The sequence below is a fragment of the Petromyzon marinus genome, chromosome 50 (genome assembly GCF_048934315.1).
Source record: "Petromyzon marinus isolate PM22_M1 ecotype Great Lakes invasive population chromosome 50, UKy_Petmar_22M1.pri1.0, whole genome shotgun sequence".
Classification (NCBI taxonomy): domain Eukaryota; kingdom Metazoa; phylum Chordata; class Hyperoartia; order Petromyzontiformes; family Petromyzontidae; genus Petromyzon; species Petromyzon marinus.
The window spans coordinates 11,354,892-11,499,070 of record NC_133716.1 but is presented as its reverse complement, the minus strand read 5'-3'; the positions used below and the strand labels follow the sequence as shown (position 1 = coordinate 11,499,070).

At 49.2% G+C, this 144,179-nt stretch overlaps 2 protein-coding genes across 3 annotated transcripts; both read right to left on the bottom strand.

Annotated features, from left to right (window-relative positions):
- Positions 1-28,195: 28,195 nt before the first annotated feature.
- FBXW5 (F-box and WD repeat domain containing 5) lies at positions 28,196-51,741 on the bottom strand. Its single transcript, XM_032972960.2, has 9 exons — positions 51,436-51,741; positions 39,474-39,688; positions 39,155-39,312; positions 35,380-35,551; positions 34,659-34,822; positions 32,424-32,778; positions 30,095-30,218; positions 29,246-29,458; positions 28,196-28,446 (listed from the first exon to the last, which is right to left on the bottom strand). The coding sequence occupies exons 1-9, from the start codon at positions 51,459-51,461 to the stop codon at positions 28,224-28,226; spliced, it is 1,650 nt and encodes a 549-aa protein (XP_032828851.1). The 5' UTR covers positions 51,462-51,741; the 3' UTR covers positions 28,196-28,223.
- Positions 51,742-59,638: 7,897 nt separating this feature from the next.
- On the bottom strand, positions 59,639-106,579 carry NUP214 (nucleoporin 214). 2 transcript variants are annotated; one of them, XM_032973332.2, is made up of 34 exons: positions 106,406-106,579; positions 105,677-105,740; positions 103,141-103,336; positions 100,829-100,977; positions 98,725-98,935; positions 97,505-97,575; positions 96,570-96,630; positions 95,544-95,647; positions 95,111-95,217; positions 94,005-94,074; positions 91,698-91,824; positions 88,752-88,910; positions 87,132-87,312; positions 85,199-85,304; positions 83,916-84,036; positions 82,192-82,340; positions 81,673-81,789; positions 81,058-81,207; positions 80,317-80,475; positions 79,295-79,398; positions 78,283-78,471; positions 77,029-77,102; positions 76,111-76,197; positions 74,589-75,161; positions 74,016-74,086; positions 73,271-73,313; positions 70,515-72,092; positions 69,018-69,091; positions 67,516-67,663; positions 65,355-65,522; positions 64,606-64,789; positions 61,167-61,387; positions 60,373-60,406; positions 59,639-59,778 (listed from the first exon to the last, which is right to left on the bottom strand). In XM_032973332.2, the coding sequence occupies exons 2-34, from the start codon at positions 105,713-105,715 to the stop codon at positions 59,742-59,744; spliced, it is 5,862 nt and encodes a 1,953-aa protein (XP_032829223.2). In that variant the 5' UTR covers positions 105,716-105,740; positions 106,406-106,579; the 3' UTR covers positions 59,639-59,741. The 2 variants fall into 2 exon arrangements, with proteins under 2 accessions (XP_032829223.2, XP_032829224.2); XM_032973333.2 differs by lacking the exon at positions 106,406-106,579 and having other exon boundaries at positions 98,725-98,917; positions 105,677-105,881.
- Positions 106,580-144,179: the final 37,600 nt, after the last annotated feature.

Genomic DNA, 144,179 nt, shown 5'->3' with positions numbered 1-144,179 from the left:
ACCACGTGTTTACTGTTTACTACAGTACTATAGTGTTGTGACCAGGTGTATACTGTTTACTACAGTACTATAGTGTTGTGACCACTGTTTACTACAGTACTATAGTGTTGTGACCACGTGTATACTGTTTACTACAGTACTATAGTGTTGTGACCACGTGTTTACTGTTTACTACAGTACTATAGTGTTGTGACCAGGTGTATACTGTTTACTACAGTACTATAGTGTTGTGACCACGTGTATACTGGTTACTACGGTACTATAGTGTTGTGACCACGTGTTTACTGTTTACTACAGTAGTATAGTGTTGTGACCACGTGTGTACTGTTTACTATAGTACTATAGTGTTGTGACCACGTGTATACTGCTTACTCCAGTACTACAGTGTTGTGACCACGTGTGTGCGTGTGTTCAAGTGTAGTGACTGTTCTTTAGTAACTGTACTGCAAGTGAAAGTCTTCCTTCACAATAACCCTCCTCTCCTCTCTCCCTCACACCAGCCACGATTAAATGTAATTAATAAATTTGATTACTTTATGTTAAATTGAAATAATAAAATTAGAAAAAGGTATTTTGTATTAATACTTTTTATAAGAATACAGTATTTTGGGTTGTGGAACGAATCATCTGAGTTTCCATTACTTCTCATGGGGAAATTCGCTTTGATATACGAGTGCTTTGGATTACGAGCACGTTTCCGGAACGAATTATGCTCGCAATCCAAGGTTTCACTGTAAAACCTTTAAATGAAATAGGTCTGTGTCACCGCGCCCTTAACAATTGCACACGAATTGATGCAATGAATATATCACGTCGCGGTCTGCGTTTCGCTTGCAAGTCTCAGATTTACTGCAATACACCCGTCCTTGGACGGGCAAAAGGCGAGTGATTTATGATCACTGTAATTATGGTCGTGAGTATTGCCACGAGCGACCCTGCGTTCCACTCCGTGTCGTGACGCTGTCCAATGTGTAGGAGGCGCAACAGAGTTGCCCAGGGGGTGCTTTTGTGATCTTGGTGACCCAGGTGACTTCTTTCAATCGAGACCCATCCCGGTCTCTTGAGTGCTCACCTGATTCAACCAGATTAACTTGAATTGCACTCTGGCATATTGTGGACGGTTGGCTCTGGGCAGATATTAAACTAAACTGTTTAACATTTGTTTTATTTTACCAAATAAGACCCACCTGAGCCGTGTATTTCTTTTTCACACCTGTCCTGGCCACAAATGATGTATCACCTAGAAATGTATAGCAACCAAATACCCTAAGCACACGTTGATTCTAAATGTGGAGGGAAAGCTCGGAGGACCCAGAGAAACATCCACGCGACCACGGGAAGAGAGACACAAACTCCAAATATACAGCAGTAGCAGCAGGCGTCAGGGTCGGGATCGGACCCACGACCTCCTGTATACCAGGCGAGGTAGTTAACATCTCATAGCCACCGTGATGATGACCCCGGTGTAGCGGGACCCTCCTGAGAGACCCAGGGTCTTGAGACCCAGTGAGGCTTTCTCGGGGTAAAACGAGTTATTATTAATCATCACTGTCCTGCGTTCCCTTGTCGTTATCGGGGGGTTTTTTACAGCCATTTGTCAATATGTTGTTGGATGAGGGCCATTCCCCAAAACGTCGCCTGTGATATATTTATCCTTCAGAGTCCACGGTGTTAGTGACGAACGCGGCGAGGTTTCGTGATGTGCGGCCCCCATACGTGCGCTCACATACAATGTACACATTTGTGTGTGTACGTCTCTGAGTATATGCATACACACGTGCGTCCTTTCAATTCAACTAAATTTAACTTTCAGTAATTATATTTCGTACGCTCCTCACACAATCCAGTCTGGTTAAACCCAGGATGGATCGTAGGCAGGCCAGCCTAAATGTTTCTAACCGGCGAAGATGTTCCATTAGGGGGGTCCACGTTTCGCAAGCGTAGAGAAGGGAGGGAATGACCGTGGCCGAGAAGACCTGAAGCTTAGTGCGGAGCGACAGACCAGGTATCTTCCACACAGCGTTACGCAACCGATGAAAAGATGTTGCCACTCGACTGATTCGGAGTGAGACCTCTGCTGTTAAACTGGAGCCAGTCATAAGCACACTGCCCAGGTATGGGAAACTCTCCACTCTCTCCACAACTGCCCATCACCGATTGAGAGTTGTGGGGGTGGAGTGTCCGATGGTACAAAATACCCAGGCAGGTGCTTAGTTTTGGTGGGGCTGATGATAAGGCCCCACCTCTTAGTGGCACGCTCCAGTCTCAGCAGCAGCGTCTCCAATTCCTCCTCTGAATGAGCAGCTATTACCAAATCATCAGCATACATAACGTGGTTGAGCAAGAGGGAGCCATCCCTTGACCACACCCGGGCATCGATCAGCCTCCCATTATATCTGTACCATATGGAGATTCCCCTGGTACAGCTATTGAAGGCTTCACGAACTACGTTGTCAAAATAGATGTTAAATAATGTGGGAGCCAGAGGACATCCCTGTCGCACCCCAAGGTGTACAGGGAATGGCTCTGACTCCCAGCCACTTAGTTTTACCCGAGCCCGCTCACCATCATGAAGGTCCTTAATGATCGTGAGCAGAGGGTCAGGTACTCCAAAAGCACGAAGAACAACCCAGAGCCCAGGCCTACTGATGGTATCATAGGCCTTGACCAGGTCAATAAAGCAGAGATGTAGGTCTTGTTGGAATTCCCTACACCTCTGCTGTAGCAGACGGACGGAAAATATGGCATCTGTGCAGGACCGCCCTTTCCTGAAACCGCATTGGGGCTCCGCAAGCCTCTCCTCAGCGTGCCTGGCAAGGCGATGTTGAATAATCCTTGCCAGGACCTTTCCCGGCACACTGAGGAGTGAGATGCCCCTGTAGTTGTTACAGTCTGTGCGGTCCCCCTTCTTAAAAAGGGGGACCACCAGGGCATCCTTCCAATCCTGCGGAACCCGTCCAGTGGTCCAGACTGTTGTTATGATGTCATATAGGGCAGTCTGTGCACAAACGCCACCCTCCCTCAGCATTTCGCTTGGGAGATCATCTCTGCCCGCTGCCTTTCCTGGTCTCAGACTCCGGATCACCTTCAGTACTTCCTCAACAGATGGCACCTCAGCCAGCCACTCACAGGGGGTGACTTCTTCCAATATTTGAGGCACCGCAGCCTCAGCAGGGTCATCCTCACTTTGTACCACGATGTTTTCCTGGCTGAGGGATTTTCCCTCCCTCAGGACCTCACAGAAATGCTCAGCAAATCTGCAAACCTGTTCCCGGGGGTCGGAGATTGGATCACCGTTTTCTTCTCTAATTTATGGTAATAGGTGTGGCGCTGCAGATTACTTTTTTGATGGAGTTAAATAGAGATTTGTGATCATGGGCCACTGAGGCAGACTCCATCTCCTCAGCAACCCACGACCACCACCCATCCTTGCAGCGCCTCACGGCTTTCTGAACCTCCGAGCGAAGGCTGCGGTAAGCCTCCTCATTCTCTGATGTGGGATTCTGTAGGTGATGACAGTGGGCCTGTCGCTTTTTCTCAACCATCCTGAACACCTCCTCTGTCAGCCAGGGTCTCTGGGGAGGTCTGGACCGCGTACCCAAAGCAGCCATTGCAACTGCATGAGTCATTGTCCTAAACCCCGCCCATTTACCCTCGACATAAGGAGGAGTCGGGGACGATGCCAATCCCAGCCGCAAGCGATGATGCAATTCTCGCCTGCAACTTTCATCAGATAACTGAGACCAGGCCACTTTAGGTTGGAATGGGGTCCTGGGTGTACACCCACCACCGGAGTGGAAGAATGGCAGGCGCATCTTACAGATGACTATTCGATGGTCAGAGGGCATATCAGCTCCACGGTAGGTCCTGGTGTCAAGGACATGGGCTTGCATCCGCTGGTCCGTCACTATGTAGTCCAGCAGATGTTCTTGCTTGGACCCGGCATGCATCCATGATGTTGTGTGGATGCGCCGATGCCGGAACAGCGTGTTGGTAATTACAAGCCCATGGGCTGCACAAAAATCTAGCAGCCTCCTACCTTTGTTATTGAGCTGATCTGGCCCATGCCCTCCAATCACTCCAGACCGGTGCCAGTATCATGACCAACTCGGGCATTGAAGTCACCCAACATGATGACTCTATCCCGAGGGGCCACTTTAGCCAGCACCTGTGACAGGAGGTCATAGAAGGCATCTGACTCATCGGCTTTGCCTGTATCCCTCCACGGATGTTCATCTTTGGTGGGGGCATAAGTAACCACGACCACCATTCCTCGCCTCCGGTTGATGGGAAGGCGAGCCCAAAGTAGCCTGGGGCTTACAGCTTCCCACACCTCACCGCCACGCTCCCACGTCCCCTTCATTCTGTTGTTCAAAAGAAGAGCCACACCCTGTTGTTTGGCAGTCTGCTGCCCAGAGTAGAGGACTGTCCACCCCTCATGGTGGCAGGAGCCAGAGCCGGTCCACCGGACCTCTTGAATGCCACATAGATCCAGGCGGTACCGGTCCAGCTCCCGACAGAGGAGTGGCAGCCTCTCCTCCGCAGTGAGCGTTCGAACATTCCACGTGGCCACCCGTAGTGGTTTTTCATTGTTTCTGGAGGAGCCCCGAGGGTAGATATTCAATCTCCTGGCTCCGCCAATTGGGGTTTGGCCAGGAGATGTCATAGACGCCTTGCCCCCCGGGGCCTCCGGCACAAACGTATTAGTTATATACTTAATTCGCGGTTTAGTGGTAATTAATTGAAGGTGTCGGGGTTACCAGCCCCTCGCACCCGTCCAGAACCCCTGTTTAGCCCCTGTGGTGGACACATATGCCATGAGGGGAGGAGCCAATCAAAATTGGACCTCCCCCCCACAGCACTGTCCACGACAGAGTTGCCCGTCCGGCACCGCGAGGAGGTAGGGGGTTGTTTTGCCGGACACATACACACACACAGACACACAGACACACACACAGACACATACACACACAGACACACACACAGACATACACAGACACATACACACAGACAATACACAGACACACACAGACACACACACAGACACATACACAGCGCGCTAACCACTACACGACAATGCGTTATGCTTCCACACACACACACAACAACAAACGCCATTCGCCACTAAGTGACGGTGACGTCACCACGACGCTTGTGCCAGGCTATGTGCACCCTGAGGCCACGTGAAGTGTCGAACACCCGCTGGCAGGAGGTCACGGGGCAGACCCAGGTGCCACGGGTCGACTGACTGAGATGACTGGCTGATGCACCACCTGTGCCCCCTACTGTGCCAACCTGTGCTTTAGCCACCCGGCGCTCCGCTCGTTGTTGTGAGCATCGCTCCTCCGCCCTCCGTTGTTGTTGGAGGGCGACTACCTCCAACTGCCCAGTAGCATCCTTCACGAGCCTCCTCCACAGAGGTCGATCTTGACACCGCTGGCACCAGTCATCAGCAAGTCCACTCAGCTCCACGTCCTCCTGTACCACATCACTCCATCTCTTCTCTAGCCCGTGCCGCGCCCGCTTAGCCCCCTCAATCCGGCCGAACAAAAGCTGTTTCGGCATGCGTTGGCTGGGCATGCGGGCTACATGACCCAGCCATCGCAGCCTTGCCCGCCGGAGGAGCTCACCGATGGGACCTTGCCCAGATCTTTCAAGGATTTGTGAGCTCCTCACACAATCCAGTCTGGTTAAACCCAGGATGGATCGTAGGCAGGCCAGCCTAAATGTTTCTAACCGGCGAAGATGTTCCATTAGGGGGGTCCACGTTTCGCAAGCATAGAGAAGGGAGGGAATGACCGTGTGTATCTCTAGGTGGTCTCTGTCTATCTCTAGGTGGTCTCTGTCTATCTCTAGGTGGTCTCTGTCTATCTCTAGGCGGTCTCTGTGTATCTCTAGGTGGTCTCTGTGTATCACTAGGTGGTCTCTGTGTATCACTAGGTGGTCTCTGTGTGTCTCTAGGTGGTCTCTGTGTGTCTCTAGGTGGTGTCTGTGTATCACTAGGTGGTCTCTGTGTATATCTAGGTGGTCTCTGTGTATCACTAGGTGGTCTCTGTGTCTCTAGGTGGTCTTTGTGTGTCTCTAGGTGGTGTTTGTGTATCTCTAGGTGGTCTCTGTGTATCACTAGGTGGTGTCTGTGTATCTCTAGGTGGTCTCTGTGTATCACTAGGTGGTCTCTGTGTATCACTAGGTGGTCTCTGTGTGTCTCTAGGTGGTCTCTGTGTATCTCTAGGTGGTCTCTGTGTGTCTCTAGGTGGTGTCTGTGTGTCTCTAGGTGGTCTCTGTGTGTCTCTAGGTGGTCTCTGTGTATAACTAGGTGGTCTCTGTCTATCTCTAGGTGGTCTCTGTCTATCTCTAGGTGGTCTCTGTGAATCTCTAGGTGGTCTCTGTGAATCTCTAGGTGGTCTCTGTGTGTCTCTAGGTGGTCTCTGTGAATCTCTAGGTGGTCTCTGTGTGTCTCTAGGTGGTCTCTGTGTATCTCTAGATGGTCTCTCTGTATCTCTAGGTGGTCTCTGTGTATCTCTAGGTGGTCTCTGTGTATCTCTATGTGGTCTCTGTGTATCTCTAGGTGGTCTCTGTGTATCTCTAGGTGGTCTCTGTGTGTCTCGAGGTGGTCTCTGTATCTCTAGGTGGTCTCTGTGTGTCTCTAGGTGGTCTCTGTGTGTCTCTAGGTGGTCTCTGTCTATCCCTGTGTGGAGACGGATGCCGTGACGGAGGAAGCGTCTTACCTGCGCGTTTATTCCTCCGGATGGATGGGGGACACGTTTGCCTGAGCAGGGTTTAAACTCTCAACCTGATTGTGAGGCGACCCTACTTTTCGCTGGCCTCTCTGTGTGCTGTGAAGAAGGGCAATTTCCCAAACCATCACCTACAGTGAGGAAAAAAAGTATTAGATCCCCTGCTGATTTTGTACCTTTGCCCACTGACGAAGAAATGATCAGTCTATAATTTTAATGGTAGGTTTATTTGAACAGTTTGAGACAGAATAACAACAACAAAATCCAGAAAAACGCATGTCAAAAATGTTATAAATTGATTTGCATTTGAAAGAGGGAAATAAGTATTTGACCCCTCTGCCAAACATGACTTAGTACTTGGTGGCAAAACCCTTGTTGGCAATCACAGAGGTCAGACGTTTCTTGTAGTTGGCCACCAGGTTTGCACACATCTCAGGAGGGATTTTGTCCCACTCCTCTTTGCAGATCTTCTCCAAGTCATTAAGGTTTCGAGGGTGACGTTTTGCAACTCGAACCTTCAGCTCCCTCCACAGATTTTCCGTGGGATTAAGGTCTGGAGACTGGCTAGGCCACTCCAGGACCTTAATGTGCTTCTTCTTGAGCCACTCCTTTGTTGCCTTGGCCGTGTGTTTTGGGTCACTGTCATGCTGGAATACCCATCCACGACCCATTTTCAATGCCCTGGCTGAGGGAAGGAGGTTCTCACCCAAGATTTGACGGTACATGGTCCCGTCCATCGTCCCTTTGATGCGGTGAAGAAAAACACCCCCAAAGCATAATGTTTCCACCTCCATGTTTGACGGTGGGAATGGTGTTCTTGGGGTCATAGGTAGAATTCCTCCTCCTCCAAACACGGCGAGTTGAGTTGATGCCTAAGAGCTCCATTTTGGTCTCATCTGACCACAACACTTTCACCCAGATGTCCTCTGAATCATTCAGATGTTCATGGGCAAACTTCAGACGGGCATGTATATGTGCTTTCTTGAGCAGGGGGACCTTGCGGGCGCTAAAGGATTTCAGTCCTTCACGGCGTAGTGTGTTACCAATTGTTTTCTTGGTGACTATGGTCCCAGCTGCCTTGAGATCATTGACAAGATCCTCCCGTGTAGTTCTGGGCTGATTCCTAACCGTTATCATGATCATTGCAACTCCACGAGGTGAGATCTTGCATGGAGCCCCAGGCCGAGGGAGATTGACAGTTCTTTTGTGTTTCTTCCATTTGCGAATAATCGCACCAACTGTTGTCACCTTCTCACCAAGCTGCTTGGCAATGGTCTTGTAGCCCATTCCAGCCTTGTGTAGGTCTACAATCTTGTCCCTGAGATCCTTGGAGCGCTCTTTGGTCTTGGCCATGGTGGAGAGTTTGTAATCTGATTGATTGATTGCTTCTGTGGACTGGTGTCTTTTATACAGGTAACAAGCTGAGATTAGGAGCACTCCCTTTAAGAGTGTGCTCCTAATCTCAGCTCGTTACCTGTATGAAAGACACCTGGGAGCCAGAAATCTTTCTGATTGAGAGGAGGTTAAATACGTATTTCCCTCATTAAAATGGCAATCAATTTATAACATTTTTGACATGCGTTTTCTGGATTTTGTTGTTGTTATTCTGTCTCTCACTGTTCAAATAAACCTACCATTAAAATTATAGACTGATCATTTCTTCGTCAGTGGGCAAATGTACAAAATCAGCAGGGGATCAAATACTTTTTTCCCTCACTGTATTTATGAATGATTTTTTTAAAGGCCACTATTATTTCCCAACGTGTTGAGGTGCCGTGTGTGTTCGTTTTGTCTTCTGTTCTTGTGCACCACTGCCAACGCAGCAGCAGCAACGCGATGTGTTGAGTCGAGAGGGATAGCTTCCTGAACACAGAGACGCCTGGGCCAGCCAGCATCGCAGACACCCGGTGGCGAATGAAGAATGCGAACCCGGCGAGTCGCTCCCGTTGTTGATTGCGGTGGGGCACGCGCGAAGAGCGGTGTTGGGTCGGTAAACGTCCGTTAAGTGCGTGCATATTGACGCGATCGAACCGAAAGACACCTGCATTGTGGATGTTGGTCGCGAAATCCTCCCAAGGTCCCCTTCGCGCCATCGCCCTCTTGACTTGTGAACGGTAACACACCTGTCAACCCCTATCAGTGCCCCACCTTATTACAGACCAATTCAGACCTTATTGATCACCCCGTGCCCCTTATAAATCGTAATGTTCATCCTACAAAGTCCCATCGCAAGCGAGAAACACAAATACATAGACAAATGGTTTCTTTTTTATTACCCGTATTGAAACGGCTGTATGCCGTATGGCCCTGAAAACTCAATCTCCCTGTACAAGAATACGGGGTAAACCGTCTGGGTTGACACGGTATGCATATGCATGCAGAACTTCTTTCGCACCGTACGTAGCAAACCGCGCCCAACGAACGTGCGCCGAATGCCAACAAACTGAACACAAAACCGAACACACATGTCCAGTAGGTTCACAGATGCCCAGTAGGTTCACGCGATGCCCTACGATCCCGGCCGCCCCGGGTTCGACTCCCCGGCCACGGTTAACGTCAGTGGCGGGGTGATCACGCCGGGCGGCGGTGGTGGTGGAGGCGACAGCAGCAACGGGGGGGTTAGTGGATCGCCACACGGATGTTGCGAAACTCCCTTCCCCTGGCTGGCCAGGAGAAGAAGGCGGTGCAGCAAGGTGCGGACTGATGTCGCCTGTCCCGTCGGTACGGGATCGAATGTTTCCCCATCGCACGCGTGGCTTCTCTCCACGGTTCCCTCCTGCGTGTGTGGATACACACTCAGGAGGGCTGAGAACATCTACACGTAGAAACGCAATATAGAATAACCCCTCCAGAAAAATAGTTTTTTTTTACTTATCGAGTGTGGCTTCCCTGGGTAAATAAGTACATGTGTAGTGGTCGACTTGACGCGGACAACTTTCTTGTTTTCTCCGACAGCACTTTTATTACAACTCTTCACATTACGTCCGTGACTCCGTCATTCCGCTTAGCCGCAGCTCGCTCGCCGCCCGTCTCGCTCACTCCGCTTCCTCCCCTATCCCTCACTGTCACTCTGCGTCGTCCCTGTCTCTCTTCATCACTCGCTGTCTCTGTCTCTCTCCGTCACTCTGCGTCGTCCCTGTCTCTCTCCATCACTCAATGTCTCTGTCTCTCGCTGTATCTCTGTCTCTCTCCCATTGTCTCTGTCGCTCTCTGTCTCTGTCTCTCTTCGTCACTCGCTGTCTCTGTCTCTCGCTGTATCTCTGTCCCAATCCCGCTGTCTGTCTCCCTCTGTCTCTGTCTCACGCTGTATCTCTGTCTCTGTCTCACACTGTACCTCGGTCTCTCTCCCACAGTCTCTGTCTCTCTCTGTCTCACGCTGTATCTCTGTCCCAATCCCGCTGTCTCTGTCTCCCTCTGTCTCTGTCTCACGCTGTATCTCTGTCTCTCTCTCGCTGTCTCTGTCTCTCTCTGTCTCACTCTGCACCTCTGTCTCTCTCCCGCTGTCTCTGTCTCTCTCTGTCTGTCTCTGCTTGTCTCTGCTTGTCTCTGCTCTATTGCTAACCTGTTCTGTCTCCTATGCCTTCACTCCGGTTCTCCCCGACCTGCTTCGTTCCAGTCCCAGCGACAACTCAATTCGTCCTTCCCGTCTCCCGAATATGTCCCCGTTCTCATTACCAACCAATTAATTAGGCCGCGTGGCCCCGACGCCCCGCGTTCCCCCCCCGCACCTGTTACTTGCCCCCCTCTATTCCCAGACATTCCGGCGCCACCTCGCCCTTGACAACAACCCCAGCCAATCACAGCCGTACATCGCTCTCCAGCTTAATTGGTCCGTCATTACCGCACAGTTTCCCGCTGCCTCACCTGGCCGGCCCGACGTAACCCCACCGTCCATAACTCGCGCGTCTTTACCATTCCCCCCTGTATGCGCGTGTTCATCCACTACATCACCCCCCCCTCCCCCCCCCCGTGATTAAAGAATTAGCCGTCCCGGCTACACACAACAATCTGACACCTGAACAGTGGTGATTAACAATAATAACACAACAGACAACAGCAATGGCGTCGCTTGACCGACGTGTGTACGGCAGCCGTTCGAGGTGTACTGTCAATGGAAAGTCCTTCCTCGGGAGTGGGTTCCAGCGGCCGGTCCATTACCCCTGAATGGTTCAACACAGGACAAGGGCGGAGAACGCTCCCTCGTTAACACGGGGCTGCGTCCTGTCCTCGACGCATGCCCCTCCTCGTCGCAGCGATCATCCGCTGGCGTGATCGCATCCCGCTCCTGTGCGTCCCGGCCCGTCTCCCGAGGTTGCGGCTGGCCAACCGGCTTCCGGCCAGAAAATGTGCCAGAAAGCCTCCTCCAAGTTAATAGTGGCGGTCCTGCAGGCACACGGGGGGCAGACTGCTGAGGCGCGTTCACATGCGACCGTACCACAGGTTCGTCGGACACATGCAACACAGGCCGCTTTGCGATGGGAGATGACGCGTCGCAGGGAGGTACAAATTTCTTAAGACGCGACGGGTGAACATGCCATACGTGGCGACCAAAGCGAATCCGTACACTCTGGTCCCGACGAGTTTCCACAATCTCGACGGGGCCCTGCCAGGGTCGATGGAACTTTGGAGACGTGCCCACTGGCACCATGGGGCAGTGCAGACAAGCCCTGTCCCCCACACGCCAGGGCTCCCGAGGAGACTGTGTGCCATGCAACCATTCGTTGGCGGCTTGCCGTCTCGCGGTGTTACCCAACGAGGCCTCCCTAGCCTCCTTCAGACGGTCCAATGCCACCTGCATGGGAGCAGGTACCGCCGACGACTTCCCTTGCGTCTGTACGCCTAATCTGACCAGGGCCGGGGCCTCTGGTTCCCGACCGTACATTAAATAGAAGGGCGAGTACCCCGTCGAGGCATGCGGGGCCAGCCTGTAAGCGCCGACGGTCGCTGGAACGTAAAGGTCCCAATCATTCTGCACGGAGTTGACCTGTTGGCATAGCATAGACGTTAGCGCCCTATGCAGGCGTTCGACCATCCCGTCGGTTTGCGGGTGGTACGGGGACGTCCGAATCTTTTTAGTCCCTAGTGAATCACACACTTCTTTAAGTAACCGGGATGAGAAATTTTTGCCTTGATCGGTGAGCAGGTGCTCCGGGGCACCTTTATCAAGGACGTATCCTTGCAGGAAAGTTTCCGCGATCGACCCCGCAGATTGGTCAAACCAGTGGCCATGCCATAGGCCAACGAGTGAGGTACTCGACGCCCACGAGCAAGTATTTGTGCCCCCTTGGGGTGACGGGAAACGGACCCAATATATCTAGGGCAACAATTTCGTTGACACGGGAAACCCGAATCGATTGCAATGGTATATGATAGGGTTACGCCGGCGCCTTCCGCCGTGCGCATTCGTGGCAGGACTTAATAAATCGTTGTACATCGTTATGCATGCCTGGCCACTAAAACTCCTTCCCCAAGGTCAGCGTGGTTTTTTTCACCCAAATGCTTCCGTTTCTTGTGCGTATCGTGAATGAGCTTTCCTCGCAACTACAACGGAACAACAATACAGAATATTTGCAGTTCGACGTCCCAGCGCACGAGGAGACTGTCGATAAGCCGAAGGAAGGGGTTGATCCTCCGATCTCCTCGAATGAGAGGCCCGAAGCCTCATTCTAGCCAGAGAAGAATCCTCCGCCTGTAGGCGCTTTCAATGGGCCAGCGTCAACCCCAATATGCCGGACCCCTGAGTGGGAATCCCCTCCGCTGTGACCGAATCGGCCGTGGCGACCATAGCCGGAACGTCCTGCAGTGGTGGACCGCAACGCAGCGAGCCCTCTGCACACCGACACGAGCCTGTCGGCTGCGGCGACCGCGACAAAGCGTCGGCGTTGACATGACGCGTCCCCTTCCTATGTTGGATCGTAAAGGAATACCCTTGCAGGATTTCGAGCCAACGGGCCATCTGGCCCGAAGGCTGGTCAACCCGCGAGGAGTATTGCAGCACTGCATGGTCAGTGCGGACCAAAAATTCCCTGCCATACAAGTACGGTCGGAACAGCCGAACAAAGTGCACGATGGCCAGCAGCTCCCTGCGCGTCACGCAATATTTTTGCTCAGCCGGAGACAACACGCGGCTGCCGTACGCCACAACTCTCTCAACACCGTCGACATTTTGCGACAAGATGGCGCCTATGCCAGTGTCACTGGCATCCGTGTCAAGGATAAACATTTTCGTGAAATCCGGATATCTAAGCGGTGGCGCGTCCGCCAAAGCGCCCCGAAGTGTCTCAAATGAACGCTGTTCCTCGTCACCCCAGAGGAACTTCTTACCCTTACCGGTCAACGTGTGCAGCGGCCTTGCAATTGTGGCAAAATCTTTAACGAATCGGTGGTAATATGACGCGAAGCCCACGAAGCTACGCACTTCCGACACTGTTTTTGGCACTGGCCACGTGCGTACGCAGCTCGTTTTGTCCGGATCGGTGGCGACTCCTGATGCGCTAACAACATGACCCAAGTATTTAACAGATGTCCTCAGCAAATGGCACTTTTGGGGCTTAAATTTTAAGTTAGGGTGCCGCACTCAGCCAAACACGGCACGCAACCGCTGCAAATGTTCGTCAAAATCTTTAGTGAAAACAATGACGTCGTCAAGATATATCAAGCATGACTCCCACTGCAATCCGGACTACACGAGTTCCATCAGGCGCAGAGTGGAGCCCCATCGGGAGCAAGTTAAAATGGAACAATCTCTGTGGTGTTCGGAAGGCGGTTTTTGGCTTAGACTCCTCGTCCAAGGGCAATTGCCAAAAGCCCGACAAGAGGTCGAGGGTCGAGAACAGGGCGTCTAACGAATCATCAATGTGTGGGAGCGGGTACGCATCTGCAACGGAAATCTTATTGAGTTTGCGATAGTCGACGCAAAATCGCAGGGACCTGTCACGTTTCTTAACCAGTACGATGGGAGCCCCCCACGGGCTGGAGGAAGGAGAAACGATCTCTTGTTCCAACATTTCATCCACGGTTTGCCGAATACAATCCTTTTCCAGCGGACTCATGCGATGGGAATTTAGGCGAATCGGGGGTGCATCCCTAGTGTCTATGTGATGCCGCAACAGGGACTTACGACCACAACATCATATTTGCCCGAACTGAAAACATCCCTGAACTCCAAAAGCAGCCCATGGAGACGCGACCGCTGCACAGGCGTCAGCTCGGGGTTCTGCATGTACAGATCCCGCAACCAGTCTGGTTCATCGTCGCTCGATGGCAATGCATCCCCCACACTCGTTGCCAAGCACACCTCCCCCTCCAAACCCGGCGCTGCCGTCGCATGCGCTAGCGTGGTACCCTCTTGAATGACAATGGGCTCGTGCCCCGCATTGACAAGCTGTATAAAGGGGTCACAATTCGTCGGTACCATCGTTAAAGCCCCGACCAAGGTGGGCGTCCGTGACACAGCATTGGAAGGTGTCAGCAATATACCCCCCGCCGGATTGTCTAAAGGCAAGCCTTTTTTGAAGCGTAGTGGCACGAGCATCTGCGTGGCAGGCGGAACACGCACGGTGCGGCTAACCACGGCCTGCAGCACGGCGTTTGCCACCGTGAATTTAGACGGGGTACCCAAAAATTTAAGACATTTCCCAGACGGCAATTCCAAACAACCCCTCTTTATGGAGATCTTGAGCGGCATCCTCTGCAAAAATCCATACCCAGCAAACACGGTACCGCCAAGGCCGTGGAAACCAAAATATATCCCGTCACACACACCTCCCCGATCTGGATTGTTGCGAGCATGCGGCCCAAAATCCCGAGGCTACCCCCATTTGCCGCTATACACGGCCCGTCAACCGGTTCCAGGGCCTGGGGCGAGGTTGGCAACAAACGAAAAGTCTGTAAGGAGGTCGCTGAAACCCCTGTATCGACAATGACCCTGACCATCACCCCTTGAACAAGCGCCATCACGTCCGATGAGCCCGGCGCGGCACCCAAAACGTGATGTACCAATGCCCCCCATACAACCTGGCTGTGCGAAGTGTACGAATGAGCGGTTACAAGGTGAGGCAGCGTGGATGGGTGATGTGGGGAAAGCGGCCGTGTATTGAATATTATAGTAAGACTTGTTTACCACTTATTTAAGATTTTAGATTCCTATATGTTGAATGTATCCACCATCCTGCCAAAGTAAATTCCGTGTCTGTGTGAACTTCATGGCGAATAAAACCCTTTCTGATTCTGAATGCATCGCGACTTGCCTGTGAACCTCGGAGCGGGGGAAATCCTTGGTTGTAGTCGGTCGGGGCCCTTGGAAAAGTGCCCCTGCGCCGCCAGCAGTCGCGGGCGAGGTGTCCTCGCCGTCCGCACTCATAGCACGCCCGCTGCGCGCCACCTCCGTACATCGGGAGGCGACGTGGCGTGCCCGCAGGCGGCAATCCGGCCGCCGCTGTAGCCGGCGGCGGCTCCTCCAGCTCCACCGCGCACCCAGACACGTTGGCCCTCACCATCAGAGGCTGTGCCCCCGCCAGCGTTGGTTCGTCGCAGAGGTCCAGGTTGACTTGGATGTTCCTGGCGATTTGTAGAGATGACATGTCGTCGTCGTTGTTGCTGTCGGGTAACGAAAGGACGACGCGTAGCTCCTTTGCCAACAGCAATAGTTTATCCTGGGCTAGAGAGTCCAGGGCCGCCTGGTCCATCGCCGGGTAGGCTGCTTGCGCGAGGGCCAACAGCGCGCTGCGGAACGCGAGGGGAGATTCCGTGCCCTCCCGCTTCCTTTGCTGAACTTTATGTTTGGCGACCGAACGCGGCTCGTACACAACCCGCATCGCTGCGAACACCCCCGCCAGCGACAACCGGACGCCGGCCGGAATCCCGTTGAATGTCGCCAGTGAGTCGTCATCGAGGGCAGTCAGCAGGGTCCGCAGCGCGTCACTCTCCGTCCATTCGAGTGATTGATACGCCGCTCAGAACCGTCGCGTAAATGTCATCCAATCGCCAACCTTGGCCTCGAAGCGTTGGACGTGAAGCCACCATCTCGAACCCGAGAGTGGTGACCCTGGCGCCCCATCGGCGCCCGATTCCGCTGGCAGCGCCGCGGCGGGTGTGGCTCCGTCGTCGGCGCGGGAACGGCCGCGGGCTGGCTTGGCACCGTCGGCAACGGCCATTCCGTTGCCATAAAGCGGTTGAACGCCTCCGTCAGCGTCGCCAGCCTGGTCTCCCACTGGGTCATGAGGGCCCTCCATTCACGAGCCGGCCCCGGGGTCTTGGCCCCCCTCGGTCCGTCCTCCCGCCCCGCAGACACCTGGTGGACCAGGTCCGTCGGGGGAGCAACACCTTCTTGGCCGGACGTGCGAATCACGTCCACGTCGTTGCTGTCGTCGGACGAGTCCGTCGGCACGTTCTTTCGCTTAGCCGATATCTTTGACATGTCGACGTGGTTCCGTAGTTACACCTGACACCAAATGTAGTGGTCGACTTGACGCGGACAACTTTTTTGTTTTCTCCGACACCACTTTTATTACAACTCTTCACATTACGTCTGTGACTCCGTCATTCCGCTTAGCCGCAGCTCGCTCGCCGCGCTCCGCCCGTCTCGCTCACTCCGCTTCCTCCCCTATCCCTCACTGTCCCTCTGTGTCGTCCCTGTCTCCCTTTGTCGCTCGCTGTCTCTGTCTCTCTCCGTCACTCGATGTCTCTGTCTCTCGCTGTATCTCTGTCTCTCTCTGTCTCTCTTTGTCTCTGTCTCACGCTGTACCTCTGTCTCTCTCCCGCTGTCTCTGTCTCTCTCTGTCTCTGTCTCACGCTGTATCTCTGTCTCTCTCTGTCTCTGTATCACGCTGTCTCTCTGTCTGCCTCTGACTCTCTCTGCTTGTCTCTGCTCTACTGCTAACCTGTTCTGTCTCCTATGCCTTCGCTCCGGTTCTCCCCGACCTGCTTCGTTCCAGTCCCAGCGACAACTCAACTCGTTCTTCCTGTCTCCCGAATATATCCCCGTTCTCATTACCAACAAATCAATTAGGCCGCGTGCCACCGACGCCTCCCCCCCGCACCTGTTACTTGCCCCCCTCTATTCCCAGACATTCCGGCGCCACCCCGCCCTTGACAACAACCCCAGCCAATCACAGCCGTACATCGCTCTCCAGCTTAATTGGCCCGTCATTACCGCACAGATTACCGCCGCCTCACCTGGCCGGCCCGACGTAACCCCACCGTCCATAACTCGCGCGTCTTTACCATTCCCCCCTGTATGCGCGTGTTAATCCACTACACAAGTAAAACTCATCATTATTATCTATCAACTGGTCCTGAACTTCCCCTCTTCACCAACTTGTATTGACCAGCGTGGTGAGGTATGATCAAACAACCCCCCCCCCTCCACCCGTGATTAGCACCTCCGATTAGCACGGTTGGCTACGTACGGTGCGAAAGAAGTTCAACACGCAGTACATGATTGAGCCGGCGTGGGCAGGCCAACATGCAACAACAGTTTGTTGGACATAGCAGCGACAATTACATTTATTAAACAATAGTCGGTGTTTGCCCTGGCTGATCATCTTAACACAACTTCTGTTTTATTGCCAAACACCAAACAGATACCCCTCGCAAGGAAGCAGGTCCGCATTAGCCACAAGTACTTGTGGTGAACATGCAAACAAACACATGTTCTGCATGATAATATATGATGCATGTCTTTGAAACTGATTGGCCTACACCAGAGACAACCTTCTTTATGGCCTTGACTCAGCAGTGTTAGACCAGAGAATGCTAAAAGGCAAACAGTACAAAGACAATGACAGTATCAGAGCTCTTATAGCTCGGAGCGAGGATCTATATCATGGGATACCTTTTTGCCAGTATCAAGAATGATGAAAAATAATAATAGCATAATAATAGGGTTTTTCCACTTTTTTTCTGGCAACAAAACTTAAACCTTTTTACAAGGAATCATGTCTGCATTAACCACAATACTTGTGGTCAAAATGCAAAAAAAACACACTGATAATATTTTGGTACTGGCAAAGGAGGTCTAATGATGAAAAATAACAACAGTTGTTACCCTTTCTGGCAATAAAACAGGTGTTAAGATTTTCAGACACCAAAATAGATAAATTGTGCCAAGGTATCAAATTTTGCATTAGCCACACGTACTTGTGGCAAAACGTGCAAAAAACACTGACAATATAAAAGGTGTAGTATCTATGTGTTTGAACATCTTAACACCTTTTGATTTAAAGCTTTCATGACTGCAGGGATTAATATTCTTGGTTCTTTCGGTAAAGTCACGTAGAAGGGAAACAATAAAATAAAAAAATAAAAAAATTGATAAAAAATATAAAACAATATTGTTTTATATTTGTATTATTTTATTGTTTCCCTTCTACGTGACTTTACCGAAAGAACCAAGAATATCTTAACACCTGTTTTATTGCCAGAAATTGTTTCATCAATTTTGACACTGGCAAAAAGGTCCCATGGAGAAATAGATCGTTGCGGTGTTGCACTGATCGGGATTATGGAACAAAGAAGTCACACATCGGCTATGAAGGGAACTGGACTCGAGCAGGACGCATCATGGATTTATTTTATTTAAAATATATATTTTACCACGTAAGGCCCAACTGAGCATTGTAGCTCTTTTCAGAAGTGACTTGATCACAAATCACAGCTCAACAATATAAATGTCACGTGACATTTACATCGGACAAATACTCTAAACGCGTAATGTTCTTTTCAAATGTGGAGGGAACACCCCGGGTGATCCGGATAAAAATCCACATGACCACTAGGCGAGAGAGAGAGAGACGCGCAAACTCCAAATATACAACAGGCGTCAAGGGTCGGGATCGAACCCACGCTCTCCTTCATACCAGGCAAGGTAGTTAACATCTCCTAGCCACCGATGGGGCTGATGGCCAGTGGACCAGATCTGTGAAGGAATGGCAGCCGAAGGAGAGAAAGGCGACCGAGACGATGACCACGAGACAAAGATCCCCCGTGTAGCCTTAACAGACTGTTGGGGCAAGTGCTGTTAGCGAGTCGCACCTGTGAAGGCCGACACGGCACGCGGGGGGCGGGGGGGGGGATGGACAACACCACGCCCGGCCGCCTTTGTCTCCCCAGTGGCGATGTTTACACACTGCATCAGCTACTCATGTGAGGCTGAGTCGACCGAGGGGAGGCCCAGGACGGGTTCAGATAATCGTCACTGGTGTTGGCCGTGAGCGGGAATCGAACTCGGGTCGCCAGGTTCGTAGCGCAGCGTAGCGCTGACTTAGTCCTTGGGCCAGACCAGATATCGGTACTACCCAAGGTGGCAACACTTCAATTGTGCCATTTTATTTGTTGCACCAACAGAAGTAAAATATCCGTGAAAACCTTTCCAAATGAGCAGCTGTTTAATGTTTCTCGCGGGAAACCTGTTTTTGCACCTATCGCAGTCACACCTATTTGCCCGGACGTTACAAATAAAACATTCCAACACCTCTGCTGTTAATTAAGACAATAAATAATTTAGAAAATGGATGTTTGTCCCCAAGGCATGTATTTCATACATCTTCTTGCATTTATTCACGCTCGTTCTTCAATTTCAGTGACTTAGTAAAGCCTGGAATAGATTGGGTGCTCTCTGTTTCCCTTGTGTTTCTAGCAGCTTGTCTGCTCATGGTCATTTACTGGCAGGTGAGGCAAGCACCGGTGGTGGTTCTGTATTATTTCTGTTCAGCAAGCGCTAACTTCACCCTACCGCTACACCACCGCCACCACGGACACGGCGCTCACGTGCCCAGGCATTCGTCCGGCAGCGGATTGAAGGACGCTGCCGACGACTTAGAATCGTCGACGGGAACTTTCGCAGCCGAAACGGTGAGCAAAGAATCGACGAAACAAACCCGCTGGCAATTAAAATGTGGCACGCTGGAGCATGCAACAAGCAAAAAGAGCCTCTCTCGTCTTCATTTGTTTGGCCGTTTAATTATTTATTTGATCTATTACGAGATTCCATTTAAAAAATGGGTGGTGGGGACCACGGGAACAATGGCCCATTGATCTTGCGGTCGCGGATGATTAACGAGCTCAGAGCCACGCCATTGTGCGTGAGTCTTCCCTTCACATCTGTGGCACTCTTCTCATTTCGGACCGATACATTAATAATAATAACGACGATGATGATGATGGTGGCCGGCGAATGTTGCCCGGGCCCTTCCCGAGCGCGTCCGAACATCGATGACCCCTTCCACACCGCCCCCCCGAAAGCTTCCCACTCGAAGATCAGCAGCAGCAACAGGAATGTGGGTGGCTGTGGTTGTGTGGGAATAAAAACAATCCATCAAGCCAGGCCATTAAGGGAGCCGCGAGCTCCTTATTGTTTGGTTCTCGTGGGGGGGAGGCGGGGTGGAAAGTCCATCGCAACAAAAGGACCCCGATCGCAGACCCTCCTCGCTCGCTCTCTCGAAGGCCCGGGGTTCGTCGTCGGTCACTGTTCGATCCGCTGCGAGATGGACGCCTCCTGCAGGGCCATCGCCATCCGCTTTGTGGTTCTGCGTTGGCGCACGCAAAATAACACCCCCCCCCTCCCCCCCCCCAAAAAAGAACCCAATACCATCCGTGGCGGGGTCAATTTTAATTTCTCTCGGGCGCCGTCGCCTCTCCTGTGGCTGACGCCTTCGTCACCCGTCGGCCGTCAACCCCCAACGCGCGCCTCGCCTTGCCCAAGGCCAACTGCTTTACACTTCCCTGCGGTCTGCACGACGCTTCAGACGACCTCGTTTGTTCCTCCGATCCACTGAATCCGCCTCTCCTCCCCCCTCTCCTCCCCCCTCTCCTCCCCCTTCCTCCTCCTTCTCTATCAGTGCAACGCCCACGACTGTGTGAACGCGGGGGGGGGCAGGAGGTCGTGGCGCGCGCCATCGTCTTCGGCTGTGCGGGGCGTCAGGGCGGGACCGGTTGCCCTGCCCGTGCTGGGTAGAAGAGGTGGAAGAGGAGGAGGTGGAGGAGGTTGAGGTGAAGGAGGTGGTGGAGGAGGTGGTGGAGGTGGAGGAGGTTGAGGTGAAGGAGGAGGTGGAGGTGAAGGAGGAGGTGGTGGAGGAGGAGGTGAAGGAGGTGGTGCAGGAGGAGGTGGTGCAGGAGGAGGTGGTGCAGGAGGAGGTTGTGCAGGAGGAGGTGGTGGAGGAGGTGGAGGTGGTGGAGGAGGTGGTGGTGGAGGAGGTGGTGGAGGAGGTGGTGGACGAGGTGGTGGAGGTGGAGGAGGTGAAGGAGGTGGAGGTGGTGGTGGAGGAGGTTGAGGTGAAGGAGGAGGTGGTGAAGGAGGTCGAGGTGGTGGTGGAGGAGGTGGAGGTGGTGGTGGAGGAGGTGGAGGTGGTGGAGGAGGTGGAGGTGGAAGAGTAGGTGGTGGAGGTGGTGGTGGAGGAGGTGGTGGAGGTGGTGGTGGAGGAGGTGAAGGAGGTGCAGGTGGTGGAGGTGGTGGAGGAGGTGGAGGTGGTGGAGGAGGTGGAGGTGGTGGTGCAGGAGGAGGTGGAGGTGAAGGAGGTGGTGGAGGAGGTGGAGGACGAGGTGGTGGAGGTGGTGGAGGAGGTGGAGGTGGTGGAGGAGGTGAAGGAGGTGGTGGTGGAGGAGGTGGAGGTGCAGGAGGAGGTGAAGGTGGTGGAGGAGGTGGAGGAGGAGGAAGCTGCAAAGTGGCTCTGCGGCTATGTGGAGGGGGGATGACGTCCACCAAAGAACCTGTATTTACCTGTATTTACCTGTATTTCTCTGTATTTACCTGTATTTACCTGTATTTCTCTGTATTTATCTGTATTTCTCTGTTTAACACTTAGTAGGAGGCTTTCGCGGCCAATATTATCCATAAGAGTTTTTGTTGGGTTAGACCGCGTAAAGGGCCGTCCATAAATGACGTCACGTACCTAGGGGTGTCAGACATTTGTGACGATGTGTGACGAGGAGGGTTTGAGAAATGTGACGTCACATCAAAATGCGCAACTTTAAATAAATATAGACAACACGTTCTACTTAATTAAATAGACTTTTAAATAAATGTTTTCTCCTACAACATCAGAGTGCAGCGGCGCATTAAATACGCTACGCACTACAATGACAATAGTTTAAAGCGATTTGAAACATGTTTTATTTTCAAAATGGAAATATGGTTTTGGGGGAGGGGTTAGAGCTTTGTGACGTCATATTTGAGGGGGGGTCTGACTTTTTGTGACGCCGTGTGACGAGGGGGGGGGGGGGTAAAAAATCGTCCAAAATCGCGTGACGTCATTTATGGACGGCCCCTAAATATTAATGTGTCGTTAAACCCACCACCACCCGACACAGCCAGCGAGTAAGGTTTGTCACGTAAACAGTACGTGCCAATTCGTTACTAGTACAGCACACCGGTGTGTTGCAGAGCAAATCCACAACATTTACAATCCGAGTTCGACGTTTCGCCAGTAATTACAACCAGCATCATCAGGCAACTGCCAGGTTTGTGGATAAATCCTCCAGTTTCGTTCCTTAGAGGTATAGATGTGATGACGCCGCTCGTGAGCCCTGCACGTGCGACGGGGTGGCGGGCCGGGGCTAATGGATGCATCTACATTACAATGGGTATCCAATGTAATGTTTCCGATTGTAAATTACAATGGCAAAACAGGAGGATGTCTCCACAAATCTGGCTGCCGCCTGATGATGCTGGCTGTAATTACTGGCGAAACGTCGTGCTCAGATTGTAAATGTTGTGGGTTTACTCTCCAACACACAACCGGTGTGCTGTACTAGTGACGAATTGGCACGTTCTGTTTCCGTGACAACCCTTACTAGTTGGCTGTGTCGGGTGGTGGCGGGTTTAACGCAGCGATCCAACCCCAAAATAAACCTGTATTATGGATGCATTTATTTATATATTTATTGCGTAAATGTGTTTGGTGTTTTGACTGTGGGAAGTCGCGTGGAATAACATTCGCTAAATAAATAAATGCCACGCGAGTTACGGTTTAATGAATTCACACCACTCCATCACCCCCCGTGTCATCCCTCCTCCCAACGCCCGGTCAATCAACGCGACATCTCTGGAGCATACTTCACCGCTCTGGCGTGGCTTGACCCCGAAAAAAAAAACACCGCGGAGATCCGGGCAACATAAATGGCGTAGGCGCGAGCCGGGTGCCTTTGGGCGAGACGCGCGCTTGGTTCTTTTAAGAGCGCGCTCGTTGCAGAGAGACGGACGCACATGACGGTACAGAATGTTCCACTCACGCGCAGCACTTTACGAGTGGGGCCATTGGCACATTGGAACATGTAGAGCAAAACCTTTGACTTCGAACGCTGGCGGACTTCACACGCCGCTACGCGAAAGTTGTCAGCTGTTTTTTGTGACCGTACGGATGCCATCATCATCATCATCGACAAGTCGGAAGACGGATACGACACGATGCTGCGCGACGCGGTGGGGTAGTATAGAGCGTGTAAATGTGACGTCTCATGGTGGTGCCAGGCTAGGTGCATGTGTGTGGTGGCGCAGCAGTTCGTGCACTACGCTAACTGGTGATATTTGAATCCCAGACGCGGCTAACCACCGCTCCCTACACATATACACAAAGACAAAGATCCCCCGTATAGTCTTAACAGACTGCTGGGGCAAGTGCTGTTAGCGAGCACCTACGAAGGCCGGCACGGCACACGAGGGGGTGGGTGACCAACATCACTCCCGGTCACAATTGTCTCCCCAGCGGCGATGTTTACACACCGTACCAGGTGCCCATGAGGCTGAGTCAACCTAGGGGAGACCCAGGACCGGCTCAGATCGAACTCGGGTCGCCGGGTTCGTAGCGCAGCGCGCTAACCGCTACACCACCGCTCCCCACATGCACACACTCGCACAATCGCACAATCTCTCTCATGCACACACGCCTACGAATACGCACACCCCCTATCCCGCACACAAATTTACATCCCTTTGCAAATCCACTGCTGAACGTCCGACCCCACTTCGTTACCTTGCTGGCCAATGGGTGTAATGAAGAGGGGTCCAGGAGAGATTCATCATCACTCTCCTGGACCGATGTTATTCATGGCCAGACATCGAACCGGATTCAAACGCACGGACGTAACGAAACAACATCCGTCGTTCACCACTAAGCGGCAGTGATCTCACCTTGGTGCTTGTGCCAGGCTAGGTGCACCTCGAAGTCCACGCGGAGTGTGGAAGGCTCGCTGGCAGGAGGTCGCGGGACAGACCCGGTGCCACGGGTTCACTCGAGATGAATGGCTAATGCTCGGTCGGGGTTTCCTCGCCAATCAAGGCCCAGCGCTCCAAAAGACGATCCCAAAGTTTCGGATCACCTTTTTTGAATCCACGAGGGTTAAGCCTGCAGATAGGGCATCAGAGACGGAATGAATAATGCTGGGTGCGAGTCACCCAAGGCGATAGGAGGCAGTACAGAAAGCAGGCTCCGACTCCATTGGGGAGGTTTAACGCACGCAATCGAGCACTTGCTGGGTGGCACCAGCTTCAGTGAGTGCCGTGAAACTCCCAACCTGCCGGGCTACCATGTGGTCAGACGGCAGTACAGCAAGTGGGTTTGCGGGCATGTCTGTAGGTCAATGTTTCAGCATTGTTCTCCTGCAGGCGTGGTCTTCTCTGGGTACAGGAATCCCTCGATGTACGAACGTTCCGAGTTCACGAAATGTCGCGTGTCCGCGATTGATAAATCGCGCACACTTTTTCGACGAACGAAATTTTCCCCCGCGTGAAGTTTCACTGCGGCCACGCGCGCCACGAGGTCAGACGAGAAGCCACCAACCAGGGACTGGCTGCGTCGTCGTCATGATCATCATCACGGTGTCTCCGTAGTGGCAGCAGCAACGTCACGGTGTCCCCGCAGTGGCAGCAGCGACGTCACGGTGTCCCCGCAGTGGCGGCAGTGACGTCACGGTGTCCCCGCAGTGGCAGCAGTGACGTCACGGTGTCCCCGCAGTGGCAGCAGCGACGTCACGGTGTCCCCGCAGTGGCAGCAACTACGTCACCACACATCGCCTCGCCGGGCATTCCAAAACGCAGCAGATATATTGGGGTTCCCCAAAAAGGTGATTTGTGTTGTTTTAAATTATTGTTCAATCGTTTTAATGTTTCTTATTACATATCCTGTGTTGTGCAAAGTGATATAGGTGTATACATTTAGGTTAGGAGGAGAGAGTTGGAATGAATGTCCGAAACACATTCAGGTTTCCAATAGAGATTGGAGAGCTGGAGTTCAAAAGAGCTCACAAACACCTTGTGAAAGACCCAGCGTGTTCCACAAAGCTCATGTTCCACCTTAAACCACGCCCATGCAAACCATGGCAGGAGATACGGATACCCTGATGCACAAATGGGAAATTTAAAACGGTTTCGTTGTGTGCGACTGCGGTCATCCAGAACAGACCGGACAACGTTATAACGACGCAACGCCCCAATCCACAAAGCTCACGAAGGAGACATCGCGGCAGTGATGCACGACTCCGCGGCTCCGGTTGACGCGGTTATCTGGGCCTGACCACCCTGAATGTGAAATCGTAGTTGTTGTTCTGCGTCTACATTAGCCACACGGTAGTAGCAGAAGTATTAAATGGGAAAAGCCGTTTCCGATTTAGCACGAGGGATACCTGTTGAGCGGAACTCCCTAAGCATGCCGACACTCTGTGTGGGCAGAGTTCGCATATCAAAAAGAGCCACTGCTCAATGCTAATCGCAAATATTGCTCGAAGCAGTGGTGGAAATTCCACATTGTTATGGCGAGTGCCGACTCTCCACAGGATAACCTTCCGACGAAGTGGTACTCAATTTATCAACCCTATAGGGATGATAGGCTGCGTTATCTCCCAACTGAACTTTCAATAACAAACGGCGCAAATGAATTTGAAAAGAAAAACGAAACACGAAAGGATTTGGGAATATTTTCTTTTATTAGAAAATAATGAAAACATGAATATCGTAAAGAATGATATGCATTTGTAAAATTAAGGAAAACTAGACGAGATGCCATCACAAACATTCGTGGGCACACACACACATATATAAAAGCACACCCAAGTGTCATCTCCCAGCTTGGCACTGCCGTGGCGAGATGTTATCATCCTCGCCTGGTGTACAGGAGGTCGTGGGTTCGATCCCGACGCTGACACCTGCTGTATATTTGGAGTTTGCGTGTCTCTCTCTCTCCCCCGTGGCCGTGTGGATTTTTCTCGGGGTCCTCCGGTTTTCCCCTCCACATTTAGTAACATGCATTTAGAGTATTTGGCTGCTGTGCATTTCCACACGACGATAAGCCACTCCGTTGAGCTGTCATTTGTGGCCAGGTCGCTTCCGAAAAAGAGCGACGTAGCTCAGTGGGCCTTACCTGGTAAAATAAAATAAATAGGCGTGAGGTGGTGGTAGTGGCATCAATCACCCCCATCGGTGGCCCTGAGCCAGTGGTGAAGATTCCAGTTTGCCCTCAAATCATCGTCAACATCCACGGTTTACTTCCCCCCGTACCCGAGCGCTGTGGGGTGTGGGGGGGGGGCGGACAGCGGCTCACCGTGACCCCAGCGGGAGTGGCGACACGGTGGGCTGCGCTCAACTTCAACTTCATGCCGAACGTGCGGTCGCCACACCATTGGTGGCCGAAAAAAACCGTCGACCGTTTTCTTTAAAATCGAGATGGGTTTGGCGTCAACCGCTGCCCAAGCTGCCGAAGTGATAAATTCCCTCTACGAATTTATTTTAAAACCCTAAAACAAAATCGTTAAAGGGGGCAACACTGAGCGACTGTGATCTACCATTACACGCAAAAGCCAAGCGCGGGAAGTGCCGATTTCCCTTGGCTATGCTTGAGCCGGGCATTGAGCGGAAAATTCCATTGCCCACGTGGATTTGCACGGGATCGTCCTAGCATGGCGTTCATTGTATTGACACTATGAGGGACGACGGATGGTCTGAGCTGACCCGTGACCAATCTGCCTACCTGCTGCCTTCTGAACGCGAGGGGATAACGGTGTGCCACCACGCGACCCAGGCAGACTTTACATCGGGAGTAAATATGGGAGCGTCGGTAACGAGCTCACGGCAATTGGATTACAGCAACTCCTGTTAAAGCGTCACTTTCCCTCAAACGCTCTACAAACCTCACCTCGTGCCAATGGTGCGTTCAGAACGGTGCGCCTCGTGCATACAGCCATGCGCGGCAATAAACGTTTGGCACGCTTAAAAATAATTAACAAAAAGAAAGGTTAAAACAATTGCACGACACAATTCCGTGGTTAAAATGTAACCCCCTCGCTTACCGCTGCCTTTTCCATTGCATAAGGCAGCACCCACCCCCCCCTCGCCACGTGACAAAAAAAGGTACAAACATTAATAAAGGAGTAAACTGAGACGTGAAATATTCGTCGTTTGCATCTTTAAAATGCTAAAACAGTTTTAAAATAAGAGAACGAAGCTTCTTCATATAAAGAATTATTTGTGTGTGTAAAAAAAACCCAACAGTCATCAGCTGCGCCCTAACAAACGTCACGAACTTGGGTGCCTCGCCTCGGATGTGCCAGTGGGGAAGAGGGGGCGAAAAGTTTCACCGCGTAACATCGGCGTAGTGCAACGTCGAAAGAGAGCGACACAGAGGTGACGTGCAAGAGAATTTTCGCCGTTTTCAACCTCAGCTTCACGCGACTGGCAAAGAAGGAACCCCGCTCGGGCGGAAATGCAAACGAACGGACGCGTGGGTGCGGGAGGAATGACGCCACTCGTCGTTGAGCTTCACATTCAACCCCATGATGCCGTTGCAATGGCTGCTCTTGCAGCTGTTATTGTAGGGCCGCCGCTGGTCGTGCTGTGTTGCTGTCGCAGGACGTTGCTGCGGAAATCACCGCAGTAGCGGTGCGACTCGTTACGACGCTACCGTTATTGCTCTTGCAACCCCTCCCCGGTACGGCACCTGGGGTGTTGCAATGCAGCCGTGACAACGGTTTCCAGTGTTACACTTGTAACTGTTTGCCGTCACTCCTGCGACAGATTCTAATGTAGCGCCTGCTGTCATCATCTGCAAATGTAGCTCCTGCTGGCAGTGATCCTCTTGTAAAATTCTGGTTGCTGCTAATCTGACCCGCTTTCAGAGCTTCTGATGCGGCCCCCCTCCTGCCACAACTAATTGTTCATGTTCACGATGCCAACAGCGCTGGTGTGACTATACCTACTGACATAGTTCGTGGTGTTGGTGCAACTGTTGCAACTGAAGGTTCGGCTGCTTCCAACGCTTCTACCGCCGTGATCGCTTCCGATGCAGCCACTGCAGCTCCAGCTGCTGCTGCAATTGTCACCGCCGTGAGCACTTGCTGCTAGATTTGTCGACTTAGTCCTCGTCTTCCACCCCATTACCATCACCGTCACAGCCAGCGCGTCAACCCGCTGCCTCGCGCGGTCACTCCCGTTCCCTCCAGTCGCTGCCCTAATCCCCCACCCGCACAACCCCCCCCCCCCCCACCACCACCCCACGTCTACCGCTACGACTGCACCGCCAGCTCCTGCTGTTGCTGCAGCCGCAGGCGGCGCATGGCCCGCCGGCTGCGCCACACCTTGATGTTGCGGTCGTCGCTGGCCGAGATGAGCATCTCCTGGTCGGCCGGGTTGAACGCGACGCAGTTCACCACGTCGCTGTGCGGCAGGCGGCCGAGGAGGGCGGCGTAGTGGCGCTCCCACACGTAGCCGTGGTGGTCCTCCGCCCCGCTGCCAATGGCACGGCAACGTCAGTGGCACGGCAACGGTGTGGCAGCACGGCGCGGCGCGTGAAAGCCCCAAATATGCCGAGCAACGTGATCCCCCGTGGTGTGACACGCGTGCACCAATTTGCACGTTTAACAAAGCACACGTGGCTATACACGGAGTGCTGCGTGCTCTTGAGCACACGACTTCCACAGCGACGTTCGTATGTATATACGTACGTACGTACGTAGAACGCGGTAATAATTATGCGAACGGGGAGTGCGTTAACCCCACCCCCGAACCTTAAAACTCGATACACGTGGAGGCTGCCGCTGGGAAAGTTCATGTTCTGTTTCAAGCAATAACAACATCACCACAAGAAGCACTTAGCCTCACGTGTGCATGTGTGTTGAACTTCTTTTGGACTGTACGTAGCCAATTGAGATAATCGAAAGTGAGGGGGAAGGACAACAAACTAAAAACAAAAAGACGTTCTAAAGAAATGCGTTTTCAATCTAGATGATTTAAAAGTGCACAGCTCCAATGGCTTCCTAATATCGGAAGGAAGAGCGTTCCAGACGGCCGCAGGAGCGCGTCTGAAAGCGCCGCGCGATGCGGCGACCGTCTCTGTTCCACGGTTCGCCAAAAGCCGGCAGGAGTGCGCCGCAGTGCACCGCATACAGGAGACGCGATACTCAAGGTTTAGCCGTGACATTATCGCCTTTCCTCTTCCCTTCTTTACTCGATCACTTCCTCTCTCCCCACACTGCCCATTTCCCTCTCCCCACCTCCCTCCCTCCCCCGCACGCCCACCCCAGCTCACCTCGCGAGGAAGTCCTCGCTGCTGTTGAGGAAGATGAAGAAGCAGTTGTGCTCGGCGGTGAAAGCGTGGTGTCCGCGGAAGGACCGCCCGGTGGGCCGCAGCGTGGGCAGCTCGAGCTCGCGCGTGTCGATGTCCCGCGAGATGGCGGGCGGTTCCGTGGGCTCCGTCACCACGCAGCCCGCCGGCCACGCGCGGCAGTTCACGTACAGGAACCTGCGGAGCGGCGGGGAAGTCCAGTCACGGTCCGGGTTTCGGCCGCCCGCCGTCGAAGAACTCTCAAGGGGGGGGGGGGTTTACAGGGCCGCCAGGAAACGCGCCTACGTAGAACTTCGTTCGCACCGAACGTGGCCAACCCGTTGCCGTAACGCAGGGCGGCACACTTGATCCGAGCGGTGGATTGACGTACAATTTCTACATGGCCAACCGTGTCCTGGCTGAGACGGCACAGAGTCTTTTTGGCTCCAACGCCCGCAATGTTAACCAGTGCGGCCGCAGGGCTCGAACTGCGAACGTCTGCAGCTATTGACAAACGCGCGGACGCTCGGCCGCGCCTACGCTCTGAAACCCGGGTTTCGAGCCCAGGATAGTCTCATCGCTTCTGGCACGGGCCTCGATCTGTCCCCACACAACAGCAAGCCAGACCAACAGCGAGGAGCAGACTATACCCAGCCTCTGCGTACGTGCGGACGCTGAACTTCCTTCGCGCCGTGCGTCGCCAACCGCGCTAATCGGAGGTGCGGGGGGAAGGACAACAAGCGAAACAGACTCCAGAATGAGCGCAAGAGGAGCATGGAGCCCCTTCCGACCTACGGTTCCACGAGCACCCCGATGCCTTCACTGCTCTCTGACCTGTGGTCTGGAGACAGCGCCATGCCGATGATCTGCCCGTGCAGCTCCAGCATGTGGTCGGGCGCGTGGTGTCCGTCCACCCGCTTCACGTACTCGTGCGGCTGCGTCGGGATTTGCTTGACTCCTGGCCGCGGGGGGAAGGTGGTGGGCGGGCAAGGGCGGCAACACCATCCATCCGTCAGTGTGTGGCTTGCGGATTCCGCGGGGGGGGGTAGAGGTGCTTCACCCGGCTCCCAACTACTCAGGGGGAAGACGCACCCCAGAAAAAGCACCGGCCTCTCACCGCACTGCGTGTAAATGGATGAATGAACTCGCGTCTAGGCTGTGCTTTACCTATCGTGTAACGTCACGGCACGGGCCCCCCCCAATTGGCGGCCGTCCTCCGAGCGGCAATGATTTGGGGGCGATGATTGCTCTAGGGGTAATTTCGGGGCGATTCACAGCGGTGCGTGCAGTATTGACCATTGTAGCAGGAATCGCATAAATGAGGAAGTGACAAGGGGCAACAGTGAGAGTACTGAATGTGATACAGCAGTGGCAGAGAGACAGAGAGGATGACACAGACAGTGAATAGGATTGAACACGATAGTAGCAGTAGCAGAGAGACAGAGAGGATGAGAGATTGACAGTGAATAGTACTGAACGTGATAGCAGCAGAGAGACAGGGAGGATGAGAGAATGACAGTGAATAGTACTGAACATGACAGTAGCAGAGAGACAGGGAGGATGAGAGATTGACAGTGAATAGTACTGAACATGACAGTAGCAGAGAGACAGGGAGGATGAGAGATTGACAGTGAATAGTACTGAACGTGACAGTAGCAGAGAGACAGGGAAGATGAGAGATTGACAGTGAATAGTACTGAACGTCACAGTAGCAGTAGCAGAGAGACAGGGAGGATGAGAGATTGACAGTGAATAGTACTGAACGTGACAGTAGCAGAGAGACGGAGGATGAGAGATTGACAGTGAATAGTACTGAACATGACAGCAGCAGAGAGACAGGGAGGATGAGAGATTGACAGTGAATAGTACTGAACGTGACAGTAGCAGAGAGACAGGGAGGATGAGAGATTGACAGTGACTAGTACTGAACGTGACAGTAGCAGAGAGACAGGGAGGATGAGAGATGGACAGTGACTAGTATTGAACGTCACAGGAGTAGAGAGACAGGGAGGATGAGAGATTGACAGTGAATAGTACTGAACGTGACAGTAGCAGAGAGACAGAGGATGAGAGATTGACAGTGAATAGTACTGAACGTCACAGTAGTAGAGAGACAGGGAGGATGAGAGATTGACAGTGAATAGTACTGAACGTGACAGTAGCAGAGAGACAGGGAGGATGAGAGATTGACAGTGAATAGTACTGAACGTGACAGTAGCAGAGAGACAGGGAGGATGAGAGATTGACAGTGAATAGTACTGAAAGTGACAACAGCAGAGAGACGGAGGATGAGAGATTGACAGTGACTAGTATTGAACGTCACAGTAGTAGAGAGACAGGGAGGATGAGAGATTGACAGTGAATAGTACTGAACGTGACAGTAGCAGAGAGACAGGGAGGATGAGAGATTGACAGTGAATAGTACTGAAAGTGACAACAGCAGAGAGACGGAGGATGAGAGATTGACAGTGACTAGTATTGAACGTCACAGTAGTAGAGAAACAGGGAGGATGAGAGATTGACAGTGAATAGTACTGAACGTGACAGTAGCAGAGAGACAGGGAGGATGAGAGATTGACAGTGAATAGTACTGAAAGTGACAACAGCAGAGAGACGGAGGATGAGAGATTGACAGTGACTAGTACTGAACGTGACAGTAGCAGAGAGACAGGGAGGATGAGAGATTGACAGTGAATAGTACTGAACGTGACAGTAGCAGAGAGACAGGGAGGATGAGAGATTGACAGTGAATAGTACTGAACGTGACAGTAGCAGAGAGACAGGGAGGATGAGAGATAGACAGTGACTAGTATTGAACGTCACAGTAGTAGAGAGACAGGGAGGATGAGAGATTGACAGTGAATAGTACTGAACGTGACAGTAGCAGAGAGACGGAGGATGAGAGATTGACAGTGAATAGTACTGAACGTGACAGTAGCAGAGAGACGGAGGATGAGAGATTGACAGTGAATAGTACTGAACGTCACAGTAGTAGAGAGACAGGGGGGATGAGAGATTGACAGTGAATAGTACTGAACGTGACAGTAGCAGAGAGACAGGGAGGATGAGAGATTGACAGTGAATAGTATTTAACGTCACAGCAGCGGCCGCACAGATACAGGATGGGAGTGCGGCTGCAACGAAGCGTCCCTGCGCAGCAGACCTATCTGGTGCGAGGCGTAGGTCAGGTCGCCCGTGCCGTACACCAGGAACCTCTCCCGCGGCGGCAGCCGGCGCTCGTTGCTCATGGCGTGCTGGTGCTTGCGCCTGCGCACCACCGCCGCCGCCGCCGCCGCCTTGCTAGTGTAGTGGTCGCGCCGCAGCAGCGAGCCGCCCAGCAGCCAGGACGGGCGCCCGGAGGAGGCCGAGGGGCCCTTGGCGGCGGAGGCGGCGGTGCCGCTGGACGGAGGCGGCGGCTTCGGTTGCCCCTCACCGGGGGTGGCCACCATGAGCATGCGGGGGTAGGAGCCGTTGGAGCACGCGAACTTGAAGAGCCGGTGGCCCTGCTGGTTTTGGTTCTGGGGAGCGGAGCGGGGACACAGGTAGAGACCACCCTACGTTGACAGAAGAAGAACAATTCCTTTGCCAAGGCGCTTTGTTTCTTCTGACACAGCTTAAAGGTCGTGATCTGAACGTGGCTTTTTTCACTCCAGCGCTGTCCTACCAGACAGTCTCGTCCCTTCACCTGATGAAGGCCGCTTGTGTTGTGGCCGAAACGTCGTGAGAATATTATTGTGTTATTTTATTTTATCAATTTATTATTTTATTCTCATTCTACGTGACTTTACCGAAAGAACCAAAGAAGATGAATCCTTGCAGTCACGAAAGCTTTCAATCGAAAAGAACAAATAGGTTTCTCGAAATCGGAGGATGTATGTACACAGGGACTCCTCTAGTTACGAACGAGTTAGATTCCAGAGATCTGTTCTTAAGTCGATTTGTTCGTAAGCCCATCTTTACTCCTGTTGATTCCAAACATGTTGTAGGGCGTGTACACTAAACACGGGGAATGGCTTTAAAAGTTGTATAATTTCCTGCAGACGTAGATGCCACAGGTTCTTCACGTTCTGCAGATGCAGATGCCACCACTGCCATCTATTGCGTGGCGGTTGAACTTGACTCTCAGTCCAAACAGGCAACTGGCCATACGGACAAGTTTTTTCGTATCTCTGAAATTTCGTAAGTCGAATATTCATAAGGAGAGGAGTCTCTGTACTGGAGGACTCTGATGAGCTATAAAGCTCGTTTTCATAGATGTGCAGTAGGGGCAGTCAGAACGTTACAACAAACAATACAAAAATATGACAGGAGTGCAAAGCAAATAACCCCAAACTATTTTTTACCTTACCTGGTAAAACCCACTGAGCTTATTTTTCAGAAGCGACCTGGCCACAAATCATCACTCAACAAAGTGGCTTATGTGGAAATTTATAGCAGCAAAATAACACGGTTTAGCAAGCCAGGATTGATTATGATGATGGTTCAGTCAAATTCCCTGTCCAGGATTTGAACTCGTGTCCTTGGAATTGCAATGCACGTGTGGCAGTGAAACTCAGCTGGGCGATATTTCTGGTGCTACACCCAATGATAACTTTAAGTTAATGCTATCTTATTCTCTTCTAAGGATTATAAAATGCCATAGCTATACATTAACTTTAATTTATTGCAAGTCTTAGAAATCACCTGGTGCATTTTGATTACATTAGAGAAACCTGAAAAATCTACGAAAATCTGGAGGAAATCCATACAGTAGAACCCCGGGAATGGAACGCACCAGAACTCAAACAAATCGTTGTTGGAACCATATTTCCGGAGGTCGAACGGGCAATCACGACTTGAACGGGCAATCACGACTTGAAAGAACCTGTACACGGCTGAGACGCGTGGTGGCAGCAGCGTGCGTGACGCTTGCCCAGACCAAGGGGACTCCCCCTTCTAAACAATAACACCACCATCACCACCACCAACTCCTCCTCGCCACCTTCCACTCAAGCCATCAACTCTCCTTACTACAGGTAAAGTGAAGTTCAATGTTCATTTATTTCATATATTTATTCATTTATTCCATTTATTTATTGTGTTTCTTGTTTTTTTTTATGATTTTATGCATGCAATTACTGTAAACTTCGTGTAAAAATGCTTTAAAATGAGTTTTCTTGTGTCTGGAACCAATTAATGTCATTTACATTAATTCTTATGGAGAAAATTAATTAGGTGTTCGAACAAATCGGTGTTCGAATGGCCTTCTGGAACGAATTAAGTTCGATCTCCGGGGTACCACTGTACTTGCAAGACGTGGATCCCATTTTCTTCCACATGTTTCTAGAGTTAAACAATATTCTGCCTGAGCACCGCTTTGCGAGCTGTGGACGTGCGTGTGTGCGTGGGTCTGCCTAACCGCGTGAACGTTGCCGCCCGTGTCCACTTCGCCGGTGCCATGCACGTGCAGGCAGAACATGTCGTGGTGGTTGATGAAGCCCGACATGAAGGTGTCGCGGCCGAGCCAGCAGCCGAAGATGTCGTACGGCTCCGTGTCGACCTGCGCCAGCATCGAGAAGTCGTCTGCGGGACAGGCAGAGTGGGCAGTTGCGAGCGGCGGCTTCGGGCTGGCCGTCGAACGAAGGCGGTGGTCACCGCATCGCGTGGCGTTTTCAGATGCGCTTCTGCGGCCACCTGGAACGGTCTTCCTTTCGATATTAGGAACCAAATGGAGCTGTGCACTTTTAAATCTAGATTTAAAACTGCTTTCTTTACAACTGATTTTCGTGTTTAGTTTGTTGTCCTTCCCTTGCACATCCGATTAGCACGGTTGACTACATACGGTGCCAAAGAAATTCAACGTACGTACATACATACAACTCCCGGACCTTCCAAACTGCGAGTCAAGTTGCCCTGACCACAGACACCGCCTGAGCGGACAGAGGGAGAGTTATCAGGCTAGAAAGATACGATGAGCTATACATGCTCCAGTTGGGGTGGGTCAGGATGTCCGAAAGCACGTAGTAGATACAGAGACACGATAGTGGATGAGCTATACATGCTCCAGTTGGGGTGGGTCAGGATGTCCGAAAGCACGTAGTAGATACAGAGACACGATAGTGGATATAAAAACACGATACCCAGGCTGAAGACGAGGACGTCGCCAGCGGAGGGGTTGTAGGGGGAGGCGCTGACGCCGGACACGAGCAGCAGTGTGTCGCACGAGTTGAACTGGCTGAACTGCGTGTACTTCCAGTCGTAGCTGCACATGTCCTCCGTGTGCTCCAAGTTACAGTCATCAGACCTCCACAGCTACACACACGGAGACATGGACGGCGTTTTCCCTCGGATTGATAATTAGCAGTTGCAATGTGCAGCAGGTCATGGGTCATGATCATGCTGATGATGTGTGTACGTTGAACTTCTGTCGCACCGTATGTAACCGACCGTGCTAATCGGAGGTGTGGGATGACTATAATACTGCTACGTAGGCTTGTAAATATTCACTCCCCCGTGATACAATTAATTCTCACGTTGTGATTTGATTCAAGATTAATTATTTTTTTAACAGTGGTGAATGTAGCCCCTCCTACAGCTGCATAGGGCATACAAATGTAAATTAAGCACTTCTCAAATAGGATTTCATTAATGTATCGTGGGAGCAAGAATATGCTTTAACCTAGACATAATTCTGTGCTTACCGCTGCTGTTGATGATTGTGCTGGTGGTTCCAATGCTGGTGTAAAGGAAAGTAATGATTATGATGGTGTCGATGGTGATGGCAGTGATAAGGATTTCACTACCGCCGATAAGGTTTATCATTTTTTTGCTGATGTTCATGACGCTGAATACACAACACCAACATTTAAAGGTCACTCAAAGTGGACATAAAGTAAAGAGTTGATGATGCTTTTGTTACCGATGACTGGTTGTGAAGAAGCTGCGTACAACGAGCCATGCTGGGGCCCAACACAGCTGTTTTTTTATGGTCTTGGAAAAGGCAGCATCACAGGCTTGAGAAGTTTATTTTATGATACTGGATACGATCACTGGCCTACCTAACAGAGAAATGGCTTGACGACCGAAGAGACTGGTGCCAGCAAGATGTGGCACTACTTGAGTACAGGACGAAGGAAAGCGGAAACAAATGGCGAAATGTGCTCATGGATCGTGATGATGATCACTGGTCAGCTGGTTAGGGAGAGACGAGACAAAATGTGCTTCCTTCATTTCACATGAACCAGCATCGTGCGGTATGCTCAAGCAAAACCCCATCGATTACATGGCTGGGATCAAATAAACCACATTGTTGTAGGGTGATTGCCGTTGACCAAATAAATAATCTGGATGCACCCAACCTTGTCAGATCTTGGGAGCTAAGCAGGTTTCGAGCCTGGATTGAGTTACGAGGGAGCTCCCGTGGTGCGTGAGCGCAGAGCGGCAACACACAAAAAAAACAAAAGGCCAAAAACATCAGTATTGCAGAGCACAGTTTCCTTAAGCAACGTAGCACGCAGCACGAGGCGATCAACGGTCGTAAACGAGACGCACGTGAAAACCAAAACGGACGACGGCGCAAGTATTAGTCTGAGAGCAAGAAGGGCCAGAAAAAGTTAGGTACGGGTGCAAGCAAGCTCTATATTTCAGTCGAACGGCGACATAAACACACACGAGGATCGAATAGAAAAAAAAAACCAGTGCAAACATGTGAGAGCTGCAGGCGCCAGAATAAAGTTAAGTGCATGTGGCAGTAAGCTCTGACTTTGGGCCTAATAGGGACATAAAGAGGGGGGAGTGAAGGGAGGGAACCAGGCTGTAGATGAGCACCAAGGGTATTCCTGAAACGTGGAAATGCAACATGGAAAAAAAAATTTTTTACCAAAGTTTAAGCGATTGTAATTTTTTCCAGGACTGAGGCGGTACTCCTGAGGGAGGAAGATGAGTCGAGTGGTCCTTTAGGTCCTTGGCAGGTTTGTTTAAGAGGACTTTTTGGATAAAGACAGCCCAGTGCTGGCCTCTCCGAGTATCCAGGGGGGACAGATTTGAGTCATTGTACAGGTTGCAATGATGAGTTATATAGGGGGAGTCAAGAGCAAAACAGAGAGCGGAGCGTTACCGTGGAATGTGACGTTTGAAGGTAAATTCAGAAGCTAGGTGGTAGATGGTGTCACAATAATCAAATACAGCAGGATTGTGGCATTAACTATATTCAGACGGAGTCAAGGTTGAGTACAGTATTTGTGTTTGTATAGAAATCCAATTTAGTTATTGTTTTTATTCTTGTCGGTCTAGAAAGATAGTTTTGGGTCCAGGATAATGCCTAGATATTTAAAGTTGCACATTGTGTCCAGAGCCACAATGTGTATAAGTGGTGGGCCAGGTTGAGGGCAGCCATAAAAAAACGAAACTTTGTTTTTTTTAGCGTTGAGGACCAGTTTTCGGGCAATCAGCCGAGGATGAAGAATATCGAAGTCCTGTTGCAGATGCCATTGTAACTCCTGTATGGAATTTCCAGAGGCCATCAGGGCTATGTCACCGGCAAAAACGGTTGTCGTCAGCGTGCAGTCGAACAGGAGGGCACAATGATGACGAGGTTCAACACCGCTGAAGATAAAGTCAAACGAATCGTGTACCGCCTAGGCTGTGCTTTGTACGTATTTTGAACTTCTTTCGCACCGTACGTAGCCAACCATGCTCGAATTGTAAATATTGCGGGTTTACTCTCCAATACACCGGTGTGCAGAATTAGTAACGAATTGCCATGTTTTGTTTACGTGACAAACCTTACTAATTGGCTGTGTCAGGTGGTGGCGGGTGTAACGACACGTTTATATTTATGCGATCTAATACAAAAACCTCTATTATGGATAATATTGGTCGCGAAAGCCTACGTGTTAAACTAGCATGGTAAAGTATGGTGAAACAGGTTAGTGACATGGCCTAGCGTTCGCTACTTGTCGCAGAGGTTCGTGGTTCTAATTTGGTGGTCGCCCTTGATTATGCATGCGCGTGCAGTAACCGTATTTTGTCGTCCGCTTCGCAGGGGACATTCATCAGTGAAGGCCCATTGTGTGCTGGTGTCAGGTTCCAAATTTGCCAAAATTCGAAAATGACTCACAAATGACTTAATTGGGATTATTCGTGGGAATCATCATCACCCCCTCCTGGCAGACATGCCCCAGGTCACTCTTGCGAATGAGACTATCCTGGTCTCTTGAGTTCTCACCTGGTTAAACAAAAAGAAACTTGAAATTAAAACCCGAACCCCCCATGACCCAAATGGTTTGAAGGAAACAATCATCCAGCAGTGGATATGTATGTACGAATGTTGACCTTCTTTCGGACAATAGATAGCTAACCGGGCTAATCGGAGGTGCGGGGAAGGACAACAAACTAAACACAAAAATCAGTTCTAAAGAAATAAATCTAGATGCTTTTAAAAGTGCATTGCGCCCAGTGGCTTACTAATATCGGAAGGAAGAGCGTTCCAGACGGCCGCAGAGGGGTATTTGAATGCGCGCAATGCGGTGACTGTCTTTGTTCGATGGTCAGTTGGAATCGCAGTTAGGGGTCATGTTCTACCCATCGTCCATTTGGACTTTTATCAAATGACACCTGCGCTCTATGAGAATTCAACCCCTGGCACTGTCGAGTTGCCACCTCCGTCTCTGCTACGGCTCTGATCACAATCGATGGCGAGCCGAAAGCCGCTGCTGCGAAGATGACTAGAGTTCGTGTGATTGTCTATGCGCCTTGACGAGATCCGCGAGCTATCGTGGTTCATTCGTGGCGAGCACTTTGTGTGTAACGAGTGCGACCTCAAAAGCGTCACCCGGAGCGGACTGCAGATCCCGGGGGGGGGGGGGGGGGGGGGGGGGAACCTGGGCCTGGTGGCGGGGCAGGGGAGACACGAACCTTGATGGTGCAGTCCTTGGAGCAGGAGGTAAAGCGCGTGCCGTCGTGGGAGAACGCCACGTGCAGCACCTCGTCCATGTGCTCCATCAGCACGTCAGCCTCCACGCACGGCGCCGTCTCGTACACCCGCTGGAACTCACACAGCCACGACGTGGCGCCTGCATGCGCAGCAGCAGCTCCGTTAACCAAATGCTACAGCGGTGCTCTTCACTAACTTTAAGAGGGTGGGGGGCCACTTTCGCTGATAATACATCATGAGTGTGAGGGGCCGCCACACTGCCTGCAAGAGGGCGTTTTCACATTTGTGCGGCGATCGTACCGGGCTTGAGGTTCTCGCGCTGCGGCTGCACGCCGTAGCAGCGATGGAAGAGGCGTCCCCAGAGCCACTCATCTCGCGACACAGCGAGCCAGCGCCGGCTCACAAGCCCGGCAGCCAGCAGGTGCTGCGGCTCCAGGTGCGAGAGGATCTGCAGCAGCAGCGAGTCCGGCAACAGCGACAGAATCCCCGGCTCCTCCTCCTTGTCTTCCTCCATGCTGAGGCCAAGAGTGGTCAAACGTTATTCAGCATCATCACGGGCATCGTCAGCCATCATCAATCCACCGTTGGATGAAGGCCCTCGAAAAAGGCGTCGCCATCTCTCACAACCCTGCGATGTGGCAGTCCACTTGGCACGAGCGCACAAACTGATTTCATTGCTCCATCTCCACGGTGAGTGTTCTCTCAGGAAGGTTTCTTACTCCAAAGCCGACCCCCGATGCTGCCACAGTTGAAGAAACGTTCATGTAACTGAGGCCCAAGTTTCAGGCTGCACTAACTATTAGAGAAAAATGTTATGACAATACTTCACAAACATATATACTCACCTGACATATGGAAGATGCACTGGAAATCAAACTAGGCCATTAAACCAACACTGTAAAATAAATCAATTGTTAACCCAAGTGAAAGGACTCCTTTTGCAAATGGGCAAATGTTTGCTTTCCAACAATATTTGGCAAAAACATTCCAATGTAGGTCTCGATTGCCAACAAATGGATAAATCACCAAGGTGATTAGTTTTAGCTGTTTCATAAAGTTGTGAATCTGTCCTAAAGTCCCCTGGTTCAAACAAGACACAAACATGTATATTAGCGGTCCGAGGCCAGGAATGGAAATCAAAGCACCAAGCCAGCGTGGAATTATTCAGCAGGGGAGCTGCAAGCCTGGTGAGATGGCAGGAAGCCTGGAGAGCGGATGATTAAAAGTCATGGTCTAGAATATAAAAGCATTAGTCACAGCAAAAAGAAGAAGGAAGGATATTGAGACCGTAAATAGCAGAGGGACACTCATCAAGCAGGTCAGTAGTTTTAAGAGTGTAGGTACAATGAGGGGGGGAGGTGCAGCAGTAGTCCACTTGTTAGTGCACTGCGCTGTGAGCTCAGCTACTTGAGTTTGAGTCCCAGCCATGGCTAAGAGCGCCACGGTGGCAAGGTGCTAATTACCTCGCCTGATATACAGGAGGTCGTAGGTTCAATTAAAAACCTTGATGCCTGTATATTTGGAGTGTGCATGTTCTCCCCGTGGTCGTATGGATTTTTCAATGGGTCCTCTGGTTTTCCCCTCCACATTTATAAATATGCGTTTAGAGTATTTGGCTGCTATACATTTCCACATGATAAGCCACTTCGTTGAGCTATCATTTGTGACCAGGTCGCTTCTGAAAAATAGCTATATAGCTCGGTGGGCGTTAACTGGTAAAATAAAACATGCTTTAGTGTATTAACATCAGTGGCAAGTAATATTAGAACTGGTCCTGCCTCCTCCTCGCTTCACAAACCCACATTGATCTGTGGTGACGTGGGCAAAAAATACCCATGACCACCATCACTTGAGAAGGCCTTCATCAATCGGTGGATTGAGAATGGCTAATATATTTAAGTGGAAGGAGGCAGAATTTAGACGTTAACAGCCTAAACAGGGGTTGCTAATATTCTTAGCTCTTTCGGTAAAGTCACGTTGAAGGGAAACAATAAAATAATAAAATATATATAAAACAATAAAAATTATCATGACGTTTCGACCATAACGCAAACGGTCATGATCAGGTGTTATGGTCGAAACGTCGTGATAATTTTTATTGTTTTATAAATATTTTATTATTTTATTGTTTCCCTTCAACGTGACTTTACCGAAAGAACTAAGGATATGAATTACTGCAGTCACGAAAGCTTTAAATCAGGGGTTGCTAATGTCGCAATGTTGATGGTTTGGGCACATGTTGACAAGAGACAAATAAGATGCAATCGGAAGGCCTGTGGAGATGAGAGGCGCAGACTAGAAGTCGATGGAGAAAGAAAATATGAAGAACCTCGTATAGCGATGTTACAATTGGCTTAGCGGCATAAGACCAGCATGGAATGATGTTGTTTTGCTCAGTCAATGAAGAATCCGTTTTAGGGTTGCATCTTCTTTTCCGTAAACAGAACTGCATTTCCTGAGACAGCTGTTGGCTGTGAGTCATGGTGGGCCCACTGAATGTCCATTATTATGTAAAATGCCGAGGAGGTAGGTGTTGTCATTTGCATGCATACAGAGTGACAATGGAAGTGCCACGAGGGAACTGGCTAAAGTGCTAAATTTCTAAGACGTGTTTCAGTGTCCATCCAGATTGGTGTCAATTTGGTCAGAGTGCTCAACTCTCAATCAACAGTTTGAGGGTTTCAAGTTCCATGAGTGTTAACTCAACCCATCGTTATCAATAAGGGTGTCAATACATTTGATACATTGTGGGAAGCCAACTGCCTTCTTTGTATGAAGAGCAGGATCTCTGCCGTGACAATGTGGAATGTGCACCCCGTTTAGTCAGAACCACTAACAGTCTACTGTCCTTCCCCCGTACTTCCACCTCCGAATAGCACAGTTGACTATGTATGGTGAGAAATAATTTCTAAATACGTACAGAGATGATGTATCTTGACTTAAAGCTTTCGTGGCTGCAGGAATTCATATTCTTTGGGTCTTTCGGTAAAGCCACGTAGATAGAAAAATAATAAAAATATCACGTTTCCATCGCAACACAAGCAATCGTCATCAGGTGAAAAAATATAGCGGGAGAGCTGCTGAGGCAGGAAAAAATATAGCGGGAGAGCTGCTGAGGCAGGATGTTTTAAAGGTGTAGTGTAGTAACTCTTGACACCCAGCAGACTTGTAGAGGAAGATGGAGACAAGGATTCTTTCATAGGGCTGATTGCCATTTATTTACAACCCTTGCACACTCCTATACACTGTTTCCACTCTCTACACTCGACGCTTACACACGTCAGAACTCTGTCCTTTCGCGGACATCCCTCAGCTATCTACGCCCCGGTATGGCTTCCCTCATGCCTACTCCTTCGTCTGCCCCGGGCGGGGGCTCACCCATCACCGCCCGGCGGCGAGGTGAGGCCTCGACATCACGAGCCCTTCTTCGGCGGCGGCTGGGATGTCTTCCACGCAGGCTCTCGTTCCCATCGTCTCTCTCCCCACGGCGACCCTGCCCTCGTCCCGGGGTCCCCCTTAAGTACCCTGTCGCCTCGATGACATGACGTCATCACATCACGTCATCTCACTCCTCTACAGATGACATGACGTCATCCCACTACTCCTCTACAAAGGTTTGAGATGGGTATAGCTCAAGGGTCATAAGCAAAGTGGGTGGGGCTAGAGATGAAATTTGCATGTAAATGTAAGATCGGAGAGCTGAGCTACCTCCACGACGACGAAGCTGTGGAGGTGGCCATTGCATTGTGAGAGATTAGCATGTCAATGGAGGAAAAACGGAAATCACCGCCACATCGAGGAAAATGAGCAACGGTGGTTGTGTTAGTGAGACATTTAGCCTGTTAATGTAAAGACATTTAATCTGGTAATGTAACTCAGAGAGTCGAAAATAACTGCTAACATCGGCAGGTAGGATGGAAACATCACAGCCAGTTCTGACTTAAACTGGTTAATAACGTTCTTCCAATGATTGTTCAGTGTGTACCCATCTTCTCGGTTGAAATTGTGTCTGTGTTTATATATCTGGATGGCTTCATTAACGAATCTTTGCTGATAGCCAGTGGGTTTGCAGAGTAACTTCGTCTTGGAAAAATCATTTTCGTGTGTGCCCACAGCGTTAAAACAATGATCAGCCACGGCTGAGGTATTGGCCCTACCGTGTTTCAAATCTGCCTTATGTTCACGAAAACGGTCCAAGACATGTCGCTTAGTTTCCCCAATGTAACTACGGCCGCAGACACAGCTTAGTCTGTAGACACCGGGGTATTGCATATCAGGGATCACATCCTTCACAAATGGGATCAGATCACGAATTTTATGTACTGTCTTGAATCAAACCTGGATCGTGTGTTTCTCATGATTTTGGGAATATTATTGGTAACCCCTGCTATGTATGGCAAGGTGATGGTGTTTATTGGGTCCTCATATGGTTCTTTCCCAATGGTTGAGGGCTGGGTGTACGTGCTCCAGTTCACTGGCTAGGTGGTGATGGTCGAAAATACAACGAGCTCTATGGTGTAGAGTTTTGATGAGGGAATTCCTATGGGTGGGGGGAGTCAGGTTTTAGGTAGGCATCCGTATGGGTGGCTTTCCTGTAGACAGAGTGTCCCATTGATCCATCTGGTCTCTTTTCAATTAAAACATCCAAGAATGGTAACTTGCCATCCTTTTCCACCTCCATGGTGAACTTGATGGCTGGGTGTATAGAATTGATGTGGTTGAAGAATTGGCCCAGAGGTGGTAGGCCATGTGTCGTCTACGTATCTCTTCCACAAGGAAGGACGTAGCGTGGATACCTGGATGGCATCTGTCTCAAATTTTTCCATGAAAACATTGGCTACAACTGGAGATAAGGGAGAACCCATTGGGGTACCTTCAACTTGTTTGTAGAATGTTCCATTCCAGGTGCAGTAGGTATTGGTGAGGCAGTGTCTAACCAAGGCCGGTACATCAGCATATAGTCCTTGTTGGACCAAATCTTCAATGATTGCAATGGTGTCAGGCACAGGAACTTTGGTAAACAAAGATACTACATCAAAACTGACAAGCAAATCACCTGGAAATGGTGAGATGTCCTTAATTAAAGATACCAAATGAGCTGAGTTCTGAGTTGAGTACAGCTGAGATGGTCTTACCAGTGAATGGTTGTAAGGTCTCAGACAGAAATCAGGCCAGTTTGTAGGTGGGTGAGTCAATGGTGGAGACGATAGGACAGAGTGGTGTACCTTCTTTATGGATTTTCGGTAAGCCATAGAAACTGGGTGGTCCAGCAGCAGAGGGTTTTAGAGAGAGCCACTTGGTTGTTTCGATTAAAGATGTCGAATCAGTGATGATATTGTTGGTTTTCATAACCAGGCGGTTGGTAGGATCTCTATTGATTTTGGTATAGCTGCCATCATTAAGTAGGTCCTGTATTTTGTTATTGTATACCGAAAGAACCAAAGAGTCATTCCTGCAGTCACGAAAGCTACGAATCTAGTTTGGTACACAGCCAATTACAATATCTACTTTCATTGATCTCTTCTGTCATTGAGATCCCATCCTCAGAGCGTAAGACCCCCCCACCCCCAGTCACATGCACTGAAATGTCACTAGCCATGTTTGTTTCCTTCCACCATATCCTTTCCTCCATCTTAAAAACATATCCCTCCTCTCTCCTAATCATCTCACCCCCCACAAATATCATGTCCTTCCCCCCTCTCAATCACACATTCGTGAAACCACAATAACCTGACCAAATATCATTGATACAGTGCCTCAGTTATATGGAATAATGTGTTGGCTGCATTACATTTATGATGTCCACCATCCGAGATTTAATTTCACAGACTGAATCACACATTTGCCGTTCATAGAAAGGGTGAATTTATTTATAATTGACTGACAATGCAATTCATAAAATCACTACAGTAGTTTATGGCTTACTTTAGCCACATTTCACGATGACCTTTTGCGCATTCAATATCCAGCCTCCAAGGTCCCCCTCAAACAGTGCCATCGCCACCATCTGGATCAGGGGTCACCAACCGGTTCAAAGGAGATGAACGACTTGGCCACAAATGATAGCCCAACGACGTGGCTTATCACGTGGAAATGTATAGCAGCCCAATACTCTAAACGCATGTTTCTGAATGTGGAGGTTAAAAACCGGAGGACCCGGAGAAAAATTCAAGCAACTACGGGGAGAGAGAACATGCAAACTCCAAATATGCAGGCGTCAGGGTCGGGATCGAGCCCACGACCCCCTGTATACCAGGCCACCGTGGCGCCCCCTACTATCACATCACATATTAATAAGTCAAGTTCTTTCAGCCAGAGTGTACAAAGACAAATTATTTGATACTGCACAAATAACAAAACTCAACACATTAGTCAATAATACGGTGGCATTAAATGTTAGAGCATTACAATAGGTGACGTTTTGGGCAATGGCATTTCTTCATGTGTCATAAATGATAAACGGAGAAAAATAAGCGTTACTTCTACCTCCAACACCAGCCTGAAAACTTAAGCTGACCTCTTTACTAACCACTACCAAAATAATTAAATTACTGTACAGTATATTAACGGATTCAGCCTATTGTTGTTAGAGTTGTGAAACTAATAATTGAGGGTTTAAAAACAAAAACTGCATTACATGGGTACTTCTTAAAACAAAATTTTAATACACCTTTGGCAAAGACATATACCACAGTCCAAAACATTTTTACAAATACTACCGGACCAATATATTTAACGTTAAACACGGATTCAGCTTCCAGCGTTCATAATTGTTGGCGGTCCTGCCTGCCTCCGTGAAGTGGACTTCACATTCCTACGGCACGAGCCATTTATATCGATTTATATTTATTCTATACAGCACGATGCAGTTACGTGTATAATCATCTCATTCGTTTAGCCAAAAGCCTCGCCAAACCTAATGACTCTTTCATTAGGGTTCTATGTTGAGATTTTTGGCAAGTTCCATTAAAGAGTGTCTGGAATACACTGCATTTGAATAGCACTGAACACAATCAGGGCTGTAGGTACAGTGAGGGAAAAAAGTATTTGATCCATCTTCTTTGGTTCTTTCGGTAAAGTCACGTAGAATGATAATAAAATAATAAATTGATAAAATAAAATAACACAATAATATTCTCACGACGTTTCGGCCACAACACAAGCGGCCTTCATCAGGTGAAGGGGGCGAGACTGTTTGGTAGGACGGCGCTGGAGTGAAAGAGCCACGTTCAGATACGGCCTTTAAGCTGTGTGAGAGGAACAAAGCGCCTTGACAAAGGAATTAGCATAGAATTTAGCATTGAAATGGCTGAATGATTAGCTTGTGACTGGTCACAGAAATAGCTATGTTAAAAGTTAAAGCATACACACCCGCAGAGGCACCCAAGATTAGTGTAAATGCGGTTGGTATTACCTTACAGTCGCGGCATCTCTTCAGAAAGGTGAGAGACTCGATTAGTTGAGCCTTCTTATCCCGAAGTCTGTTGAATGATCTTAAGGATGTGTGGAATCCCTCTCCGTAGAGGCGGTTAAAACCGGTTAAAACCGCCTCTACGGAGAGGGATTCCACACATCCTTAAGATCATTCAACAGACTTCGGGATAAGAAGGCTCAACTAATCGAGTCTCTCACCTTTCTGAAGAGATGCCGCGACTCTAAGGTAATACCAACCGCATTTACACTAACCTTGGGTGCCTCTGCGGGTGTGTATGCTTTAACTTTTAACATAGCTATTTCTGTGACCAGTCACAAGCTAATCATTCAGCCATTTCAATGCTAAATTCTATGCTAATTCCTTTGTCAAGGCGCTTTGTTCCTCTCACACAGCTTAAAGGCCGTATCTGAACGTGGCTCTTTCACTCCAGCGCTGTCCTACCAGACAGTCTCGCCCCCTTCACCTGATGAAGGCCGCTTGTGTTGTGGCCGAAACGTCGTGAGAATATTATTGTGTTATTTAATTTTATCAATTTATTATTTTATTATCATTCTACGTGACTTTACCGAAAGAACCAAAGAAGATGAATCATTGCAGTCACGAAAGCTTTAAATCGAAATTTAAGTATTTGATCCCCTGCTGATTTTGTACGTTTGCCCACTGACAAATAAATGATCAGTCTATAATTTTAATGGTAGGTTTATTTGAAAAGTGAGAGACAGAATAACAACAACAAAATCCAGAAAAATGCATGTCAAAAATGTTATAAGTAGATTTGCATTTTAATGAGGGAAATAAGTATTTGACCCCCTCTCAATCAGAAAAATTTCTGGCTCCCAGGTGTCTTTTATACAGGTAACGAGCTGAGATTAGGAGCACACTCTTAAAGGGAGTGCTCCTAATCTCAGCTTGTTACCTGTATAAAAGACACCTGTCCACAGAAGCAGTCAATCAGATTCCAAACTCTCCACCATGGCCAAGACCAAAGAGCTCTCCAAGGATGTCAGGGACAAGATTGTAGACCTACACAAGGCTGGAATGGGCTACGAGACCATTGCCAAGCAGCTTGGTGAGAAGGTGACAACAGTTGGTGCGATTATTCGCAAATGTAAGAAACACAAAAGAACTGTCAATCTCCCTCGGCCTGGGGCTTCATGCAATATCTCACCTCGTGGAGTTGCAATGATCATGAGAACGGTGAGGAATCAGCCCAGAACTACACGGGAGGATCTTGTCAATGATCTCAAGGCAGCTGGGACCATAGTCACCGAGAAAACAATTGGTAACACACTACGCCGTGAAGGACTGAAATCCTGCAGCGCCCGCAAGGTCCCCCTGCTCAAGAAAGCACATATACATGCCCGTCCGAAGTTTGCCAATGAACATCTGAATGATTCAGAGGAAAACTGGGTGAAAGTGCTGTGGTCAGATGAGACCAAAATGGAGCTCTTTGGCATCAACTCAACTCGCCGTGTTTGGAGGAGAAATGCTGCCTATGACCCCAAGAACACCATCCCCACCGTCAAACATGGAGGTGTAAACATTATGCTTTGGGGGTGTTTTTCTGCTAAGGGGATAGGACAGCTTCACCGCATCAAAAGGACGATGGACGGGGCCATGTACCGTCAAATCTTGGGTGAGAACCTCCTTCCCTCAGCCAGGGCATTGAAAATGGGTCGTGGATGGGTATTCCAGCATGACAATGACCCAAAACACACGGCCAAGGCTACAAAGGAGTGGCTCAAGAAGAAGCACATTAAGGTCCTGGAGTGGCCTAGCCAGTCTCCAGACCTTAATCCCATAGAAAATCTGTGGAGGGAGCTGAAGGTTCGAGTTGCCAAACGTCAGCCTCGAAACCTTAATGACTTGGAGAAGATCTGCAAAGAGGAGTGGGACAAAATCCCTCCTGAGATGTGTGCAAACCTGGTGGCCAACTACAATAAAAGTCTTACCTCTGTGATTGCCAACAAGGGTTTTTGCCACCAAGTACTAAGTTATGTTTTGCAGAGGGGTCAAATACTTATTTCCCTCATTAAAATGCGAATCAATTTATAACATTTTTGACATGCGTTTTTCTGGATTTTTGTTGTTATTCTGTCTCTCACTGTTCCAATAAACCTACCATTAAAATAATAGACTGATAATTTCTTTGTTAGTGGGCAAACGTACAAAATCAGCAGGGGATCAAATACTTTTTTCCCTCACTGCATACTTTTCTTTAGCCATCTGCCCAAAGAAAGGTCTTTGTTACGGTTTCCATAATAAAGATATGTGGGGTTAGAGCATGTAAATCTGTGTCGTTAAACCCACCACCACCTAACACAGCCCATGAGCAAGGTTTGTAACGTCAACAAAACGTGACAATTAGTTAATGTTGATTTAAAGCTTTCGTGACTGCAGGGATTCATATTCTTGGTTCTTTCGGTAAAGTCACGTAGAAGGGAAACAATAAAATAATAAAATATTACACAATAATATTCTCACGACGTTTCTACTGCAATACAAGCAATCATCATCAGGTGTGAAAACCACAGCAAGAAAATTTGAAAAAAGTGGCGTTTTTTTCTCAAAATTTCTTGCAGTGGTTTTCACACCTGATGATGATTGCTTGTGTTGCGGTCGAAACGTCGTGATAATTTTATTGTTTTATATTTTTATTATTTTACTGTTTCCCTTCTACGTGACTTTACCGAAAGAACCAAGAATATAATTAGTTACTTCTTCTTTGGTTCTTTCGGTAAAGTCATGTAGAATGAGAATAAAATAATAAATTGATAAAATAAAATAACACAATAATATTCTCACGACGTTTCGGCCACAACATTTAATCAATTTATTATTTTATTCTCATTCTACGTGACTTTACCGAAAGAACCAAAGAAGATGAATCATTGCAGTCACGAAAGCTTTAAATCGAAATTTAATTAGTTACTTGTTCAGCACACCGGTGTGTTGGAGAGTAAATCCACAACATTTACAATTTGAGTAACAATGTTTCGCTGGCAATTGCAACAACCAGCAGCATCAGGCAAACAGACAGAATTGTGTCGAATTCCTCCTGTTTCGGTCTTAAATAGAGGGGGTAAATGTGATGATGTTCGTCAATGTTGGCCTGTCAGGTGCGAAGACCAGAGGGGTGTTAATATCGTCGTAAAAATTAAAATGGATCATATTCATCTGAAAATATTCCGTACCTGTTAATAGTTGGTTATTCACAGTTAATCTTCGAGCATGCAGAGGATATGCTGTAACTATGATTGGCTGCTTGCAGTTAATCAACATACAATGGAATGCTTGTTTTTTAAAGTGAGATTGTTATCCACCTCCGACCAGAAAGGTTGGCAGCAGCTATATACACATTAAGTCACAGTATGGTGACCTGCATAGGCATGCAATTAAACAGTGCATTACTTTATAATCTCATTAATTTAGCAACTCTTAGACTGACTTGACTTAATGTGTATATAGCTGCTGTCAACCATGCTGGTCGGAGATGTGGGAGATGGATAACAAACTTAAAAAAAAAATTGGATCCATTGTATATTGATGAACTGAAAGCTTCTCTATTTAAGACCGAAACTGGAGGATTTATCCACAATTCTGGATATCGCCTGATGAAGCTAGCTGTTATTACCAGCGAAACGTCGTACTCGAATTGTAAATGTTGTGGGTTTACTCTCTAACACACCGGCGTGCTGAACTAGTAACGACACATTTATATCATCATCATTAGACCTCCTTTGCCAGTACCAAAATGTAATAATAGGGTTTTCCCCTTTTTTCTGGCAACAAAACTGAAACCTTTTTTTAACCACAATAACTGCAGTCAAAATGCAAACAAAAAACATACTATGATAATATATGCATTGTCCTTGAAACTGATTGGTTCACACCAAGGGACGGCTTTCTTTTGAGCCTCGACCAAATTGGTGCTCGACCAGATGACGCCAAAAGGCGTACAGTTTTTGACTGCAGGTATTGTGGTTAATGCAGACAAGAATCCTCGTAAAAAAAGGTTTCAGTTTTGTTGCCAGAAAAAAAGGGGAAAACCCTATGATGACACATTTATATATTTACGCGATCTATACCCATAATAAGCCTCCTCCGTGTTAAACTTTGTACGGTATTCATATTCTTGGTTCTTTCGGTAAAGTCACGTAGAAGGGAAACAATAAAATGTGAGAATTTTATTGCTTTATATTTTTATTGTTTCCCTTCTACGTGACTTTACCGAAAGAACCAATAATATTAATCCCTGCAGTCACGAAAGCTTTAAATCAAAATGTGTACGCTATGTTGAACTTTGTTTGCACCGAACGTAGCTAATCAGAGGTGTGTGTGTGTGGGGGACAACACACCTAACACAACGACGAACCTTGTACCCCCTTCTCCCCATTCCCCGTTTGTGTAAGGGCTAGCCAGCTCCACGCCATGGTAACGTCCAATTTCCACCACGCAGGGCGGGGCCGAGCGAGGCGCCGTTCATTCAAAAGCGTCTCGCTCGCTCTACCCGCTACCTCGATGATGAAGAGTTAAAACAACAACACAAAACAAGAGCGATAAAACAATTACGGGTTTTTATTTATGTACTCTTTAACACCGCAGAAGCGGCGACGGCGGCGGTGGCCTGCCGAGCAGAAGATGACGATGCGAGGTTGAGACCGCGGCCCCGCTTCGAGTCGCGTTCCCCTCCCCGCTCCCCGCGCGCCTACCCCGGGCCGGCGGATCCAAGCGAACCCGAGGCTTCGTCAACAACGACTAGGCCACAGCCGCGACGCGCCAGTAACCCCGTGAGAGATTAGCCGCGGGAGAGGCGGCCAGCGTTACCTGCATGCCGCGGCGTCGTTGCTCATCGCCGCTGGCACTGCGGCTGCTGCTCTGGAAGAACCTCGGGGTAGAAGCGGCGGCGGAGGGGGGGGGGGCCGGGCAGCGTCGTCCGCTCCTCGGCTCGCCTAGAGCCGCAACCACCGCCGGCCTCTCTTGCATTTCCCAGCGCGCATGGGCGCCGCGAAGGCCATGGCTGGCCACTCGCCCATTGGGTGGCGCGCGCCGCGTGACCCCGCCGCGTGACCCCACCGCGTTCCCCAAATCGCGGGGAGCCTTACGGGGGGAGGGGGTGGGGGGGAGCATCGCCGATGCGCGGTGCGATATGTAAAGGCCAAGTCACGTGGGTGAGGGGGGGTCAACTATAGAGACATCCCCGCTATACGTTAAGGGATGCGTTCCTATAGAAAATAAACGACTAAAAACTATGTTTTATAATATTTCACCACAGTAAGGCCACGCTGAGCTATGTAGCTCTTTTTTTTCTGAAGCGACCTGGCCAGAAATGATAGCGCAACGAATTGGTCTTCTCGTGTGGAAATTTGCGAACTCTAATTTGCCGTAGACATGTTAAACTCAGGGGTTGCGTTCCTGGTTGACATTTATGGGGGGGGGGGGGGGGATGTGACTAAATGTCATGAAGTATACAAAAATTTATGATCGTAAGTTGACATTAATTTTTTACTAATAATTACAAATAATTAGACATTCACTTTTACTAATAATTAAAAATAATTAGATGAAACATACCAGCGGTTGTTTAAGAGCTTGCTGATTTTGGGGTGATCAGTGGTGGAGTAGCGAGATTGTAGCTACCTCGCTTGGTTTGCAGGAGTTCGTGGGTTCAATCCCGACCCTGACGCCTGCTGCTGTATATTTGGAGTTTGCATATCTCTCTCCCCGTGGTCGCGTGGATTTTTCTCCGAGTGATCCGGTTTTTCACTCCACATTTATAGACATGCGTTTACAATTTTCTTTGACTTTACCGAATAGAACCAATGAGTATGGATCCTTGCAGTCACGAAAGCTTTAAATCTAGAATCTTTGAGTAAAGTCACGTAGATAGGTTCAAAGAAAATAACAAAAAACTACGACGTTTCGATCACAACTCAAGCGATGGTCATCAGGAGGATGACGATCATCATCAGGAGGATGACGATCGCTTGAGTTGTGATCAAAACGTCGTAGTTTTTTGTTATTTTCTTTGAACCTATCTACGTGACTTTACAGAAAGACCCAAAGAATATGAATTACTGCAGTCAGAAAAGCTTTAAGTCAAGATTAATGCGTTTATAGTGTTTGGTCCAGATGATAATCCACTTTGTTGAGCTATTTTGACGTAAAGCTTTCGTGACTGCAGGAATTCATACTATTTGTGTCTTTCGATAAAGTCACATAGATATAAAAATAGACGATTGCTTGTGTTGCAATCGAAACGTCGTGATTCTATTTTCTATCTACGTGACTTTACCGAAAGACCCAAAGAATAAGAGATATATAGCCCAGTGGGCCTAAATAATAATAAATAATAATGCAATTTATAACGCGCGCAAATTTGCAGACGTAACAGCCGCAACTCAGAGGCGCGGAGCCAAGCTCAGAGTCACTTTAAAGCGTGGTTGTAGAGGTGAGTTTTTAAGTGTCTCTTGAAGGAGGCGATTGAGGTGATGCTGCGAATGTGCAGAGGGATTGCGTTCCAGACTGTTGGGGCAGTCACTAAGAAGCAGCGCATAGACGTGACCGTCCTGGATCTTGATATCAAGAGGAGGTCGTGAGTCGCACTGTGAAGGCATCTGCCGTGTGCTGTGCTGCAAGTCGTCAATAATGAAGAGAGGTACGGGGGGCAGGCAGATGTGAAGGCATGGTGGCAGAGGCAGGCGATCTTGTATGTGACCCTGCTGGCGATGGGTAGCCAGTGGAAGGCACGGAGACAGGCCAAGTGAGTTGAGACGGGGATGAGTGCGTGCCAGGTGGTTTTGTAGTCTTTGAAGTTTTTTGAGGTTGCCACAGGAGGGTCGGACTAGGACGGAGTTGCAATAGTCGAGGCGAGACCCAACTATGCAACATGCCAATGTGTTGGCAGTTTCAGTGGAGATGAGAGGACGTAGGTGTCGGAGAGTCTTCAGGTGAAAGTTACATGAACTGATGATGTGATCGGTTTGGCGGTCGAAGGATAAAGTTGAATCTAGGATGACACCGAGGTAGCTGAAGTGATGGGTGAACCTGATGCTTTGACCAGGTCGAGCGTCCTCTCAACATTTGTTGAGGAAGCTTTGGTGGGGCCTGAGTTGGTGATGACCAGTTTATGGCAGGCCAAGGTTGACTCGAGGTGGCTATCAATGGAGGCTGGGGTATTGCCGGGGCAGTTAAAGTCTCCAGTAAGCACGAGCCTGTGAGATGGGTTAGCAATGAGGTATAGAAAATTGGAAAGCTCGTTTAAGAAGGTAGTGATGCTGCCATCTGGAGGGCGATCGATGGAAATGAGGGAAAAGCACTCGGTGTTAGTAGTGGGGGACACGGACTGGACCTCAAAGGTGGCGGGAGCCATCGGTAGATAGAGCTCTTTAATTTTCAAGTCAGCATTTTAGACGACCGCTAAGCCACCACCCCGCTGATTAGTCGCGCAAGGTTTGTGAAGAACCTTGTATCCCAGGGGCGCGACTTCCAAAGAGATTGCTGGCGGGGAGTCTGGCCTGCACCAGGTCTCGGTAATAAGCAAACGGTCGATGTGGTGGTCCGAGATGGTCTCGTGAATGAGGGCTGATTTGTTGGTAATGGAGCGTGAGTTGAGTAGGCCGAGGCGGATGGGTAAAGGTGGATGTGAAGATCCGAAGAGGCGCGGCATCGAGAGGTCAGAGGAGATGGCTGGTTGAAGGTTGACCTGTGAACAGCGGCCCCTACCGCCTCTGCAACCACGGTGCCAATGCAGTCTCTGACATTGACCGCGAAGAAGCCAGAGAGCGTCCTCAGGAGCGCAGATTCCAGGTGCAGGTGATGAAGAGATGGTGCATGTCGAAGCCCTGTGATATCAGCCATGCTGTACGGGTGGTGGTGTTGGGGGGGGGGGCAGGATTCGGGTGTACTCCGATAAGCGGCTGTGCTGCCGGATGCAGCAAGTCTAGGTAGTGGTGTCCAAGATCCACGCCATCAGCACGCACTCCCACGCACGTGGCGGGTGCGTGCACACCTACGTAAACGCTCGTTGAGCACTTACGCGGGCGGACACGAACACGCACGCGGTGCGTACAATTGAGCGGCCAGAAGAACACGAGGTCCAGCGGAGTAGCTGACCACGCACTGTGCTCCAGCTCGCAGGTGATGCAGCAGGGTGGACGAACCTCGCCGAGCTCCCATTCACTGGTGATGCTGGGCAGCAGGCAAACCCACTCTCTCGTGTTGAGCAGTGGACAGTCTGCATCACGTTCACACTCGCTGGTGGTGTTGAGCAGTGAATGGAACACGTCGAGCTCCCACTTGCAGGCGATGCTGGGGCACGCCAAGTTCCCACTCACCGATAGTGGCGGAAGAGGCGCCTTGTGAGGACGTCGCTGGCAGGAAACGGACCCAGGGCAGCTGATGAGCCGCACTGCGTGAACAGCGCAGCCGGCGTCCTCCAGCCTCGTGCGTGGGAGCAGCCGGCCTCGTTCACCCACACAGCCCGTCAGCTGTGCGAGGCCGCAGGCAAGCCGGGCTGTGTGACACCGCAGCCGGCGTTTTTGAGCTGTAGCAGCGCCGTGGGACATGTGTCGTAGGCGCGGAGGCAGGCGGGGTTGGAGGCACCGCCCAAAACTCGGGCGCCTCCAAAGTAAAAATGAGGAAAATACTAAAACAAAATAAATAATAAGATGTAGTGAAAGATGAAAGCAAGAAGAGCAGGGGATAGTGAAGAAGGATGTGTGTAAGGTACGAGGTATGGTAATAGTAGCTAAACCAGACATGGGCAAAGTACGGCCCGTTGGGCTTTTTAATCCGGCCTGCCGAACTTGACCAAATATTATTAAATTTAATTTTACCTTTCTCCTGTAATGCCCCCATTTCCCCCATTAGATGGCGCACTTTGACCGGGAGTTACATGTTTTTGTATTGTTCATGTTCGTGCAATTTGTTAAATTGCCTTGCAAATAAATGCTTTGCTACCTGTTAAAGGCCAAATCATTTCATGAAATGATTTTTACGCGTCATTTATATTAGTTCACACAAACACTCCATCCATCTGTTCCTGGCCCGGCCCCTCTGTCAAATTTTAGAACCCATTGTGGCCCGCGAGTCAAAAAATGTGCTCACCCCTGAGCCGAACAGTGGGAGCGACACGGGACTGCAGCCAGCTGTTGCGGCGCTGTCGCAGCAGACAAATGGACATGATCACCTGCCTCTTCATCTGACGATGAAGCTGGTGCCACAGGAATGTAGACCTTCTGGCTATGATTGCAGAACATCTAAACAATCCCTCCAAAGACAGCTGGACAAAATTGTTCTTCTTCTGCTGGTAAAGCCCCTTTTAGGAGTGAATGCCACTGGTCAAACTCCTGTTAACTCTACAGCTGCGTTCTCTGTATCCTCTCTGAAAAATGGCCATTGCTATTTCCCAATGAATAAAAGGCTCTGACAATGTTTTTTTATTCAATTAATGATTGTGGTGTTTGCGTCGTTTCATCGGCTTCTTCATCGACTCGTCCCAGCAGCAAGAGATCCTCATTTGGCGGATCCTCACCATTGGAATCAAGCAACTCCACTACGTTCGACTCCTCCACATTGTCGAGTCCAGCTTGGACTTGTTTGTTATTTGTCTGCTGGTGACTGTGTATTTCGATACGGAATCGCCTCAAGTGCTGTTGCTACTATCGGCAATACAAGTTGTTTAAAAGTAAAAAGTCTGTCCGCCCCGTGGAGGAAAATTCCTCCCCGCAGTGCAATAACCACTGCGCCACCGCTCCTAACGAACAACGACAACCGCCATCCACCACGAAGTGGCGCTGACATCACGACGGCGCTGGTGGCAGGCGAGGTGCACTTTGAGGCCACGTGAAGTGTTGAAGGCTCCCTGGCAGGAGGTCACGGAACAGACCCAGGTGCCATGCGTTGACTTAGATGACTGGCAGATTGCACCAGCTGTGCATCCCACGGTGCCTACTTGCTTTTATTTTATCAGCCTTGCACTTTGCTCGTCGCTCATAGGCCCTCGGTTGTTTCTGGAGAGCGACTGCCTCCAACTGCCCAGTAGCGTCCTTCACGAACTTCCTCCACTGAGGCCGATCTAAACACCGTTGGTGCCAGTCATCGGCAAGTCCTTTTAGCTTCGCACCCTTCTATGCCACATCAGTCCAGCTCTTTTCTAGCCCGTTTAGAACCATATATCCGGCCAAATAGAAGCTGCTTAGGCATGCGGTGGCTGGGCAAGCAGGCTACATGACCCAACCAACGCAGCCTTGCCTGCTGGAGGAGCTCACTGTTGGGACTGTGTCCAGATCTTTCAAGGATCTGAGCTCCTTACACAATCCAGTCTGGTTAAACCCAGGATGGATCGTAGGAAGGCCAGCCTGAATGTTTCAAACTGGCGCAGACGTTCCATTAGAGGGGTCCATATTTTTCAAGCAAAGAGAAGGGAGGGCATGACTGCGGCCGAGAAGACCTGGAGTTTCGTGTGGAGCAACAGGCCAGTTAGCTTCCCCAAAGTGTTAGGCAGCTGACCAAAAAATAATGCCGCCCGACTGATTGGAATGAGACCACTGCTGTTCATAAGCACACATCCCATGTCCGGAAACTTCTCCACTATCTCCACAACATGCCCCCCCCCGCACAACCACACACACGCAAAGATCCCCCGTATAGCCTTAACAGACTTGGAGAAAGCGACCCTGGAAGTACAGTGAGGGAAAAAAGTATGTGATCCCCTGCTGATTTTGTACGTTTGCCCACTGAAAAAGAAATGATCAGTCTATAATTTTAATGGTAGGTTTATTTGAACAGTGAGAGACAGAATAACAACAAACAAATCCAGAAAAACGCATGTCAAAAATGTTATAAATGTATTTGCATTTTAATGAGGGAAATAAGTATTTGATCCCTCTGCAAAACATGACTTAGTACTTGGTGGCAAAACCCTTGTTGGCAATTACAGAGGTCAGACGTTTCTTGTAGTTGGCCACCAGGTTTGCACACATCTCAGAAGGGATTTTGTCCCACTCCTCTTTGCAGATCTCCAAGTCACTGTTTCGAGGCTGACGTTTGGCAACTCGAACCTTCAGCTCCCTCCACAGATTTTCTATGGGATTAAGGTCTGGAGACTGGCTAGGCCACTCAAGGACCTTAATGTGCTTCTTATTGAGCCACTCCTTTGTTGCCTTGGCCGTGTCTTTTGGGTCATTGTCATGCTGGAATACCCATCCACGACCCATTTTCAATGCCCTGGCTGAGGGAAGGAGGTTCTCACCCAAGATTTGACGGTACATGGCCCCGTCCATCGTCCCTTTGATGCGGTGAAGTTGTCCTGTCCCCTTAGCAGAAAAACACCCCCAAAGCATGTTTCCACCTCCATGTTTGACGGTGGGGATGGTGTTCTTGGGGTCATAGGCAGCATTCCTCCTCCTCCAAACACGGCGAGTTCAGTTGATGCCAAAGAGCTCCATTTGGTCTCATCTGACCACAACACTTTCACCCAGTTGTCCTCCGAATCATTCAGATGTTCATTGGAAAACTTCAGACGGGCATGTATGTTTTCTTGAGCACTCGGACCTTGCGGGCTCTGCAGGATTTCAGTCCTTCACGGCGTAGTGTGTTACCAATTGTTTTCTTGGTGACTATGGTCCCAGCTGCCTTGAGATCATTGACAAGATCCTCCCGTTTAGTTTTGGACTGATTCCTCACCGTTCTCATGATCATTGCAACTCCACGAGGTGAGATCTTGCATGGAGCCCCAAGCCGAGGGAGATTGAGAGTTCTTTTGTTTCTTCCATTTGCGAATAATCGCACCAACTGTTGTCACCTTCTCACCAAGCTGCTTGGAAATGGTCTTGTAGCCTATTCCAGCCTTGTGTATGTCTACAATCTTGTCCCTGACATCCTTGGAGAGCTCTTTGGTCTTGGCCATGGTGGAGAGTTTGGAATCTGATTGATTGCTTCTGTGGACAGGTGCCTTTTATACAGGTAACAAGCTGAGATTAGGATCACTCCCTTTAAGAGTGTGCTCCTAATCTCAGCTCGTTACCTGTATAAAAGACACCTGGGAGCCAGAAATATTTCTGATTGAGAGGGGGTCAAATACTTATTTCCCTCATTAAAATGCAAATCAATTTATACAATTTTTGACATGCGTTTTTCTGGATTTTTTTGTTGTTATTCTGTTTCTCACTGTTCAAATAAACCTACCATTAAAATTATAGACTGATCATTTCTTTGTCAGTGGGCAAACGTACAAAATCAGCAGGGGATCAAATACTTTTTTTCCTTCACTGTAAATGTGCTCGTCAGTGCCGGCCCAGTCTTATAACGCGCGAGCGAGCGACTTGCTCCGAGTGTCTGGCCAAAGAGCCAGAGCTGGGCTCCACCAACCCATTCATCATTACACTCACTCATCACTAACCACTCATTGCCACTTTCATCGTTTAGTTCACGCATCATCGTATTCACGTACTACCATCCTTATAAACTCATCTCACATCACACCGTTTTGCTGTACTATTGCTAATTCTCTGTTCAGCGCCTTGGTTAAGGCGCTTTATACATTCAATTAAGATATGATATTAAGTGCAAATGCTAACAGTATTATGCACAGTCTTGTTCAAGTTGTGTTGTTGGTGATCGGGTTATAGGCATCATCATCGTGAGATGAAGGAATTTTAATGGGGAGCTCTCACAGTGAGCACGCAGTGCACCACCATGTATCATGGAAGGGCCACCGCAAGTTGACACCACAACACCTCATGAAGTTTCTTCAGTGTACCCTTGGCCACGCAAGGTGGTGCCCAGTTTCCACTGCACCACAACGAGTGGTCAACACACCACAGTTAAATAACCTTTTTTTTGCATGTGGAGTTGCGCTATATTAAGCTAATCAAACACTGAAATTAAATTTAATGGTTGTTTTGTGCATCGCTGGCGATAAGGCTGTGACCATTACCTAACTCCATATTCCCACTCAGGACATCAGTCAAGTCAGCTAAGCGACTATGATACGGACATCGTCAATAAAGTCAGTTCCGAGTCTGGCCTGTGCACATTTTTTATTGCCAACTGGTTCAGAACGAATCATACAAAAACATAAACAGAACTCGGACTAACAAGCCATCGATTAAATTCGCAAACGGCGATTTTCAGCTTCTCCATCCGGAGAACGCAGATCCAGAGGGACTGCAACGGCACAAACAGAGGCAACCACATGCGTTACACGGAAAACCTACTCGCACGCTTTAAGTTTTCCTGCAGCGGGTGTTTGCTACTGCTGCTCATCAATACTGCGCATAGAAACCATGCCACGATGTTGGAAACAATGTCCACTGTTGGATTATGGCCTCCCCAAACCGTGCGGGTCACAATGGTTATTTGACCATCATGGTGCAGTGAGTTCATGGTGCAGTGAGTTCATGGTGCAGCGTGTAGGGTGTTCATGGTGCAGCGTGTAGGGTGTTCATGGTGCAGCGTGTAGGGTGTTCATGGTGCAGCGTGTAGGGTGTTTTGATCACGTGGAGTGTACCATGAACACTATCTGATAAGGAAGGTGTTGCGGTTTTTAACATGTGGCTAAATATGTAATTTATAAACTCTTTTTATATGCTTTTCACTATTTCGTGTATCTAAAATTTTAATGATGTAATGCAATGTTTACAAGTGAAGCGCTCTGTGACGATTTTATTGCCAAGGGCACTTCATTAATAATAAAGTTTGATTGATTTATTATCTGAAACCACCTTCTTGTTCAATAATACGTTGAGTGTGAACACTTACGTGGATTGAGATCCAAATCCAGTGCTGCCAAAGCCTGCCAAAACAATATCCCCAAGTTGTTACAATGCAACATGACACAGCCGCCATACACCACAGAGAGGTCATATCACACGTGTGCCAAGCCACTCCCAGCTCCTCCAAGACCTGTGGCCAGCGTAGAACAGCAGGCCAATATACCACCTAGAGGGGCTCTCTAAGAGCTCGTTCAAGTGGAGGTCTCTCCGTCAGCAGTGACGTGAGATTTTGCAGGGCTGCCCCATTATCATCTACAGCTTCTATAAGTCTGTGTGTACATATGCATACATGTGTGTAGTGGTTAGTGCAAATAGCTACGAACCCGGCGACCCGAGTTTGAATCCCGTTCACGGCCAACACCAGTGACGATTAATTATCTGAGCCATTACTGCGCCTCCCCTAGGTTGACTTCCCTCTTTTAGTTTTATGGTCAACTCCTTAGCTGCTCTGAGCGGTAGTGTAGCTGTTAGCACGCTTCGCTACGAACTTGGCGACCCGGGTTCGATTCCCACTCACGACCAACACCAGTGACAATTATTTGAACCGGTCCTAGGCCTCCCCTAGGTCGACTCAGCCTCAAATGAGTACCCGGTGTGGTTTGTAAAAATCGCCACTCTAGGGAGACAAAGGTGACTGGGCGTGGTGCTGGACACCCACCCCCTTGTGGACCGTGCCAGCCTTTATAGGTGCCCGCTAACACTCGCTCTAAACAGTCTCTTGAGACTACACGGAGGTTTTTTTGTTGCCTTATACATGTGTCTATGTGAATGGCTTCTCACCGGTGCCACCACCACCACCACCGAATCCACCGAACGTGGTGGGCTGAGCGCCGAACCCCTGGGCGGGGGCGCCGAACCCCTGGGCCGGGGCGCCAAATCCACTCGGGGCCGAACCGAAGGTGGTGGTTCCACCCGATACTGCGCTCACCGAGCCGAAGCTCGGGAGATTGGCCTGGTTGGCGAGGTTCCCGAACGAAGGCGCCGAGCCCACCACACCGAAGCTGTCGTGGCGGGGGGAGACAGGGACGGACGCGGCGAGGGGTGGGGACGGAGAGAAGAGCGAGCCGGGGCATCGCCAGCTAAATCGTCAGCCAAAACTTTCGCCGAAGCGCCGATGAAGCGAGATTAAAATCCTCGCGCGACACGCGGGTGGGCAAATCGCACGGGCAAAGAATCGATCCTGCACGGTTTGTACAAGCCGTGTGCAAATGTTACCTTCGGTGAAACAAGCTAAACGCAACATGCGGGCCAACGCACACGATGCACGCGACAGAAACCGAAGCAAAAAAAGGGAATGAATTGCCGAAGTGCACCGTGACCACATTGTGACGCTTGTTTTTTACATTGCGTTAAAGGTTGACTCGTCAATTGACAGGTAGTGAGAGCAACATCACTGTCATCAAGGACACCATCAGCAATTGGTAGCATCGCTGCCCTCATCGGCATTGCGACTGCCACACAAATCAGTATCCCTGTTGTCAACAATATACCGCAGTCGTCAACATTCATTCATAACTGCCATCATCGACATCATTAATAGTCAGCATAATCACAGTGCAGTCATAATAATCGTAATCATCATCATCTTCGTCATCGTCATCAGGGCGGAGACATTGCCCAACGGTAGTGTGTTTGCCACCTGTTGCAGAGGCTCACGATTAGAATCCCACACGCCGCCCTGATTAATACTGCAATTATATTACCAATTAAAATATTCTGCACCGTTTGCTTTACAGTGGACATTAAATATCCTTTGATCTCATTCATTGTGTGTTGGCATCATGGTACACATTTTACGAAAAAAAAAATGTCCTTCTAAATGCTCAATTGGAGTTACACCCAGCAGCAATCATTCTCGCCTACTGGCAGACTAATGCCGAGTCATCTTGTACCACACAGGGACAGCTGCCACTGGGGTGGGGGGGGTCCCCTTTGAAATGTGTTGAAATGAGATATGAGATGAGATATACGGGGCTTATCGCTTCTAACGTGCTCTGAGACATCCCCCGGCATGAAGGAGGGCGGCTCTATCAAAAACAAATCATCATGAAGAGTTCCCATCGCCATGACCAGTATCACCATCATGGTGGGAGTGGTGGTCATTGTTGTAGTGCTGCTGGTGATTATGATGTTGCTGGTGGTGGTCTTAGTGACGACAGATATGCCGGTGGAAGTGATGATGATGGTGCTGGTACTGTTCGTGTTGGTAGTGCTGATATTGATAGTGCTGGTGATAGTGATGATAGGGCTGATCGTGATGATAGGTCTGGTCTTGTTGACAGTGCTGGTGGTGGTGGTAGTGATGATAGTGCTGGTGGTGTTGACAGTGATGATAGTGATTGTGCTAGTGGTAGTGATAGTGCTGGTGGTCGTAGTGATGATAGTGCTGGTGGTGTTGACAGTGATGATAGTGATTGTGCTGGTGGTAGTGATAGTGCTGGTGGTGGTGGTAGTGATGATAGTGCTGGTAGTGTTGACAGTGATGATAGTGATTGTGCTGGTGGTAGTGATAGTGCTGGTGGTGGTGGTAGTGATGATAGTGCTGATCGTGGTGGTAGTGATGATAGTGCTGGTGGTGACAGTGATGATAGTGATTGTGCTGGTGGTAGTGATAGTGCTGGTGGTGGTGGTGGTTGTGATAGTGCTGGTGGTGGTAGTGATGATAGTGCTGGTAGTGTTGACAGTGATGATAGTGATTGTGCTGGTGGTAGTGATGGTGCTGGTGGTAGTGATGACAATGCTAATTGGAATGACAGTGCTGGTAGTGTTGACAGTGATTGTGCTGGTGGTAGTGACTAATAGTGCTGGTGGTGATGGTAGTGGTGACAGTGCTGGTGGTGGTGATGACAGTGCTGGTGGTGTTGACAGTGATGATAGTGCTGGTGGTGTTGACAGTGATGATAGTGCTGGTGGTGTTGACAGAGATGATAGTGCTGGTGGTGTTGACAGTGATGATAGTGCTGGTGGTAGTGATAGTGCTGGTGGTGGTAGTGATGATAGTGCTGGTAGTGTTGACAGTGATGATAGTGATTGTGCTGGTGGTAGTGATAGTGCTGGTGGTGGTGGTAGTGATGATAGTGCTGGTAGTGTTGACAGTGATGATAGTGATTGTGCTGGTGGTAGTGACAATGCTGGTGGTGGTAGTGATGATAGTGCTGGTGGTGATGACAGCGCTAGTGGTGTTGACAGTGATGATAGTGATTGTGCTGGTGGTAGTGATAGTGCTGGTGGTGGTAGTGATGATAGTGCTGGTGGTGTTGACAGTGATGATAGTGATTGTGCTGGTGGTAGTGATAGTGCTGGTGGTGGTGGTAGTGATAGTGCTGGTGGTAGTAGTGATGATAGTGCTGGTAGTGTTGACAGTGATGATAGTGATTGTGCTGGTGGTAGTGATTGTGCTGGTGGTAGTGATAGTGCTGGTAGTGATGATAGTGCTGGTGGTGTTGACAGTGATGATAGTGCTGGTGGTGTTGACAGTGATGATAGTGCTGGTAGTGTTGACAGTGATGATAGTGATTGTGCTGGTGGTAGTGATAGTGCTGGTGGTGGTAGTGATAGTGCTGGTGGTGGTATTGATGACAGTGCTGGTGGTGGTGGTAGTGATGGCAGTGCTGGTGGTGGTAGTAGTGATGGCAGTGCTGGTGGTGGTGGTAGTGATAGTGCTGGTGGTGGTAGTGATGATAGTGCTGGTGGTGGTGGTGGTAGTGATGACAGTGCTGGTGGTGGTAGTGATAGTGCTGGTGGTGGTAATGATGATAGTGCTGGTAGTGTTGACAGTGATGATAGTGCTGGTGGTGGTAGTGATGACAGTGCTGGTGGTAGTGACAGTGCTGGTGGTGGTGGTAGTGATGACAGTGCTGGTAGTGTTGACAGTGATGATAGTGCTGGTGGTGGTAGTGATGATAGTGCTGGTGGTGGTAGTGATGATAGTGCTGGTGGTGGTAGTGATGACAGTGCTGGTGGTGGTGGTAGTGATGATAGTGCTGGTGGTGGTAGTGATGACAGTGCTGGTGGTGGTAGTGATGATAGTGCTGGTGGTGGTAGTGATGATAGTGCTGGTGGCGGTAGTGATGATAGTGCTGGTGGTGGTGGTAGTGATGACAGTGCTGGTGGTGGTAGTGATGACAGTGCTGGTGGTGGTAGTGATGATAGTGCTGGTGGTGGTGCTAGTGATGACAGTGCTGGTGCCGGTTGTATTGCTGCTCTGCGGCTGCAGTACCCGAAGCTGCCGGATGACGCCGCAACGGTGCCTTCGCCGAACACCTTTGCGGGCGCAGAGGGCGCTGCCCCGGCCTGCACCGGGCTCCCGAACGCCGGCACCGCCCCAAACGCCGGTGCTGCCCCAAATGCAGGACTCCCCCCAAACGACGGGGGGCTCCCGAAGGCTGGCGGTCCCCCAAAGCCTGATGCGCGACACACGTACAACACACGCACATTTGTCAACAAATATTTTGCTTGTAGAGACGGTTGGGGAAAAGTGGTGTCAGCGAGCACTTATTAAGGCCCGCACGGCGCACGAGGTGGCAGCGAAGCCAGGACCATGCCCCTCTGTCGCCTCCTTTGCGCCGATGTTTGCATACTGCACCCCGGGACTCATTTAGTGCCATGTCAATCTACGGGAGGCCCAGGACCAGTTCACGCTTATGTATGTTGAACTTTTTTTCACACCGTACGTAGCTAAGCATGCTAATCGGAGGTGAGGAGGAAGGACAACAATCTAAACACAAAAAACAGTTCTAAAGAAATGAGTTTGTCAATCGAGATGATTTAAAAGTGCACAGCTCCAGTGGTTTCCAAATATTGGAAGGCAGAGCGTTCCAGACGGCCACAGAAGACACGTCCGAAAGCGCGCGATTCCGCGGCCGACTTTGTGTGATGGTTGGCCAAAAATCGCCCCGATACGTGCAGCGTGGGGCAGCGGGTAGATCTGCAAGCGTGAATGAACACAAGGAGGCGATGGCTGGTCACCTGGGGTCTTGCAGGGGCTGCTGATGGCACCAAAGCCCTGCGCTGCCACACTGGCACCGCCGCTGAACGTCCCTCCGGCCCCCGCCGGCTTCTGCTCACCAAAGCCGCCGGTCCCCGACGTAGGGGAACAAAATGCAGGGGCCGATGCCCCGAACAGACTCGGGGGGTCTGCGGAGGGAGATGGGCAGGGGTGGTGTGTGGTGTGGTGTAAATGCGTGGGGTGGGTCATGATAGTGCCAAGATCACGATGCACGCGTGAAATTGTTAATTTAGGAATCTGTAATGTACAACTTATATGTACATTATACTCAACTGTTATGCTTAGGCTAATTGAACAAATGAAACGGAATAAGCAAGGCAGATCATGTGAGATGGAGAAATAAAAACAAGACAAATAAGCATCCGTTTTAGGATTAGTCAGGATGAGTCTCTGTGTAAAATTAAAACATTTTCAGTTCAATATCCACTTGGCCTTCCAGACTCATGTTATCCAGCAGCATTGCTTTAAGAAAGCAAACTAAGCCCTTCAACACCGTTCCTGCGGAAATCCGTGAGTGGTAGGAGACGACACACCAGCGTGCACTACCAATTCTAAAGCCAGATACCTATCTCTTGTTTGGAATCTGGTGAACCCGTTCCCTTGCATGCCCTCTGCTCTGCTAGGTGTGGCCTGGTTTTTATTTTGAAGATGTATTTTTTACAAATTAAAATAAATATTTGTAACCCATCAGAAAATCTCTTCGGTGAACATCAGCTTCACGTGTCGAGTCATGGTAATTGCGATGTGAATTAAACTGCGCAAATGTCATTTTCTTTTCCAGGACAAAATTGTAATTGTTTTGCTTCATATTATTATCCTATTAAGCGTTGAATAAATATTAAATATATATAAACACCCAAGTCTGTCACTTTGTGATTCTGTGATTGTGATTAACGTGGCACGGATTGGTTGAAGTGTGTCACGTGACCGCGAGCAAGCAGCCAACCAGAGGTGCGCCCCTCACAAACATGTACGCCCCCCAGGTGAAATTGCGCCGTAATAAGACGCTGTGGGCAGCTGATCTGCCACCACGCTCACGGGCCGACAGGGGTGGGGGGCTGAGGAGGACCCCCCCCCTCCATACATAAAACCCCTTAAGATAAGAGCCTTCCACCCCCGCCTCATGACCGGAGGTTGAGACCCCAGAGCCCCTAGGGGTGAGGGCTGAGGGAGAGGGGGACCCCCCCCCACCACTTCCTAAGACCACGTAAGATAAGACCTTCAAAATAATCCTAACAGTTATTTCAGTGATTAATAAGTCATAGCTCTTAGAAGTGAATGTAAATATCATAACTAAAGTTTAAATACATTTTCATTCATTAACATTAAAGTTACATCGCGGGATCATCAAAAAAGGTACGTAGAGTGAAAGTTTTAAGTGAAAGCCGCAGAAAGCCGCTCTTATTCGAATTATTGAAAATCCTCAAATACAGCAAATCCGTTCGCGTTCTTTTTACAGTACTCTACAATTATACTTTTCAATACTTTTGACGGTAAAACACACGTGCACTACACACACATCTATTACGTATGGACATACTGTAGTATTTTTGTTGCTTAAATCCACTGCTGGATGAAGGCCCACCGCACGCTGTGTGAGTGGATCGTGAGGATTTACTTGGCCAGTCTGTTGGGGGCCGCCACAGGCTGTGGTTGTTGAATTCATTACTTGCAGTATGCTATACATTACCCACAACCAGAAATATTCTCCCTCCCCGAATTATAGTCAAGCTTCAAGGGCTTTACTGTATCTTGGAGACCTAACATTGACGGCACCACCACAGCTCACTCTGATTGCTGGTCGGACTCGAACTATTTTATTTTACCAGGTAAGACCCACTGAGTTATATAGTTCTTTTTCAGAAGTGGCCGGGCTACTATCACAAATAATAGCCCAAAGAAATGGCTTATCATGTGGAAATTTATAGCAGCTAAACACTATAAATGAGTGTTTCTAAATGTGGAGGGAAAAACCAGAGGACCCAGAAAAAAAATCCATGCGACCACGGGGAGAGAAAGACATGCCAACTCGAAATATACAGCAGGCGTTGTGGTCAGGATCGAACCTAGGACATCCTGCATACCAGGCGAGGGAGTTAACATTTCGCCACTATGACTCACTGCTGCTGCCTGCAAAGAGGCCTCCCGCGTTCGTCTGTCCGAAAGGGTTCTTGTTAGCCGCCTCCTGGCTTGGCTTGCTGCCCAGGCCGCTGAAGAAGCCGCTCCCGCCGGTGCCGCCGAACAGCGATCCCGCACTGCCTGCTGCCGGCTGGAGGCACAGGGACGACAATGACGGACCGGAGAACGACAAAACCAACTTTTGACAATAGTTACAATGAGACGGGGCATCCGGGCCGCTCCATCATCATCACAACCATCGCCGTCTTTATCGGCATCCGAATGATCGTCAACAACCTTGGTAACCATCACCATAATGATTATTATCATCGTCGTCGCTGCTGATCTTAAGTTGGAAAACCAAGCATAGTCACCGCGCGTAATGACTTTGGACAGCGGTTTCCAACTTGCGGTAAGCATACCCCTGTGACCTGTCTTGGGGGGGGGGGGGTGGTAAATGGGATGTGATGGTGGTGTTCACGTGGGGTGTGGTCATGTGGGGCTACCAATCAGAGCTGCTGCTGATGCCAAGTGTGCGTGTGCGAGTACTCCCCCTGGAGTCAGCAACCTGCGGCTCCGGGGCCGCATGCGGCTCTTTTAAGGATGGCTTCGTGCAAGTTATTTATTAAGGTTCCTTCATCTCGTATTCACCACGCAGTGCATTGCGGCTCTTGGAATATATATTTTTTTATACCGAATTCGGAAAAATGTCTCTTCTCGTTAATTTGGTTTACGACCCCTGTACTCGCCATTCTGAAGATCTATTCTTAACTGTTGTATGGAATTTAGGGACCCCGTGCGCTTGGGTGCCATGCTCGTGGAGCCTCATTTGTTATATTTAGTTTACAAATAAACAAAACGCTTTACTGTTTCTAAACCTCAGCCTTCTGCCCCCGCTTTGCGATTATAGTGACATGGCTGTCGGATTTAAATTACACAGGAGTGGTCATATAAAAGTGTTCTTAACGATGAAATGGCCCATAATTAGTTTAATGCAATTAAGTATAATTAAACGACCAAGGTGGTATCTACTTGTAAACGTTATTAAAATTGAGAACTTTTTAAAATTATTAAAAACTTATTTTTTATTTCACCAAGACCCACTGAGCTGTAGAGCTCTTTTTGAGAATCGACCTCGCCAGAAATGATAGCTCAACGAAGTGGCGGCTTGTCACATGGACATTTATTGTAGCCAACTACTCTAAACGCGAATTGATTCTAAGTGAAACATGAAACCTATACGCTGGTAGGGGCTCGCAGAACAGTTTATGGGTACACAAGACGCAAAAGCTTTGGAGGCATCGACCCAGGACATTTGAGATGTTGCCCGAGTGTGGCTTTGTGTGCCACGGGTGTTTTGCACTGAATCATAGGGTGGGGTCCCACAACGTGTCTTGGTTTGGGCCCCTTTTTAGGTCTGGAAGTTTTCTATCAACAACCTCGCATTTGTCTTTATTTGGCCTTAAGTAATTGGGAAGTTCCAGTGCATCCAAGGTGTCTCTCACCTGCCCAAAGGCCCCTCCACCACCTGCTGCTGGCTGTCCAAAGGCAGGCGCCGACGAGGACTGCGATCCAAAGCCTAGAGAGGAACACACGAGGCAACGCGATCTGTACTTACGTACTGCCTACGCAACACCCACGAGACCAAAGTGAAGTATACAACTTCTGCGCTCACGTTCCCCTGCGGCATTTAAGCAAAGCAAACGGCCTCAACTTCAGTCTCATCAGCAAAGCCTGTTAAGGAAATGCCACTTATCAACAACTTTTGCTAAAAGTTATATTTCTCATGAGCAAAGCTCATTTAGCTTTTCACCTTAATTGGTTCATTACAGTTCTGCGGAATGATCGTCAGGCAAGAAAAAATATGAGCACCACCTACTGTCGAAGGGCAATTATCACCATTCGTCTCCGTATTGCTCCTTATCGATCAGTGTCCCCATTATATCACTGTCTCTTATCTGTCTGTCTCTCTCCACATTTCTCTCTGTCTGTCATTCAGTCTCTCCCTCTATACATCTCTCACCTCTTCTATTACATGGGGTTTTTCCTCTCCTTTGTCTTTGTCCAAGACTCTCCAACTCTTTTGCACCTTTCCATGTGTCTATCTCCATGGCTTTCTCCGTGTCTCTCAAGGTATCTCTGCCTTTCCCACTCTTTCTAACGCACCTCGTTCTGCCTCCACGCATCTCTTTACAAGTCTATGCTTGGGCTTTTTCTCTTGTGGCCTTGACGGCCCTTCTCCCTCCACTGTCTGCTGTGTGAAGCGCCATGCTGGCGAGATGTTAACTACCTCGCCTGGTATAGAAGAGGCTGTGGGTTGGATCCAGACCCTGACGCCTGCTCTATATTTGGAATTTGCATGTTCTCCCCATGGTCGCATGGATTTTTCTCTGGGGCCTCTGGCTTTACCCTCCACATTTAGAAACATGCATTTAGAGTATTTGGCCACTGTAAATATCCAAATGATAGGCCACTTTGTTGAGCTATCATTTGTGGCCAGGTCGCTTCTGTAAAAGAGCTATATAACTCACTGTGTCTGACCTGGTTAAATAACAATAGTTTAGTAGTAATAGGTTTTAACCCTTTTATCTGGCACCAAAACTGACACCTTTATACAAGGGATCATGTTTGCAATAACCACAACACAAGCAGTCAAAATGCAAACAAAAAGAGATAACTATGATGATATGCACCGTCCTTGAAATTGATTGGTCCACACCGAGACGACTTTTCTTAGAGCCGTTTCGGGTGTGGACCAATCAATTTCAAGGACAGTGCATATCATTATCAGAGTTGTCTCTTTTGTTTGCATTTTGACTGCTTGTGTTGTGGTTATTGCAAACATGATCCCTTGTATGAAGGTGTCAGTTTTGGCGGCAGATAAAAGGGTGAAAACCTATTACTATATCTTGCTACTGGCAAAGGAGGTCTCATAATGTAAATAGTTTAGTTTAAATGTTAGTGTGTGTTTGTGATAATCGCACTCGTGCACTGATCCGCACCGGAAGTGGAGCCAAATCCAAACCCGGTGGTCGCCACCGTCCCGGTCGTCGCACCGCTTACAGGAGCAGCAGCAGCAGCAGCAGCCGGTGCCGCCTGCCCAAACGCGCTGACAGCGCCACCACCGCCCGCGCTCGGCTGTCCAAAAAACCCTCCAGCAGTTGAGCCTGTGCCACCACCGAAAAGGCCGACTCCGGATCCAGAAGTCGCACCAAACACCGGCGGTGTTGTCCCGGCAAATGGGCCGGTGGACGTTGCCGGGGGTGCGGCCGCCGGGGCCGTCGTCGTGGCAGCCGCGGGCGCCGAGGTGGGGGCGGCCGCGCCAAATGCCGGGGCGACCCCAAACGCCTCCCCCGATGGCTGTCCGAAGCCAAAGGTCGGCGTCGGCGATGCCGCTGCGGGCGCACCCGCCGCTTGCTGTGGCTGCTGCTGTTGGGGCTGTGGTGTCGCGAGCGGGGTAGACGTGGCGAAGGTCCCCACGCCCGTGGTGGGCGGCTGCCCAAAGGCCGACGGAACGCCAAAGGCGGCGTTTGCGGGGACGGCGGCGGCAGCGGCGGTCGTGGCGGTCGCCGCTCCTGCCGCTGCTGGCGCTGCAGCGGCTGAAGGCGCTTCCGGCGCAACGGCGCTGGTCGCCGTGGGCTGCGCCACCGTGCCAGGGGCCGGGGTGGAAGCGGACGCCGGGGGCATACAAAAACTAAACACCTGCGCCGTCATGGCCGCTGTCGGCTGCTCGCTCCCGACTACAGCCGCCCCCGCCGAATCCTGCGTCTCCTGCTGCGGTGTGTGAGCTGGCGGCGGTGGAGACGGTGTCTCGGCCCCGGGCACTGCGCTGGGAACCAGGGCGGCAGAGGGAGGCTCCTCGGCAGCGGCGGCAGTGACCGTGGTGGCGGTGACCGTGGTCGTGACAAATGACGGCGCCGGGGCGGCATCGCCGGCACTCGGCGGCACGGGCACGGCTGACGGCACTGGCGCTGTGCTAGCCACAGGAACAGTTTGTGGCGACACATCACCAACTGAAAGAGTGTTTGGCGGTGGCAGCGGTGCGACAGCCGCTGAAGCGGATGAAAGGGAAGGCCCCTGCGTGACAGCCACGGCAGCGCTGGTGGTCGTGGGGGTGGCGGCGGCGGTGGTCACCGGCAGACTGAAGGAGAACGCCGCAGCTTTTCCAGCACTGGCGGCGTTGGCAGCCGTGGTGGCGGTAGTGGTGGGCGCAGGCTGGCCAAAGAGCGAACGGCCGTTGCTCGCCGACGCCAGGGAGAAGGGCGCCCCGGTGTGCGTCTTGCCGGGCTCGCCAGGGTTCCAGTTCGCCGTCTTCAAGATGTCGAAGAACTGCCCGAAGGAGGCGTCGCCACCCGAGGCCCTTCCTGGGGCCTGCGAGGAAGGCTGCGGCGGGGCGGCGGCCTCCGTCGAAGCCGCCGTCGTCGCCGTCTTGCCCCCCGTGGGCGCGGCGCCATCAGAGGCGGTGGAGAACGAGAAGGGGCTTCCCCCGGAGAAGGCTGAGTGGGATGCGAAGGAGAACGCGGCGGCGCTGGAGCCGCCGCCACCGCTGGGTTTGGGGGCCACGTTCTTGTTAGCGGGAGCTGTGGCGGCAGACGGCAGAACGGATTTAGGGGAGACACAACGCGAAAGCGACTGTCACGGCTGGCTACGTAAGGTGCGAAAGAAGTTCAACATACGCATGTGCAACCACCTGCCACCCTGCTGATGGTAATGGTGAAGGTCCAGCCTTGATGTCTCTTTGCCTGTACCACTGCACGTGGAAGTGCCTCACACAGAGGGAACTCCGGAGAGCTCCTCTCGAGAATATTATTGGCCTACTCTTCCACACTGACCAGACGTGTTGGAACGGGCAGTCGTACCAAGTACACATGGCCAAGTGCCATGCAATAGTTCAGATTACTAGATTTATATTGTACATGGTGATGGCTGTTTATTGTCCATGTGTATAAAATGTACCCGCTTTGCTCTGTGAAACTAAACGATTTAAACTATTTTTTATCTTACCAGGTAAGGCTAACCGAGCTATGTAGCTCTTTTTCAGAAGCGACCTGGTGACGAATGATAGCTCAACGAAGTGGCTCATCACGTGGAAATTTATATCAACCAAATACTCTAAAAAGCATTTTGATTCTAAATGTGGAGGGAAAAACCGGAGTACACAGAAATATCCAGGCATCAGGGTCAGGATAGAACCCACGACGTCCTGTATACCAGGCGAGGTATTTAACATCTCACCACCGTGGTGTCCCACCTGAAGCCCTGAAAACCATTCCTTCCCATGTAACATGATTGCCACTTTGGTTGGATCACCGTTGAAACATATCTAATTAGCTCAATGGGCCTCAGCCAAAATAAGACTTGACGATGAGTCCTAAATGACTTTCCGGAACACACGTCATCAATCTGAAGTTAACCTACACAGCTGCTGCATGCGCGCCATGCACAAATATGCCGTGACGATTGGAACAACTTTGTGGGATATTCCCATGATTGTGTGCAACGTGTATATACGTTGCATATGGATGTGTACTCGTCGATCTAACGCAAGGCGTCAACGTGGGCCATCAGCATGCCGTCAGCCTCCACTACCGGTGCAGAGCCAGCGTCGATGGAAATTCTACATTCCCACGGTGCCAACCATGACTGACCTCTTGGCCCCCTTCCCCACTCCAGCACGGGACTGGGATTTGAACTCGTGACCTAACCGCGGTGCCGCTGATCTGCAGGTGCTCTGCGGAAGACTTGCGAAACACTTTACCTGTGCTGGTGACCATGTTAGTCGCAGGTTTCGCTCCAAATGTCTGCCAAAAAAAATATTACAGACATCGATCAACGCCTCAAACAACCAGAGAATGCACACCACAACATCCGCTGCTTAAAAAGTGTTGAAAATTACTACTTTGAGATGTTATACATGAGTAGCCTTGGGCAAAATAATTACATGTACCATGGAAAGGACACTAAAACACACAGGGCAGCTGTTCTATACATTCGTAAGAGAGTCGGTTATCCCAGGCTCTTGAGCTTGAAGCTTCATTAATGGTATAAAAATGGTTTAAAAAGTCACAGCCACACGACTTTCAGGCATTCCGCCATCGAGTGACACTACGTCAACGCCAGCGTCCACTCCCTCTCCTCCTCTGCTCGCGAGGTGGCAGCCCCGTGACCCCGTGTTTTTTTTAGCTGTGCACGGGAAGGGGATTTGAAACCCGTAATGGTGGCGGCCCTATCCCCTTGCAAACAAGTCAGGATTTGCGGAGTGAATCGGCGGTTCTGATCGATCTATTGCTGGATGAAGGTCTCCCCAGAGAATTGCGACGGCAATCTTTTAGATTACGTCACTCGATGGAAGAAACCAAAGACGCGGAGAATCACGGAATGGAAATCAATCGAATTAAATGAATAGTAAATAGAATTTGCTATTCTGGACAGGATGGTGGAGGGGTGGGAGCAAACGCAGCAGCGACCCTCGGGGCGTTGGGAGCGAGAGCGGCAGGGATTACCGAGAGGTCCATGACGTTCACCACCTTCGGGACGTTCTTGAGTGTAGACTCTGTCAGTGGAGCGCTTGTCACTGAGAAACAAACAACGGCGTGAACCGCACGTTCACACACACGCGCACATAAACGCATACGCTCGCAAACACTAAGGGGAAGCCTAGGCGTGGCCCGCAAATACAGGTTCAACAGGCTTCTGTGGACGACTCATGCAACTGACGAATACATTCTTAAAAAAATTACATTTGATGAGGCACTTGCAGTGACAGGAGTAACTGAATGTACTCTGAAAAACACATGGAAACAAAAATTCCCAGGTGGAAACTACTCCTCTCTAGTAACACCCTTAAGTGCAGTCAACATGCTAGCAGTGAATTTTTTATTCACTTTATTTTTATTATTATTTTTGTATCTACGTGACTTTACCCAAAGAACCAAAGAATATACTCGCAGTGGACGATTACAATTTTTTTGTGGAACGTTTAAAACTGGCTCGGCTTCAAGTGGCTGCAGGCTGGACGAAACTTAGTCATGGGGCACACGGGATCCCCTGGTTGTGACTCGCTCGGCACGTCTCACCCGCCGGCTTGCTGGCCGCATTGCGGCTGATGGCGGCGGCTGCCGCCGCCTGCCTCGGCAGCAGAATTCCGACTCCGAGGCCTTGGCCCGAGGGAGGGGCGGCGGATGAGGCCGGCTTGTTGGAGTTCACGAAGGTTGGCATTTCGTGGGATCCTTCGCTACCCACGATGCCCGGAGCGCCGTACTTGAGCGTGGCGCTCGGAGCAGTGGCGACACCGCCGCCCTTCGCGCCGGCGCCGGATAGACCTGGCACCCGTGCCGGCGCCACAGACGCCGTACGCTGCAGCGGTGCGTGCTGGGTGAGAGGGGGCGGCTGGTGCGCGGCAGAAGGGGGCGGTGCTTGGAACGACGGTCGGACGCGAGAGATCTGCTCGTCGTATTCGGAGTCCTCGTTGTCTTCATCGTTGTCGTCGTATTCCTCCCCGTCGTCATCGTCGTCGTCATCGTCGTCGTTAAACTGCTCGACGTCAAGCTCGTCCAGGCAGGGCCGGCACACCACTGACGACACGGAGCTGGCTGCATCCAGGTCCTGGGTGCGGCGTGTCGACAGGAAGGCCGAGCCTGACAAGTTGGCTGATTTGTTCGGGAAGGTGGTAGGCGGTGGGGGGGAAGGGGTGCGTGCGGGGTAGGGGGGTGCACAGAGAAGGCACAAGTGCTTAATGGTCAATTGTGTCCAGCAGAGCAACGCGCACGGCTGAGTCAACTTAGGTCGAAAGGTCATCGTGACCAGCACCATCGATGCCACCAAATTTTTTGCCATCGGTTCCTTCTGCCAAATCTCACAGCTGTTATTGCATAGTTCGCACATAAACACCACACCGCCTGTTCTTAGGCATTTTCGTTGATTATTACCAACTTTTGGAGGACACTGTAAAGTCTGTCTCAGTCACCCGGCCACCTCCATTACACACACGTACGACACCCACCTTCAACCCCCTCTTCCTGGCAATTTCTACAACATTTTCCTCCCACATCCTGTACTCAACTTAAAGTTGTTTGCCTTGTACATTAAAACATTTTCCAGCAAGCTCCGCATGCATCTGTACTCAAAACCAGAAGCTCCAGACAACTGCTGATACATTCTACTTCTACTGCAGCAACTGCTAAAATTACTCCGTCTGCTATTTATATTGCTCCTGGAACTACTGCTTCTATTACAGTAGTTACTGTTGCTAGTATGAACGCTATTTCTCATGCTAGTATTGCTGCAACTAATATTTCTGCTGCTACTATTGTTTCCTATGCTACTATTACTGCGATTACTCCTGCTACCGCTGTGACTAATGAAGATACTAAAAGTTGCTACTACTAGTACTTCTGCTGGGGCCAGGACTGTTTATAGTGTTGTTACGACTACCACTTCCTCTGCTGATGTGTCAGGCCACAATAGCCCCCCGCACCCCCGCTGTGGATATTGGCCAGAAACCACTACTCAACGCAGTAAGACATCTCCCTTGCGAAACGTAAGGTGAATCTCACAGATGTCCGCTCCCCGATCGAACACCGGACCTGTCCGACTGACCTGGTGCAGTCGACCTGACGACGATGGTCGTCCTCTTGCTCAGAAAGTTGCGCAGCTGCGCCACACGCGCGACCGAGAAGCTGGCGCCTAAGAGGTCCACGGAAGGGGGGGGGGGGTTGACAAGGCAGGGTGTTGGTGGGCGTGAGCCCCAAGCGAGCTGCTTCACTTTCACGGCGACGCTCGAGATTTGTAACGAAAGAGAGTTGATGAGGGGTGGGGGAAGGAGGCCTGGAGGACAAGCAGCAGCAGCAGAAAAAAATTACACCAATGTGTGAAAAAGTTCAGGCGATGTTTGTCAAGTGACTTCAGCTACAGGTGGAAAAGAGGAAGGCATCAAAGCCTGCAATTCCACCGTGCAACGAGTCAGTGATGCGCACGACCAAAGGCCGGTAGTTCAACACTGTGGAGGCAGCAAATAAGGAAGTTGATTGCGCGTTTTTGCAAAATTCCTTGGTTGCTTACATGAAGGACAGGGAGAAAAGAAGTAGATGGCGGTGAGTCCATAGGAGGATCTTGAAATTGGTGAGGATGGTAAGAGATAAAGGTGGAGGGGCAGATGCAAAAGTACGTACAGAGACGGGTAACAATGAAAAAGAGACAGAACATAGGGACAGGCAGAGACATCAATAGCAGGTGACAGAGATAGAGCAACACGGGAAGAAAGCTAAACCAACAGAGACACAAGAGATGGAGAGACAAGGACACAGACAGTGAGAGACCCTGGCAAGCAGAGCACACACTTCCACCCTCCTCCGTCAGTGATGGGAGGTATTGACAGGAGGCCACGGTTGCTGGAGTGGGGTAGACGGGAAGGGAAGTAGCTCAAGGTGGGATGTTAAAGGCAGGCGAGGGCGAGCACACGGCGAGGTTGGATGTGTTGAGGAACTGCACCGGTGCTCGCCTTAACCGCGTACTTACTGGGGGCCACGGATGGCGACTGTATGTGGGTGCTGCTGAGCGCATCCCGCAAGGTCCTCAAGTCAGCCTCCCAGCTGCGAGCGCACACAATGGCAGCGATCGGTTTGGGGCCCACATTAGGCTGGACATATTTCTACTGATGTCAACGGGACGGCAGTGTTAGCAGTTGGCGGATTAACAAGCTGACACTGCCCAACTCTGTGGCTGGGCGCAATCTGCAGATCTATCAACCCTTCCGACATGTATGCGCGTCCTCTGCTGCGATTTTTGAACAGGGTTCAATAAAACAAATCTGACACTGCCAAACAATTCCCCAGCCATCCTAACTCACACACTGCCTCCTGAGCGTGTCTGATGTATATAGCCGATTGTGAGCGAGTGAGATGGTGACCGAGTGGGTGATGTACATTCCAAAAATGTTGCAGCTGAATTGTTGGTACAAGTAAAGTCTCATCAATGCAATTCGCGACCAATATTATTCATAATAAAGTTTTTTTTGGGTTAGATCGCGTAAGTATTCATGTTTCGTGAACACACCACCATCCGAGACTGCCAATTACAAGCAGCTTCATCAGGCCATTTGCCAGAATTGTGGTAAATCACCTGATAAAGCTGGTTGTAATCACCAGCAAAACATCACTCAAATTGTAAATGTTGTGGGTTTACTCTCCAACACACCGGTGTGCTGAAGTAGTAACTAATTGGCACATTTTGTTTACGTGAGAAAGCTTACTAACGGGCTGTGTCGGGTGGTGATGGCTAAACAACACATTGAAATTTAAGTGATCTAGCCCAAAAAAACCTTTATGATGGATCTCATCTATTCACCTCACAGAAATACCTAAAGTTAAAAAAGTAAAATTATTTTGTGACCACCGGTTACTTTTGTTTTTGAACTTAGGCCTACAGAAGTAGGCATCCTGTGCTTCTTACATCCAGGGGTTCTAATTGGTAAGTAGAGATTGGATATATAAGTCCTTGGCAGCATCCACAGCCATTCGTGACAGGCACTATTAATCGAGGTGTTGACTTGGCAGCACAGAAAAAAACTTCTATTACGTCCACCACTGTTGCTACAATTGCTACTACGGCTACTCCAACTACTAATCCTCGCGCTGCTACCTCCATTGCAATCGTTGCTGTTACGACCACTGCTGCTGCTACAAAATCCAGCCGATTCTGCTACTATTCCATCTCACTACTCCTGCTGCTACTCTGCTACCTAGTATATCACTGCTGGTGCAATCATCTCACCTGGGCAAAGCCTGCCTGGCCGGGCTGGGCAGGGTGCCGCCGCCACCCCACGTGGAGAGCGGCTTGCGCGCCCGCACGGTTTGCAGCTGCTGGCAGAGGCTGTTCACGGTGCTCAGGTAGTCCATCAGGAGCGCGCGGTTGTTCGCCAGGCAACGGTACAGGCCCTCGCGTTCCGGGACCATCAGCTTCCTGCGCGCACACGGGGAAACAAACGAGCGGCGAAGTTCGTCGAGGGCGAGCTGGGCATCATCGTGGTATCATCATTATTATCGTCATCATGTTATTTATACTGTGCTTCCCCATGCAAAACATCTGGAGGTGCAACACGATGGCGCAATTTATCGGAGTATAAACGGAATGAAATTGCAGGGGTTGGTGCCTATGTCCGAGGAGTCGTAAGGATGCTTAGTTCAGTTGTGTTTCAGGAAAGATCAACTCCAGAGGCGTAGGAATCCTAGTTGCCTTATTCTAGCTACGTGAGCCTTGAGCATTTACAAAGAATGCCAAGAATCTTTCGCGACCCTCTATGAGTGTTGGGCATCAACACTGAACCTAAAATACCTTGAGGGACACCCTTGGTCTGGCTAAATGGGCCTATCGATACTAATTTTGTCACTAGCTGCCTTTTGTGCTAATGCGTTATTCAGCGCGTGTATGGAGCTCTCTTGGATAAAGGACATTATTATCATCATCAGAGTTGTAGCCATAGTGCAGACCTAGGGAACTAATTCCCCTTTTGGACTGGTACATCCGAACCAAGCCAGCATCGGGCGGTTTGCCACTGGCTTTTTTCTGGGCCAAGCCAGAAAAAAAATTGTGAATGTGGCTTCAGACATGCGAATCTGGCTCGGGGCCAAGCAGGGCCGGGGCTAATCGGCCCGTTCATTGCGTGCAACGTCAGCGGCAGTGGAAAAACAACACCGGCGCCTCCGACTGAGCTGTGCCGGGCCGGCTTGGAGATGGCCCCGGCGCGGCTCGGATGTGCAGTGCAAAAAGAGGGACAACGACTCACTTCTGCTGCTTCTGCCCTTGCATATAGGAATCCCACTGGAAATCGAGGATGTTGTTGATGTCTTGTATGGCGAAGGTGACGTACCGATGCAACCGGCGGATCTCCTATTAGGGAAGGGGGGGGGGGTTAAAGTCAAGCTTTAGCCAACGTCGCTTATGTTAAGGAGAGGTTGAGTCTGGATGACCAGCGAGTCAAAACGAACCATATCTCAGTAGTCACATGGATACGCGTGGGAATGGGTCGTGCAAACAAGCAACAGTCAGTATGTTAGCACACAGCGGGTACACGAGCGCAATGGTTCTCAACTGGGGGTACACGGACCCCTGGGGGTACGTGGCAATCTCCCAGGGGGCAACAGTATCCCATAAAAACAAAAGAGGCGAGTTTCACATTTGCTGTACTGCCTTCTCCCTGCCAAGCCAGGGAATTGGCACCGAGACGCCCATGGGAAGGGAGTTTCACAGCTCGTGTGATCCACCAACTATATCGCCTTCGCAGCACTAGATCATAGGCCACATAAGGGAGGGCTGGGAGGGCATTACGGAGAGCAGACGTGACAGCTGGAAGGGCAATGTGGGAAGTGGGGACAAGAGAGGGCAGCACAGGCCGCAAGGCAGGAAGGACAGACACAGCGGGACTAATGATAGGGTAACAAGAATTAAAAAACGATTAAAATGAAAAACTATTTTTTATTTTACTAGGTAAGGCCTACTGCGCTAAATAGCTTTTTCAGAAGCGACCTGGCCACAAATGATGCATCACGTGGAAATGTATAGCAGCTAAATACCCTAAACGCACGATGATTCTAAATGTAGAGGGAAACACCGGAGGACCCAGAGAAATATTCGCACGACCACGGGGAGAACATGCATATACCAATATACATGCGCCAGGGTCAGAATCAAACCCACCACCTCCTGTACACCAAGAGAGGTAATTAACATCTTGCCACCGTGGCAAGTAATGGTGGGACACCAGCACGGGCAGTGGGATGGCAGCAACGAGGGCAGCAGGGGCAGCACCTCGAGTTGCTTTTGGCTGGCAGGGTGAAGGCTTCTCTGGCGCAGCAGCTGCTGGTAAGCGGGGTCGCGGCGGCGCTCCAGGCAAGAACGTGCCTCCTCCAGCTCCGCAAAGCCCTGCAGCACCTCAGTCTGCAGCCTGCTCACACCCGCATGCTGCACCTATTCGCAGCAGGGGGGGACGGCACGACACCCAGGGGCATGGTGAAACACGGCGGGCGTAGGGTGAGACGCGTTGGGAACAGCAAGCGGCAGGGGGGCTGCCTTTGTCTGCCCAGTGCTGATGGTTACACACTGCAACAGTTACTCAGCCGAGGGAAGGGCCTGCTAGTGGGAATAAAACTCGGATCACCGGGTTCAGAGCACAGTGCACTTACCACTGTGCCACCGCGACACGCACACATGAATGTAATGTGTGTGGAGGTGGACAGACCTGCACCGAATGGATGAAAGGGTGGAGAGATGGTGCGATAACGAGCGGTGATGCGGGTGTCTCACTGACCAACGGGATGCCACGGTCCAGACCCAGGTGCTACGGGCAGAATTAACGTTTATGAAGGGAAGTCACTGGGGCAGATAGGGCCTCTCGTGTGAGAGTGACAGGTGACTGATGGTTATGGGTCAGGGCAGCTTTGGAGGGCTCAAAATGGTCTCGGTCGTACTGGCTCAGCGACCTCGACACCCGGCATGGAGCCCGGGGTCATTCGAGGGGACTGGGAGGGGGTCGAGGCTGGGCCCACTCACCACAGTCTTGGCCTTGATTTGCTCCAAGTAGACCTGGAGGCCCTGTGTTTCGTGTGACATGCGGGACAACTCCTCGTTCGTGCCCACCGAGAAGTCGTCCTCTGCCCAGCGAAGCTTCAGGGCGTCGAGCTCCCGCTGGAAGTGAGACACCTGGGGCAAGGAGAGGCGGCGATGCCCCGCGTGAGCGACATCCCTGCTGGTCACCCCGACCCAGTGGTGGAAAGTCCACGTTCCCTTTAGTCCATAGACCTGAGCAAAATCTAAACTAAACAATTTTTTATTTTACCAGGTAAGGCCCACTGAGCTATACAGCTCTTTTTTAGAAGTGACCTGGCCACAAATGATAGCTCAAAAACAGTGGCTCATGACGTGGAAATTTATAGCAGCCAAGTACTGTGTGTTGATTCTAAATGTGGAGGGAAAAACCAGAGGAACCCAGAGAAAAATTCACGGGAAGAGAGACACGCAAACATCAAGTATACAACAGGCGTCAGGGTCGTAATTGAACCCACGACCTCCTGTATACCAGGCGAGGTTGTTAACATCTCGCACCGTGGCACCCTAGCAACACCAGAGCTGACAAAACCTACATAATATGGATGAAGCCGGACTCACCTCCTCAGAGATGCCCACAGAGTAAGGGTCCGAGGATCGCTGTGGAGTCGGCTTCATGGCTGTCACTGCCGCAGCGGGTCCAGCGTGGCGTGCCGGGGTGACGGGCCTGCCAGTGTTCTGTAACATAACCGTCACCATCGTCATCATCACCGTCAACATCACCACCGTCATCACCATCGTCATCGTCACCATCACCATCGTCACCATCACCATCGTCACCATCACCATCGTCACCATCGTCATCGTCACCATCGTCATCGTCACCATCGTCATCGTCACCATCGTCACCGTCACCATCACCATCATCATCGTCATCGTCACCATCACCATCGTCATCATCACCATCATCATCATCGTCACCATCGTCATGGTCATCATCACCATCATCGCTCAGCAACGTTGTCAGAAATGCCTTTGGACGATGACGAAACAAATCCTTGTTTGTTCATCATAGCTACAACGCAGTAGCTATGTGTGCGTGCTTGGGTTGTGCCTTTTGTTGAGAGACTGAAGGAGTACCGTGGGTGGCTGTGAAGCTGTGGTGCTTGGCGGAGCAGCCCTGGGCAGCTGCTGCCCGGCCGTGGCAATGGAGGTGGCGGGAGGCCTGCTGATAGGCCGCGTCGCTGGACTTTGGCTCTGCGTCCCAGGAAACCTCATCGAAAATCCACCTGTGAAAAAGATCCCCCAGTATAGCCTTAACAGACTGTTGGGGCAAGTGCTGTGAGTACCTATGAAGGTCGGCACGGCACACTAGGGGGTGGGTGGCCAACACCACGCCCAGCCGCCTTTGTCTCCCAAGTAGCGATGTTCACACACCACACCAGGTACTCATTTAAGGCTGAGTCGACCTAGGCGAGGCCCAGGACCGGTTCAAATAATCGTCACTGGTGTTGGCCGTGAGCGGTAATCGAACCCGGGTCGCCAAGTTCGTAGCGAACCGTGCTAACAGCGACACTACCGCTCAGAGCAGCTAAGGAGTTGACCATAAAACTAAAAGAGGGAATGCACATAAGACATCCAGGCATCTGAGCAACCAGGCCACATACTACACTATGTTATCAATGCGTGTGTAATATGTGCTGTCAGTATGTATCTATGTGCATGTGTGTTTGCATGCAAGCTTTTCAATCTTACACGAATGAGAGAACACTGACAAATGTGACTTCTGAGACATGAACAACCATGGGATGTCATTGGACAGTCACCTTCGTTGGTCAACCATAGAACTTCAAGGAATACATATATTTGCATGAGAAAACTCGAAGTTAACGAACTTAACAGATGGCAGCAAAGCTCTTCACACTGCTGAGATGATGAACAATGTGATGATGATACTAATGATGAAAATTATGACATGATAACAACAATGAAGAGAGGGAGTGTGTTAATTATGACAATGAGGATGATGATGATCATGAGAAGTATAACAACCATACTAATGTTAATGATAATGGAAGAGAATGACAATCAAAATGTCGACACGCCGATCATGAAAATTATCATGGCAATGATGATACGACAGTGATCTTCTTCTTTCGACGGAGATGATGGTAAAATTTAAATAAAATTGACAATAATCATAGCAACACTGATGATGACAATGATGTAAATATGTAGCTCGAACTTCTTTCGCACCGTACATAGCCAACGGTGCTAATCGGAGGTGCGGGGGAAGGACAACAAACTAGACACAAAATGCCGTTCTAAGTAAATCAGTTTTCAATCTAGATCAGGGGTCACCAAACTTTTTTCACAGTGGGCCGGATAACTGAAAGAATGACGAACGCGGGCCGCATAATCATTCTGTTCAATACTTGCAAGCCAGAACGAAAGCTCGGGGAAAAAAGACGAAAAACTAAGTTTAGCATTCCTTGTTAATCATGGGTGAGTGGCGTGCAATGCACAAAAAACAAAGACAACCAACATTTATTTACTAAAAAGTTATCAAAGAAGGCGACGTTAGCAAAAAGATAGTTACATCAGACCTAGTGTGCACATATCCGAATCTCACAAACTAAGCAGCAAAAAAGGTTAGCGAGATTTGTGAAACTGACGTTTGGCTTTCAAGATATTTAAATTGTATCACAACGTCTCGTGTTCCATACGTTTTATCAACCAAATTCAAGTATCGTCGGCGGGCCTGATGGACTGACGTCGCGGGCCGGATGTGGCCCGCGGGCCGTAGTTTGGTGACCCCTGATCTAGATAAAACATTTAATGACGCGGGGCTTCTGAAGGCTTACCCGACAGCGGGGAAGCTGCGAGCGTCGAGAAGAGGCTGGGTCCCTCCGAGTTCATGGCTGCGCTCGGCTGAGCGAGCATCTGTCCCAAAGTGAAGTTCCCCATCGCCGACGCTGCCTGCGTCTGCCCGTTCACACGCGCAGCAACGCGGACGCCGCCGCCAACATTTAACGGCGGTGGCACGCCATCAAACAGCCACACACAGCCGAGGAGGCCCCACAATATCTACGCTTGAGAAAACGTTTACACAGGCCGACCTCGGATAGCGCGACCCCGTAGAATGTTGATTCGTTATAGCGCTCTTTGTCCTCGAGCAACCTTTTGCTAAAAAAATTAAGAAAATCTGAAGAGCGCTTCCGAGTGAGAACACGCAACGCCGAGGAGCGGCATCCGCCGCCATTGTTTACATTTGCTCAGCCAATGAGAGCCAACCAGCACCCCCCACCACCTGCGATTTGATTTTCACGATGCACGGTCACGATTACATTTTACAAAAATCGAGTTTAGTTTTTTCTTTTGCCAATGTTATTCCAGTATTTGTTATTCAATATTATTACAGTACGCAGAGCTTGCCAGTTAAAAAAAAGAAACACACCCGCCCGCCAACATGTGTTTACTCTTCCTTGGTCTCTCTGCGCCTTGTTGTCACGTGTTTTTATATTGAGCATTGTAGACCTATGTGAGGAAAAATTCCTGCAACTATTAGTTCTGGAAATATAACCAAGTGTTAGGGCGGGTCGAGGCGGGTGTAGTTTACCATCTATATTATTATTAGCGGTATTACCAATACCAAACATAATGCCCTCATATATTGCTCATACGTAAGAAATAACGCTGTAGGGAATGCATCCCCATATACAGAATTTATAAGGACCCCTTTTAGTGCAGATTCGATTTTTTATATTATTGTTGCTCAAGTTTAAACCCGTGTCAGTTAATCAAACATAGATTATTTAGATTATTTGCTGCTTTAAATTTCCACATAATAATCCACTTCGTTGAGCTATCATTTGTGGCCAGGTCGCTTCTGAAAGATAATATAATAGCTCAGTGGGCCTTACCTGGTAAGATAAAAAATAGTTTAGTTTCATTTGTATAGATTTTTTCAGTGATTTCTTTACCTTTCATATACTTTGCACTCATATCGTGTTTTTGTACGTTCTCACCCACCCCTACTAGACATCTGTGAAAAAGAGCTTTATAGCTCATCGGATTTCTCCAGTATACATAATCTGATTCTAAAATATGGGCACCCTCTTCAAAGTGCCGGCCGGGACTGCGTCACCTGTGCCAGGGCTGGAACCTGTCGCAGGGGCTCCGCGGGCATGGACGTCACGGCCTTAGAGGTGGCGAGTGGAGCCGGGAGACTCGGGCTGGGGCTGAACGAAAACCTGAAAGGCAGACCGCACGTCACAGGAGACCGTGGGATTGCAGTGGGCAGCGCGTTTCCCTTGCAGCATTCGCACCGTGGTGACGCGTGGAAAGTGGTCGGGTTCCGATCACCGATTAACCGCCGAGGCTCCACAAGTAACTGAACGTCATCCCCATCATTCATGTAATTGGGATTTACAAGTAAATGCCAAGGCGTCTTCCAGCTGTAAATGGGAGTGGGGGAGTATTAATTTCCCTGAGACATGGTGGAAATTCCACATTCTTTTGACAAGGTAAGTCTGTCCATAGCAGAATCACTCTTTAAATCTCACAAAGAACTTCTTTTCAAAAGTAACACGCTCTGTCACTCAGTTGCAGGTGTACATTTACACCCCTTTGTCGTTCTTCTGCCACACAAGTCTGTGCAAAAGAGCTTTATAGCTCATCGGATTGTTCTAGTTTAATATAAATATTCTTATACTTCTCCTCATGCCCTGCGTGTTGCAGGAGTTATGTGATCATACTCCACCAAGCAGATCAATGCAGGTTGAAGGTGAGGAGCAAACATGTGGAAGCATAGAATTACTGCACAACAATGGATTTGTTTGCACTGCCCTCTGCGCCCAAAACATCGTCCCATGGTATCTAATAATACCCACTAAAATGCATGGTGATTTCCCATCCAGGCACTATCTAGGTTCAGCTCTGCTTAGCTTCTGAGATCTGATGAGATTGGGCGCATTCCAGGTGAAATGGTCAGGGGCCCAATTTTAATGACTTGAGAGCATTAAATTCAGCTCCGAAGCAGCAGCACAATATTTTTACTGAAGGATCTGAACAGTGACCACAGCATGCACTGGGGCTGCTGGTGTCCTTACATTATGAAAAAATAAGAATAGTTTTTACCCTTTCTGGCAATAAAACAGGTGTTAAGATTTTAAAACACCAAATAGATACCCTTTGCAAAAAAATGTTTGCATTAACCACACGGACGAATTAAAAAAATAAATTGTAATCCACTACTTTTTTTTGGTCAATTACTAAAGACCCCTTTAAAAATGGCAGCCGCCCCCATATCCTGCTGTCTCCCGAAGGCGGGAAACCCCCCCTGACGAGCCAGGCCCAGCGTGACACGGCTGGTGATGCCATTGACGTCACAAAGCCCTGTCCATCACCTCCCATCCAGTGGCACGCGTGGAAACGGCTGTGAGACCTAAATAACGAACAGCCCAGCTCTAACGTTAACCCAAGCACTTACCGTCACCGCCACCCCCTTTAATAGTTCCTTGTATTATAACATTTCTAAAACTGCAGTATAGTATGAGGTCACATATGCACCCTGACCAATTAACCATCCACACCCAGCGCAGTGTGTTGTGCATGGTGTACATTCCATTTTCTATCGCATTGGATACGCGATGTTGTATATGCGGTGTCGAGAATGCGACGTCACACAAGTTGCGTACGCGACACAGTACACGCAACGTACCGTGTCATCGTATCAAGTAACCCACCCGTTCACGCTAAGCAACGGTGATCTTAAAGTATTAAAGCTTTCGTGACTGGATAAAATTACTCATTGGTTTTTTCGGTAAAGTCACGTATGTAGAAATCCAATAAAATTCTATTAAAATAAAAAACAATCACGACGTTTCGATCACAACGCAAGCGATCTTCATCACCTGACGAAGATCGCTTGCGTTGTGATCGAAACATCGTGATTGTTTTTTGTTTTAATATCATTTTATCGCATTTCTACATACGTGACTTTACGGAAAAAACCAATGAGCAACGGTGATCTGACCGCACGGCGAAGACTGCGACGGCGGCTCAAGCGCCCCCGTTACCTGACGCCGGGGGGAGATGACGGTCCCGCGCCGGGCGCCGCCGCCGACGCCGCGGGCCAGGCGCGAGTGGAGGCCGTCGGCGCGGCCGCGGGTTTCAGGGTGGGGGCCACGGCGGCGGTGAGGGGAGGCGGGCCCTGGGCGGTGGAGCTCGGAGCGGCAGGGGGCGCGACGGGGCCCCCACCTGCGGGGCGAGCACAGAGCCAGGCTGCGTCAGTAACTTGGCGGGGAGCGGGCTCTTCGAGGGCAGATGATACACGCATTTGTACAGCGCTTGGTCAATTCACTGCTGCGCGCTTGGTCAATCCACTGCTGGATGATGCTCCCCCGCCAATGTCGTGCAAATAGTGGGGGTTATTTGAGCATACTTCACCATGCTGGTCAATGCAGGGTGGTGAAGACAGAGCGGATAAACATGAGAATAATACAGTACAACAATGGACTTTGCTACACTACCTCTGACTGCTCAGTGTCGCCCCGCATCGTACGATGTTCTACGCGTGGTGGTCACAAATCCAAACACTATCCAGGATGCTTACCTTTCGAGCGCTGACAGGATCGGGTGATTTCCTGCCAAATTGGTCAGAGGCAGTGGGCGGGCAGGTAGGGTAAAAACTAGCAGCCGTGTAATGATGCCTCGATTCTGATATCTATTCTGATGCCCACAATGCATCTCACGAGCGTGTTTTGTGGGCATAAGATTTCATTAATCTTTTCTATTTGAATGTGCTGTATAAAACCGGGTCTTATGCACCGCACTGCCACGAGTCCAGAATGACCAAAAAAAACAATACATAAGTCCATCGCCTTGGGACCCCAACATTTTTACAATCGCCAACGAAGGCAGGAATCATTACATGGGCAGTTAACGTCAAGTCGGTCCAATGAGCCATAACACCACAGGCGAGATACGCACAGACAGCTAGAATAAACATACTGAAGACAGATTGAAGCCAGGTAGCAGCCAACTATGATGTAACTGGGTTTTAACGTTAAATTACCTGATCGTCTCTCCATCCAATAACAAATGTCCATATGCAACAAAAACACCGTAAAGGATCGGGTTTTCAGCCAATGCTAGAGGTGCCCAGAACAGCACTTTGCCATCTGGATGTCAAGTGATCTGAGCTAGAAGGGCTCACAAGTGATACCCTTACATCTACCCCTCTATTTATGGAACAAAATAGGAGGATTTCTCCACCAATCTGGCTGTCGACTGATGAAACTAGTTGAAATTACTGGCGAAACGTCGAACTCAGATTGTAAATGTTGTGGCTTTGCTCTCCAACACACCGGTGCGCTGTACTAGTAACGAATTGGCATGTTCCGTTTACATGACAAACCTTATTAATTGGCTTTGTCGGGTGGTGGCGGGTTTAACAACGCATTTATATATTTACACGATCTAACCCAAAAAAACCTGAATCCTGGATAAAAATATGATAAAATATGTATATAAAATATATTTTAAAAATATCACGCTCATGCAAGATGCGCATCTCTGCGTGCCCGTGCATCTGTAATGGTCGAGGCACTGGAACGGTTGAGCTGAGACGCGATGACGAGGCGAGGAGCTCCGAGTCGCCCCGGCCATTCAAGCGCAAATCCTCATCGGCGGCGTACCCGGGGGCGCCGTCCTCTCGCCGTGCGTGGGCAGGGCTTGCGGCGGCGCCACGATGGCCTTGGCGCCGGGCTGCTTGTTGAGCATGTAGAAGGGGCACAGCAGTCCGTCCGTGGACAGCAGCACCAGCATAGGTGCCGCCGGGATGCTCTTGTCTTCCCCTGCACGAGCAGCAGACACGCAGGGACCGGCGATTTACGAGGCAGACGTGACAATTCGCGCGGCCAGCACTCCGTCCTGTAGATATACGCTTCGTTAGGTCGGAAATCCCACGCAAGTCTAAAAGCTGCGGTGATGAGAAAGAGACTTTAAATTTGTGGCCAAGTGTGTCACTGTGGCACACGAGTTGATGTGGCTGACATCGCTCCCATTGGTTTTAATGTCAAAGCTAGCAAAATGACGAAAGCACTTTGAGGGAGAGATTAACAAAGCTTCATTGCCAAGTCGGGAGCCAGGGCAGAAGACAGGGGGACCCAGAGTAGTAACAACATAATGATTAACATCTATTATTTAATGGTTATTCCGACTACACAATCCGCAAAGCTATCACTCCAACCATGAAGAAGGACCCTCTTGAGGAGCCTTTCAAAACTATCACTTTACCCTACATTGCGGGGATCACAAAAAAGATCTCCAAAATCTTGAATAAACACAAGATCCAGGTCCGATTCAACACATTACATAAAATCCGTGATCTGGTTCCGTCTGTTAATGATGCGATTCTGTACATACAGTACCCTGGCGTCTACAAAGTAAGTTGCCTCTGTGGTAGTAGTTACATTGGAGAAACCAAACGACATGTCTCGGACCGCATTCGTGAACACAAAGCAGACCTGAAACACAGTAGGACCAACACCTCGGCCGTGGCAGATCACTGTTATAATTCAGTAGGTTCACATGACATTGACTTCTCCAAGACAGAGGTTCTTTGCAAGCCATCTGGCTACCATGAGAGATTCGTTCATGAGGCTATCCACATATACAAACACAGAGACAATTTCAACCGAGAAGATGGATTCTGGCTTAGCAATCATTGGAAGGATTTGATAAACCATTTCGGGTCTTAATTGATTTATCACGCTTAAGGTGGCTTTCAGACCGTATCCATTATTTTTCGTCTCCCCCCTCCTCTTTTTCGAACACAGATGGACTCGTCCATCTGAACAAACTGTCAAATCGCTATCCGTAGTGCTAACGTTAAAAATAACCGCCACTTTTTTCAAATTTTCTTGTGGTTTCCACAGCTGATGATGATTGCTTGTGTTGCAGTCGAAACGTCGTGAGAATTTTATTGCTTTATATTTTAATTATTTTATTGTTTCCCTTCTACGTGACTTTACCGAAAGAACCAAGAATATTGCATATTAATCTATTACTTTTGATTTTGCATGTTTTGTGTAACTGATTCATGTAAACCTGGCAACCACGAGAGGTGCTACATTCAACGCAACATAAAAAAAAGATGATTGAATCTCATAGGATCCCCGAATTCTAACAATTCGGGCACACGCTCACGCAGACACAAAGCCACTTCAGCATGGAACAATCTTCCAGAAGCACACAGATGTGAAGCTGCCGGTCTCTTGTTAAACAGTTGCACAACATGTGCAACTGTTCAACAAGTAGGCTTATGTGACCAATAACATCCATAATACAGGTATTTTAGGATAGATTGCATAAATATAAATGTTGTTAAACCCGCCACCACCCGACAGCATCATCTGGCTCTCGCCTGTTGATGCTAGTTGTAATTACTGGCTATAGTTGTAATTATTGTTGTGGATTTACTTTCCAACACACTGGTGTGCTGCACTAGTAACGAATTGGCATGTTCTGTTTACGTGACAAACCTTGCTAATTTGCTGTGTCGGGTGGTGGCGGGTTTAACGACACATTTATATTACCGCGATCTAAACCAAAAAACCTGTATTATGGATGTGCAACTGTTATGACTATTTAACGTTCCACTCGCACTGGCGGCTTGCACCAGTTAATTATTAATTATATGTATAATTGGCTATTATGTTCAATGTATAAATGCAAACTGGATAATTTATCTCTCATTATAATACTCTAAGACCCAAACAATCCCAACCATGTGTCTCGGAAGGGGCAAATCCTAAACAGAAAGAGGCGGGACCTTAAAAAGAGGGGTGAGGCCTACAGAGGCACCATGATAGCAAGATGTGAACTACCTTGCCTGGTATACAGGAGGTCATGGGTTCGATTCCAACCCGGATGCCTGCTGTTTATTTTGGAGTTTGGATATTCTCCCCGTGGTTACATGGGATTTTTCTCCGGGTTTTCCCTCCACATTTAGAAACATGCGTCTAAGAGTATTTCCACGTGATAAGCCATTTCGTTGAGCGATCATTTATGGCCAGGTCACTTCTGAAAAAGAGCTATATAGCTCAGTGCGTCTTGCCTGGTAAAATAAAAAAAACAGTTCATAGCTTTTAACTTCCCTGTTGATTTAAGGTACTCAAAGCATTGAATTGAATGTGTGCAGCAGGCAGCAGCAAAAAGCTTTAGTGTTGTAGATGTGGCCGCAGGCCAACTCGTAGATTCTAAATGTTTGCAAACAGGCTGTTATGCGTTATCATTGTATGGGGGCCCACCTGTAAACCAAGATGTTCCATCGCAAGGGATTTTCCAGTTTGAATATTGAAATAAATAAACATTGTCTATCCGTGAGGGGGTAAATCGTTATAGATCTATCCTGAGTTTAGGCCTTACAGGTCCAAGTGGAGGAAATGTGCAGACATAGATGGCCCAAGTGTGCTTGGGCATGCGCATGTATTCACGGGGTACTGGTAAGGGTGCGTATGAGCGTAGAATGTAGTGAGAGCTATGCGAATAGACATGGGCATATCGATATAGGGCAGGTCTACCTCTAGGGCTGGGCAAGGGACCACTGCGGGGGGTGGGCACACAAACGGGCAGGGCACCTATGGGGATGAGCATGTGGGTGCTGCGGTCGATGGCCATGCCCATGGGCAGCGTGTCATCGTCGTTTTCATTGACGGGGCACACAGCGCGGCTGGAGTCCTCCAGGGTCCAGGTCTCCCACTGCGTCTGGAGAGGGCACACACACAGCGGTGGTTATGCCGCAAAGACAAAGAACCCCCCCACGACCATAATAAACTGTTGAAGGCAAATGATGTTGGCGAGCATGGGTTGTGTGGCCAGCATCACGCCCGGCTGCCTTCATCTCCCATGTTTATAAATTGCACCAGGTACTCCTATGAATCCGAGTCGACCTAGAGGAGACCCAGGACTGGTTCAGATATGTTTCACCAAGGTTAGCTCTCAGCAGGAATCAAACTCGTGTTGCCGGGTTCGCAGTGCAGTGCATTAAATCGCTACACTACCACATCCTCGCCAACACAGACACAATACTTTGTTTTTGTTTGCCCCCTTCCCAAGCACTACTCAACTTTTGCAATGGACACAGGGGTTTCAGCAGAACCGTTTGCTCATCTGCACAGACGAAGTGAGCACAGTCCAAGTGCTGGCAGTATAGGACTAATCTTTAAAGGCGAACGATGCTACAAGCAGGACTATCACATTCCACGACTTGATGCAAGGACAAGCTAAGGGAGTATTGCAACAGCGATCTCTTAGAAACAAATCTTGCAGATTTGTATTATGAAAAAAAAATTGTATAAAATAAATCACAAATAAACAAATTAAATATAACACAAACAGGTTCACAGTCACTGGCTTATCGAGAGATATCGCGACTGTCTCCCTCACGGTTTCAACCGTCATTATCTTACATTAGGGTCGGAAGCAAACAACATACTTGTCCCACTGCCATCTCTATAATTAATGTGCACATATCATGTAAATTAGTGTGGTGCCTAATTACAACATTATAATTATGCTTGTTTACCCAGGAAAGCCAGAGTCTAAATATATTTTTTTCAGGCTTGTCCTGCCAAGTCACTCAAAGCAGGGAGCAACGTTGCTGTTGTGTGTCATTCCAATTGAGTAATCTTAAAGTATTTTTTTTTACATTGGAATGTTTTTGCCAGTATCAGTTACGTTTGTACAGCAGAAACTCTGTTATCCGGCGCTTTATCATCCTGAATGCTCTATTAACCGGCATCTGTCATAGAGGGAAATACAAATCTTTTTTCACGTATCCAGAAAAATTCCGATAGCCATCCAGCATCTTGCCGTGCACTTCTCGTAGATCCGTTGTTGTTTGCGGGAGCTACAGAACGCTGCCGAGTGGTGGCGATAGCGACAGTCTGTACATACAGTACTGTTCTACTGTATACTGTACTCTAAATGGCCCCACTGCTTCTCTACAATAAACTTAGAATGCTCTACAACTGACTGGTAGGTACCTCTGGCTGTTGCTGATGAATCTCGTTGTAATCACTGGCGAAACGTCGTACTCGGATTGCAAATGTTGTGGTTTGGCTCTCCAACACACCGATGTGCTGTACTAGTAACGAATTGGCATGTTCTGTTTACGTGACAAACCTTACTAATTGGCTGTGTCGGGTGGTGGCGGGTTTAACAACATATTTATATTTCGATTTAAAGCTTTCGTGACTGCAAGGAATCATCTTCTTTGGTTCTTTCGGTAAAGTCACGTAGAACGAGAATGAAATAATAAAATAAAACGTCGTGAGAATTTTATTGTTTTATTTTATTATTTCATTCTACGTGTCTTTACTGAAAGAACCAAAGAAGAACATATTTATATATTTACGTGATCTAACCCCAAAAAACCTATATTATGTATTTCTTATATCATAGTTAAAATGCAGGCTTAATTTATTTCTTATTTACTTGGAATATTTGGTGAACCGTAAGGTTAACTCTCAGATAACCGGCATATTTTAATAACTGGCACCTTCCACTTCCCATTGATGCAGGATAACAGAGCTTTTGCTGAACGTTGTTTTATAGCGATGGGCAGAAACCGGAGAACCTGGATGCAGCCCACGCAGAACAGGGGGAGAACATACAAACTCTGAGTGGAAACAAACCAAGCCCCTGTGAGGAATGGTTACCACTGCACCACCCCACCACCCAACATAACCACAGTGCAGCCCCAAACAACTGAGCACAGCGAGCAGAGCGTCAACCGAGGCTCAAAGGACAATTCCCAATGGGGGTTTCTCAGCAAAACCGAGATTCCTACTTTGCTTTAAGCCTCTGACACCAACTGCAGAAGGGAAGGCACTTTTTGACCCAGACGATGGAACCAGCAAAAGATAAGGGAGGGGAAAACTCACCGGGTCTTCCTTCTGCTTGGCCAAGAGCCCAACATCGGTGGAAACCGAAGAGGCAGCCACGATGAGGTCCCTGCAATCAAACAAGGCGAGGGATCCTTCAAAACCACACCAAGTCCAAGTATCCCCCTGCTCAAACAAATATGACTGCACAGGTAATGCCCAACATGCAGCCCAACCCAGAAGACCACGTAGCTAACAAGCGGCTGAGAAAACGTACACGTGTGGAACAAACCACCTATTGCTATGTCCAGGGAATATTCTTTGTGCCCATCCATCTGTCTAGTGTTAATGTGAGGGTCTATTAGCACACGCAAAGGATCAGGCTCAGATACAAAAAGTGTCTGCACCTGCCCTAGGAATTTCCTGTGTCGACTCGGCTTTGAATCGGTACTTGTTGTGATGTGTAAACAGCAGCTACTTGTAAGATGACCCAGCCTCACACGGTGGCTATATACAGAGGTGGGGAGATGTTTGTTTTTAGGAATAGGTTTTACCCTTTTAACTGGCACAAAAACTGACACCTTTATTCAAGGCATCATGTTTGCAATAACCATACACAAGCAGTCAAAATGCAAACATTTTGACTGCTTGCAAACATTTTGACTGCTTGCATTGTGGTTATTGCAAACATGATGCCTTGAATAAAGGTGTCAGTTTTTGTGCCAGTTAAAAGGGTAAAACCTATTCCTATATCTTGTTTCTGGCAAAGGAGGTCTCATAATGTTTGTTTTTGTCTCTGTGTGCGTGGGGAGTGGAAGTGTCGCGGTTAACGCGCTGCACTACGAACCCAGGGACCCAAGATTGATTTCTGTTCATGGCCAACACCAGTGGCGATTATCTAAAGCAGTCCTGGGCCTCCCCTAGGTCGACTCAGCCCCAAATGAGCATCTGGTGCGGTGTGTAAACATTGCCACTCAGGAGACACCGGCAGTCGAGCATGGTGCTGGCCACCCACCACTCGCTAACAGCACTTGCCCCAACAGTCTGTTAATGCTATGAGCGGGATCTTATTCTTTGGGTTTTTCGGTAAAGTCAGAGATAGGTTCACAGACAAAAAACTACGAAGGGACCTTGTCTTTTTTGCATGTGTGTGGTTTTGCACTGACCACTCGTCAACGTGGTGCAGGTAGTAGCGGTGCTGCCGCTCCGACTTGGGGGCAAAGCACAGGTCGCTGAAGTTTACGAACTTCTCTTGGGTCTTCTCATCTTTCTTCTGTTACATCATTGCACAGAGCGATAAAACCATACAATTACATACAACACAATCACATACAATGCAACAATACGATAGCACGCAACCCAAGGTCAACAGGTCATCACGGCCATTATTGTTGATACCTCACCATTGCTTCCTTCTCTCTGCTAGATACTGTAGTGGTTGTTTCGGGGGGTGCGTTACCTCCAAGGACTACTGTTGCAATCTCATTACCACGATTTGGCTTTAAGTCTGCCCCTTATTTTACAGGTAATGATGAAGGGTGCACCCCCTAACCCCCGGGTCCACCTCCTCCCCCCCTTCCCCCCCCCAGCACTCCTCACCGGCAGCGTGATGAGGACGAGCTGGGGTGAACAGTCAAGACTTCCATCCGCTGCGGCGTACACGACCGCAAACACGTGCGTGCTGACCCACCACACGTCTAGCACTGCACGCACGCAAACAGGCACACACAGTCTTACACGTGGACGCAAACTGGACAACAACAACAGCCGTTCACCGCTGAGTGGCGATGACATTACAACGGTACTTGTGCCAGCCGAGGTGGACTTTGAGACATGCACGCAGACGCATGCAATTATGCCTACGTATTAACCCAAACACAAATGCGCATACGCATGCATCGTCATACTTTTACATAAAATAAAAAATACAAAAGTTCCACAGCATAGCCTATAAAGACTATTGGGTCAAGGGCTGTTAGCAAGTAACCTATAAAAATAGGCCTGGGGCATGGTCAGGAATACCTCTGGCCACCTTTGTCACTACAGTGCTGATGTTTATACAACATATTGGCACTTCATTTAAGGCTAAGTTGACCGAGAGGAGGCATGGGACCAGTTCTGATATCACTCACCAATGGTGTTAGGCAAGGCTGCAAATCAAACTCAGGTCTCTGGGTTTGAAGCGCTGTATGCTTACGAATGCGTCACCACTCCACACACATACACACACAAGTACGTACACGCAAACACACGTACCGTATATACAGAAAACAGACACGTACACATTCATAAAGACAGAAACACTCTCACTGAAGTTTACACAGTAAACAAGCAGGGTAGACAGTAGAATGGCACGTTATACTGTACACACAATACGCCTGATACGCAAACGATATACACACAACCTGTTGACAAAAAAGACACCGTGCAGAAAACGATCGGGGCAGGATAGGGTAAACAATTCGGAAGACTGGAATACAACGTGGTAACACAGTATTGCAGATGTAACCAGGAAGAGGAGGTTACAATGGGAGGAGGGCACACGTGTACAGGATAGAGGACAGGTTACCAAGAACGGCATTGGCGCTCTACACCTTGGGACTGTGCGCGCACGCGTTTCCGTACCTCTCACCGGGTCCTCGGCGTAAAAGGGGGCACAGGGAATCTGCCGCTTCTCCTGCAGGCTCTGCACTCAAACACAACGTCCACACGGGAGGATACTTACGAACCGCGGAGGCGGTCAGGTGGAAGCAGAGGGCTCACGATGGCTATGTTCAGATGCGCAGAGCGAACACCGCCGAGATGCTGGATTCGTACACAGGCTTCAAACACCCGTAATTAAACCGTTCAACGTTCCCATCACATCTACTTGCCCAACAACATATGTAACATTGTCGACCAGTCACCCGCACTTCCACCGGAGCCACCTGGCCAGGCAATCTGTACCAGATGGAAATTCCCCAGCTTCAGCCATGGAATGGTCCTCCTCAAACTACGTAGCCATAAATCAATGGTGAACAGTGATGGAGCCAGAGAGAACATGACCCTCATACCCCAACGTGTACTGTGGCCGAGGTCACCACCGCACAGGGTACTCGGTTCGCTGTACGGTTGAGTTGCCCAGGTGAGGCCCAGGACAGTTTAAAATACCATGTTCCACTCATGTGAATATTGAGTCATTGTGTCCAGATTGCCAGTACAGTGTTGGGGCAAGTGCTGTTAGCGAGCACCATTTAAGGCCAACACGACACACGAAAGAGTGGGTGGCCAGCAACACACACGGGCTGCTCTTGTCTCCCGAGTGGCCGTGTTTACACACCGCTCCAGGTACTCATTTAAGGCAGAGACCACCTAGAGGAGACACAGGAGCTGCTCAGATATTCGTCACCGATGTCGATTGTGAGCGGACTAACTCGGATTACTGGGTTCATAGCACAGTTTGCTAACCAATGCGTGCAAAAACATATGCCCACACTCCACAAAAGACAAATGCACACGCATTTCCACACACACAATAATAACACATCCTCAGAGTACATAACAAACACAGACGGACTTACCTGTGTGTACTGAGCCATGGTTCCATTTATTTTCCCACACACCAACTGCTTTCCCTTTGGACTCCAGCAAACTGCACAAACGGGTACAAACAGCGTACCTCAATTAAATACTTCATGAAGAAGCTTACTGAGAAGCATACGTGTGTGTGTGTCGGTGCACAAATAGGGGAACACAGGTGGTGCATCTGCCAGTCATCTCAGTCAGTCAACCCACGGCACCTGAGTCCTCCAGCCAGTGAGCCTTCGACACTTCACGCGGCCGCAAAGGGCACCTAGCCTGGCACAAGCGCCGTGGTGATGTCATCGCCACTTAGTGGCGAATGGCGGCTGTAATTGCTGTTGCGTGATTCGGGGAGCAAAAGCGTAGTGGTTAGCGCACTGGACTACGAACCTGGCGACCCGAGTTAGATTCCCCGCTCGTGACCAATAACAGTAGTGAATGTGAACCATGGCTGGGTCTCCCTTAGGTCGACTCCGCTTTAAATGACCACCTCGTGCCATGTGCATCAGCACTGGGGAGACGAAGGCAGCCGGGAGTGATGTTGGCCACCCAACCCTCGTGTGCCGCACCTGCCTTCACAGGCGCTCGCCAACAGGACTTGCCCTAACAGTCTGTTCAAGGCGAGACATGGAATCTTTGTCTTTATGTGTGCGATTTTGTGTGTCTACGCTCTCGATCCCTCAACATTATTGCAGCAACCAGTCCGTCTCTCCACGTACAACCAGACGTAAAACTACCGGCAAAAACCTTCAGCTTAAGTGTTTTCCGGTGAGCACAGATGCAGTAAGAAATTGTATAAGACACATGAGGATGAGCTCTGTAGACTTCCCACATTGTGGTAGTAATGTTTATTTAAGCTGGAGAGATGATTACGATGGATTAAGCCAACCTCAAACGAGGATATAAAAATAATCTGTTAGAACAAGACCGTGTCTTGTGCATTCATGTAATTTGAGTTGTAAGGAAACACGTCGTGTGGTCAGAGCATGAGACTCAGAGTTGGATGAATGCAGTTCGATTCCTGGCCCGGATTTTTACTCAACCCATCATTGTCATCATGATCATCATCCCCAATGTGTGCTTTTTAAAAATTCGTGCAGATTTTATGTAAGTCGATAGTTGTCATCCTTTAGGAAGCCAGGCGCCTGCTCTTGCGTGGCATCGGGTCAGTGGCAGCGAGGACTCATGGGAAGCGTGAGGGCGGGGACGGGGTTCGTACTGGCGGTGACGCTGGCGCTTGGCGGCAGGGACGCGGAGATGCAGGGCGGCCCTGACACATCCAGCACGTGCGCCCCGCCGTCCGACAGGCACACGGCCGCCACCGACGGCGCGGCCGGGTTCCACTTCATGTCGAGGGCGCATGTGTCGGCAGCGCCCGGCAGGTGCAGCACGGAGAAGGGGGCGGCACGACCCTGCACGGCACCATCAATCTGTTACAATATCGTCACACGGGATTATACGGCAACGACCTGACAGCGCAATCGCCGTCAACGCTGCGAGCGTGACGCACGGCACGCAGAGAGGGGTTCATGCGCTCCTAAGCGTGACGCCCCACGGTATCAACAACACCCTGTTACGGCACAGGTGTGCATCCACAGCCCTATTGTCCATCCACTGCTGGATGAGGGCCTCCCCATGCCATGTGGGTCGTGGAGGTTATTGGACCCAACTTCACCTCATTGGTCACTGTGGGTTAGTGATGGTAGGGAGCACAGGTCCAATAGCCTGCTTATTTATTTTGTTATTTTTTTTACCTCCACGACGCTCATATGATATAATTTTACGTCGAACTAGGACTCATCTCTTAGAGAGAGGGTAATTGCCTATGAACATCTGCTTATTCATTTTAACATTTATATTCTTCACAACAAAGCTCGTAATTAGTTTGTGTCATGCAACAAGTCGGTATAGCTTTGCATGCTGTTAAATGTTTGAGCTTTAGAATTGTGATTTTTTATTTCTATTACATTCCTAAGTGTTCCCATAGAAAATACATTATAAGCATGACTGCATGGCTGGGTAGCTGTGTGGCTGGCTGGTTGATACCGAGTGACTATGCTTGAGAGACTAAGTGGCTATATGGCTGTGCATTTTAGAGAATTGGTGACTGGGATGTTGGATGAGTGTATGGCAAGGTGAGTGACATATGCAGTGGCTGGGTGAGTGAGAGGCAGGGTGGCTATACGTTTGAGAGACTGGGTGAGTGTATGACTGGATGAGTGAAACTGAGTGGTTGGGAGAGTGACAGACTGGGTGACTGTTTGAGAGCCTGGGTGAGTGTATGGCTGTATATTTGAGAGACTGGGTGAGTGTATGGCTTTACGTTTGACAGACTGGGTGAGTGTATGGCTGTATGTTTGAGAGACTGGGTGAGTGTATGGCTGTATATTTGAGAGACTGGGTGAGTGTATGGCTGTATATTTGAGAGACTGCGTGAGTGTATGGCTGCATGTTTGAGAGACTGGGTGAGTGTATGGCTGTATATTTGAGAGACTGGGTGAGTGTATGGCTGCATGTTTGAGAGACTGGGTGAGTGTATGGCTGTATGTATGAGAGACTGGGTGAGTGTATGGCTGTATATTTGAGAGACTGGGTGAGTGTATGGCTGCATGTTTGAGAGACTGGGTGAGTGTATGGCTGTATGTTTGAGAGACTGGGTGAGTGTATGGCTGTATATTTGAGAGACTGGGTGAGTGTATGGCTGTATATTTGAGAGACTTGGTGAGTGTATGGCTGTATGTTTGAGAGACTGGGTGAGTGTATGGCTGTATGTTTGAGAGACTGGGTGAGTGTATGGCTGTATGTTTGACAGACTGGGTGAGTGTATGGCTTTACGTTTGACAGACTGGGTGAGTGTATGGCTGCATGTTTTAGAGACTGGGTGAGTGTATGGCTGTATGTTTGACAGACTGGGTGAGTGTATGGCTTTACGTTTGACAGACTGGGTGAGTGTATGGCTGCATGTTTGAGAGACCGGGTGAGTGTATGGCTTTACGTTTGACAGACTGGGTGAGTGTATGGCTGTATGTTTGAGAGACCGGGTGAGTGTATGGCTGTATGTTTGAGAGACCGGGTGAGTGTATGGCTGTATGTTTGACAGACTGGGTGAGTGTATGGCTGTATATTTGAGAGACTTGGTGAGTGTATGGCTGTATATTTGAGAGACTTGGTGAGTGTATGGCTGTATGTTTGAGAGACTGGGCGAGTGTACGGCTATACGTTTGAGAGTAATGGGTGCACGATACACTGGATGGCTGCACGTCAGCCGAGCCGAGTGCAGAAGTCATCGGGCGAGACAGCTGAATGTTGAGGTCATCGATCACCTTCTTGGCGAGTGCACGGACGTCGTAGAAGTGCACGGCGGTGCCGGGCGCGTGGCGTAGGCACAGTGCGAGCGTGAGCTCGTCCGACGACAGCGACATCTGGTGCGGTTGCTGGGGCAAGAGCAGCTCCACGTGCTCCACGTCCTCCACTGGAGAAGGGGAAGGGGGGGACACACGGCGCTCGTGAACACCAAGCAAAAAAACCAGCAGCCCTTCAAGCCATGTTACTCGGCAGCAGAGCGCGCGGCTCATAATCCAAAGGTTTGCGAGTTAAAATCATCGTTGGGGCTTGTATTTACTGTATGTAAGTATGTAGAACATCTTTCGCACCATACGTAGCCAGCCATGCTAATTGGATGTGCAGGTGGGGGGAAGGCAACATACTAAACACAAAAAGCAGTCGCCTCAGCCCATTATCCCTCTGGGGTCGATAAAGTGAGTACCAAATTTTAACATGTAGGCTTTCCTGACCCATATTAGCCATGAGGAAACAGTTTTTTGGGTTAGGTCGAGTAAATGTGAATATGTCCTACATCCACCTCAATAGACAATTCGTCAAGTTTGTCACATGAATGGAACGTGCCAATTTATTACTACTTGCAGCACACCGGTGTGTTGGTGAATCCACAACATTTACAATTGAGTACGGTGATTGCTGCTTTTTGTGTTTAGTTTGTAGTCCTTCCCCCGCACCTCCGATTGGCATGGTTGTCTACGTACAGTGCTAAAGAAGTTCATCATACATACATATATTACAACCAACACCATCTGGCGATTTTGCCAGACTTATGAAGATGTGTTCCTGTTTTTCGGTCTTAAATAGGGGAAGGTGATATCATCACTGTGCGCCTACAAGTGAGTAGGACCTAGGGGGTTAATGTATTTATATAAATTATGTTGATATAAAATTATACATGTAACTTGTTAGATTTGTCAGTTCATCACCTGAGATTATTAGTTATATGTGAAATAGTTGATAGTTGTGCATTAACGTGTGTTTGTGTTCTATGCAGAAACTGTGGTGCGCGTGTTGATTCGGTTTTGTGTTGTGCAGAGCCCGTGGCGTATGCACAATGTGCCGAGTGTAATTTTAGTATTGTGTGTCTGGATATAAAGTAAGGGTGTTGTGTGAATGGTATGTGTGTTGTGTGTAAGATACGAAAGGATCAGTAGTGTTGCATTAAAAGCTGTATCGATTTCAATGAAAGAACATTAACTATTGTATTGCAGTTATTACTAAATGATACGTTTCCAAGCAGCAATAAGCAAATAGCTATCAGAACCGTTGAAACCATTTGTATTTCTCGCAATTTCAATAGATGCTCTCCAACACACCTGTGTACTGCAGTAATAATAAATGGCACGTTCTGATCATGTAACAAACCTTACTAATTTTCTGTGTCGGGTGGAAGTGGGTGTATGACACATTTACATTCACGTGACCAAACCAAAAAAACGTTACCACCACTTTGTGGCCAAGTCAGCAGTGGTTGTCCTATGAAGAGAGTCACTCTCACCATCAGAATGTCGAATTTCTATCACTGGCTCTACAGGGCTGTACACAGGAGATGACCACTGCCTAAATACTAATTTGAGCAGGAAATTACCTTTTGGAGAGACACACCGAGGCTGCGAGTCCCAGCCTACACAACACGAACTTAAATCCTTGTTGATGGGAAAACCGACTTAAGGTCATGCACACCATCACAGCACTATCAAGATGTCACTGACATCACTACCTTGAGTTGACATGCAATGTCAACGGAGAGAGGTCATTAAACAACAAGCTTGACAAATATGTCCCGAGTATTTGTCCTCGTCAGCGGAGCTTCACGCTTTTGTGAGATAGCCTGGGGGACACGGCATCAGCGCATCAGCGCGCATCTACAGGGCAATGGCTCATGACAACGCGATGGGTCACGCCAGCCTTTATCATAACCAGTGAAATATTTCAACTACATCGTAAAAGTTAACGCGTAATCATCAGTTTTAACTTTGCCCACCATTGCGATGGGCTTGAGTGGGCCTAAGAAAGAACCCACCGATTGGGGGTGGGCAGGGAAATGGGGTGGAAGTAATGAGAGGTTTACAGCTCAATCAGGATGTTCTCCGCAATGGGAGGGTTGCACTGCTGTGAGAGATCCGAATGGATTCTCATGACGAATTATTGCCTCCTGAACATCTAATTGGTGACGATGACAGCTTCACAGAAGATTTGCGTTACATCGACATCGTCACAAAATAACACCTGTTAAGGAGGCAACGATTCACAATCGGGATAACGATGGGGGAGAAAAAGAATTCCTCCTCACCCACGGTGTCCATGTCCCCGCCCAGCGTGTTGGCCGCCACGAGGCTGCGCGTCTCGTACACACGCAGGCCTGAGGGGACGCCCACGAACAGCAGGCCGTAGCGACTGGACACGGCCAGGAGGCTCACGCGGTCGCAGGGCAGCAAGCCCGGTGGCACAAACGCACGCACGCGCTTCATCTGCCGGAACTGGAACTCCTGGGGGTGAACGCCAAGAGGGAGGGGGGGGGGTGGAGCGGTTATAAACGCAGCTTCACGGAAGATCTGCGTTACATTCAGTTTCATTTATTAGGTATAGCCCTGTGAGCCATGCGGCTCTTGACTCGGGTGCAACCGCAACAAACAAAAACATGAACAACACATAATAATCACAATACCCGTAAAGGAGGCAACGATCCACCCACTTCGTGATTTGATGGACCGCGATTATCCAGTCATGATCTGATTCTTGATTGCACTTGTGTGTGCAGAATGCAGTGGTTAGACACACATACTCACCCCCTGCTCACACTCACTTCAGACTCACCACACTCACCCTCAAACTGCATGGCAGCTCACACTCATACACTGCACTATACACCACACAATACACCACGCAATACACCACGCAATACACCACGCAATACACCACGCAATACACCACGCAATACACCACGCAATACACCACGCAATACCTCACACAATACACCACACAATACACAACACTATACACCACACTATACACCACGCAATACACCACGCAATCCACCACATGCTACACTATATAACTAAATTATATCAGACTACAATATCTACCATACACTACTTTACACGATAATGTACACCACACTGGACAATCTATATCCTAATGTACATTAAGTAGTGTACATTAAATAAAACGCACACACATAAACATGCAAACACAAATACAACATAAATACAGACAAACGAACAGACATAAATACACAAACACTTATGTTCGTTAATTAATACCCTAACAGAGGCTCACAAAACGCTCGCAAAACCATGCCAGGCACACTGAGACCACGTGAAATGTCGAAGGCCCGCTGGCTGGAGGTCACAGAAGAGACCCAGGTGCCATGAGCTGACTGGCAGATGCACCCGCTGTGCTGCCCACTATGCCAACTCCTCTGCGTTTTATACGCCCGGCGTTCCACTCGTTGTTGTGAGCGTCAATTCTCTGCCCTCCGTTATTGCGGGAGGGCGATTGTCTCCAAGTCCCCAGCAGTGTCCTTCACAAATCTCATCCACAGAGACCGAATCTGACAACGCTGGTAACAATCTTCGGCAAGTCCACTCAGCTCCACATCGTCCTGTACCAGATCAGTCCATCTCTTCTCCAGCCCGTGCCGTGCAAGTTCATCCCCCTCTATCCGACCAAACAGAAGCTGTATTAGCATGTAGTGGTTGGGCATGCGGGCTACGTGACCCAGCCAACGCAGCCTTAGCATGTCGGAGGAACTCACTGATGGGAATATGTCCAGATCTGTCATGAATCTGTGATCTCACAGAATCCAGCCTGGTTAAACCTCAGGATGGATCGTAGGCAGGATATTCCTTTAGATGGCTCTACGTGTCGCAAGCATTGAACAGGGAGGGCATGACGGTGGCCGAGAAGACTCGGATTTGTGTTAAGTGACAGACCAGGTAGTTTCCACACAGCGTTACGCAGCCGATTAAAAGACAATTGCTCTCCACTGATTCGGAGTTGAGATCTCGGGGTGCCAAACCGGACAGCCGCTTATAAGCACAATCGCTGAGGCACGGAAACGTCTCCACTCTCTACACGACTGCCCCCCCAACAACATCACTCGTGGGGGAGTTTGAGGTGGTGAGGATCTGATGATATAAAATATACCCAAGGCAAATGCTTAGTTTTGGTGGGCCTGATGGTAAATAATAATACAAAATAACACATTTACTCAAACTATTACACGGAAAAAAGTATGTGTGTGTATTAAAACGATGACAATATTAAAGTACTTAGTTTAACACGCGTAAATGTCCATAAACCCGGCACCACCCGACACAGCCAACTAGTAAGGGGTTTGTCACGTAAACAGAACATGACAATTAGTCATTAGTACAGCACACCGGTGTGTTGGAGAGTAAACCCACAACATTTACAATCCGAGTACGACGTTTCGCCAGCAAATACAGCTAGCATCGTCAGAAGGGCAGCCAGATTTGTGTTCGCAAGTGAACGACATCACGCATCTACCCCTCTATGCATTTTATCTTCGGTTAACTTTAGGCGACGGCGGCTCCTTAAGGTGCCACGGCATCGTGACAGAATACTACGCGCCCGAGAGACAGTGTACACACAACAGGAAGACGTCAAATCTGCGTGCTCAGTTAATCATTAACATCGCGACACTGCGAGAGACGGCTTGAGGAGGCGTGGAATCGTCCAGCAGTGGAGTGAGAATGACGACGACGACGGAGTCCGAACCGCAGCAGGGGGCCTCGCTCGGCGGTGGCCAAGGCGCCGGAGAAATTGGCGCCAAAGCAAGCGGTGAATTCTCTGACGCTCGTTACCTTCATGTCCCTGTCCGGTGCGTAGCTCTCGTCCACCATGGCTGGTGGGTTTTCTGAGGGAACTCTGGGGAAGGGAAGGAGGCAGTGGACGAGGGAGGGGAGCGGCGTGGATCCGACTTTAACGTGAGGGACGCGCGCGTGAACACTCAAAGCGCGCGGCCATGCTGCGGGTTCTACCACCTCGCTCCTCACTGGGGGGGGAGGGTAAGGAAATTACGGATTACTAATCACGCATTATGTGTCGTGTGGTGGTTAACTCACGTACAGATACAACATATATGTATTTTTCATTTATATTTTTAACAAATAGGTGTTTCGATAATTGTGATGTGCTACAGTTTCGTTTTAGAAAACTCCCCCCCCCCCCCCTTAAATCGTCTGATAGTAGGAATGGTCCAAGGCTCCGTCACTCGATTCTCGATTTAAATGCAATAGATTCTAGAATCTATTATGTTTCATTGCAATAGTCGCTGCAGTTTGGTAGAGTGGGTACTAAATAGTGGTTCGTGTGGAGGGTCCATCTTGTGTCGCGTTGCACTTGTGCCAACGACACATTTTTTTACAGCGAAGCTTACGCGAATCCGACGTACAACAATCGATGCTAAATGTACGATTTAAATGTGTTAATCCGATTCTTATCGACGATCGATCCCCATGGCCGTCTCCACTGCGGCCCTGTCCAAATGGACCAAGGGTCAGCAGCCTGCGACTCTTTGGCTGCCCCGTTACCTTCATGTCCTTATCCCCATCGTCGTTGATGTAAAGCGTCTTCAGATTGTATGAAATGCGCTATGTATGGGGACTTCCTCAACCTACGAACATTCGACTTAGGGGCCGTCCATAAATCACGTCACGCGATTTTGGACGATTTTTGACCCCCTCCTTCGTCACACGGCGTCACAAAAAGTCAGAACCCCCCTCAAATGTGACGTCACAAAGCTCTGCCCCCCCCCCCAAAAAAAAATTAAACATGCTTCAAATCGCTTTAAACTATTGTCATTGTAGTGCGTATTTAATGTGGCGCTGCACCTTGATGTAGGAGAAAACATTTAATAAAAAGTCTAATTAAGTAGAACGTGTTGTCTATATTTATTTAAAGTTGCTCATTTTGATGTGACGTCACATTTCTCAAACCCCAGCCTACTCGTCACATATCGTCACAAATGTCTGACCCCCCCCCCCCCCCCCGGTGCGTGACGTCATTCATGGACGTCCCCTTACGAACTTTAAGCGATAAGAACAGACCTGCCATTATGTCCAGTTGCCTGTTCGGACAGAGAGCCGTAAGTTCAACCGCGTAATAGATGGCGGTGGTGGCATCTACATCTGCAGAACATAAAGAACCAGTGGCATCTACAAGAGATTACTGTGGATAACTTTTACAGCCATTCCCCCATACACCACGTTTGGAATTAATAACGTTGAAGTTACAAACAAATCGACTTACGAACAGACCTATGGGACGTATAAATGTGTCGTTAAAACCCGCCACCACCCGACACAGCCAACGAGTCAGGGTTGTCACATAAACAGAACGTCACTATTCTTTGGTTCTATCCGGTAAAGTCACGTAGGTAAAAAATAAAACAACAAAAAATCACGACGTTTCGGCCACAACACAAGGCAAACCGACACACCTGACGACGACCGTTTGTGTTATGGTCGAAACGTCGTGAGAATTTTTATTGTTTTATATATTTTTTTATTATTTTATTGCTTCCCTTCCCTTCAACGTGACTTTACCGAAAGAGCTAAGAATTTTTATTGTTTTATATATTTTTTTATTATTTTATTGCTTCCCTTCCCTTCAACGTGACTTTACCGAAAGAGCTAAGAATATGAGGGGGGGGGGGGGGGTTGAGAAATGTGACGTCACGTCAAAATGCGCAACTTTAAATAAATATAGACAACACGTTATACTTAATTAAATAGACTTTTTAATAAATGTTTTCTCCTACAACATCAGAGTGCAGCGCCACATTAAATACGCACTACAATTATAATAGTTTAAAGCGATTTGAAGCATGTTTTATTTTTAAAATGGAAATATGGTTTGGGGGGGGCAGAGCTTTGTGACGTCATCTTTGAGGGGGGGTTCTGACTTTTTGTGACGCCGTGTGACGAGAGGGGGGGGTAAAAAATCGTGTGACGTCATTTATGAACGGCCCCTAATGCCCACTGAGCTATGCAACTCTTGTTCAGAAGCGACCTGGCCACAAATGATAGCTCAACGAAGTTGGCTTATCATGTGGAAATGTATAGCAGCCAAATACTCTGTTGATTCAAAATGTGGGGAGACCCGGAGAAAAATCCACACGACCACGGGAAGAGACACGCAAACTCCGAATATACAGCAGGCGTCAATGTTGGGATCGAACCCACGACCTCTTGTATATCAGGCGAGGTAGTTAACATCTCGCCACCGTGCAACTGACGTTAGTCACAGCCCGGAATCAAACCTGGGTAAGCAGGTTCAGTTTGCTAACCACGAAGTATAGTGACAATTCAGAATGATGCATTCTAAATGGAGAATTGTGCTTCTACTTGTCACCAGTAGGTGTCGGTGTATGGAAATAATTATTGTTCTCTCGAAAATAATACCTATCATTTGGCATACAAACAATACGATGACTGTTAATAACATCAACAACAAGCGTACTAATTTATCAACAACACTAACAACAATGTGACATTGTAATGATGAACAACGATTTCCATATTAATGTATTAATTCACACCGCGTCTATGAATGTTAGCAACAGCTATACAACTTATTTTACAACTTCCTGTACAATTGAAGCCACAAATATAACTGCAACCACATTGTAACCACAACTATAGCGGCCGCATTATAACCACAATCGTATCCACAACTGCATTAAACCACAACAACCATGGTTGGCTACGTACGGTGCGAAAGAAGTTCACCATACATACACGCTTAACCACAACATAACCACTACCAGATATTCAACACATCCAGAATATAACCACAATTTAACCACAATAGGCGCATGATAACCACAGCCACATAATCATAGCGTCACCACTCGTGATGCACAAACAAACATTGTTTTAGACTTCAGTGTTTGATTAACGTGGCGTATTGCAGATCCACAGACTAAACACATAATGTGAATTTAACAGGGGTGTGTTGACCACTCGTTGTGGTGCAGTGAAAACTGAACACCACCTCGCGTGGCCAAGGGGACACTGAAGGAACTTCATGAAGTCGTGTGGTGTCAACTTGCGGTGGCCCTTCCATGACACATGGTGGTGCACTATTTGGAGACTAGGGGCTGTTCGGGGGCACCTGCGGCGCCCCTCACAACCATTTACGGCCTTCAGGCCAGGAATGTCACGAAAAAAATTGCACACGAAGGACACATTCACGCAAGCACCTGATGCTCCGTTTTGAAGTTTTAAAGTGAAACATATTTTGAATTGAATTATGTTTAGAATTAGATAACTTTATTTCTTCATTAAAAGCTTCCTCTCGTCGTTAAGTCGATGGCCTTGCTGGGGGTTTGGTTCGATGCGGACTTTCACCCGCCCCTCTATAGACCCGCCAAGCGTTGGTTGGCTGTTTGGTCCCGGTCACGTGACGCACTTCAACCAATCCGTGCTGCGTTAGTCACAGAATGACAGAATGACAGAATCACAGACCTGGGTGTTTATATGTTAGGGTAGATTCAACGCCTGTCAGAGACTAAAGCGAGCACAGACTCGTCCGTAGCCCAGTTATAAACAAATGTACAGGATGGTCATATTCATTTCTGTTTTAAAATCTTACTGAAAAAAACAAGTTTTAGAGTATTAAATGGGGATCACAAGACATTTGGACCACCCTGTACGTCTTTTTTATTTGGGGCAAGTTTTGAGTGGGTTTTTTTAAACCACCGCCTGCCGATTAGCACGGTCCGCTACGTACGGTGCGAAAGTTTAATAAAACATATGTAAAGTGCAGTATCACACAAAACATGTATATTCCTGCATTCTCATTGAGTTTCACAATTTACGTTAAGCCAAACGTGGTTCAGTCTCGGTTGCATTGTGGGATTTGCCCAGAATTCCACAACAACCTTCACCACTCTCCACACACATCCACTGGTAAACACGCCAACTGTGTTCTGCCACCCAAGCCGAGCCATGCTTGTTCGGCTTGCGTGGCGCTGATGATACTCCCTAAGGATATCTTAGATGTCGTGTATGCAGTACGGAGAGCAGATAATTCATCGTTGAATGTAGTCAGTCCTCGCTTAACGTCGGCCCGTTTAACGTTACTTCACATAAAGAGTCGCATTTTCCAGGAACGCAATACCAACGTTAAGCGATGACTGGCTGTACATAAAACGTGCATCCGTTATTTTGTGTTAAAAGGTAACGAAAATTCTGCATGGTTCTTAGGAGCTCTGTAAAACATTTGCCTGGAACTATAAAATAAAAATCTTATAGTTTGCAATAATCTTTTGAATGGAGTGTAAATTACTTCCTTTCCCCGTCATTGTCAACAAATATATTTACAATCGGTAAAAAAATATCCCTTGCCTTAAGAGGTCCGCAATGGACTGTGTGGTGAGAGCACACCGTGAGAGCTGTCAGAGAAGCTTGCACATCTGATTTCCTAAGCTCAAATCAGGTTTAAGTAAGGTTTAGTATCGTGTTACCAATGATTGCACACACAAACATCCCGTTTGCTCTTTGGCATATTCCAGCTCTGAGCTCTCTAGTACTGCCACTTGCCTTGCCACGTAATGAAAAGTATGTTCTGCAGGGAATGTGTTCGTGAAGGTGTAATGGGCTCGATTGAGGCGCACACTCAACTTGGAGGCAACGCTATTTATTAACACATAACACCAACGTGAACACTATACATAAGGTGGTGACCGCCGTTCCTAATCTCACTAACACTCGGGGAACACTGCACAGCGTGACCAAGGCAGGTGACGGCTGCCTGGTCACCAACGACGATCGGAGACTTGATGACTTCCCATGGCGTCTTCATCCCGGAGTAGAACAGCCCTCCAGCTCCCCGTTCACACCCCGCTTATAACAACTCCGGCGTGGCCGGCTCCGCCCCAGGCCACGCCCCCCTTCTCGATCCTTCGGGAAGTTCCGGGCCCCCCCACCACATGACCCCCAAGCTTCCCCCTGGGGCCCCTGGCCCCCCTTTATTCGGTCACGTGTCCTGTTGGGTTCACGCGGAGTGCCACGGCCTGACACGACCCCCGTGACACCCGCCTACAGCCCCCATACCGAGCCGACACAGTAGTGACGTCATATGTCCCTACGCTCGTACAATCCCGACAGTAGTGACGTCATATGTCACTACAATGGTAAGAGCCCTGTTTGAAGAGTGTTTAAAACCGTTGTGTAACGTTGTCGCTCAGAGTGTTCGCGATGTTAATGCTGCTGGCCGAGTCTTCCACATGGCGTGACGTCAAATAGCACGCTTGGAATATACTCCCGTGATGAAGATGATGATATGATGATAAAGATAAGAGACAGCATTTGACAGCGTTTAACGCGTCGGCTTTCGCGACCAATATCATCCATAATATGTTTTTGGTGTAGAATCTGAGTACTCAGATTGTAAATGTTGTGGATTTGCTCTCTAACACACCGGTGTGCTCTACGAGTGCAGTGACAACGCTGAATGTCACCATGTTGTGGGTGGAGTACCGGCCCTAGACGGGCACGGTGTGTGTGTATGACGACCTAAGGGGAAGGTCGGGTAAGGCCATGACACTCTGGTTGACCCGGGAGGACACGTGACCAGTTTGAATGACAGGGGAGCCCCCTAAGAAGGGGCTTGGGGGGTCACGTGATTCGATCCCAGGTTCTTCCTGATGGTTCTGCAAGGGGGACATGGCCAAGTGCGGAGCCGGCCATGCCGGAGAGAATATAAGCGGAATGCGATTGCGTGGCTGTTTTAAGACACAAGCACCCTCTCTCTCTCTCTCCGAGCGTGGGCCAGTGTGAGTGAAGAGTTTCCAGAGGAGGTACCGGCCTGCGCAGAACAGATCACGATTCCAGCTGACGTTACGCCAGAAAAAAGTGCCCGCACACATTGTTGACTATTCCGCTGCAGAACGGACAGATGATGATTTGCAAGATTACATTTTAAGGGCACATGTAATCTGTATTGTGTATGCGGTGGACAATGAACGTTCCATTGAAAAGATCGCAAGTAAATGGGTTCCTCTCATCAATGAAACTATTGAGAAAGATGAGCGGAGTCTCATCATTCTGGTTGGTAACAAGTCTGACGTGGTGGACCACGGCACCTTGGAGGCCATCCTGCCTATCATGAACCAGGACACGGAGATTGAGACCTGTGTGGAGTGCTGAGCCAAGACCCTGAAGAACATCTCGGAGGTCTTATATTATGCCCAGAAAGCCGCGCTGCATCCCACCGCCCACTCTACCGCACCGAGGACAAGGAGCTGAATCCAGCTTGCATCAAGGCCCTGACGCGAATTTTCAGAATCTCGGACCAGGACAATTACGGAGTCCTGAATGACACCGAACTCAACTTTTTCCAGGTGCTCGTCGATGGAATGTGCGATATAGTAATAGGAAGCTGATGTGTGCAAGTTTGGTGGTCTGTCGTGCAATTCACGCACTGAGAGGCAAGTGGCAGCAGAGGCTTGAGGGTCAAATTATCATTGTCAGTTTTCACGTTCAGTAAATTAACTTGACCCATGATCAACAATGAATCATTCAGAGTAATATACGAATGTCACGATCTATCCTTGCCTGTCCAACAATTCAATTAGTTTTTGAAATTTGTAGTCTTGCTGGTTTATCCAGGATGTTTCTGTTGCGCGTCGTCGCTTTAAGACGTTCTGTGTTCATGTTGTTTGTTGCGGTTGCACCCGACTCAAGAGCCGCGTGGCTCACAGGGCTATACCTAATAAATGAAACTTGAAACTTAAAACTCTCAACACAAATGTGTGAGGCGGTGAGTGAGAAGGCGAACAAATACTCATGCCCGGCTGCACTGTCAGAATCGGAATATTTATCCCGCAGGAGGAATCCGATGAGCTATAAAGCTCTTTTTCACAGATGTCCAGTCGGGGCACGGGGTAAGAAAGTTACAGCAACAAACAGCACAACAACACGATAGGAGTGAAAAGTACAAGACAGCTAAACAAATCACCCAAACACAAATAAAACTAAACCATCCCCATCCTACCAGGCAAAGCCCACTGAGATATTAACTTGTTTTTCAGCAGCGACCTGGCCACAAATGATAGCTTCAACAAAGTGGCTCATTATTTGGACATTAATAGCACCAAAATAATCTCAATGCACGGTTCCAACGACAATGCATTTCGGTTGATGCTACTGCTGCTACTACTGCTGTTGCTGCTACTGCTTTAATTACTGCTGCTGCTACTACTGCTGATGCTGCTAGTCCTATGGCTACTGCTGATGACACTGCTGATACTACTGCTGCTCTTGCTGCTACTGTTGCTACTACTACTGCTGCTACTGCTGATACTGCTGTTGCAGTTACTGCTGCTACTGCTAAAGCTGGACGCTGGAGCGCGCGATGGACCGGCTTGCTGGCTTGGCTCCGTTTCACGACCGCGTTCCCGAGGCGGCCACCACCACCACCCCTCTCCACCACCACCCACCACCACCACCACACCTCTCCACCACCACCACCCACCACCACCACCACCACCCACCACCAACACCCCTCTCCACCACCACCCACCACCACCCCTCTCCACCACCATCCACCACCACCCACCACCACCACCACCCACCACCACCCCTCTCCACCACCACCACCCACCACCACCCCTCTCCACCACCACCCACCACCACCCACCACCACCCACCACCACCACCCCTCTCCACCACCACCCACCACCACCCCTCTCCACCACCACCCACCACCACCCACCACCACCACCCCTCTCCACCACCACCCACCACCCACCACCACCACCACCCCTCTCCACCACCACCACCACCACCCACCACCCCTCTCCACCACCACCCACCACCACCACCCACCATCCACCACCACCACCCACTACCACCACCCGTCTCCACCACCCCCTCTCCACCACCACCCACCACCCCTCTCCACCACCACCACCCACCACCACCCACCACCCCTCTCCACCGCCCCTCTCCACCACCCCTCTCCACCACCACCCCTCTCCACCACCACCACCACCACCCACCACCACCACCCCTCTCCACCACCACCACCACCCCTCTCCACCACCACCCACCACCCCTCCCCAACACCACCACCCCTCCCAACCACCACCACCCCTCCTCGCCACCACGCCAACCCGAGCCTCCCCACCCCCAATCATCGCCACCTCCATTCCCATGCGCGTCCCAACGGAAAGGCAGCGAGATTTGCTGCAGATGTGGTTGGTGCGAGGGGGGTGCGTGAGTCTGTGCGAGTTCGTGAGCCTGTGGTGTGTGTGAGCGTTTGTGCGTGTCTCCGTGGGAGGGGATGTCTGTGTGTGTTTGTGTGTCTCTGTGCGGCCGCTCAATGCGTCTGTGTGCGCACGTGTGCTCACAGCACTTGCCCCACAGTTTGTTAAGGCTATAGGGGGGGTCTTTGTCTTTGTAGTTGCTCGTGCAAAGCGCTACAATGGTCGCACCGACACGGGCGATGTAGTTGCCATTCGCTTCCTAGTCCAAGCTGCGCTATTGCGTTCAGAATGAGGTCCGTTGCCCGAAACGTTAGTCTCGGGCAACAGTACAGTGCCGAGTTACACACGCGATTCGGGAGAGTTTCACCGAGCATCAAACATTACGTTTATACGTAGCACGTGGTAACAGAACCAATTCCTGGCCCTCAACTAGGTCGACTCAGCCTTAAATGATTAGAATACTTGGTGCAGTATGTGTGTGTTATATCAGCATTGGGGAGATAAAGGCGGCCGGGCGTGGTGCTGGCCACCCACCCCCTCGTGTGCCGTGCCGGCCTTCAAAGCTGGAGCTTACTCGCCAACAGCACTTGCCCCAGCAGTCTGTTGAGGCTACACGGGGGGGGGGGTTCTTTGTCTTTGTGTCTGCGTGTGGACAGGCGACCACAACCAAACCACCACCACCAGCACCACCCTCGACCAACTCGGTGCTCTCTCTACTCGCCAACAGCACTTGCCCCAGCAGTCTGTTGAGGCTACACGGGGGGGGGGGGGGGGTTCTTTGTCTTTGTGTCTGCGTGTGGACAGACGACCACAACCAAACCACCACCACCAGCACCCTCGACCAACTCGGTGCTCTCTCTACTCGCCAACAGCACTTGCCCCAGCAGTCTGTTGAGGCTACTCGGGGGGGTTCTTTGTCTTTGTGCCTGCGTGTGGACAGACGACCACAACCAAACCACCAGCACCACCCTCGACCAACTCGGTGCTCTCTCTACTCGGCCCGGTGCCTCTGGGACTCTCTTGACAGTTTGCCGGAAATTCCTGGGTTTGGAGTGGGGACTGTGAGTTGGAGAGGGGGGGGGTGGAGTTGGGGGGTTGAGAGCCGCGCGCGGGTGGGGGGGGGGCTGTCTGGCTCCCCCCCCCCCCCGGCTCGGTGTTCACAGCCTCGGGAGTTCAGCACGGCCCGGTTCAATTCCCACAGCTGGCGTCCGAGAACGTGTACACAACCAGTCGGAGGAACGGCCCGCACCGAAGTTTGCTCTCTCGCATGCAAATCATGAACGCGCCTCTGGCAATCGATCCACTGCTGACGTAGAGGCAACCTCACACCATGCGAGCCAATGTGGGTGATGTGCCGGGGGGGGGGAGGTGGGGTGTTGTTACCATGACCATACTTCTCACCGTGCTGGTGAGTGCAGGTGAATGAAGTTGCAGGTGAATGAGGTTGCAGGTGAATGAGGTTGCAGGTGAATGAGGTTGCAGGTGAATGAGGTTGCAGGTGAATGAAGTTGCAGGTGAATGAAGTTGCAGGTGAATGAGGTTGCAGGTGAATGAGGTTGCAGGTTAATGAAGTTGCAGGTGAATGAGGTTGCAGGTGAATGAGGTTGCAGGTGAATGAAGTTGCAGGTGAATGAAGTTGCAGGTGAATGAAGTTGCAGGTGAATGAGGTTGCAGGTGAATGAGGTTGCAGGTGAATGAGGTTGCAGGTGAATGAGGTTGCAGGTGAATGAAGTTGCAGGTGAATGAAGTTGCAGGTGAATGAGGTTGCAGGTGAATGAGGTTGCAGGTGAATGAAGTTGCAGGTGAATGAAGTTGCAGGTGAATGAGGTTGCAGGTGAATGAGGTTGCAGGTGAATGAAGTTGCAGGTGAATGAGGTTGCAGGTGAATGAAGTTGCAGGTGAATGAAGTTGCAGGTGAATGAGGTTGCAGGTGAATGAGGTTGCAGGTTAATGAAGTTGCAGGTGAATGAGGTTGCAGGTGAATGAGGTTGGAGGTGAATGAAGTTGCAGGTGAATGAAGTTGCAGGTGAATGAAGTTGCAGGTGAATGAGGTTGCAGGTGAATGAGGTTGCAGGTGAATGAGGTTGCAGGTGAATGAGGTTGCAGGTGAATGAAGTTGCAGGTGAATGAAGTTGCAGGTGAATGAGGTTGCAGGTGAATGAGGTTGCAGGTGAATGAAGTTGCAGGTGAATGAAGTTGCAGGTGAATGAGGTTGCAGGTGAATGAGGTTGCAGGTGAATGAAGTTGCAGGTGAATGAGGTTGCAGGTGAATGAGGTTGCAGGTGAATGAAGTTGCAGGTGAATGAGGTTGCAGGTGAATGAGGTTGCAGGTGAATGAGGTTGCAGGTGAATGAGGTTGCAGGTGAATGAGGTTGCAGGTGAATGAGGTTGCAGGTGAATGAAGTTGCAGGTGAATGAAGTTGCAGGTGAATGAGGTTGCAGGTGAATGAGGTTGCAGGTGAATGAAGTTGCAGGTGAATGAAGTTGCAGGTGAATGAGGTTGCAGGTGAATGAGGTTGCAGGTGAATGAGGTTGCAGGTGAATGAAGTTGCAGGTGAATGAGGTTGCAGGTGAATGAGGTTGCAGGTGAATGAAGTTGCAGGTGAATGAAGTTGCAGGTGAATGAGGTTGCAGGTGAATTAAGTTGCAGGTGAATGAGGTTGCAGGTGAATGAGGTTGCAGGTGAATGAAGTTGCAGATGAATGAGGTTGCAGGTGAATGAGGTTGCAGGTGAATGAAGTTGCAGGTGAATGAGGTTGCAGGTGAATGAGGTTGCAGGTGAATGAAGTTACAGGTGAATGAGGTTGCAGGTGAATGAGGTTGCAGGTGAATGAAGTTGCAGGTGAATGAGGTTGCAGGTGAATGAGGTTACAGGTGAATGAGGTTGCAGGTGAATGAGGTTGCAGGTGAATGATTTTGCAGGTGAATGAGGTTGCAGATGAATGAGGTTGCAGGTGAATGAGGTTGCAGGTGAATGAAGTTGCAGGTGAATGAGGTTGCAGGTGAATGAGGTTGCAGCGGAATGAAGTTGCAGGTGAATGAAGTTGCAGGTGAATGAGGTTGCAGGGGAATGAGGTTGCAGGTGAATGAAGTTGCAGGTGAATGAGGTTGCAGGTGAATGAGGTTGCAGGTGAATGAAGTTACAGGTGAATGAGGTTGCAGGTGAATGAGGTTGCAGGTGAATGAAGTTGCAGGTGAATGAGGTTGCAGGTGAATGAGGTTGCAGGTGAATGAGGTTGCAGGTGAATGAAGTTGCAGGTGAATGAAGTTGCAGGTGAATGAGGTTGCAGGTGAATGAAGTTGCAGGTGAATGAGGTTGCAGGTGAATGAAGTTGCAGGTGAATGAAGTTGCAGGTGAATGAGGTTGCAGGTGAATGAGGTTGCAGGTGAATGAGGTTGCAGGTGAATGAAGTTGCAGGTGAATGAAGTTACAGGTGAATGAAGTTGCAGGTGAATGAAGTTGCAGGTGAATGAAGTTGCAGGTGAATGAGGTTGCAGGTGAATGAGGTTGCAGGTGAATGAAGTTGCAGGTGAATGAAGTTGCAGGTGAATGAGGTTGCAGGTGAATGAAGTTGCAGGTGAATGAGGTTGCAGGTGAATGAAGGTGCAGGTGAATGAAGTTGCAGGTGAATGAGGTTGCAGGTGAATGAAGTTGCAGGTGAATGAGGTTGCAGGTGAATGAGGTTGCAGGTGAATGAAGTTACAGGTGAATGAGGTTGCAGGTGAATGAGGTTGCAGGTGAATGAAGTTGCAGGTGAATGAGGTTGCAGGTGAATGAGGTTGCAGGTGAATGAGGTTGCAGGTGAATGAGGTTGCAGGTGAATGAGGTTGCAGGTGAATGAAGTTGCAGGTGAATGAGGTTGCAGGTGAATGAAGTTGCAGGTGAATGAAGTTGCAGGTGAATGAAGTTGCAGGTGAATGAAGTTGCAGGTGAATGAGGTTGCAGGTGAATGAGGTTGCAGGTGAATGAAGTTGCAGGTGAATGAGGTTGCAGGTGAATGAAGTTGCAGGTGAATGAGGTTGCAGGTGAATGAGGTTGCAGGTGAATGAAGTTGCAGGTGAATGAGGTTGCAGGTGAATGAGGTTGCAGGTGAAAGAAGTTGCTGGTGAATGAGGTTGCAGGTGAATGAGGTTGCAGGCGAATGAAGTTACAGGTGAATGAGGTTGCAGGTGAATGAGGTTGCAGGTGAATGAAGTTGCAAGTGAATGAGGTTGCAGGTGAATGAGGTTGCAGGTGAATGAGGTTGCAGGTGAATGAAGTTGCAGGTGAATGAAGTTGCAGGTGAATGAGGTTGCAGGTGAATGAGGTTGCAGGTGAATGAGGTTGCAGGTGAATGAAGTTGCAGGTGAATGAGGTTGCAGGTGAATGAGGTTGCAGGTGAATGAAGTTGCAGGTGAATGAGGTTGCAGGTGAATGAGGTTGCAGGTGAATGAAGTTACAGGTGAATGAGGTTGCAGGTGAATGAGGTTGCAGGTGAATGAGGTTGCAGGTGAATGAGGTTGCAGGTGAATGAAGTTGCAGGTGAATGAAGTTGCAGGTGAATGAGGTTGCAGGTGAATGAAGTTGCAGGTGAATGAGGTTGCAGGTGAATGAAGTTGCAGGTGAATGAGGTTGCAGGTGAATGAAGTTGCAGGTGAATGAAGTTGCAGGTGAATGAAGTTACAGGTGAATGAGGTTGCAGGTGAATGAGGTTGCAGGTGAATGAGGTTGCAGGTGAATGAGGTTGCAGGTGAATGAAGTTGCAGGTGAATGAAGTTGCAGGTGAATGAGGTTGCAGGTGAATGAAGTTGCAGGTGAATGAGGTTGCAGGTGAATGAAGTTGCAGGTGAATGAGGTTGCAGGTGAATGAAGTTGCAGGTGAATGAAGTTGCAGGTGAATGAAGTTACAGGTGAATGAAGTTGCAGGTGAATGAAGTTGCAGGTGAATGAGGTTGCAGGTGAATGAGGTTGCAGGTGAATGAAGTTGCAGGTGAATGAGGTTGCAGGTGAATGAAGTTACAGGTGAATGAGGTTGCAGGTGAATGAGGTTGCAGGTGAATGAAGTTGCAGGTGAATGAGGTTGCAGGTGAATGAGGTTGCAGGTGAATGAAGTTGCAGGTGAATGAAGTTGCAGGTGAATGAAGTTGCAGGTGAATGAAGTTGCAGGTGAATGAAGTTGCAGGTGAATGAAGTTGCAGGGGAATGAGGTTGCAGGTGAATGAAGGAGAGGAGATGTCACTCGACTACCGACGTCGGCACTAGGCCTCGGCAAGGTCAGGTAATTTACCCTATTTACCGGGTAAAAGGGTGAAGGTGTCGACATGCCAAGCGGTAAGGTAAAGGGTAAAGGTAGCGCAGAAGAATTACCCAGTAGGGTAAAGGTAGCGCGAAGTATTACCCAGTAAACACCTTGTCTACCAGTATAACACGTAGGCTTTCGCAACCAATATTTTTCATAATAAAGGTTTTTGGGTTAGATCGCGTTATTTATAAATGTGTCGTAGCCCTCCACCACCCGACACGGCCAATCAGCAAAAAAGTGTCACGTTGACAAAAGACAAATAATTTACTACTTTAGCCCACCGGTGTGTTGAAGAGTGAATCCACAACATTTACAGTTTGAGTACGACGTTTCGCTGGTAATTACATCCAGCATCATCAGGCAATTCGCCAGAATGGTAAAGCCCTCACTTACTCCCGGTCTTAAATAGAGCAGCAGGGTGACGTCATCATTTAACTCATTTCAGGTGAAGTGATTTGAGGCGGCGGGGGGGGGTATTGTAATTATATAATCGATTGGTAATCAGTCAATGGTTTTGATTAGTAATGAGTTGTAGATTAGTAATTCGTTGTAATGTGTGTTATTGTGATTATATGCTACGTTAGTAATCCGTTCATTAGTATGTGTTTCCCCTATAAGGAATTGTAATATGTATTTAATAATACGCTTCCAAGCCGCACTAAGCCTGTAGCTGTCAGAGCGTTTAAAGTTATTTCTATATCTCTCAATTTCAATGGATTCTCTAATTAGTCTTGGCCAGTAATAATTCGTTTTACACAACACTTCAACGTTATCAAAATCAATTGAGTGTCCTTGTTGGCAAGCATGTTCTGCCACTGCTGACAGTTGTGTTTGAGATAATTTAATATTCCTTTGGTGTTCTTTTAGTCTTATGCTGATGTTACGTCCCGTCTGTCCAATATAGCATCTGCCATATAAACAATTAATCCGATATACACCTTCTGTTGATAATTTAGGTAATTCGTTTATAGTGCTAAAAGCTTCGTGGCGTGGTCCGTGGCCTCCATTTTAAAAAATGGAATCATCGAGAGTCTTCTATATGAATAACGCGCTCTACCTAGCATTTACCTGTTATAAACCTTGTTCATGTGTAGTAGTACCCCAGTAATTACCCTGTTACAAACCTTCTTCACGTGTAGTAGTACCCCAGTAATTACCCTGTTATAAACCTTGTTCATGTGTAGTAGTACCCCAGTAATTACCCTGTTACAAACCTTCTTCACGTGTAGTAGTACCCCAGTAATTACCCTGTTACAAACCTTGTTCATGTGTAGTAGTACCCCAGTAATTACCCTGTTACAAACCTTCTTCATGTGTAGTAGTACCCCAGTAATTACCCTGTTACAAACCTTCTTCATGTGTAGTAGTACCCCAGTAATTACCCTGTTACAAACCTTCTTCACGTGTAGTAGTACCCCAGTAATTACCCTGTAATCGGGTAATTTGCATGGGGTAAGGGTAAAAGGTAGGGTAAAGGCAGGCTCGTTGTTTTTACCTTTTACCTTGCCGAGGCCCGGTCGGCATGCGACCAGGAAGCAAACTCGTGCTGACAGCAGACACTGAAGACCCGGTGGTGTCATGCGGGGCAAATCATTTTGCTGCGACTCCCACAATCTTTGGAGATTATTTGTAACAAAATGACAAGAAAATAAAATGAGCAGCCGGTCAGCATCCTGAACGTTCGAGTGAATCTCAATGAGCACTCGTGTGGTTGTAACCCTCCCCTCTCCCCCTCCCCCACCGCCGCCGCCGCCAAACCCCCGGTTTACGTCGGGGATGCGTTCCTGAAATGTGCGACGACGACGAATATCGAAACGACGTAAGCCGAAGAAGCGGTTTACAGGGTGGTGGTGGTGGTGGTGATGGTGGTGGTTTTGGTGATGATGGTGGTGGTGATGATGGTGGTGATGGTGGTGATGGTGGTGGTGATGATGATGGTGGTGGTGGTGATGGTGGTGGTGATGGTGGTGGTAGTGGTGATGATGGTGGTGGTGATGATGGTGGTGGTGGTGGTGATGGTGGTGGTGATGGTGGTGGTGGTGGTAGTGGTGGTGATGGTGGTGGTAGTGGTGATGATGGTGGTGGTGGTGATGGTGGTGGTGATGGTGGTGATGGTGGTGGTGATGATGATGGTGGTGGTGGTGGTGATGGTGGTGGTGATGGTGGTGGTGATGGTGGTGATGGTGGTGGTGGTGATGATGATGGTAGTGGTGGTGATGGTGGTGGTGATGGTGGTGGTGATGGTGGTGGTGGTGATGGTGGTGGTGGTGATGGTGGTGGTGGTGATGGTGGTGGTGGTGGTGATGGTGGTGGTGATGGTGGTGATGGTGGTGGTCGTGGTGATGGTGGTGGTGGTGGTGGTGATGGTCATGGTGGTGGTGATGGTGGTGATGGTGATGGTGGTGATGGTGGTGATGATGATGGTGGTGGTGATGGTGGTGATGGTGGTGGTGATGGTGGTGGTGGTGGTAGTGGTGGTGGTAGTGGTGGTGGTGATGGTGGTGGTGGTGATGGTGATGGTGGTGGTGATGGTGGTGATGGTGGTGGTCGTGGTGATGGTGGTGGTGGTGGTGGTGGCGGTGGTGGTGATGGTCATGGTGGTGGTGATGGTGGTGATGGTGGTGATGGTGGTGGTGCTGATGATGATGGTGGTGGTGGTGGTGATGGTGGTGGTGATGGTGGTGGTGGTGACGAAGGGCCGAGAGGCGACGGATAACGTGGGAGGACGGACGACGACACTGCTAGCGACGTGAGCCGTGGAGGTTGAAGCGACGCAAATCCCCTGGCGGTGTTAATGACAAAGTGACGACGTTAATTTACTAAACGGCGTGAACAGGTGACCTCCTCCAAATCGACACCTCCCCTCCATTCATAATAATTAGCGGGTGACGTCACTCCACATGGGGGGGGGGGGGCGAGGCGCCTCCTGCCCCCTCCTCGGCGTCAACTCACAACCCTCACGACAAAGGCAGAACGCTCAGGTCATCACGTGATCTCCGTGACGCTGTTGAGACATCGAAGTAAAAAGGACGTCATGATGAACGCGGGATTATAACCTTTAAATGAAATAGGTCTGTGTCACCGCGCCCTTACAAATTGCACACGAATTGATGCAATGAATATATCACGTCGCAGTCTGCTTTTCACTTGCAAGTTTCAGATTTACTGCAATACACCCGTCCTTGGACGGGCAAAAGGCGAGTTATACTTCATATGCCTGGAGTGGCTACGTGGCTCATAATGGCCATGCCCAAGTCAGCGCTGCCGTGTTCCCTCGGTTCGATTCTCAGTGGCAGCTCGTGTGATTCTTCTGAGTTTCCTGCCACACATCATAATTACATTTGATTTGCGTCTCAATCTTTCCTGCATTAATTTTGCAGCAGGAAAAAAAACATCACAAATATTATTATAATAATTTACATCACTTTAGTCACTCCACTAAATGATCAGGGCCTCGCCACACTCTGATGGTCATGGAAGTTGTTTGACCATACTTCACCACACTGGTCGATGTGGGTTTGTGGACGCGGGGGATTCAGGACTGGTTCAGATATCACTCGACCACTGATGTTGGCTATAGCCAGGAATCCAACTCAGGTCACCCGGTTCATAGTGCACTGGATGAATGACGACCCCACTACCCCCCCCCCTGGTTAACTTATATATTTAATAAATATATTACTGAGGATGTCTTTTTGGTGTTTAGTTTCTTTTGGGTTCGATGGTCGTGGAGGGATAACGCCGATGTTTAACCACAATCCTCCACCACCCGACAGAGCCAATCGAAACAAGTTTTCAGGTCGTGGGCAAATGTGGCCGATTTAATTTGCGGGGGTTTTCAGAAAAAAAACCGGAGGAGGAGGAGGAAATGCTGAGGAGTGAGCAACATTTGGACGCATCTTTTTTCCGTACGGGTTTCGCCGGAGATTCCAGCCAGCATCATCATCAGCACCACGTGTTAACTATAGCTCAGCTCTTGCGTAAGTGGGGAAACTAATTGTGAAACATAATTCATATTGGCCGTGAAGGCCTACGCGTGTGTATATATATACTGGAAATTACAAAAGAGAATGTCGTTAATAATTGGATGAGCTACACGTGGCGAACCACTTCATGTATATTGTATGTTGAGCTTCTTTCGCACCGTACGTAGGTGTAAGGTCACGGTGGAGCGCTGTGTGCCTTACTGAAGTGACTCAGCAGTACAGTCCAGCAGTTTTTCAGCGTCATCTCCCAGGGCCGTTCCCTGACACGACATGAGGATCTGTGTGTATGTGTGTTGAACTTCCTTTGCACCGTACGTAGCCAGCCGTGCTAATCGATCTGCTGCCTGGATGGGTTTCACAAGGGACGTTTCTTGTCTGTATCCACCTTCCCGCGAGTCCAATCGTACTATCAATATCTGGAGACAAAGGGTCCCTATACTTTGGAAATCCCGCAGAGCAGAGACCAGCAGCTGTGGCAGAGAGGTGCTTTCCACGGGGCTTCTCTCCAGAAGCCAACAAAATTCTAGATTTGAAGTTTTCGTGACTGCAATGATTCCATACTCTTTGGTTCTTTCGGTAAAGTCACGTAGGTAAAAAGGAAAAATAAAGTTAATAAAATCACCTTTCGGAGGCAACACATGCTTCCGTCATCAGGTGTAACAAGCACAGCAGAATTACTGTAAAAAAGTAATTTTGCTGTGCTAGTTACATCTGATGACGGAAGTTTGTGTTGCCTCCGAAACGTCGTTATTTGATTAACTTTATTTTTTTATTTTTACCTACGTAACTTTACCGAAAGAACCAAAGAGTAATCCATTAAAAGTCGGCGCGTTTCCCTCTGCACGGGTATAGGTATCGCCCTCTGTTCTTCTTCGTGAAAACACTTTCAGAAGTGAATATTCTGGAGACCTCACGAGACACGTCCGAGAGCACAACGCGGTTACCGGCAACTGACGATGGGGAGTTTTTGTTTTTTAACAGCGCGCTAAGGCTTGCACGCGTTTTGCACACCGCGTTTCTCGCGGTTTTCTGGCCTGCGCTGTTATTTTCCCGTCGCGATGATCGACGTTTCTCACCATTTACACAGCGTCGTTCGATCAATTTTTTTTTATTACAATAAACACTTCATGAATGTCAAAATGTCCACCGCATGCATTGTAACATTTACTACAAACTTGCAACGAAAACCTGGCGACGGCCCTTCCTCGACAATGTGAGCCCATGACGCAGTATGATGTTATTAGGGCGCTTCTTTGATTCGTTTCCTTCGCTTGATTTGTGCTTTTGCACCACTGCCGAATCTCGATCCCCCTCGGCTGCAGCATCACTGTTACATTGCTATCACTGTTACATTGCTTTTATGGCTTTATTTTGGTGATTTTTAGAAGTTTTTTGGTTTGGCCATGTTTGTTTGTTGTAGTACGGAGTTAGACTGATGGCCTTAATATAAGTTGTCTTGTGGTTGTTGTTTGACTTGTATCCCACTGGGATTTTTGCACACAGCGTTGGTGTACGGTGCTTTTTCAGGAATATTTTGATGTTTTTTTCCTGGATTTTCTGTTTGCCCAGTCACATAATCACTTTAAGATGTTTTTCTTGTTCGTGTTTTTATTTTTTGTTTGTTGCGGTTGCACCCGATTCAAGAGCCGAATGGCTCATAGGGCTATACCAAATAAATGAAACTGAAACAAGATGCCACCAACCTCGCCTGGTGTACAGGAGGAGGTCGTGGGTTCGATCCCTACCCTGACGCCTGCTGTGTAGTTGATGTTTGAATGTTTTCCCCGTGATCGCGTGGAATTTTCTCCCGGCCCTCCGGGTTTGACCCTCCACATTTATAATCGGCATCACGCGTTTAGAGTATTTGTCTTCAATATACAAGCCGCTTCGTTGAGCTGTCATTTGTGATGGCCAGGTGGCTTCTTTAAAAAAAGAGGATTTGTACAGCTCAGTGGGCCTTACCTGTTAAAATAAAACATTGTTTCGTTTTAGTCTCCACGCAGAGAGTAATTCTCACCCAGACGCGCGCCGCGTTGCCCCAGACCTTCTCTTTTGCGCCAACGTTTCCCCCTCCCTCGTTCATTCCTCTCCCGTTACCTCGAGCCCAGACAGCCCCCAAGCTCCTCACGCCTCTCCCCCGTAAAATGCCCCTCACCGCTCCACCCCTCCATACTATCGTGGTGCATTGTGGAACTAAACAAATGATCTGGTGACGCTGCTGATGTTGCTGCGCTGGGCAGTTGTGCACAAAGCACAATTAGCAACATTTATAATAATTATAATTTCATTTCATATAGCGTCGTTCGCACAATTGCATCCTACAACGCTGCACATCAATTATCCAGTTCCGTGCAAACAAACTAAAATAAAACCCCACTATTTAGAAGAAAAAAATTAATATGTAAATAACGAGAAAAAAATATCACTTTAAAAGAAAAAAAAATCGCAGAGAAAATACATTTTAATAAATAATTCCGTTCAGTCTCCATACCCCAGACCACAATTCCAACATTTTGCCGGATTTAGGAGAACAACAACAATTAACAACAACTCAACACGTGAGTAAATAACACTGCGTCGACTTAAAAGAGAAAAAATATCATAGGCGACGTTTCGAGCAATGAACCTTCTGAATAGCACATAAAAACTAAACAAAAATGTTTTCCCAGGTAAGGCCCCACTGAGCTACAGTATTTAGCTCTGTTTCAGAAGCGACCTGTCTATCACAATGATAGCTCAACGAGGTTGGCTTCACATCATCACGTGGAAATGTATAGCAGCGGAAAACTCTAAACGCGTGATGTTGATTTTAAATGAGAAGGGAAAACCCAGAGGACCCGGAGACAAATCCACGCGACCACGCAAGAGAGAGAAACACAGACTCCGAATATACGGCAGGCGTCAGAGTTGGGATCGAACCCCCAACCTCATGTATACCGGGCGAGGTGGTTAACATCTCCTAGCCACCGCGGCGCCCACATTGTGGGAGCGCGGTGCCCTGCGACTGCGGAATCTCTCCACTGCTAAGTGGGGATGGCCTCCACCAACTTCCGTGGCAGCTCCCCCCGCCCCAGCAGGGATCGGAGCCACTCTTGACGTTCGCCCGCATCTCCTCGATCTGAAACGCGTTTCCATCTGACGGCGTTGGGTCTCCCGCACGGATGGACAACGGTGGCGACATTTTAAACGGAACAGTTGTGGCCTCTGAGGGGGACATCTTGCGAAGGGATCCGCTTTTAAATGAAAGCAAAAATGTCTTGGGTTCTTCTTCTTCTTCAGATCGCAGCGGTTTGGGTTCCAGAACCCACATAGACGCACATTCCTTGGCCAGTCCGAATTGTGTCACACGTGTGTCACATATTTCACATCGGCAAGGCAATGCCCCCCCCCCATCTCCCCCATCTCCCCCCCGCCCTCCGCTCACTGCGACTCCAGCTCTCGCCTCTCACTCTGCGTCCGTGGCTCCCGGTGGGGGAGCGGTGGCGCAGTGGTGAGCGCACTGCGCCACCAAAAAACTCACCGGCGTCTCGGGGTTCGATTCGCGCACACAGCCGAAAAATCTATGAGGAATCATCAGAACCGCAACCCGGACCTGGGCCTCCGCCAGGTAGACTCAGCCTTAAAATTAGTATCTGGCGCGGTGTGTAAACATCAGCACCGGGGAGACAAAGGCGGCCGGGAGCCAACCCCCTCGTTTGCCATGCCGGCTTTCATCGGTGGTGCTCGCGAACAGAACTTGTCCCACCAGGACTTGTGTGTGTGTTGTGGCTACTGCTGGTGGATCTCTGGTCGACTCGCGCGTGATTCACCATCTCACCCTCCACTCTGACCAGCGGCGCAACTCAGCGTGTGGGCAGCCAGGGGGTGCCTCGCACCCCCCCCCCAACCCGTCCCGCTGGTGGCCAAATCTACGAGTTGGGCCCCCCTTAACAAAACAACTACGGTATTTGTTTTCAACAACAGTGTAAAAGAACAAAGCGACGTATTAAAAACGCGGTTCACATTTATTTTTTTCATGAAAATGCTTTAATAATTTACGTTCCACGATTTATTTATTTTTAAAGTTAATTCGATCAGCGACGGTTGGCGACCGTGCGAGACAAATCAAATATTGGTGGGGGGGGGGGGCCTCTACTGATTGACGCACCCCCATCTGAGCTGACGATGATGTCACTACGCAACTGACTCTGACACAACAGACGTGAACAGCAGATACGCGTGGCGATGCGTGGCTCCCTTGTTGATGATCCTGGTCGATAAAACTGTCGTTTCTGAGCCGTCTCAAATGTGCAGTGGAGATGTATGAATATATATTTATTTATTTTGGGGGTCACATTAACAAGAGACTCATTTTTGTTGTACTGCATTCAGGTGTGTGATGTAACACGTGTTTAGAAACAGGTACCCGCTCAGATTCACGTGATCAGGTTGGGCAGTAGCAGCGTTGATCGCCATTTCCTAACCGAGCAATGGCTGTGTAAAGGCGCAGCCCTGAAATTGCTCGCTCACGCCACTGTTGACCGAAGAGGCTCCACTCGAGGGAGACAGTATTTGGCCTACTCTTCCATGCTGGCCAGACGTTTTTGAATATGTGGGAGTACACACACTCTGCCCCACCACACGCGACTGACAGTGGTGTACCAAATTGTATTGGTGTGAAAAGGAACTTCATAGCTCATCGGATTCTTCCACTATAAATACATTTTCAGATTCTGATATATTGCTGTGTGGACAGAGTTAGATCTCGAAAACTGGCCCATTGTTTCAAATGTCACGCCGGGAAGTAGAATCGGTGATCTCTGGATTGCAAGTCCAGTGTGCTTAACATGATACACATTGCTGCAGCATCTAGCCATCAATTAACTGCCATGAAATGCAGGTTTATTCAGTTAACGCATCTCCCTATTCAAACGGGTGCTGAGTGGTACTCACCTCCATTGGCGGCCCTGAGCTAGCAGTGGCAACTCCACATTCCTATGGACAGGACCCGCCTATTTCAAGGACAACACCCACTTGCAGACATCAGCCGAAGTGGTACTGCCCATTTAAAATGGGAAACACGTCAATTGTGAACTTCATCTCACGTGCCGAGATCATGCATTCATTTTGTGAATTACAGAGACGCAAATTACTTTTAAAACATTGCGTTCTGGGTGTGGCCTCTCAAATACATACTGCTGGAAAACAAAACTCATCAGGTCATGTGCCCGAAACGTCGCCAATCTTTTTTTCAGGCCATCGTGTTGTTAATGGACGTGTTGATTGTTCACCAATGCTAACTCTGCAGCAGCAGCATCACCACCAGACAATGTTCTATAACACTGTGGTGCAGCAACTTCACAGTCTGATAATTCCACGTTCACTTGTTTTTTGAACGTTTCAATGGGATTACATTTCTCACCTAGGATTGTTCTTGAAAATGAGACTCATCCTGCTTTCTCGAGTTCTCGGCTGGTTACACAAAATACACTTTTGTGATAACAAAACGGCAGACCCTGAACGCGTGGTTTATTTTTGATAACATGTTTATTTCTGGCGATCCTCTGACACAATGCACGTTGGATTGTTATGCAATTTCAAGGTAAATATACCATCGTTAAAGCAACACTTGAGTAGACGTGGTTGGACTGCTGAATGGACCAGGCGAGGAATCACCCCCAGTGAGGAGTTCGCATCTGGCTCCAATTCCAAATGGCACACATACCGGAGCCTAAACAGACTGAGAGTGGGTTTCGGCAGATGCAACTCTCTCGTGAAATCATGGGGCTTCTGCGCAACCGAACAATGGTGCTTGTCAGGAGAAGCAAATCATGGATAATCTCACGAGATGCCCTGCAGCACCACAATGCTCTCCTTAAGGTGTGGCCGTGCTAACACCAGAAGCGGTGGCCTGTGCAGAATATTGGGTAAAGACTATATCGGTTGGACATGAGACACGAAGAAGAACACCTCTGAGTACAGTATCAGGAAGACAAAACTCAAACCACATTTAATAACCACGAGGGGAAACATTGAAAATGCCTCCTGTGTTGCCACGTGGCCTGTTTGCCGGTGGGGGGAGGTGGGAGAGCGTCCATCTTCTGACACCGTCTGTGCTCTATCGCAAGAAATTCCGCACAGGAATCTAACCTCTGGGTGCTAAAAAAAAAGTAAAAAAAATCAGAGGTGGTCAAGAGCCCTCACCGCTGGGGGCCACCTTGTAACCGAGTCGAGGGTTTGATCCCTACCACGGTGACCAGAGATGGGGGCGGGGCGGGTTTTAACTGGTTCATTACCAAAGCTCGCGGCCACAGGGCTCTTTCACAAAGTTGGCAGCAGCCTTCGTCCCACGGCGGTGTCGCGTGTGCTCAGTAAAAGTTGCCCAGGGTGCCAGGATAATAAATAACGGGGCCTCCCCCGTCCAAATTCCTCCCCCCCCCCCTCTTCGTAGGCCAGAGGCTGGGCCCTCTCCAATCCGTGTCGTTCGGTGCAGTTGCACCGCCTGCACACTCGCCAGCTACGCCACTGCCCTCGTCACAACAATCATAATTCACGCATTGGGCGTCATGTTGAATTTATTTCGCGCCGCCCCGTGTCATCCGTGCTAATCGTGCCCAGTGGTGCATCACCTAGGACATACCAGGCCTTTTGTCCCGTGTAGCTAATTGAATTTAAAAACGAAAAATTTCTGTCCCTTTGAAGTTTGCATTGCCGGCGATCCACTTCCTGTAAGTGGGTCGATTAACTCAATGGTCATAAGCTACATCTTTGAAAACTTCAGATTCGTTAATTATTAACAACTTTGCCAAATACCCTTGCGGAGTCGAAACTCAACGGCAGGAGGGCCCTGCACGGGGTTGATTGACCGATCCCTGTGCTGATTGCACGTTTAAGATATGTTATCCTACTTGCTGTATTGCCTCCCAACACCTGCGCCGACCCCATTGCCCCAGCACTGCCCCACATGACCCAGGTCACGTGTTTTGGCGTGACCTTCCGTCTCCGCATGATCCGCCAACCCCTGCCCTCACGCCGGTTAACAGGTTACCGCTGCCGCGTTGTCGCTCGGCGCGACGTCCGACGTTTCGCCCCACGTGCCCAGGGGCTGGAATCTTTGCCTTTGCCCTTTTGTGAAACTCGAGGTGAGAGTGGGGGGGGTGGTGCGATTCCATGACCCAGTCTAACCAATGTGCAGACTACTGTACATTTGCTTGTCACGTGAACAGGTAGTCAGAACACTGGGCAGACGAGGCAGGAGCGGTCTCCCTCTCGTGTCTCGTGACCTGAGCGCACACAGGCACACGATGGGGGGGGGTGAGAGAGCGACATGGGGTTCGCTGCGACTACTCAGCACTCACCGTGAGAGCCGGGCCGACGATTATTATTTGAGTCGCCGTGGCTTCGACGATTATCGACGATTCGAGTTTGCGACCTGAAGGGTCGACGCGATCATTTGTCGGTGGTGGTGGGGGCGAGGCGGAGGTGGGGGGAGTCTCAGGCTCCGTCTCGGCGTGTGCCCCTGTACGGGAGGTGATGAGTGGGAGTTGGCCAAGTCGTCGTCATAGTCCTCGGCGCCACTCTCTGGGCGTGGCTTCTCGGGGGTTTCCCGCCTTCGAGAGGCACGAGGTGGAGACGGCCGCCTTCCACAATGGATGACAATCCACTGCCGATAAAACGACAATCATCTCAGCTCTGTATTACAGTTCAGGGTTCTCTCTCTCTCCCTGTATCTCCCTTGGTGTTCCACAGCCGACGTAAGACGCCAAGCTCTACATACAGTATATGGGATGGGCTCTGTTGACTCCCACAACGTGGTGCGTGTTTTATCAACCCCAGAGGTATGATGATGATGGGTTGAATCAACCGCTAACTGGTATTTGAGTGCCTAACCTTTCAAGTTGTGAGTCGAACATTAGTCGGAATAAGCCTTCCGAGCTCCCGTCTATACTGACACACAAAGATAAAGGTCCCCCGTATTGCCTTAACAGACTGTTGGGGCAAGTGCTGTGGTGAGCTGGCAGGCCAGCACGGCATACGAGGGGGTGGGTGGCCAGCACCACACTCGGCCGCCTTTGTCTCCATAAGCGGCTATGTTTTACACACCCGACCCATGGGATTAATTTGAGGCTGAGTCGACTTAGGGGAGGCCCAGGATCGGTTCAGATAATTGTCACCGGGGTTGACCGTGAGTGGGAATCGAACCCTGGTCGCCAGATTCGTATTGCAGCGCGCTAACCGCTACACCACCTCTCCCCCACCAGCAATGACCGCCATTCGCCACGAAGTAGCGGTGACGTCACCACGGCGCTTGTGCCAGGCTATGTGCACGTTAAGGCCACGTGAAGTGTCGAACGCCCACTGGCAGGAGGTCACGGGACAGACCCAATCACCACTACCACCACCACAACTACCACCACCACAACCACCACCACTACCACCACCACCACAACCACCACCACCACTACCACCACCACAACCACCACCATTACCACCACTACCACAACCACCAGCACAACCACCACCACAACCACGACAACCACCACCACTACCACCACAACCACCACCACAACCACCACAACCACCACCACTACCACCACCACAACCACCACCACAACCACCACCACTACCACCACAATCACCACCACAACCACCACCACCTGTAGCAGCAGCCCCAGGGCTATCGCCGGTCCCCGATTTCTTCCATCCAAAGCCTCGTCCAGGTCCCCCCCCCCCCCCTGAATGCGGCACGCGGTATCGTGACGTCACCGGGCATTGGCACCTGAATATGATGATGGTGATTTTGCTTGGCCAATGAAGAGCACACTATCAGAGATCCAGTTATAAACGATTTCGTTGAATTGTTAACCCACCAACTAACTTATTCACTCATCCATTCACCCACTCACTCCCCCATCCACTCCCCCACCCACTCACCCACCTACTCCTACTACTCACCCACTCACTCACCCACCTACTCAACTACTCACCCACCCACTCACCCACCTACTACTCACCCACCCACTCACCCACCTACTCTACTACTCACCCACTCACCCACCTACTCCTACTACTCACCCACTCACTCACCCACCTACTCCTACTACTCACCCACCCACTCACCCACTAACTCCCTCACCCACTCACCCACCTACTCTACTACTCACCCACCCACTCACCCACCTACTCTACTACTCACCCACTCACCCACCTACTCCTACTACTCACCCACTCACTCACCCACCTACTCAACTACACACTCCCCCACCCACTCACCCACCTACTCTACTACTCACCCACCTACTCCTACTACTCACCCACTAACTCCCCCACCCACTCACCCACCTACTCTACTACTCACCCACCCACTCACCCACCTACTCTACTACTCACCCACCTACTCCTTCTACTCACCCACTCACTCACCCACATACTCAACTACACACTCACCCACCTACTCCTTCTACTCACCCACTCACTCACCCACCTACTCAACTACACACTCACCCACTTACTCCCCCACCCACTCACCCACCTACTCTACTACTCACCCACTCACTCACCCACCTACTCCTTCTACTCACCCACCCACTCACCCACCTACTCCTACTACTCACCCACTCACTCACCCACCTACTCAACTACACACTCACCCACTTACTCCCCCACCCACCTACTCTACTACTCATCCACTCACTCACCCACATACTCAACTACACACTCACCCACTTACTCCCCCACCCACCTACTACTACTTTTCACCCACTCATTCACCCACATGCTCAACTACACACTCACCCACTTACTCCCCCACCACTCACCCACCTACTCCTACTACTCATTCACTCACTCACCCACATACTCAACTACCCATTCACTCTCTCACCCACCCATTCACTTACCCACTCACCCACCCACCACCTTCAAATGTATATTCGGGGCAGTGCAGAGTGATGTGACCCATCCATGGTTTGGTGTTGGTAGTCCAGTCGCGCACAGGAGAGGGCCTCTTGTATTCTCCACTCGTGCCTCGGGCAGTATGGTGGTCTTATATGTGGATCCACAGCAGCAGATTAAATATGTAATTTTAGATATTGTTATCCACTCAATTGTCCGTTCAGAAGCAGAGCGGGGATCTCGTCCATTCCTCCTTTAAAGTAGTGAAGGCAGCAGCAATAGCAGCGGAGTATTTACGATGCAGTCGATTGGTTTGGGATTCGTGGCGGTGGTAGTGGTGGTGGCGGCGGCGGCGGTGGTGGTGGTGGTCTGTCTGATCAGAAGTTTGTTGGACCCTACCCTCCGAGAGGGCCTCCCAGGTCTGGTGGTACAGAGAGGCCATCAAGGGGGCCCGTATCACTACGAATGCCGACTGAGTAATCAGGACATACCACGTGTTTGTCTGTCGGGTGTACAGTTACTCACGAACGGCACTTGCCCCCAAAAGTCTGCAAAGGCTACGCTGGGGCATCTTTGGCTTTGTCGGTGTCTACGGAGGTGTGAGGATAGATTTTATATTTTCGAGCAATGTGAATAATGATGCTGGATGCTTCTGCTAAGCAGGCACTGAGACGGCACTGTGGGGTGAGATGTGAATGAGCACATTCATAGGGAGAGAGAGAGAGAGAGTCCCAGGAGGTGCGTCACTGCAGCACAGACGGTCAGACGAAGGGAATTTCGGACTACACGAGAAGGAGCAGCAGCAGCAGAAAAATAGTGACCTCCGATGAGCACGGTTGGCTACGTGCAGCGCGAAAGAAGTTCAGCGTACATACATGCAATACTCAATACATCCGTCAATCACACTGTGTAGCATTACAATAAATATATAATAGCACGCGTTTCACGCAATGGCTCCTTTTTCATAGCACGTACGTAAGAGTTGGAGCAGTACCGGGCTAAGCTCGTGCGGGGTCTGTAGCATGGTGTTATAAAGGGGCCCTAAATTAAAAAAAAACGTAAATATGAAAACACAAAATTTTAACTTTCACAGTAAAGTAATTGCATTTTTTCATTTGCTATACAGACAGATAATATGACAAATCACTAACCTTAAACACCCAGTCGTTCATTTAAGTTGAAGGCAGTATAGTACTATTGTAATAGAGCAAGTGCAGATTCACTGAACCGGAATTGATAGCTTGAAAGAATTTAGCGCGGGGCTTTTTAAAGTGCGGGGCCCGCAGCTACTACACGTGTAGCTACTACACATGTACACATGTAGCTACTACACATGTGTAGCTACTACATATGTAGTAGCTACACATATGTAGCTACTACATATGTACATATGTACTACATATGTAGTAGCTACATATGTAGCTACTACATATGTACATATGTAGTAGCTTCTTCTGCTACGAGGATAATCCGGCACTGAGTTTAAGATCATACTTTACACCATGGGATCTGACAACAAGAAAACATATATACTCATTAACTGTTTCTTTTTAAATGGCCAAATGAATATATAACTAACTGACACACCCTTCAATAATTCAAACATGCATTGCTAAACGAAATCTTTCGTATTAAAATAACTATAAAAGTGTCGCCGGCACACATTGCATGCTGGGTAGATTGGTTGTATTGAGGTAAATGAAACTGCGGTTAGCTGAATGCGCTTTGTGACGGATCCTGGCCCCAATGGTCATCTCAGCGGGGTGAGGGAAGCTACCAAGAAATGCAAGGATCAAAGGTAACGATGTCTCGCAAGACATTTATATTCATGAACCTTGCAAGGAGGGGTGGAGTGTATATATATATACATACAACCACACGCGCACCGCAATCCGGTCACCAGTGAATTAATATGGGGCGCCACGGTGGCTAGGAGATGTTAACTCCCTCGCCTGGTATACAGGAGATCGTTGGTTCAAGTCCCGACCCCGACGCCTGCTGTATATTTGGAGTTTGCGTGTCTCTCTCTCCCCGTGGTCGTGTGGATTTTTATCCGGGTTCTCCGGTTTTTCGCTCCGCATTTAGAATCAACATCACGCGTTCAGAATATTTGGCTGCTGCCATTAATTTCCACACCACTTCGTTGAGCTGTCATTTGTGAAGGCCAGGTCGCTTCTGAAAAAGAGCCACATAGCTCAGTGAGCCTTACCTCGTAAAAGAATTCAAATGGGTTTAAGTTTAATTTTCAAACACGCTCGCGTCTCCCTGCTGAGATGACAATTGGTTGGTGCCCATTTCCAGTGGGGGCCCTGTGCCAAAAGGATGTCGAATCCACATTCCTATGACGGGGACCAGTCTGTACTTTTAGACAATTGCTAGTGTAGCTTCCCAAATAAAGCAGTGTTCACTTTATCAACCCCAGAGAAACGACGATGATGATGATGGCCTGAGTCGACTCCCCAATCAGGATATTAACTTGCGTCCTTTCAAATGTGGCAACATTCAGCGCTGTAGATGCACAACGCATATGTTAGTTTTGTTTATACGTACGTATGTTGAACTTCTTTCGCGCCGTACGTAACCAATCGTGCTCATCGGAGGTGCGGGGGAAGGACAACAAACTAAACACAAAATAGGATGACGGCAATAGTGAGTTTAACACGCAGGCTTTCGCGACCAATATTATCTATATAATACAGGGGGAGTGGGGTTTGAGTTAGATCGCGTAAATATAAATACGTCGTGAAACTTGCCACCACCCAACACAGCCAATTACTAAAGTTTGTCGCGTAAACAAAACATGCCGATCAGTCACACATTTGTGGTGTGCCATGCGACACATAGGATACCAGAGCTTGTGGGAAAGGGTCTGGTGTAAAACGATACAAATCCGCCACTTGCAGAATCTCCGCTGCAGGCCCAACTCCGGAAAACGGAGTGCACTGCTCACTGCGAGGTTTCCAAATGGATTCCCCGTCTGATTGCATGATGCTGACAGCACAACATTAATTAAGGGGGAAAAGGACGCAAGTATTTATATGTTCGTAATAAAGGTTTTTGGGTTAGGTCGCCTAAGTGTAAATGTGTCGTAACCCTCCACCACCCTACACAGCCAGTAAGGTTGGTCACGTAAACAAAACGCGTCAATTAGTTTACTACTTCAGCCCACCGGTGTGTTGCAGAGTAAATCCACAACGTTTGTAATTTGATCACCGTGCCGTTTCGCTTGTAATTACATAAACCGGCATCATCGGGCGGTTTGCCACAATAGTGAAGCAATCCACCTGCTTCCGGTCTTAAATAGAGCGAGATGACGTCATCATTGAACCCATCAGGTGCAGAGATCAGAGGCGGAAAAGGAGGGGGGTTATTGTAATTATATGATAGTTAATTAGCATGTGTTTCCTCTATAAGGAATACAGTTGTGGATCCACAGCAGCTTCCACGCCGCACTAAGCCCGTAGCTGTCAGAGCGGTGAAAATGTTTAGTATTTCTCTCAATTTCAAAAGATTCTCGAATTATTATTATTTTTTAAAGAACTTCCTTGTACGAATGACTTAATCGGATAAAATGTCACTCGTCAGCTACACATTTTAACTGCAGACTCATTTCCATGTTGGGGGGTTAAATCGCGTAACTGTAAACGTGTTGTTAAACCGGCCACCACCCCGACGCAGCCAACGAGTAAGGTTTGTCACGTAAACAAAACGTGCCAAGTCGTCACCTATGGAGAGTGTTGGTCGAGAAAGCCTTACGTGTCAAACTCATTTCCCTTTTTGTGTGAATTCCGAGGAGAAGACCTCAACCCAGGTGCTGGTCATGAGAACGTGAGAGTGCTCCCTGGGCAGATCGGTATCGACTGGGCAACGTCTTCAGGCATCTGGCAGGAAGAGGAGGAAAGAGATGGCGAGGTGTGGTGGCTGACATCGGCGGCGATGACCTCTTGACCTCGCGGTATAAATCGGGTGTCGGTTCAGGTATACGATCCCTTAATTCACGCAATGACGAATGCAAAAAAAAAACAGTTTTCCACCGAATATTGATGGGAAAATGTCCAATCGACTCAGCCCTCCCATGACTAGATAAATAAATATTGTTACGCACAGAACCCTTTCTCAATCCGGATGAAGGCATCTCCATTCCGATGTTCGTCCCGGGGGTTGTTTAGCCATAACTTATCTTGTACTGACACAGCGCCTCTATCCAAGTGGAGGCCCACAACCGGTTGAGGTATCACCACCGACGGTCACCGAGACCTGGGATCAAACCCGGGTCACTGCGCTCGGGGTGCTCAGGGCGCAGTGACCCTCACCGCTGCGCCGCCGCTCCCCCGCCGCGGTAAACATCGCCGGGGGGCTGTCGTCACTGGGGGGCTCGTCCATGGCACTGTGCCCCAGCGGCCTCTGTGCGAATTTGAATTTCATGGCCAACCTACGCGCGGGGCCGCCCCGCGGGGCGGTGACAGCCCTCGGCGGTAGAGCGAGTGGCCCACAACTTGAAGGTTGTGAGTTTAAATCCTGGGTGGGGGTTCCTGGGCTCATCATCCTCCTTGGAGGGGGGGGGGCGGATAAAGTGAGTACTACTTTGTCAGGAAATCTACAGTGGTTGTCCTATGAATAAAACTCGCCCCCGTAATAGGAATGTGGAATTGCCACCACTGGAAGTTCCACTGCGCGGCTGTAAGCAGGAGATTGACACACCAAAACCGTAATGTTCACAACCGACTTTGACTTTTGCTAAACGAAAGTTTGCGGAAAAGGGATCCACCAGAGGAGTCTGAAATGGCAGAGCGCCGTTGCCTGAAGAACGTCGAGCATTCATGAACGTACTGCGTCAATGAATTAACGCATGGTACGCGTGTTGCATAGAGCAGGCGTGCGGATCGCACACAATCCGCTCACGCCAGCGAACGAACGCGATCCGTCACTGCAGCCCAGTTTACAAACTAAAGCCTCAGTCGCGGCCACGCTGAATATTCCACCCCATCCACGCACGTACGCACGCATTGATATGCGTGGAACTTCTGTCGCACCGTACCTAGCCAACTGTGCACATCGGAGGTGCGGCGGAAGGACAACAAACTATGGGCATCTGTCTATGGGTCTCTGTGTGGTGAGTCTGTGGGTCTCTGTGTGGTGAGTCGATGGGTCTCTGTGTGAGTGAGTCTATGGGTCTCTGTGTGATGAGTCTATGGGTCTCTGTGTGATGAGTCTATGGGTCTCTGTGTGATGAGTCTATGGGTCTCTGTGTGAGTGAGTCTATGGGTCTCTGTGTGTTGAGTCTGTGGGTCTCTGTGTGGTGAGTCGATGGGTCTCTGTGTGAGTGAGTCTATGGGTCTCTGTGTGATGAGTCTATGGGTCTCTGTGTGAGTGAGTCTATGGGTCTCTGTGTGTTGAGTCTGTGGGTCTCTGTGTGGTGAGTCTATGGGTCTCTGTGTGATGAGTCTATGGGTCTCTGTGTGATGAGTCTATGGGTCTCTGTGTGATGAGTCTATGGGTCTCTGTGTGATGAATCTATGGGTCTCTGTGTGTTGAGTCTGTGGGTCTCTGTGTGGTGAGTCTATGGGTCTCTGTGTGATAAGTCTATGGGTCTCTGTGTGGTGAGTCTATGGGTCTCTGTGTGATGAGTCTATGGGTCTCTGTGTGGTGAGTCTATGGGTCTCTGTGTGATGAGTTTGTGGATCTCTGTGTGATGAGTCTATGGGTCTCTGTGTGAGTGAGTCTATGGGTCTCTGTGTGTTGAGTCTATGGGTCTCTGTGTGATGAGTCGATGGGTCTCTGTGTGATGAGTCGATGGGTCTCTGTGTGATGAGTCTATGGGTCTCTGTGTGATGAGTCGATGGGTCTCTGTGTGATGAGTCTATGGGTCTCTGTGTGATGAGTCTATGGGTCTCTGTGTGAGTCTATGGGTCTCTGTGTGAATCTGTGGCTTTCTGTGTGAGTCCATGTATGTATGTTGAACTTATTTAGCACCGTACTTAGCCAACCGTGCTCATCAGAGATGCGGGGGGAGCATGCACGCGGCTCTCTGGCCAAAGCACCCAACGCACAATCGCGATGGAAGATCGAGTCTCCTGCCAGGGGTTGACTCAGCCGATCACCAACCAACTTGACCTCTCTCGGATCGATAAAATGCGCACTATTTTAGCGTCGAACGGTGCTCATCCCATGGATGGACTGGTCTCTGCCACATAAATGTGGAATTTCCACCACCGGCTTAGAGCCTCCGAGGCAGAGATCGAACTACACGCTCGCTAGATCAGGGAGTCACTTTGACTAGACTTGAAATGTCATGCGCAACACAACAGAAAATTGACACAGTGTCTCTTACACACGGTGTCTTTTACACACAGTGTATCTTACATACGGTGTCTCTTACACACAGTGTCTCTTACACACAATGTCTCTTACACACAGTGTTTCTTACACACGGTGTACACACAATGTCTCTTACACACGGTGTCTCTCACACACGGTGTCTCTTACACACAATGTCTCTTACACACAGTGTCTCTTACACACAGCGTCTCTTACACACAATGTCTCTTACACACAATGTCTCTTACACACGATGTCTCTTACACACTGTCTCTTACACACAGTGTCTCTTACACACGGTGTCTCTCACACACAATGTCTCTCACACACGGTGTCTCTTACACAAAATGTCTCTTACACACGGTGTCTCTTACACACGGTGTCTCTCACACACAGTGTCTCTTACACACGATCTCTCTTACACACAGTGCCTCTTACACACGGCGTCTCTTACACACGATGTCTCTTACACACAGTGTCTCTTACACACAGTGTCTCTCACACACGGTGTCTCTTATACACAATGTCTCTTACACAAGGTGTCTCTTACACCCAATGTCTCTTACACACGGTGTCTCTTACACAAAATGTCTCTTACACACGGTGTCTCTTACAGAGAGTGTCTCTTACACACAGCGTCTCTTACACACGGTGTCTCTTACACAGTGTCTCTTACACACAGTGTCTCTTACACACAATGTCTCTTACACACAGTGTCTCTTACACACAGTGGCGCTTACACACGGTGTCTCTTACACACAGTGTCTCTTACACACAGTGTCTCTTACACACGGTGTCTGTTACACACGGTGTCTCTTACACACAATGTCTCATACACACGATGTCTCTTACACACAGTGTCTCTTACACACGGTGTCTCTTACCCACGGTGTCTCTTACACACAATGTCTCTTACACACGATGTCTCTTACACACAATGTCTCTCACACACAATGTCTCTTACACACAGTGTCTCTTACACACGGTGTCTGTTACACACGGTGTCTCTTACACACAATGTCTCTTACACACAATGTCTCTCACACACAATGTCTCTTACACACGGTGCCTCTTACACAATGTCTCTTACACACGGTGTCTCTCACACACAGTGTCTCTCACACACAATGTCTATTACACCCAGTGTCTCTCACACACAGTGTCTCTTACACACAATGTCTCTTACACACAATGTCTCTTACATACAGTGTCTCTTACACACGGTGTCTCTTACACACAATGTCTCATACACACTGTGTCTCTTACACACAGTGTCTATTACACCCAGTGTCTCTTACACACGATGTCTCTTACACACAATGTCTCTTACACAAAGTGTCTCTTACACACAATGTCTCTTACACACGGTGTCTCTTACACACAGTGTCTCTTACACACGGTGTCTCTCACACACGGTGTCTCTCACACACAATGTCTCTTACACACAGTGTCTCTTACACACGGTGTCTCTCACACACAGTGTCTCTCACACACAATGTCTCTTACACACGGTGTCTCTCACACACAATGTCTCTTACACACGGTGTCTCCTACACACAGTGTCTCTTACACACAATGTCTCTTACACACAGTGTCTCTTACACACGGTGTCTCTTACACACAATGTCTCTTACACACAGCGTCTCTTACACACAGTGTCTCTTCCAGACAATGTCTCTTACACACGGTGTCTCTTACACACAATGTCTCTTACACACAATGTCTCTTACACAAGATGTCTCTTACACACGGTGTCTCTTACACACGGTGTCTCTCACACACACTGTCTCTTACACACGGTGTCTCTTACACACAATGTCTCTTACACACAGTGTCTCGTACACACAGTGTCTCTTACACACAGTGTCTCTTACACACAGTGTCTCTTACACACGGTGTCTCTTACACACAATGTCTCTTACACACAATGTCTCTTACACACGGTGTCTCTTACACACAATGTCTCTTACACAGTGTCTCTTACACACAATGTCTCTTACACACAGTGTCTCTTACACACAATGTCTCTTACACACGGTGTCTCTTACACACGGTGTCTCTTACACACGGTGTCTCTTACACACGGTGTCTCTTACCCACAGTGTCTTTTACACACAATGTCTCTTACACACAGTGTCTCGTACACACAGTGTCTCTTACACACGGTGTCTCTTACACACAGTGTCTCTTACACACGGTGTCTCTTACACACAATATCTCTTACACACGGTGTCTCTTACACACAGTGTCTCTTACACACAATGTATCTTACACGCGGTGTCTCTTACACACAGTGTCTCCTACACACAGTGTATCTTACACACGGTGTCTCTTATACACGGTGTCTCTTACGCACGGTGTCTCTTACACACGGTGGCTCTTACACACGGTGTCTCTCACACACAATGTCTCTTAACACAATGTCTCTTACACACGGTGTCTCTTACACACAGTGTCTCTCACACACAGTGTCTCTTACACACGATCTCTCTTACACACAGTGCCTCTTACACACGGCGTCTCTTACACACGATGTCTCTTACACACAGTGTCTCTTACACACAGTGTCTCTCACACACGGTGTCTCTTATACACAATGTCTCTTACACAAGGTGTCTCTTACACCCAATGTCTCTTACACACGGTGTCTCTTACACAAAATGTCTCTTACACACGGTGTCTCTTACAGAGAGTGTCTCTTACACACAGCGTCTCTTACACACGGTGTCTCTTACACAGTGTCTCTTACACACAGTGTCTCTTACACACAATGTCTCTTACACACAGTGTCTCTTACACACAGTGGCGCTTACACACGGTGTCTCTTACACACAGTGTCTCTTACACACAGTGTCTCTTACACACGGTGTCTGTTACAGACGGTGTCTCTTACACACAATGTCTCATACACACGATGTCTCTTACACACAGTGTCTCTTACACACGGTGTCTCTTACCCACGGTGTCTCTTACACACAATGTCTCTTACACACAATGTCTCTTACACACAATGTCTCTCACACACAATGTCTCTTACACACAGTGTCTCTTACACACGGTGTCTGTTACACACGGTGTCTCTTACACACAATGTCTCTTACACACAATGTCTCTCACACACAATGTCTCTTACACACGGTGCCTCTTACACAATGTCTCTTACACACGGTGTCTCTCACACACAGTGTCTCTCACACACAATGTCTATTACACCCAGTGTCTCTCACACACAGTGTCTCTTACACACAATGTCTCTTACACACAATGTCTCTTACACACAGTGTCTCTTACACACGGTGTCTCTTACACACAGTGTCTCTTACACACGGTGTCTCTTACACACAATATCTCTTACACACGGTGTCTCTTACACACAGTGTCTCTTACACACAATGTATCTTACACGCGGTGTCTCTTACACACAGTGTCTCCTACACACAGTGTATCTTACACACGGTGTTTCTTATACACGGTGTCTCTTACGCACGGTGTCTCTTACACACGGTGGCTCTTACACACGGTGTCTCTCACACACAATGTCTCTTAACACAATGTCTCTTACACACGGTGTCTCTTACACAGTGTCTCTTACACACAGTGTCTCTTACACACAATGTCTCTTACACACAGTGTCTCTTACACACAGTGGCGCTTACACACGGTGTCTCTTACACACAGTGTCTCTTACACACAGTGTCTCTTACACACGGTGTCTGTTACAGACGGTGTCTCTTACACACAATGTCTCATACACACGATGTCTCTTACACACAGTGTCTCTTACACACGGTGTCTCTTACCCACGGTGTCTCTTACACACAATGTCTCTTACACACAATGTCTCTTACACACAATGTCTCTCACACACAATGTCTCTTACACACGGTGTCTGTTACACACGGTGTCTCTTACACACAATGTCTCTTACACACAATGTCTCTCACACACAATGTCTCTTACACACGGTGCCTCTTACACAATGTCTCTTACACACGGTGTCTCTCACACACAGTGTCTCTCACACACAATGTCTATTACACCCAGTGTCTCTCACACACAGTGTCTCTTACACACAATGTCTCTTACACACAATGTCTCTTACACACAGTGTCTCTTACACACGGTGTCTCTTACACACAGTGTCTCTTACACACGGTGTCTCTTACACACAATATCTCTTACACACGGTGTCTCTTACACACAGTGTCTCTTACACACAATGTATCTTACACGCGGTGTCTCTTACACACAGTGTCTCCTACACACAGTGTATCTTACACACGGTGTTTCTTATACACGGTGTCTCTTACGCACGGTGTCTCTTACACACGGTGGCTCTTACACACGGTGTCTCTCACACACAATGTCTCTTAACACAATGTCTCTTACACACGGTGTCTCTTACACACAGTGTCTCTCACACACAGTGTCTCTTACACACGATCTCTCTTACACACAGTGCCTCTTACACACGGCGTCTCTTACACACGATGTCTCTTACACACAGTGTCTCTTACACACAGTGTCTCTCACACACGGTGTCTCTTATACACAATGTCTCTTACACAAGGTGTCTCTTACACCCAATGTCTCTTACACACGGTGTCTCTTACACAAAATGTCTCTTACACAC

Bases quoted from the DNA above. Each gene is read 5' to 3' on its own strand.
- FBXW5 (XM_032972960.2), bottom strand. From the start codon at position 51,461: ATGAGCAACGACGCCGCGGCATGCAG. The intron at 39,313-39,473 runs GTACGATCGCCG...CTGCGCATGCAG, and splicing joins GCGCGAGAACCTCAAGCCCG to GCGCCACGTCGTGGCTGTGT. The intron at 32,779-34,658 runs GTTAGGCAGACC...TCCGCTCCCCAG, and splicing joins CGGGCGGCAACGTTCACGCG to AACCAAAACCAGCAGGGCCA.
- NUP214 (XM_032973332.2), bottom strand. From the start codon at position 105,715: ATGGTGGACGAGAGCTACGCACCGGACAGGGACATGAAG. The intron at 85,305-87,131 runs GTAACGGGGGCG...TCTGCCTTTCAG, and splicing joins TCATCTCCCCCCGGCGTCAG to GTTTTCGTTCAGCCCCAGCC. The intron at 81,208-81,672 runs GTGAGTCCGGCT...TCCTTGCCCCAG, and splicing joins CTGTGGGCATCTCTGAGGAG to GTGTCTCACTTCCAGCGGGA.